The sequence below is a fragment of the Lytechinus variegatus genome, chromosome 8 (assembly GCF_018143015.1).
Source record: "Lytechinus variegatus isolate NC3 chromosome 8, Lvar_3.0, whole genome shotgun sequence".
Lineage (NCBI taxonomy): Eukaryota > Metazoa > Echinodermata > Echinoidea > Temnopleuroida > Toxopneustidae > Lytechinus > Lytechinus variegatus.
In genome coordinates this window covers 33,699,170-33,822,968 of record NC_054747.1, presented here as the reverse complement: position 1 = coordinate 33,822,968, position 123,799 = coordinate 33,699,170, and the positions used below count along the sequence as shown (strand labels likewise).

At 37.4% G+C, this 123,799-nt stretch overlaps 6 protein-coding genes across 6 annotated transcripts; 2 read left to right on the top strand and 4 right to left on the bottom strand.

The window, feature by feature from the left end:
* The first annotated feature begins 6,879 nt into the window (after nucleotides 1-6,879).
* On the top strand, nucleotides 6,880-25,694 carry LOC121420401 (serine/threonine-protein kinase Chk1-like). Its single transcript, XM_041615015.1, has 13 exons — nucleotides 6,880-7,036; nucleotides 9,048-9,151; nucleotides 10,616-10,715; nucleotides 11,515-11,638; nucleotides 12,601-12,735; nucleotides 15,326-15,514; nucleotides 18,338-18,442; nucleotides 19,459-19,545; nucleotides 20,997-21,093; nucleotides 21,871-22,045; nucleotides 22,950-23,084; nucleotides 23,902-24,003; nucleotides 24,888-25,694. The coding sequence occupies exons 2-13, from the start codon at nucleotides 9,087-9,089 to the stop codon at nucleotides 24,984-24,986; spliced, it is 1,413 nt and encodes a 470-aa protein (XP_041470949.1). The 5' UTR covers nucleotides 6,880-7,036; nucleotides 9,048-9,086; the 3' UTR covers nucleotides 24,987-25,694.
* Nucleotides 25,695-32,056: 6,362 nt separating this feature from the next.
* On the bottom strand, nucleotides 32,057-32,557 carry LOC121419667 (histone H2A-like). The gene has a single exon (XM_041614126.1). The coding sequence runs from the start codon at nucleotides 32,555-32,557 to the stop codon at nucleotides 32,057-32,059; it is 501 nt and encodes a 166-aa protein (XP_041470060.1).
* Nucleotides 32,558-32,607: 50 nt separating this feature from the next.
* Nucleotides 32,608-33,048, bottom strand: LOC121419666 (histone H2A-beta, sperm-like). Its single transcript, XM_041614125.1, has one exon. It carries the CDS (start codon nucleotides 33,046-33,048, stop codon nucleotides 32,608-32,610), a length of 441 nt encoding a protein of 146 aa, XP_041470059.1.
* Nucleotides 33,049-37,264: 4,216 nt separating this feature from the next.
* Nucleotides 37,265-38,975, bottom strand: LOC121420400 (late histone H2A.L3-like). Its single transcript, XM_041615014.1, has one exon. It carries the CDS (start codon nucleotides 38,820-38,822, stop codon nucleotides 38,412-38,414), a length of 411 nt encoding a protein of 136 aa, XP_041470948.1. The 5' UTR covers nucleotides 38,823-38,975; the 3' UTR covers nucleotides 37,265-38,411.
* Nucleotides 38,976-45,308: 6,333 nt separating this feature from the next.
* Nucleotides 45,309-75,047, bottom strand: LOC121420399 (kin of IRRE-like protein 3). The gene is made up of 11 exons (XM_041615013.1): nucleotides 74,505-75,047; nucleotides 56,230-56,553; nucleotides 55,080-55,397; nucleotides 53,813-53,947; nucleotides 52,466-52,585; nucleotides 51,424-51,678; nucleotides 50,636-50,770; nucleotides 49,216-49,380; nucleotides 48,053-48,160; nucleotides 46,931-47,187; nucleotides 45,309-45,762 (listed from the first exon to the last, which is right to left on the bottom strand). Exons 1-11 carry the CDS (start codon nucleotides 74,581-74,583, stop codon nucleotides 45,427-45,429), a joined length of 2,232 nt encoding a protein of 743 aa, XP_041470947.1. The 5' UTR covers nucleotides 74,584-75,047; the 3' UTR covers nucleotides 45,309-45,426.
* Nucleotides 75,048-75,361: 314 nt separating this feature from the next.
* On the top strand, nucleotides 75,362-118,174 carry LOC121420398 (nephrin-like). Its single transcript, XM_041615011.1, has 23 exons — nucleotides 75,362-75,479; nucleotides 80,352-80,471; nucleotides 87,862-88,038; nucleotides 91,925-92,062; nucleotides 92,522-92,716; nucleotides 93,048-93,182; nucleotides 94,020-94,129; nucleotides 94,713-94,893; nucleotides 96,104-96,184; nucleotides 97,164-97,385; nucleotides 98,002-98,292; nucleotides 99,114-99,251; nucleotides 100,014-100,190; nucleotides 100,601-100,885; nucleotides 103,979-104,254; nucleotides 104,773-105,081; nucleotides 105,663-105,737; nucleotides 113,236-113,448; nucleotides 114,046-114,081; nucleotides 114,614-114,748; nucleotides 115,225-115,279; nucleotides 116,031-116,302; nucleotides 117,414-118,174. Exons 2-23 carry the CDS (start codon nucleotides 80,390-80,392, stop codon nucleotides 117,647-117,649), a joined length of 3,819 nt encoding a protein of 1,272 aa, XP_041470945.1. The 5' UTR covers nucleotides 75,362-75,479; nucleotides 80,352-80,389; the 3' UTR covers nucleotides 117,650-118,174.
* The last annotated feature ends 5,625 nt before the right edge of the window (nucleotides 118,175-123,799 follow it).

Below are 123,799 nucleotides of genomic sequence, written 5' to 3'. Positions count from 1 at the left end.
TTCATGCAAATATTGAAAAGAAAACAAATTTGTCTTGGAATAAGGACTAAAATAGCGCTACCAGCCAGGGACTCAGGGAGTTTTATTCGCGTTTAGGCCCCCATTCCACAGAACGGAGACCATTGAAATACAGCGGTCTTCAAGATCACTGAAATTTGTCACCTCTGTGCATGGACTGGCTCAGAAAGACCCCTCAAGAATTCTGAAAGACTGATGGATAAACTGGTCTTAGACTAGTCCTATAGAGATTTTTCAATTGTCTTTCAGATTTCTTTTATGCAACAAGTGATCTTTCAGAATTCTTTCCATGGACTTTGCCTGGTCTTTCAATGATCATTCAATGATCTTTTAATAATCTCTCATGAGTCTTACAGTGATAATTATCCGCAAAAATGTTGAGAGACTGCCGAAAGATCGTTGAAAGACTATTAAGACCTTTGAAAAGTCATCGAAAGACCGCTGAAAGACCACTGAAAGACAATTTTCCTGTAAGACCGTTGTAAGACTGTGTTGAACTGCCGTTTCAAAAAGTTTTGGAGCCCATGAAGACCACTGAAAGATTGGTCAGGACTCGTGTAAGACCTCAAGATCATTTTGAGAGATCGACCTCTGAAAGATCAACCAAAATTCATAGTCTTTCAAAGGTCTTTCAGCGGTCTTGTCCTCTGTGGAATGGGGGTTTAAGGGGCGGTGCTAAGTGGGGCAGAAGGGGGGGTAGGAGACCGGGCAACGGGCCCCAGTTTATTTTTTCAAGTAGGCCTATAACGGAAAAGAGAGAGGGAATGGGAAGGGAGAAGAAATCACAAAAGGGGAAGTATATTATCTGACTATATACCCCTCTAATTAAATTAAGAAAAAATGGATCGTCTTGCTTTGGCAACCTTCAGCACTACCCCTGGCACTGCATTGTGCCACTGATGCAAGTAATTAAATTGTATATTCTAAACGGTAAAGGGGCATCGATCCATGTTCGGATTAGAGGGTAGGCTTTGAAAAAATGTCCAGTGTAATATCAATGTTTGATTTTTTTCAGTGTCAAGGATATTTTTATGCCACGTTTAATAATTTAAAATTTATGATTCATAGTGCCTTCCGATGATTCTAACACGTAATTTATTTGCCTTGCATATCATGAATTTTTAAAGTCGCCAAAATTATCCCCAATATCACCGTGGGTTGACCGCTCCACCCCTGGTCCCAGGATCGAAGTTTCTGACGGTGAGGGCGCCAGATATTTTTTGCGTCTCGAAGTATATCATGACATCATAACTTTATTGACAGTTAAATTCCAAGAATTATGAGTCAGTGATGTGCCATGGCGGGATGGCCCCGGGGGTGGCTAAATAGCCTTTGAAAGGTGAATGAACGAAAGTGGTATGTTAAAGGTCAAGTCCACCTCAGAAAAATGTTGATTTGAATCAATAGTGAAAAATCAGACAAGCACATTGCTGAAAATTTCATCAAATTCAGATGTAAAAATAAGAGAGTTATGATATTTCAAAGTTTCGCTTAACTTCAACAAAATAGTTATATGAACGAGCCAGTTACATGTAAATGAGAGTCGATGATGTCACTCACTCACTATTTCTTTTGTTTTTTTTTATTGTTTAAATTATAATTTTTATGAATTTGACGATTGGGCTCTCCTTGCCTGAACAGTTAAGATAATAGAATTCCACGTGTTCAGGGAGGAGTGAAACTTCATTTCACAGCATGACAATGACGAGAAAATCAAAATATTTCATATAAAATACAAAAGAAAATAGTGAGTGAGTGATGTCATCAGTTCCCTTATTTGCATACCGACCGAGATGTGCTGTTTTTTTAATCACGGAAGCAAAACTTTAAAATGTCATAACTTTCTTATTTTACATCCGATTTTGATGAAATTTTCCGTGTTATGCTTGTTGAATTTTTATCTTTTTATTCAAATCAAGTTTTTGTTGGGGTGGACTTGTCATTTAATAGTAGATGGGGAGAGGCAGGGCAATGTCCATCTATTCATGTGGCGTGGGATGGTTTTGCGAAAAGAAACTAAACCTAAATGCCAGTTAGAATTTATACATAAGATCACCCCATCCCCTTAGAAAAAGGGGTTTTTGGCTGCAGATTTGGTCCAATTGGTAACTTATATAGTCGCCACTTTTGAAAAAAAGTGCACTCTAATAAATTATTGGATTCACAAAAAAATCAAGATGATCATAAAGTCATAGCACACACCAAATTATCAACAGAAATGTGAATATCAGTGATTGCCATATCAGTTGCTCCCAGCTGACTAGTGGTCTAGTCAATTTGACTGATTTGTTTTAAGAGTGTATATATACAATATACTACAAAGCAACTTTGTATTATTTCTGAAAACAGAAACCAGTAGAAATATTTCACCGTTTTCTTCAATCCATAGATGGCATTATAGCACAGCAGTAGTACGGCCTCCCCCTTTGAGCAGATACTTTGCCAAAAATTGTTTGTTGAAAAGCGGAGAAGTAGCATTCAATGGGGACTCGGGAAGTGACGTATAGTGTTTACGCCTACCCACTCCGAACAGAAGAACCGAATTTTGTGTCAATGCAATAAAAAAAATGCTTTTCATGGTTTTTACACTCATGTATACCAGCAAGGATATACTATTCCCATAGCCGGGAAGGGGAAAACGGAGTAGAAAAAAAACTGTGTGGGAAACAAAGGGAAAAGGCAATTTTGATATATAATTTATATTTTTCCCGCGTGGAGCGCGAAAACAAACTTTGTGTGAAGAGCGAGATGTACTCGTTTAGGTTTTTATTATTTTGACAAAAAATAATAATAAAGCTTAATTTATATACCGTCCCCATTCCTTTTCTCCCTTCACTTTTTCTTGTTCTCCACCCCCTATTTTTTTTTTTGGGGGGGGTGAGACATTATTGTTCACCCCCACTCCTGAACAATAGATTTGTTGCCTGAATTTACGCCAGTGTCCAGTTATAGTGTAGTTATAGTAAACAGTTTCCCCGAAGTGACATTTAGCCTTGGAGAGAAGATCATTAATATGCAAGATACATTAATACAATGATAATGTCGGGTAACTGCGTTGCCACGGGAACGGCATAATAGCGCTAATACTAACATGACTAATAAATCTTTATGGCAGGCGGTCAGGCATAATTATGATCAACAGCTCCTTGTTATGATAAAATCTTGGTGAGAACACGCTACTCATTAATTTTGTGAGTGCCAGATACACATATTGTCATCATATTGGCATATATTTCCCCTTTTCCTCATTAGGCTCATTATTTTTTTGTATACTCCTACACATTTCTTTTCTTTTGTTTTTTTTCAATGAGAAAGTGCTTCAAGAAATAGTAGTGACTATTGTTCCTTTTTTATTGTCAGAAAAATGTTGCCCCTCTACGCGGCCATTCTTATTTCATTGGATATAATACAAGTCTGCATTGTGGCGCGGCGCCGCCCCATCTTTTGGAGACGATCTAAGTTTCCCTTTTCTTTCTTGTTTTACACTGCAAAAACTTTATTATAGTAACGTGAAAAGGGACTCAATTAGGACTATTTTTAGTGATTAATGAAGAGTGCGCTCGGATACAAGTACACCAAGTAAATAATGAGAGTGCGAAGCGCGAGCTCAAAATTTTTGATATTCCGACCTGAAAACTGGAAAGTCTAATTTTGCTTAAAATATGTGTGTCTCAAACAATTGTTTGAGACATCGACACACAGCTTGTTCTTCTAAGTGAGTTAAAACAAGAGAAAATGTACTATTTTCTAAATATACAATGACAAATACAAATATACAATGACCATGGTGACACTCGAGGATTAATAATTATAGGATAACAATTTTCTAATGTAAACTAGAAAATTTCACTGAGAATAACATGATATTCCAGTATGCATGGTGTGATCAATTGCATGGTTTCAAATGGGTTATGGGCGGTCTATGGGTTCCAACTGGCATAAATCTGTTCCATGCAGTTTGGTATATGGGTTTTAACTAGAATTAGCTGGTATCAGTGTTGTAGTGCCTTGATGCTCGGCCTTGGCCTTGAGAGGGCCTTGGCCTTAAAGATTTTGAGCCTTGAAATTTCAAGGCATTTTTAAGGTATTTTCAAGGCTTTTTCAAGGCATTTTGTATTTTGTACTTTCATTTGTTTTATATAAGTAATTATAAATGTTTTTTAAATAAATTATTTAGCGAGACATGTACGTATCATGATTACTAAAGATTGATTGTAATGTCCCTGTTTAGGTCTGAATATCAAAAAAATTTATCTTGCGCTTTGCGCTCGCATTATTTGACTAGTGATAAATATCTGTTTATTGGCACTGTCCTTAAGATATCTCTATTATGTCAGTCAGTATACCTGGCAACTGGGCGCGCTTCGTGCACTCACTAGGTGACTCCAAATTTTTGCTGGTGCCCCCCAATGCCGTGACCCAAGGTACGCCACTGATTATAGTGATTTTATGACAGGAATAATTCTGACAGATCTGACTGCAATTTTGACAACAATTTTCATTCTTTAAAAATAGCTTACTCTAAAGAATGATAACAAGGTTGATTTCTATTCCATTAGGGTTTTCCTTGTATTATTTTCTTTGACCAACAAGAATGTTTTAAGTCTTAATGATATTCTGAAAAGATTCGGTAAACTTGAACACAAACTTCAATTTTGTCATTTCCAAATGGGCTATAGCATCAATGGCATGATGAGCCAAAAATTTTGAGGGGCCAAGCATGGCATACAGAGCAAAATTTTAGGTTCCAAAATCAACAAATTTTGGATTGTGCTCGCATAAATTATTAGTAAGGTTCGCATTCCATTTTCAGGTCGGAATATCACAAATTTTTGAGCTAGCGCTTTGCGCTCGCATTATTTGATAGGTGAGTTATGTATCCTATTAATGAGTCACTAAATGCAGTCCAAAACAGCTTCCTTTTCTGGTCAGTAAAAATTTCAGCTCGTGTTTTGCGCTCGCGTTAATTTGTTTAGTAAGATGCACACCTTTTTCATGATTACAAAAACAGCTCGGAATATTTAAATTTCATTTCTTATTACATCTAATTACAACATCTCGCAAGGATGCCCTTTTAACAGTGATTAGCACCATAATTGACCAAAAATCGAATTTTACAACTTCAATTTTTTTTTCAAAACCGCTTGCTCGCTATGCTTTCTATAGCGGAAAATTAAAGCCTAAATCAAAATATCTGTCTTATCAATTAGAAATCACTTTAAAAAGCTTTGCTGAACTTAATTTCCACAAAACACACAACTTCTTCACACAGTTGATAATCTCATTTTGAAAATATCTGTTTGCACCAAATTCTCATTTAGACTTTATACTGTAAGTGCATTTTGGCTTTGACCCCCCCAAAAAAAAAAAAAAAATTCTGCCTCTCCTGTCCCAGGGAGAGGAGAAAGACATATGTTCAGAATGGGCATGCCAGGTTCACCTTGGTAATAATAATTATTGCAATGTGAATCGCCTAGAAAAATAATTAAATGTACAAAGGTAACTATATATTTATTTTAATTTTATGTCTAAATCTACATGATCTATCATGAAATTATTTTCGTTTTAAATGTACAAGGGTCAAAAATTTTGCTCGCTCAATTCGCTCGCTCACACCTTTTATACATTTGGTCCTGTGTGTCATGTCTGCCGCCTAAGCATTCATATATTGAACAATTGAAATGCCTCGGCCTTGGCCTTGAGGTTTTCAGGCCTATTGGCCTTGGGCTTGGGTTTCCATGCCTTGGCCTCAGCCTTGGGTATTGAAGCCTTGGCCTTGGGTATTAAAGCCTTGGCCTTGGAGGTCAATTTAAGCCTTGACTACAACACTGGCTGGTATATATCCCAGTAAGGCCTATTGGTTCTTGGTTTGATATTCCAGTATGGTTAATGGGTTTCAAGTGGGTTATGAGGTCTATGGGTTCCAGCAAAAACAATCTGAACTAAAGTATGAGTTGCAATTGGTATAAGGCATGTATGTTCATGGTATCAGTTGGTTTATGATATACCAGTTTTGGCATCAAATGTGTGTATGTGTGTATTTTTAGTTTTGTCAGACGTGTATCAATCAGATATGATTATTTACGTCTGGGACCGACCTTTAACGTCACCATCCGAAAGACGTGACCATGCAGGGCTCGAACCTCTACATCAATTTGTAACTTCCCCACCTTGATTACAGGCGCACGCCACAACGCCCAGTTTGGCATATGGGTTTTAAACTTGAATCTATGGTAGATAAACCAGCAACGGCCTATTGGTTTTAACTGGTATTGACTGGTGTACTTATTTATATCAGTATATAGTTATTGGTCTCAACTGGAATGAACTTGTATATGTTTTCAGCAGTCCAGTTGGGACTGGGTTTTAACTGGAATATACTGGTATGATGCATGGGAGTTTATCAGTTGTGCCAATTGGTTTCAATTGGTACCAGTTTAATCCAGTTGAAACCAATTAAATTTCAACTGGTTTTATCTGTTTTTTTTCTGGGATGTTGGTGCCAACTTTCTGAGCATGCATATATACATATGGTCAAAAAGTGAGGAAGAAAAAATTGTTCCCAATGTTTTTTTTTTGTTATGCATAGGGGCGATCGACGATCCACGAGTGCAAGATGTCCCCCACTTTTTGAAACACTAAAAAGTTCCATACACATGATAACAAGCCCTATCATTACAAATATGAAAATGGTATCTTGTGCATCTTTCCCGGCATCTTTGAATTTATTAAATGTAAGTTGAGAATTTCTCTGCGCACCGTACCCGGTTGTGCTAGCGCTGTTCTTAGAAAATTTGAATTATTTTCGCCAATAGATGGCGCTCGTCATTTCAGCTTCCTCGAGATCAAAACACATGACATGTGCAAATTTGGCGCGCCAGTTTCAATGAGATCGCCAGTGGTACGAGTACGACTGCTGCTGTGCGAGTTAGACGTCAGTGAGCGGGAACTGGAAAGCATTTGCGCCCTTGGCAGCCGCCCAGGTAGTTATCAAGCTCTGACTGAGTCTCCGCTGCGGGTACGTCAAACGAATTTTAAATATTCAATATTGTTACACTTGCAATGTACATACACATGATTTCCATGACCGCTTCTATGAAATCTGATTATTATGAATCATTAAAAGATGGCAATTTGTGATGTCATACTCAGAGTGGAGTTCCTAAAAGTAAAAAGAAAGTCTAACTAGGCCTAGGGCTAGGCCTAGGCCTAGTTAAGTTGAGTCAAGTTCAACCTAAATTTAAATTAGGGTCGAGATGTTATAGATCTAGGCCTATACTTTATAGCTTGCCAAAAAGTGGCACTGCTAGTAGACAGCTGGCAGCCGTCAGTTTCGAGGAGTTTTTTACCATTTTTTAAATTTCTCCTCGTACACAGACGGCTCACTATCGTGCAGCCACCATGATTAGGGGACTTGCAATGCAAAATCCCTGTCGGGGCTCTTCAATTTTTGTTTTTAATTAATAAAAATTTTGAAAATTAACGCAACCAAAAATGCAAATTAATATTCCCTTTTGGCATTAATTGCCAAAAAAATGAGGAAAATCAGGTTAAGGAACAAAAACAGTGACTTACCTCGGCTGTCGCGCAAATTCACTTCCCCGTTTTATCCGATAGTACATAAACATATGGCCATTGAGTCCCCTGTACAGATCGTGCTAGAACTTCGGTCTCTGTATTTGGTGAGTGAAGCCAACAGAGTTCAGCTGAACAACCAACGTAACAGAGACCGAAGCTTTTGGTCTACACTGCTAGCTACTACTGTAGCCTACTGCCACTGGTCTGCTGAGTGAGTTGACTGAACTTCAGAGTTCAGACCATTTTTTTTCAGGATTCATCATGTCAGTAATGTAGATGGGTTTTCACAATCACAATGAGTTGTGTGATTAAAAGTAAATTAGATTTATGACATTGCAAGAAAGTAAATTAGATCTAAACTATACTAGGGGAGACCGGGTTTAGTTGGAACATGGGGTAAGTTGAAACATTTTCTGTAACGCCTGTAAAATAAATTTATGCAATACTGCCCTCAATTTATTGTTGGGTTCCTGTATGTACCGTAGATATTCTTTTGTGTTGGGGGGGACGCCTTTTGTTGTGTCCCCCAAACACAAAAGGTAATCCTCTGCTCCGCTGCCGATGCTACTAATGTACAAACAAAATAATTTTCAATTTTTTTTTGAAAATGACATTTCATTGAGTTTTTAAACACACTGTAGGCTATATGTGGAAGCTGCATACTCACATATATGACATCACAAATAAAAAAAAATGAAAATACTAGTAACTTCTTTAACAAGTTAGTCATTGATTGATTTTCATCAAACCTTATTTTATATTAATTTTTCTGCTATGTTTACAATAAAATATTTATCAGGGGGAACCTCCCCTGTAAGTTTAATTCCTCAAAATGTGTGCACCAAATGTGCACCAATTTTATGTGTTTGTGTGATTGTAAGCACCATGACCTAAATCAAATCTTGTATGACTCACAGGTACGATTAGACCAATACCCTACCAAGAGGAATGAACTGAACTCCATGGAAGAAAAAGAATCCATGGCACCATAATTTCAAACAATCATGTCATTGTGTATTATGTGTAATGGATCTAGGTGATCTTGCCTCTTTCGACAAGGAGTACAAACTTATATCTGCGACTCTCGGGCTCGGCTAAACTTGTAACCGAGCTTTGCAATTATTTTCTTGCAGCATCCTGTTTAAATGCACACTTAAATAATGAAATAATTCATGACATTCATGTTATTTATTTGTTAAGGGTCTGAGGGTAAAAATTTGCTTTTTTCCTAGTTTCTTGGTCCTGTTTTATAAAGACTTCTTACATGTAGGTAATATCACACACACAATTTCTATAACAAGTAGCTAGTATAACAATCAGCTAATCAAATCAAATGATTTCTGTAATTAAAATATGTTCTTGGAAATTTGTTATGATTTAACAAGCTTCGTGAAATGGCCCCCTGGACTCTATAGATCTGAATTAATTTTCATTTTTTATTAACACTGCAGAATCTTTCTCAAAGTGAGTGGTGAAAATATGCAGTAACCATGGTGACTCCATTTGTAGATGGTTGGGACTTTGTACAGACGCTGGGTGAAGGAGCATACGGAGAGTGAGTATCTGTTTTAGATTTCTTTAAAGGGATAAGCCAGGGGTGTGAGAGTTCAGATTTTTAGCTGAATTCAGATTTTTGTTTAGTTTTGATTTTCAGCTTAATTTCAGCTTGGGGCTTTCCTCTGTACAAAAAGTATGGGAGCTCTCTCAATTTCAGACTTTTTCAACACCCTTCAGCGTTTTTCAGATCTTTTTATCTGTGACCACTCACACCCCTGGCCCTGATAAGCCTTCAATTGTTATATCTGGCCTATTATTATTATTTTTTTTTTTGGGGGGGGGCTGGGATAAAAAGACTAAAGATTAAAAGACTAAGAATACACTCATCGTATGAATATTTGTAGGCTATGTTTGCCGTTATTATTGATCTTCCTAGGTGATGTTTTCTGATCTAGAATTGGTATCTATTGTGCTCCTGACCAGCCCCAGGGTTAACCACTAATCTTCAAGTAATATCTTTTGTATCTACATATGAGGCTCAAGCTCAGTTTTCTCCCTCTCTCACTCACTCTTACTTCCTTTCATGTATCTTGTTTAGCAATCCCTAACTCCTCTTTACCCCAATTATAATAACAACCCATCACAATTCAGTAGTTTGGAACTGTTGGCTTGAAGAAAAAGGGGAGATATACGTCCTTACTTTGGGTCTTTGTCAGGGTTGTGAGTCTCTCACAGTGCTACCCCCCACCACACTGCTACACAAAATTTCCTTGCTTTAGCAATCGTTTATGTAGGAATGTTCAGAACATAGTTAAAAGCTAACAACCATAAATACTAAACAAATTCAAGAAGTACAATTGCTCCCTGCAGTGCACTATACTTTATATAGTTAAACATACTTCCATTTGCATTCATTGATTTGATAAACCATGAGAAAAATATGTTTACTTGTACCTTCTGAGAATACATCAGTTTGTGTCTAGATCCATATTCTTACTTGTTTTACTCTCAATAAATCGCCATCTGAACTATTGTCAGTTACAATAATATAGAGTGTTACAATATTGTAGTTATAAAAAAAAATTGCATTACACCTGTATGTATGCAAAGCACAAAGATGCGACTGTGATGATTCATGAATTTGATCTTCAATACTCATCTTTTGAGATAATATTTGTGACCTGCAAGTTTTCAGAACTATATGCTATGTTTTACACTCTTCTATTGGATTGAAAATGAATTTCATGTTCAAATCCAATAGCATTTCTGTTTAACGCAAAATTTGTAGGACTTTCTTCAAAAAATACTTTTGATGAGTAAGATACAGTTAATGCTGATTATGATTAAAATGTTATTATTTTGATTATTGGTGTAGATAAATCAGTGTTGATGCTGGCTAATATTGATTGAAATGGTGTTACTGTTACACATACATTGCATTGAAAAATATACAGAAAGGAAAACTCCAAAGAAATGAGAACTGTGCATGTTCACCTTTCATTTTATTTTTATTTTTGTGAAGGGTCAAGTTAGCTGTCAACCGATCGACAAATGAAGCAGTAGCTGTGAAGATACTAAATCTTGATAAACAACAAGGAGCGGCTGATTGTGTCAGAAAAGAGGTGAGTTACAGTCAGGACGTTATGGCCCATATTCTGAAGTCCGGTTTAACTTAGATCATGGTCTAAATTAAAATACTTAAGTTCTTATTCCCTCGGATGTCATATGAGTTAATAAATTAGATGTGTACTGTTAGGGATTTGTACCCCAATTAGCTCTCCATAGTTAAACCTCAACTTTGAACAAGGGTTTGATTTAAAACAGAGTTCAGAATACAGGCTCAAGAGTAGATTAGCAAGCAATTATTTAATTCAAAGCAATCAATGATAATCTAGTCAGTTTAACCAAAGCAAGTCATCATGCTGAGCATTAACAATACAGTTGACTATCTTCATCATCACCATCATCGTCATATTAATCATCATTGTTATTGCCAATTTAATATCATCAATTTCAGCATTGTCATCATCATTATAAATACTTTGTCAATGATCATCATCACATCTTTATCACTATCATCAACATTACAATTGTCATGTTGCCATCTGTTTTGTTGTCGTCACTATGATCATCATCATTACTATCATCCTCATCATCACAATCGTCATCACCGTCACTCATTATCATCATCATTATTATCATTCTTCATCACTATCATCGTTTCTCATCATCACTATCATCACCATCATCATCATCACTATCATCGTTGCTCATCATCACTATCATCACCATCATCATCATCACTATCATCGTTTCTCATCATCACTATCATCACCATCATCATCATCACTATCATCATCATTATCAATGATCTGCCATTTGGGTCACATTTTTATTTTAATCATTATTTTCTTTTCTCAGGTATGCATTCATCGGATGCTAGCCGATCCTCATATCATCCGTTTCTATGGTCATCGCAAAGAGGGCAGTATTCAATATTTGTTTGTGGAGTACGCCAGTGGGGGAGAGCTTTTCGATAGGATAGGTAAGAAGCTATTTCAAAATGGTGTTGGTTTGCAGAGGTTTTTGTTTATTTGAGAAGTAAACTTTAATATTTTAGTAGTCTTAGCAATAAAAAAAAATGATGAATTCTTATGTTTGCTTCTAATGCTATTTGAAATCATTTGAGTAAAATAAGATTAAAAAAAATTTAATTCTGTGTATATATTTGTATATTTGATTCCCAATTTTTCTGTTTTCTAAAGTGTTCATTCCGTATTAAAAGAAAACATTAAAAAGTTACCTTTCTTCAGAATTTTTCTTTTGATGGATCACGCTTTTGTTTAAATATTTACTGTTGGCCCAATTCTTTATTTTTTAATTCTTTTCACCCCCATCATGTTTCTCTTAAACCTTCTGTGATATCATTCCTCAACTTACATAAAAATTATTTTAATGTATACATAAAATTCCGTTCTACATTTTGTAGAAAAATGTGACATTTTATTGATGTCATCCCGTCAATTCCGTTGGATTTTGGTCTCTTCCTTCTATTCCCTTGGTCATCAGTTGTTCTTTATTGCATCCTTAAAAGCAAGCCATTGTTGCAAGATGTAATCTGTAGTCTTCCATCTTTCATACAATCCAGTGAAAAAAAAATACACAGTAAAGAATGACTTGCCCCCAAGTTGTGAAAACTTGTCCTCATAAGTTGCAAAGCAGCCACCATTAATTGTCAGTGGACACCAATAACTAAATGTCTCTGGAATCAACAGACTGAATAAATTTGAAAATAGCCCTTGTAGATTAAAACCTCGGTCACATTTGCTCTACGGCGGCCGTACGATGAGTCGATAACGGCCGTTTTAACATTTTTTGTACCAGTTACATGTAGGTGGTTTGAATAAGAATGAACAAAATGGCTGTTTTCGACTCACCGTACTGCCTCCGTAGAGCAAATGTGACCGAAATATAAATTTTGATTTGTTCCCTGCTATATTTTTTTAGAGCCTGATGTTGGAATGCAAGTTACCGAAGCCCACCGTTTCTTTTCACAACTCATATCTGGTGTGGAGTACCTGCATAAGAAAGGGGTCACACATCGCGACCTCAAACCAGAGAACTTACTCTTAGATGAACACGGTAAGACATCTCACTTTCTCCACAGAGTTTTGTTCTGAAAGTCTTCTGCAAGACCTTGCACTCTTAAGCTTGCCACACGCTATCCTCACTATGTAGGGGAAGGCGGGGTAAGTTGAGCATAGGGGCAAGTTGAGCCACCAGCCCCAGGCCAATAATGAATGAGTCAGACATTGTGGTGGTGTCATGTATTGATAACCCATAGCATAACCCCTAACCCCACCACATTGTTTTCAACTTTGAAACAAAAAGTAGTTTTTTAGAGGGAAAAATGTGAATTTCAGCCAAAAAAGTAAAAAAAAGTGTGAAATAGATAAGTGCTTTATAAACACACACGTCTTTGAATATAATAAAGACATGATAACAACATTATTAGTACAGGTATGGATCTTCATTCTTGTCATAGTCTTTTATATGATGGATGCATAATAAATGTGTGGATACAAAATTATCGCACTAAGTTCGGACTGGGGTAAGTTGAGCCAAACAGCATGGGGCAAGTTGAGCCATGGTAATTCCTATGGTAATGTATCTTAAAAAACAAACAAACCATAAAAATCGATTGAAATGCTGGCTGAAAGGAGCAAATTTACATGACTGCACTTTTCCTTTTAAAGGATGTTAGTATTTATAGAGAATTAGCAAGTGAAAAGACTTTAAACAAAAAATTGACATGCTGGTTCTCCCCTCATACATTTTGTACATAGTTTTTGTGGCTCAAACTTACCCCATATATGGGGCAAGTTGAGCCATTTGACATCGTTTTTTTCAAAGGTCACGATGACTTTCAGTGTGGGGATAGAAAGTTATATATAGGTGGAAAATATTTCAGAAGAATTAAATTTCAAGGCAAGGTACTTATTTCGACAAGATTATTAATCATATCAATTCTAACATGCAAAAACTTTCACAACTTACCCCGCCTTCCCCTACTGATTTTTTCTATCAAATAGCATTTTGCATTAAATTTGAAAGTTAAATGAAGTGATAAAAAAATAATACAAATTCTGCTTTAATGCAAGCTTTATGGTCAGAGTAAAACCCAAGTCACCTTCAAATTAAAGAGGATGACAAGAAAACCAGGACTGAATTCGCTTTTATTCTTACAGGGAGATTCACAAAAGACTGGTATTTTAATTTGATATTACTGTTAATACCTTTATCTAAACTTGAATTTCTAAGTGTTTAAAAGGTGGGATGTTTATATGAAATGTTACATATTTTTCTATATTTGGACCACAAACAGATCAGATTGCCTGGCTTTAAATCAAGCACAAACACATTATTTGTAATTCTTCATTTAGTAACTAATTCAGGTGGGCTTTACTTTGCACACACCTCTTATTATTTCAAATTACTTTATTATATCCGACTTTGGTCTTGTATTGTCTTTTTGAAAGGCCATATTACACTTTTAATTCAAGCTCAAAAACATTATGGCCCGTATTCTGAAAGCAGGTTTAACTTGGACCACGGTCTAAACTCTGTGCTAAAATTATGGGAAGCCAAGTGTTTCAAAATTATGTTTAATGCTTCAGTTAATGCTTCTCATGTTTACTGTGCTCTTTACTAATTCTTAATAGTGAAGGCAGTTGTCATACTTATTCTTCCCAGGCAGATGATAATTTTTTGAGAGCCAAATGAGCTGAAATACTATATCTCTGTTTGTGATTTATGTAACGATTGGATATCCATACTTAAACCACAACTTTAAACCCAAGTTTAAGTTAAACCTGACTTCAGAAACCTGACTTCAGAATAGGGGGCTATCACTCTTATTGTAACCGAGTAACAATGTAGAGTGTGTTTTTTTCCCCTTAAGATTGGGAAATGCTTTAAAAACTTGTACAATGCTTGGAACTGCTTAAGATGTTCAGAGAGGCACAGAGAGATGGTAGAATATGATTAAAAACACATGGGCAATAACTGAAATATCATAGAACTGTATCTCAAAGGCCCATATTCTGAAGTCAGGTTTAACTTAAGCTCAGGTTTAAAGTTGTGGTTTTAAGTATGGATAGCCAATTCTTACATAAATCACTATCAGTAGAGCCACATATTTCAGCTCATTTGGCTCTCAAATCATTCATAATTGTCTAGGAAGTACAAAAAGATGATTGTCTTTTCCATTGATGAATCAGGATAGAGCACAGTAAATATAAGAAGCATGCAACTTAATACAAAATTTGACACTTTTGGCTTCCCATAGTTGTAGCACAGAGTTAGACCATAGTCTAAGTTAAACCTGACTTCAGAATCCGGGCCATAGTATTTCCAACTACTTCCCATTTTCTTCAAAATATATAGAGGCAGTATTTACTGGCATTTACCACCAGTATTTCGTACTCTGGCCAGCCCTGCTAAGATGTGTTCTGTCCAAAGTGTTTAAGGCCGTATTTGAATGTGATAAGTGCTAAAAAAAAATTATTATATTTTATTATTTCAGATGTTCAACCTAAAGATATCTGACCTTGGGCTAACGACATGATGAAAAGGAGTGAGAAATGTTAATTCCTTTGGAAACGTTCCGTTCCTTGCGGTTCTGATGTGCCAAGTGCTTTATAAAAACAAAACATTATTTTTCTTATTTCAGATAACCTGAAGATATCCGACTTCGGGCTAGCCACAGTATTCAGGCACCAGGGTAAGGAGCGTCTCTTGGGCAAGTGTTGCGGGACACCACCTTACGTTGCCCCAGAGGTCCTCAAGAGAAAGGAGTATCATGCCGAGCCAGCTGATATATGGTCCTGTGGGATCATACTCGTAGCCATGCTTGCTGGGGGTAAGGACATGATAAAGATACTTGATCTCAATTTAAAGGACAAGTCCACCTCAACAAAAAGTTGATTTGAATAAAAAGAGAAAAATCCAACAAACATAACACTGAAAATTTCATCAAAATCGGATGTAAAATAAGAAAGTTATGACATTTTAAAGTTTCGCTTATTTTTCACAAAACAGTTTTATGCTCAACTCAGTGATATGCAACTGAAAGAGTCAATAATGTCATAACTTTCTTATTTCAGATCCGATTTTGATGAAATTTTCAATGTTATTCTTATTTGATTTTTCTCTTTTTTATTCAAATCATCTTTTTGTAGGGGTGGAGTTATCCTTTAATTAATCAGCGGTGTGTTGGTAGGGCATTCGTCTCACAACTAGAAAGTCGGGAGTTCAAACCCTGGCAGCGTCACACGAAAAGATATCAATAGATGCAAGTTGCTGCTACCCTGTTTGGCATTCAACAATTAAAAGGAGTGAATGTCGTCGATCTGGCGCTGCACAGCGGTTGCCAGGTCCTTGATCAATTTGCCAAAATTTTCGGAGTATTTTATTTCTGATATCTATTTCAAACAGTAAATTAAATTTGGATTTAATGGCAAAAGAAACTGCTGAAAACTGCTTATCTAAAAAAAGAGCCAATGGACTAAATTAGAGAGTCAAAAGGGGCCTAAGCTTTCGATCCTAGCAGAATCTTCTTCGGAGGCAAAATGACAATTTTGGTCGGAGGCAAAATGACCAAAATTGTCATTTTGCCTCCGAAGAAGATTCTGCTAGGATCGAAAGCTTAGGCCCCTTTTGACTCTCTAAATTTGGATTTAGGCATATTTGTATGCTCACAGTACTGGTTTAGTCAACCCTAGGGCCACTACCATTACAAGGTCAACACCAATCACCTTGCTTACTAGGTCTGAGTCAATATTTTGAAAAATGTTTAAACACTATTTACAGGGTTCCCACGGTCATGGAAAATCCTGGAAAAATTTGTGGTCCTGGAAAGTCAGGGAAAAGTCCTGGAATTGCATTTACCTCATGGCTCGTGGCAGCTTTCCGTTTTGTCTTGTCTCGCAAAGTTCTCTCATACTTATTTATCATACTCTGCTATTATAATTGGTGTTCATAATTTCCATTTTCCCAGTTTTGTGACATCCCAAATTCTACAAAACTCCTGGGACATAGTTTCCAGTGGAAAGCTGAAAGGGTGTGGCATCCCTTGCCTCCAGAGCTCTTCAATGTTATGTGGTGTACAGTCACGTAGTCTGCATACATTCTGCTTTGTTGGTAGTGGTTTTGGGTCTTGTGGCGAGCAGGCATGCTGGTGAACAGGCATGCTGGTGCGTAGGGGTGCTGGTACATGGGTGGTGGCTAGCATGATAATATGGTACATGCGCAGGGGTGTTAGCTATCATTATGTAGAGTTTCTCTCACTCACAGCATACTGATACACCACACTTCTCAATACTGTATGCCAGATGCCCAAAATGTCTCAATTTTGTTTAAATTGTGTCAGTTTGAGCATCATGGAGAGATTTATTTCAGGTATCATCATTATCCAGTCATGTCAAAGAAGTGTTACTTCCGGCACCTTTGGCTGGATGATCCAGAGTATGCATCATGGCTGCAAGAAGTTAATTGAAACAAGATGTTTCAATTGCTATTTTAGCGTCAAATAATGTGTCCTCTCTGGAAAAGTTACTTGAAAATGAAGTTTAATGAAATACCAAAATAGGCATCAATTGTCCAATTTTCAAGATACCCTCATTATTTTTGGAGCATATAGAGAAATACACTTGTTAATTTAGCTGGTGTCCTCAAGTTGTATCATAAATGGCTTCATTTTCTGTAATGTAGAGTGAAATGCAGCACTATGTTGAGAATTTTAGGATGATGATGTCTTTGTTAGCTTTTTTTTCATGTCACCTTATTGTAAAACTTAAATGTCACTCTTGTAATAATTGGCTCATGTGTGACATATGTAAAGTGTTTCATCTCCATATAATTCAGGGTTCCCCCAGAAATTTGAAAACAGAATTCCATGACTTTTATGTGGAAGTTTTGGAGTAAAGGTGAATTCATGATCCTAATTTCAATCTATATGCCTGGAAAATTTGACATTTACATCTATTGTATAGTTCACTTTTGTGACAAGATCTGTATGCTATTCTCTGAAAATTTGGAAATAGTTCATGGAAATCTGTCAGTTCAAAAAATTACATGAGTTTGTTTTCAAGACAATTTTGAGTCTTGATGTTGGTGAAATGAAGATGATATTGTACCCTGGTCAGAAAAGACCATACATGTACACCAATGATAATACATGTACTAGATGTACATGTCATGAGTAAGGTAGTGGGTGGAATGGATGGCTGTGAGGGGAGGTTATGGAGGTCATCATAATGTGTCTGATTTTGGAAATCGTGCCAGAAAGCAAGTCATGGAAAGCAGCAATTTAGTCATGGAAAAGTCACGGAATTCTGTTTTCAAATTTCTGTGGGAACCCTGTATTTAGGAATGGGCAGTTGGATTTAACGGGTGGGGTTGATAAAAAACTGCTGAAATATCATATTTCCCATCTTTACATCCATGAAATGCCCAAATATTTTCCATATTTTCTTGATATTGTTTTGATTTAGTTAGAAATGAAAAACTTTAGTCACTTAACACTTTCTTGGCTATAAATTTGGACACGCATTTAGACTTTCATGTATGTAGGCCAAGTGTGACATCAACTGAAAACAATCTTAAAAATGAATATATGGGGGTTAGACATTCCAACAAGTCATGTTTTCATTAAATTACTGTCTTATTTTATTGTTTTTATCAGAATTACCTTGGGACGAGCCTACATATAGCTGTAACGAGTTTTGTGATTGGCTGGATAAGAAGATGCATCTGTCCCCATGGAAGAAGATTGACACCACACCACTTGGTAAGATATGTTCTAAAAATGGGGTAGAAAGTGTTTTAAAAGGAATAGGTCATACTTTATGGTCTTTATTCTGAAGTTGGGTTTAATTCAAACTTTGGTCTAAAGTTGTGGTGTAATTGTGGAAAGCCAATTGTGACATTTATCTCAAACAGTAAAGGTTCAATTTACAAGCTTATTTGACTCTCAAATCATTCTTAACTGTCTGGGAAGATGAATAAGATCACAGTAAACAAACAAAAAAAAAGTAAAAATATTTTGAAATTTTTGGCTTCCCATAATTTTAGTGCAAGGTAAGACCATGGTCTAAGTTAATCCCGACTTCAGAATGCGGCCTATGTATATGTATCTTGAATATCTAATGTAATAAGCTATTGCAATATTATTTGCAACATCGTTTATATATAGAGCTGCCATTTGGTAGGATTTTATCCTCTTGAGTAGAATTTTTAAGGGAAAATGACACTGAATACAATTTTTTTCCTAGAATTTAGAAATAGGATTTTTGAAACTTTAAGAATTATGATTTTTGGCATGTTTTTCAAAATAAAATTTTATTCTTGAAAATAGGAAAAGTCAAGTGTGATAGCACTGTAGATCCGTATCTTTATTATTTTAGACATTTATATTGCGCAATCTATTGAGAAAGTTGTTTCATCATGACTTTATTCAAGGTCAAAGACAATGATATACATGTAATATATACATAAAGAAACCAGGTCCACCATTTCATTCCAAACGAATGGCAGGTCAATACATGGATTACCAAACAAATAACATGTACCAATGTAGAAAATTGTTTAGAGTAACACAAATGCAGGAATATAATCAGTTAAAGCTGTCATTGATATCACGTTGAAAAAAAAAAATATTCCAAGGCGGATTGTTGTATTATGATTATGATAAAACTCAACCTCTGAAGACCAACAGCAAAGCTGAAGTTGATCATGAATGAGTGTATTGCAATCTGAATTGCCAATTTAATCAACCAATTCTTTACTGATCATGTCCAATTGTAGCCCTTCTGAGGAGGATTCTGACAGAGACCCCGGCCAAGAGGATAACCATACAGAACATCAAGAAAGATCGCTGGTATAGATCAAAAGGTGAGTGTACTGTTAGTCATTTTTTGTTGTCTTTCAATAATTTTTATTTTGTTTCACAAAACAAAAATAATCATCATACATAATATACATATCTTAGATCAGCTCAGAAGGATCTTTTACATTGTGTTCAGACCAAGTTTTATAGAGAATGATCCTTTGCCCATGCTGCCCCTTCACTTTGGAATACCACCCCATCGTATATAAAGAATTCTTTTACACCCAAGTTTAAATCCACCTTGAAAACATACTTATTTTAAAAGAATTTTTAATGAGTTTAATGCCACAAATGATTTTTTTTCACACTTCATTTATATAATTTATAATTTATGAATGAATTTTATGAGTAAGTCAATTCAACTTTCCAGTTCCTCAGGCTCAGTTCAATTTTACAAGTAATCGAGGACTATACCTACAAATATACACATACCGGGGGGGCCGTTTCATAAAGCTGTTCGTAAGTTAAGAGCGACTTTAAGAACGACTGGTGAACCTTTCTTACGCGCTTAACCATCGCCAGTGTATATACCATTTACCACATGAAAGAATCACCAGTCGTTCTTAAAGTCGCTCTTAATGTACGAACAGCTTTATGAAACACCCACCCGGTACTGGTGTAGTTATGCTATGGCGGTACAGAGGTTTATCACAGGAGGCTATCCGTAGGCAGTAATCTACGTCGCAGGCTCAAAACAGGTGTTGGTTATTGCAAAGAGTGTTAAAAAAAACAGTGATTCAAAAAGCGTTTGTAAAACAGTGATTAAAAAAGCGTTAGTAAAACAGTGATTCCAAAAGCGTTAGTAAAACAGTGATTCAAAAAGCGTTAGTAAAACAGTGAATTAAAAAGTGTTAGTAAAACAGTGAATTAAAAAGTGTTAGTAAAACGGTGATTCAAAAAGCGTTGGTAAAACAGTGATTTAAAAAGCGTTGGTAAAACAGTGAGTGTGTGTGTATTTGAGTTTTGTCAGACGTGTATCAATCAGATATGATTATTTACGTCTGGGACCGACCTTTAACGTCACCATCCGAAAGACTCGACCAGGGCTCGAACCTCTGCATCAATTTGTAACTTCCCCACAGCTTGGATTACAGGCGCACGCAACAATGCCCAGTTGTGGCATGAAACAGTGATTCAAAAAGCGTTAGTAAAACAGTGATTCAAAAAGCGTTAGTAAAACAGTGATTCAAAACATGATAACTTGATGAAAATAGAATAGTCCAAACGGTGCATTAAGTCACAAAATTTTAAATCTTGTTGACGAAGGAATTTTCACTCGAATATCCTTGGCTGCGAAATCAGTTGCAGCACAGTACAGTGGCAAAAAAATTAAAATAAAAAACTCTTTTATTGGGAAAGATTTGAATTAAATTAAGATCCCTTTTCCTTGCTGTATTCATATATATCTAATTTTCAGTATACAAAAAAGTTTTGATATATTATTTTTCTTTTACAGGTACCATAGGAAGAGTACCCACAAGCTCACCGAATACAGGGAGCATGAAGAGAGTCTGTACTGGAAATGATCTATCACCACTTGCAGCTGGAAATAAGTGAGTAATTCTCTGGACAGAGAAAGGGGGGGGAACAGACCTGCCAACCAGTACGTTTTGGACGTATTTAGTACGTTTTTGCATTCAAAATACAGCAGTACGTTTTTTCTTTAAAAAACATGTTTTTGTAATAAAAAAAAATTGTACAAAATCGTAATTTATTGAGAAAAATCATCTCTGTCTATATTTCATAAAACTTACACAAATATGGTTATTAGATCAATGTATTTTTTTTTCAATCATTTTGTTAAAACCAGGGTGAGATATACACATGTTTTTTTCATCTGCGAGAGCAGTGCCCATTTTAGCTTGCATGCAGCTTGAGTGCTGTGTTGAGTGAGTGCGCCACGCATTTATTACAAAATACACTTTGTTGGGGAAAATACACTTTTTTTTCACACAGAATACAATTTTTCATTCCCAGAGGTTGGCAGGTCTGGGGGAATCGGAGAGGGAAATGGATGGGAGGGCGGCTGGGCCCATTAAATCATAGTGTTGTACACTTGCAAGACCACATTAAACCACCCTTAAGCATGCCAAATTTGTTGCCTATTTGTACATAAGTCCTCATGCTTTCTCTGCAGCGTATCTGCTAAATACACTCCTAATCACCAAATTAGGGTCACACAATAATTCAGACAAATATGGGGGAAATACACCCTAAATATAATTTGATTAATTTGAAATTTTATGCAGTACCCTTTATTTTCTTTCATTATTTTTGGAAGCGGGAATCATTCCCTGAGCATTGGCCTTTCTTTTTGCATCCCTTTACAGCAAAATCTCGTCTTCACAGCCGACGTACCAAACCAATGGCCCATCCACGCCAGGCGAGGGCAGTATTCCTAGCTCTGTGGAAGAACTAGTGAATGGGTATAGTTTCTCCCAGCCTGTTCACATGGACAACATGTTGCTTGGTAGTCAACTTCAGTGTACGCCAGGAGCTTCACAGGTACGACCACTCAGGATTTAGATTTGTTGTGGGATTAATTAATCTTCTACTTTTCTTTGAATTGGCAACAATGATTGCTACCTTAGTTTTAATTGAATGGGAAATACTTCTTGATTGCCAACTTGAGTGTATGCCAGGATCATCGAAGGTATGAACATTTTAAGATGAGATTTGTTATAGGGATCAATCATTCTTTAACTGATCTTTAAATTGGCAACAATATTTCATTGAATGCTACTGCTAAATGGTAGCCAACTTTAGTGTACGCAGGATCTTCTCGGTTGTATAAAATACTTTCAGGATTAGGTTTGATATGTCAGAGATTTACTGTTCTGCAAATTGGCAACAATGATTGCTACCTAAAATTTCATTGACTGTCAAACACTTTTTCATTACTAGCTTCAGTGTAAAATCATGGTAGGTAAGAACACTTGGCATTAGATTTGTTTTATGGATTGGTTATTCTTTAATGATTCTTCAAATTGGCTACAAAAATTGTTAATGTGCACTTTCATTGAATTATAAATAATAAGATAAGATAAAATACTACTGAAAATTAGCTGAACCATTTATGCCAGGTATGAACACTCCAATGATTAGATTCTTTACTGGGAGTAATGAATAATTTACTCTGGCCTAAATTGTCCATTAATTTGACTCCACGTCATATTCTTATTGAAAATAGCAAATCATTTTCAATAGGGTAAATAAATCTGATACTAGTCACATGATTGACAGTAAATTCTATAGCAACAGGGATCATGTTATATTTTCATATGAACTAGAAAATATTACTCATTTCAGGAATGTAACAGATATAGGAGGTTGGCCTTACACGATTTAGGGAATTTCCCTGATATTGCAAAAGAAGTTATTCCATATCATTGACCATCTCTCTTTTCAGACTCCGATGCAGAGGCTTGTAAGGCGTATGACGCGGTTCTTCACAAACTGTGGCTTTGAGAAAACATTGAAGGTCCTAACAGCTACCCTTGATAAACTCACCGTGTATACATGGAAGAAAAGCTGTCCAAATCAGGTATGTAGCCTCTCTCTGGCTATTCATATCAATCTCTGTATTACATCTCTCTTTGGATTCAGTTCCAACTAAATTTCAAATCAATCCTGCAATAAATTGCCGCCCCCCCAAAATGCAATAGATTACTAGTCTTTTACATTAAAGAATTATTTTTCTAGGTACAGTTTGATTTATTCATTCCTCACAATTTTGCTCTTGAAATTTGCAACTGATTGTAAGAGCAAGACCTTACTATTTCTCTCTCCTCGTCTGCTTTCTGAAGCCCCCTTCCCCCTCCCGCTCTGTCTCTTCCTCTTCTTCCCCCTCTCCCTGTCTGTAAACCTCTCCCATTTTCTGTTGCCCTTACTCAGTCTTTTGACTCCCGTCATTCTTAAAAACATTTTTACTCATGAACAGCTTTATAAAACAGCCCTTAGGACGGGCATATCTGTTTGGGAAAGTTAGCAAAACTTTCAAATTTCAAAACTTTATTATGCATCCGATTTTGACGAGATTTTAAAGCAACAGCTTGTTCAATTTTTCTTCCTGGAGGCGCGATAGCTCAGTCGGTAGGGCGGGGGATTCGTATTCCGGTGACCCGGGTTCGATACCCACTTGGTGCCCTAGTGCCCTTTGGTAAGGCATTAATCCTCAGTACCAGGTCCTTCGGAGGGGACCTTAAGCCGTTGGTCCTGTGGTTGCTTGCTTACAAGCATTTATGCTTTCTTGGCAATCAGGTACAATATCACCAATCACCAAATAGTGAAATTCTAGTTTGCAGCCAATGCATTAGTGTAGCCTTAGATGCATCATGTTAGCTTTATCTATTTATTTGCAGGTGACTATATCTACTCTTGACAAACGTAAGAATCAACTCACATTCAAGGCTAACCTACTAGAGATGGACAAAAAGGTCCTGGTTGACTTCCGATTATCAAAGGTTAGTGTCCCCAAAACTTGTTCATAATAATGATAGGCATTTATGTACTGCCATCCATCTAGAAATAATGTAATCCGAGATGCACCATTATTATTACCCCAGCTGTCTTCCAGTGCTCAGTGCATTCAAGGAATATTGCTTATTTTCTGAAAATGTGAATGGAAAATATCTTTTTGAGGTGTAAATTAACTAAAAGAGTACTAATATAATGCATTTGGATTATTGCAAGCCATTACTTTTGAGTAAAGGCGAAATTGGTGTCAAATTTTAGCCAATTAGGTTTATGGTAGGGTATAGTGTAGTATTAAATCGAGGGTTGCAGTTAGCCATTTGAATAGAATGTGGAATTTATAGTGGAGCAATTTTCACCAGAGAAAATGCCAGGGAACTGCTGTGACATCACGTGATATTCAATTCGCTTTAATTCTTATAATGATGGTAGCCTAGCCACAGATATGAATTTAAGTATTTTAAGTTAAGTTAATTTAAGTATAATTCAAACAGTAAGATGTTCCATGTCTCAAGGTTTTATTCCAAGATCCGGGCCCCGTCTTACAAAGAGTTGCAATTGATCCGATCAATCACAACTATGGACGACCAGCAACGTCAACATGTTTTATTCATGTTCAAAATATTTTCTAGCTATGATGTATATTCATGCATTGTTTTCTCGAAATTTCACTGTGCTTCTCTTTGTTTACGATGGACATTGTGCAAATTTCCTGTAGAAATATTTATGACATTGATGGATTTCCATAGAGTTACGATTGATTGTATCAATCGTAACTCTTTGTAAGATGGGTACTGGGTGTGCAGTGACCTTCAGGCTCAACACTTTCTGTGTTTTTTTCTCACATTTCTTTCTCTCTTTCCATCTCTTATAGGGTGATGGTCTGGAGTTCAAGAAGCACTTCTTGAAGATACAGGACAAGCTTCGTTCAACTTCAATCGTTGTGAAAGGTCCACCTCTCATGCCGCTATGATCGAACCTCGAAATTGACCTTTGCCATGGTGAATTTTGACCTTTGATGCCATTGTGAACTTTGAACCTTGGTGCATTGTGAACTGAACTCTGACCTTTGTCATCTTGAACTTTAACCTACCGTGCCATGATGAAGGTTGACCTTTGCCCATGTTCAGAACAAATTGCATCTACACTCTTAGCCAGAACTCCAGTTCCAATTATACTGGTAGTCTGGTACATTTACCTGCGCTGGAACTGAACAGGTGTTATTTCAGATTCCTGCTCGACATAGAGTACCGAAGTGTGACGTCAGTTGCAATGGTGTCATGGCGGGCTGGTTCTAAACATAGTCGCAGCTGATGATGGTCTGTACACATATGTATGACTTTTGCTCATGAAAAATAGGTTGCAAGTGATCAAATTCCGATAGCAGCCATTTTCTCCTTTTAAAAACACGCTTTTATTGGGCAGGTTCATTTGTTTAGAACCAGGCCGCCATGACACCATGGCAACTGACGTCATCCATTCGGTATTCTATTGCATCAGTACTAGAACCCAGTTTCTGATGTAAGAACTACTGGATCAATAAACCCACCGTCATTTTCATTAGGGAAAAGGTCCATCGATTCATCTCACCTCTCAGGAAAATCTGTACAGTATTATATCACTGAAAACAAACTGATGTAATTTCAGCTTCTTCAACGATTTGTAATGGACAGGCCACCATGGCAACTGACGTTATCGCTTCAGTATTCTATTATATCGGTACTAGAACACAGTTTCTGAGAACTAGAGATTCTGAGAACTACTGGATCAATAAACCCACCTTCAATTTCATTAGGGAAAAGGTCCATCGATTCATCTCGCCTCTCAGGAAAATCTGTACATTATTATATCTCATTGAAACAAACTGATGTAATTTCAGCTTCTTCAACGATTTGTAATGGACAGGCCGCCATGACACCATAGCAACTGACGTCATCGCTTCAGTATTCTATTGTATCGATACTAGAACCCAGTTTTTGATGTAAGAACTACTGGATCAATAAACCCACCGTCATTTTCATTAGGGAAAAGGTCCATTGATTCCTCTCACTTCATTGGAAAATCAGAAAATTTGTACATTATTATATCACTGAAAACAAACTGATGTAATTTCAGCTTCTTCAACGATTTGTAATGGACAAGGACACAGCTTTCCATGTTAGAGAATTACCAGACATTGCAGTTAATTCCTCTGAGGAAAGTTTCAGTGTTTTGTCTACCCTTCATGGAAAATAATTGATCCTGCATTTCATTGTTATGATGGACATAACCAATGAAATGTCAGTTTCTTCAACACCTTTTAGAGAGAAAAAAAATCAGTTTCTTAGAATCACCAGAATTATATTCATGCTGCTGTTAATTTCAAGAGGATAGGTCATTGATATATCCAACTTCTGAGGAAAAAACGTTATTGGTATATTTTTGTACTTCTATGTTAGTCTGCGTGACGATTGGTGCACGCGGGGGTTCCATTAATGCATTTATTTTTGCCAAATATTTGTTTGTTTTTCTTCTTTTCCAAAAGGATAATTGTTTGTAAATTGTGTCTTGGTGTTGGTAAAAACTCGTGACTTTTCAATGTTGAAAGGAAAGTAACAAATACATGAAAACAATGAGGAAGAAAACCTTTTGAAGGCTTCTGAAACTTTACATCAGCAAGGCCATGTGTTAGCTGTTAGTATGCTTTAAAGTTACTTTATGTCTATTGTCTCATTACCTGTGAGTATAGTTATTTTAGCTGTAAAATTCAAAGATAAGAGTTTTGTAAGTACCCTGATGTACACCTGGGCCCTGTCTTACAAAGAGTTACGATTGATCCAATCAATCATATCTCTATGGAAATCCATCAGTGTCATAATTTTTTCTACAGGAAATTTGCAAAATGTCCATCGTAAACAAAGGAGAACACACCAAATTGTAAAGGAATCAATGAATTTATGGATATACATTCATATGTAGAGATTTTTTTTAGCAAACATGCATGTTATATGATGACTTTGCTGGCTTTCCATAGTTATGATTGATTGGATCGATCGTAAATCTTTGTAAGACGGGGCCCTGAAGTACAGGGTCCTACTGTGCCAAATATACATAATGAATGTTCTTACTTGTTAATATGTATGATTACATTTGAGATAACGATGTAATGCTCTGTCTAATGTGGCAAATGGTTGCCTAATTTGTGTGTATAGCAATGGAAAAAATCAAGGAGATTGCTTTTACTGTTTGTTGGCTACTAGGATCAGCACCTTTGGTATTTACATCCCAAAATCATTAAGGGCTTTATCAAACAAAAACACAGACATTTATTAGTAATATAGTAATGTCTATATTTGTTTGGAATTGTAAAATTCTGTGATGTATTTGTCAACGAAGCACAAGATCAATTGGACCCTGAACTGCGATAAAATTTTTATTATTTATGTGATGATGCAGCAAATTGATTGTCAAGATGCTCTGAAGAATAAGGGCTCCCTTTGCACAAAGCATAGCGATGATCTTAGAACAATTTTCTATGATTGATTGCATTGGCCCGTATGCTGAACTATGGTTTTAAGTTGTGGTTTAACTATGGAAAGCCAATTTTTACATAAATCTCTAACAGTAGAGGTTCAATGTATCAGCTCATGTGACTCCCAAAACATGATAAACTGCCTGTGAAAGATAAGTATGTCTTCACCATTTAAGAATTAGTAATGAGCACAGTAAACATGGGCAACATGATAAACAATCACTGTAAACTAAATTTTGAAACGTTTGGCTGCCCATAATTTTAGCACAGAGTTGGACCATGGTCTAATTTAAACCCGACTTCAGAATACGGGCAATTGACTACAATGTACAATCAATCTTGAAAATCAAGTGTAGGATTAATCGGTTGCCTTTGTGTTACAGGACCCAGGTGTTCAGGAAGATAACCCAGTAGAAACAGGGTGTGGTCAATCGCCCAGGGTAGATTCAAGTTTAATGACCAATAGATGTAGTGTAGTGCCTCTCTGGAGAGTCAGATTTCATGGGGTATTGGACACTTCTAGGGATATACAGAGGCACATATTCTGAACTCGGGTTCAACTGACACTGTGGTTTATCTCTGCTAAAATTATGGGAAGCCAACTATGTCAAAATTTGTTCGCATGGCACGTTTCATAAGTTAACTGTGCTCTGTCCCATTTCTTTAATGGTGAAGACAATTATTGTATTTATCCTCCCCAGACAGTTAAGAATGATTTGAAAGTCAATGAGCTGGTACAATGAACCTCTACTGTTTGAGATTTATGTAACAATTGGCTATCCATAGTCAAACCACAACTTTAGACCAGAGTATAAATAAGCCCGACTTCAGAATACGGGCCAGATTAAACATTTTGGCACTGTGAAAAAAAAGGAATTTGCCAAGCAGAATTCTGTAAAATGCCTTATTCAGTATTATCTGGACTTTGTTATTATAGGCTATAGTTAAAAACAGTAGTTCATTCCTGTATTCGTTTAACATTAGTACTAATTCGTTAGTGTGGAGCATTGTGGCCCAGTGGATAAGTCTCTGGACTTTGAAACAGAGGGTCGTGGGTTTGAATCCCAGCCAGGGCGTAATTTCCTTCAGCAAGAAATTGATCCACAATGTGCTGCACTCAACCCAGGTGAGGTAAATGGGTACCTAGCAGGAATTTATTCCTTGAAACGCAGTGCACGTAACAGCTGCATTGCTAAAGCCAGGGTAATTATGCTGCATATACTGTAGAGCGATTAGAGACTTCTAACAAAGTATTAAGCGCTATATAAGCAAGTAGAATTATTGGTAGTAGTTTCCAGGTACTGGTACCTGAATGTTCTTTAATGTAGATAGGTTTACCATTATGATGTTTAAACTCTTTATGCTAGTAGAATAAACCTACTTCTACATTTTGATATTGAATTGAACTATAAACTTGGTCTTTTTAAGAAGAAAGAAGCTGAATAACAGCATTGTCAAAATTCTGCAAGTTTCAGAGATTGGGTGGTTTCACATTGTCATGTTGATGTCTGTATGAAATGTACATTTTCTGGTGTTGTACGGGAATAGAAGACATTTGTTGTCTTCAGAAAAGCAGAACCGGGAGTTGTTTCTTAAAGAGTTAAGTATGACTAAGAGTCGCACTTAAAGGACAAGTCCACCCCAACAAAAAGTTGATTTGAATAAAGGGAGAAAAATCTAACAAGCAAAACACTGAACATTTCATCAGAATCGGATGTAAAATAAGAAAGTTATGACCTTTTAAAGTTTCGCTTAATTTCAATAAACAGTTATATTCACATCCTGGTCTGTATGCAAATTGGCAGACTGATGACGTCACCCACTCACTATTTCTTTTGTATTTTCTTATATGAAATATTCTTATTTTCTCCTTGTCAAGTGAAACAAAGTTTAATTTCTCCCTGAACATGTGGAATTACCATTATTTTAACAGTTTATGGTTAATTTAAGTTGGTCATTATTGTCAAATTTGTAAAAATTGAAATATTGTATTATTCAAACAATAAAAAGCAAAAGAAATAGTGAGTGATGGACATCGACTCTCTCATTTGCATATCGCTGCGTTGTGCATTTAACTATTTTGTGAAAAATAAGCGAAACTTAAAAATGTCATAACTTTCTTATTTACATCCGATTTTGATATTTGCAGCGTTATGTTTGTTTGATTTTTCTCTATCGATTCAAATCAACAATTTTCTGGGGGGGGCTTGACCTTTAAGTATCAACGTGTATATATGATATGATCTTTAAAGGTTTTCATGGCGGAGAGAATAATGGAAGTTTTGCAGTAAACACCTTGTATGTAATCCTGTGTATGATATGCAATGAGCAATAAAAGTGCAGTAGTGCGTGTCCTGTTGACATGATCTGACCAATGCGGTCATGCCTTACTTACCACATGCAACTGGGCATTTAAGTGCAACTCTAAGTCATACTTAAATCTTTTAGAAACACCCCCCTGCTTTGTAAACATGTTGATAAGTGCACAAATCATGTAGTCTTAAAAGACTTGGCTGCAAATATAAATTTATTTTGTCACTTAATGCTTGGTCATCTCTCCAGTGGATCTTTTGTCCTTTGTAAGCGTCTTCTTTTAGTTATCCGTGAATACATATGCAGCAGAGGGTCCAGGATTTTATCAAAGAGGGGGCGCATATTAACATTTTCTTCAATTTTCTGTATTAATTTGTATGTTGAATGGATGATTGTAAAATATAGAGGGAGCATGCGCCCCTGGAGCCCCTGCCGGGATCTGCTGCTGCAAATGCACCCCATTCAGCTGTTCGGAGGTGTTGGTCGTTTAAATTCTCCTTGTTGTTTTCTCATACTGTCCCAGGAGGGTTTCAACAGAGAGAAACAAATTTTGAGATAAATGCCTTTTAAGTGTATGTCGAATAGACGATTCTAAAAATATATTTGTTGACCGTTCGTAATTGAATCTTTAAGCGTTATTTCTGATCAGAATATGCAAAACGTGCCCAAGTTGAGCAGATGTCTGTTGCCCTACGAGATTCAAATTACATAGAGTCACCTGTATATCTACTACCATTTGCTAAAGTTTTAGACCAGCTGAATATTTGTGTGTATAGCACATAATTATAATATACTCAGGGGTGTGAGAGTTCAGATTTTTTTTGTTTTGATTTTCAGCTTCAGTAATTTCAGCTTATTTTTGGCTTTCCTCTGTACAACAAGAATGGGAGCTCTTTCTATTTCAGATTTTTTGTTCAACACTCTTCAGCCTTTTTTGAGATCTTTTTATCTGTGACCACTCACACCCCTGTACACTGTAATATACTGTCATGGTTACATTGAAACTGGCCTTTTCATTATCTATTGGTGTTTATTCTGTGATTGATTTGAATGTTGAAAAGTAAATTAGTTTAAGGAAATTGTCAAATAGCTTGACTAATCCTTTTGTTTAAAAAATATGTTGAGGTAAAACTTTTTCTGAAAACAAAATGATTAGGCAAACTTCTTGACAATCTGAACTAATTTCAACTTACACCAACAAATTATATTAGACCCATTTTAATGACACTTACGATTTACTACAATTACATACTGTACACAACACTCGGGTGGTTTTCAACTTTTGCAAATGGTGGTGATACAGTACCTTTCTCAGTAGATTTAATTTTGTTTTTTAATCGCTTCATATCAAATTAACACAAGATTAGCATCAAAGTGGTAAGATCATGATTTAGAATAGAAATGAGAAGTTTCAGTTTAATATTGGTCACAGGACTGTACAAGATGTGGGTCAAATAATTGCATTATATATTTTTTCTGATTTCATGTATATAGAATTCATTCATTAAAACAAAATTTGTATACAAAAAACTGATCATGTGACCCATACAAATAATTGTTCCTTGGTGAAATATAAGTGAATACTATGCCCCTCATCAAGGTTAAATGAGCTGCATTAATCTTGCAATAGAAACATTAACAATAACAAAGGTGTTCTAGGTAGTCTATGACTATTATCTCCACTTGAATTGTCAATCTGAAATTTTACTCGATTTTACAAAAAGAAATACATACATCCAGGATTTTTTTTTTTTCAAAATGAAAGAATTGGTATTTGAATAGGTGCCTATGGCCTGTATTCTGAACTCTAGTTAATTGGTTAGTCTAAAGTTCCATAGCTGGTCCTTTTACGAAGTTCACATGAAGAGCAATACAATAGTCGGTAGATTCTTGTTCCTCGTGTTACATGGAATAATCAAAAGTCATCGACTTGTTCTTTATAAAGGACATGGTCATAGCTCTTGATTCTAGCAAACGGGTCCTAAGAAGCATCCCTGGGACACTCCATCTATGGAAAGCACTTGGTAATTAAGCTGTTTGAAGCGCCCTTCTCCAATAGCTCTCTTAGCTTTCAACGAGAGGTGATTAAGAAATCCAAACTCTATTAAAATACAGGCATATTTCAGGTGCACATATCTTGTAAACAATTGATGAAGATGAACGTATTGCCTCAATAGTCCTGAACTTGTACAGCATTACACAGATACACAGGCCTTTTTTTAAGGAGAGGATGGCGGATGCAAAAATGGATGATTATTACACTTAAACGGATTTTTATTTCCCTCGATTTTAGCGGCAGCACACTCCTTAGCCTTACGTTTAGGGAGGAGAATAGCCGGCAGTTTTTGTGGGTATACCCCTCCTTGGGCAATGGTCACCCCACGGAATGTCTCAGAAATCTCATCATCATTGCCAACGGCCTGCCTCAGATGATAAGGGTTGATCCGCTTCTTCGGTTTGGGCGCCATGCCCCAATCCAGGTAAAAATATGTACACCTCATGTCGCGCTCGTTGTCGGCCAACGTGAGTAATTCTTCCACCAGGTATTGCAGAACAGCGGCGAGGAAGACCGGCGCCGCGGCGCTGATACGGGAGGCGTAGCGTCCTTTTCGAAGGTGACGATGAACGCGTCCAACTGGAAACGTCAATCCTGCTCGGGTCGATCGACTCTCGGCCTTTCGTCGAACTTTGCCGCCTTTACTTGCATCATGCCCAGACATTTCACTTGAGATTAGCTTTTATACCATAGATAGACAATAGTCTCCTAATTCTAGCTGGTCTTTCCCGCTTTTTTTCCAGCAGCACTTCGCTTCCCCTTCTTGCGTTTTGGGAGTAGTAGTGCGGGAATCTTCTGGGGGTGATTAACCCCTCCCTGAGAAATGGTGACTCCCTGGAAGATCTTTGATATTTCGTCGTCGTCAAGGACAGCTAGCTGCAGGAGATGTGGTGTTATGCGCTTTCTTGGGTTACTACTTGATCGACCAGTACTAAGATATGTACTAAAACCGGATAGTTGGAGGAGTTCTGTGACCAAGTATTCGAGCACTCCGGCGAGAAATACCGGCGCTGCAGCGCTGATACGGGAGGCGTAGCGTCCTTTACGTAGGTGACGATGAACGCGTCCAACTGGAAACGTCAATCCTGCTCGGGCCGAACGACTCTCGGTCTTACGTCGAATTTTCCCGCCTTTTACCAGATCATGCTCAGACATTATTCCTCAAGAATTAGCTCTCGAACTAATGTTGCATCAAATCAAGGAGCTTCAAGCTCCTTGGTCAAATTGAGCCATTGCGAATATTGTACCTTTTATATGCGCTCGCAAGCGGTATTAAAATAAAAACGTAAATCAATTATGTGCAGATGATGCGAGCGAATCCATTAACATGATTAAGGTACAGCCAGCACGGTGCACGTTATCAAATCTCCATTACTTTCATATCAGGAAAGCTCAGTTTTATTTTGTGTGTGCATTACCATGCAAATATTGACTGCATACTATCCGCAATATACCATGGAGCTATTTTACGGATGATTGTACATGACTTTGTGTGCATTCATTGTAAAATAAAGTGCACTTTGACCCTAATATAGTAACAGGAAGCCTTGGATAATCGTGGAGGGAGACTGGTCGCTCGTAATCATAATTATGACATGTATTGTGCCAAAATGCAGGCTATCACAGTATATTAGCAGTCGTAAGAATGTTCGGGCCTCATGAAAACTCGGTTAATATTGAAATGGGGCTTTCAGACTGCGTATTTAACATTTTTTTTTAATGTCCAGATATAATAACAAAAATATATATAGGCTTGTACCTGTTCCTCGAAAATTCAATTTTGATTTATGCAAGTGCAATTCAAATTTCTCTCACGACTCCAAACGTGCCGAGAGCGATGATATTCAAAATCTTGAATGTGCACCAGAGATATTTTTGTTGGATGATGACCAAAATGGAAAAAGGAATTGGGTGTTTGTGGATCCTACATTCGGTGTTAAAACTGACACTAATTGGTGTTAACACACCCTGAGGTGTTAAAATTACACCCTAGAGATTAAACATAACACTAAAGAGTGTAAATGTAACAACAAAAGGTGTTGTACCCCCTCTATAGGTGTAAAATTAACACCACCAATTTAACACCGGTGTAAAATAACTGGTGTGGTCCTCTATGTACACCGGTTAACACCACAGTTTTTGCTGTGTACTTGATAATTAAGAATTCAGAGCTGCATCATGGAAACACCCCGAGGGTAGTCTTGTAGCTCAGTGGTCTAATGTTTGTTACATAGCTAGCCTATGGCTTTCAATGTAGTAAACAAACCTGCATGGAAAGGTACTCCTATATACCAAAGGGAAATTAATGATGCCGTTAATGATTTTCAACACTATTTTAACATTCTACCAACTCTCTTTTTAAGAGGAGCGGGTTGGAAGTCAAACAGACATCCCCATTTAGGCCTATATGTTAAAAAAAATGACACCCCCCCAAAAAAAAAAAAACACAAACAACGTACTGGAATTGATGGCGTCGCGCCGCATGTGGCCTCGAATTAAGTAGCAATAATCACGTGATGCAGCCCTTTGGCCAATGGCGTATACTGGATCTGCCATATTATTAGCGATACATCGGGGGAAATGCATGGGCGGTGACAGGCCGTTTGATCTGGTCAAAAACAAAGGAGAAAAAGACGGGAAAGCCAGTACGTGGAATATAAATAAAGAAGAAATAGTGCAGCCTGTTTAGCTATCAAACATTTCTAGCTCATAGTATAGGTCATTTAACTTTATGTATACCTCAAAGCCTTTTGGCAACTCTTTATTCAAAAGTGTTGTAAAAGAAATGGGGGAAGGACCCCCATTTCTTTCAAAATTATGGTGAAAGATCTGGGTATAGAGAGTAATTTATAGTGGCTAGAAAAATAATAAAACATAATACGTTCAGCATATCAATTCTATATCATTCTATACCATCTTCTGAAAGAAACAAGAATTCAGTCATGAACAATTAAGATTTGAAATTAATTTTAATCGGGCAGCTGCTCGTATCCGTCAGGAATTAAAAACTCGAAATTCTAATCACTATTATTTGTTTATCGTTGTTATTATTTATTCATTTGATTATTTTTATATATTTATTTATTCAATTATATATAAATATATATATAGATTTATATATATATATATATTTTTTTTTTTTTTGGGGGGGGGGTTTCACAATTTTTTTTTCGTCAGAGCGTATATCTACATACAAATCATTTCAAACCTGCTCCTAAAAGAATGAAAATTCTAGTCATAGACCATTGAAAAATTATAATTCATTTTGTTTGTGTTACATATTAATGGGGCAGCTGAGCCAGCTCGCATATATAGGACGTCAGAAATCAAAATTGTAATAACTTCCTTAATCTTTGATGGATTATCCCAGTTTTTTTCTAATATTTTTACAACTTATTTTTCGTCAGAGGAAAATTTTCCTATAATATGAACTTCTAAAAATTTGGATGCAAAATTCCGAAAAATTATTTTTGGCCAACACAATAATACTTGTATGTAACTACTGTAAAAGCTGTTATTTTCGCGTACAGAATTTTTCGCGAATCGCGGGGATCCCGACATTTTCGCGGGTTGTTAAATTCGCGATCGGAAGATGTACCATACATTTCCTCAGCATTTCAAAGAAGCAAAACTAGTGCAATTCATGCGCAAATCTAAACTCCTCAAAGACACCATGCTGATATGTCTTTTGTACATAAATATGTCCCTGTAAAAACAGTTACAAATTGTGGAAAAAGTGGCTTAAATTTCACTTTTTTAACCTTTAGATCTAAAAATTCATCATGCCTTAGGATCTATAGGGTTAAGCAATCTTTGGCATTTTGTGTTTGGTTCGATTCATTTTTCAAAAAGTTGGTAAAAAGTGCAAAATTGTGGAATTTTGTGAACAGAATGTTAACCTTCAAAATTTTGGTCATGTGACTTATGAATATTAATGAGTATGCAAATAGCTACCAATACGTGTGTATAGAGTCAATCAGATGACAATAAAATCAAATTGTTTCATGGAAAATACATTTTAATATTACAGTGAGTGTATAAATATTGATAAAATAATGTTAGAAAATAGTTTAGGCCCTGATTTTGTTTGAGAAATTAAAAAAAGTGAAATTCTAGCTAACTTTTTGAATCACTAACTGTACTTTCTAAGCCTATTTTTATGTACATATAGAGGTGCATATCTCCATTTTTTCGCTATGCAGGATGTTTTCTATAGCAAAGCTTTGCTGTTGGGGGCATTGGCGCTGACTAAGAAATGTGTCAATATTTTCGCGTGTTGTTAAATTCGCGGCCGATCGGCAATTCGCGAAATCCGCGAAAATAACAGCTCCTACAGTATTTCATTCTTCAATGAACAATAACAGTCGTGTTTGCGACATGGCGCTATTCCAGAATGGAATGGTTCATGCAGCGCAGTGCAATAAAAACAGAAAATTTAAATACTAACAATTACAAGGGGCTGTGTACACGAAAAGGGAACTTTTTAAATATGGTTTTGAGAGATGATTTGTGTTCCTTTTGTAAAAAAGAAGTTAATTCTTACCAACATTATTTTTTTTATTGTCCTGAAGTTAAGCGATTATGGGAAGAGATGAGTAAAATATTTCAACTTAATGAACTTGGCAGTGACAGTTGGAAAACAATTTTCATGGGGATATCTGGAAATACTACAAGAGTAACTTTAATAAACTGTATTATATTCTTAATTATGTATATTATATTTAGTTCAAGAAAACAAGGAATATTGCCAACCGTACAGAAAGTGACACATTTGGTTAAAGAGTATAGAGATACAGAATATCAAAGCGTTTAGCTGGGGGTGCACTTAAGGAATTGGGAACAAATCAATGCATACCTTAATTAATACTATGGATGTATTGGTTGCTTCATGTTGTTTCTGTTTTGTTTAGTTTATTTGTTCAAATACAGATAGTTGTACCAGAGCAGGATGCATCGAGTGTGGGTGTACGTGTGTAGATGGATGTGTGAGTTTTGTGACGGGGAAGAGGGGGGGGGGGGGGGGCTGTGGGTGGTGTTGAGTTGAAGTGAACTTGTGTGTCTGGGGAAAGAGATGAGGGGGAGGGGGGTAAGGTTAGTGTGTAGGGAAGTTTTAGGATTATAACCTTCCTCTAAGTAACCCTTGAAATAATCTTTAATCCTGTTTTTATTCTTGTACAATTAATGTGTTCAAAAGAGATTATTTCTATTATATTCAGGGGGGAAAGTCATCTTTTCAAAGTATGTGTTTTTTTTGTCGATTAATATGGGTTTTTCCCCTCTGCTTTGACATTGTTTTAGAAGAGAAGTTTGGCAGTTTAACTTCATTTGTAATCATTTTAAGAATATTTGTAATGCATTGATAGTGATATTTGTTTTTATATAAACGCATATCCATATTTCATTTCGTTTCTTGGCAGTTGATTTTTGTAACCATAGTTTATTGTCCGATTTTCCGGCCCATCTTCATTGTCAAATTAGCTGTCATCTACTAGCACCATTATGTAGCATTTCGGAATCAGCCCCCCTCCAAAATAATACAATAAATAAATACTGTTACAGCTTTATCATTCAGTCTGCTAAATTTGATAAACTTTATAATTGCAATGAATAATTTTTAGTGCTCTTTTCAAAAATTAGTTTCCAGCTCTCTAATGGGGGCTATATCACTCCCAGGCCCGTGCAATTGTGTTTACTGCTCGGAACGCTCATTATAGGGGCGCCTCATCCCCCCCCAAAAAAAAAAATCAAGGAGAAAAGCCGACCCTAAAAAGGTTGACTCCGGTCCAGGCCCAACACCCTCCGTGGTTGCTCAGAAGTTGATATAAAAATGGGGGCAGTGGCATAATAAATAAAGCAACAAAAAAAACTTGAGGGGCCAGACATCGTATAGCATTTCGTTGTGGCAATGTTTCTGAAAAGCTGCAAGCGAGCAAAAAAATATAAATCACATATTTTTTCCACACATCGGCTTTAAAGTAGTTTTTTAAGGGGGGGGGATCCATGCCCCTCCGATTCCATCATCCGAATGTCACTTTCTGAAAATTTATTTCTCCTTTTTAATCTTCTATCCCCTTATTTGTTCAGTATGAGGGGCAGTAAACTAAAACCCAGACTTGGTTAAAAAAATGCATTTTTTATGTGGCCGCTCATGCAGATAAATCTACAAAATTTGAGAGGGGACATCAGACTGGAGCCCTGCCCCTAGCTATCCCAGGCACCATTCCTTGCAATCATGAAGCCAAAATGGCCTAGGAATGCAAACTGTTAATCTTATTCTTTAATCTTGGGTTTACTTTTAGTTTATTGGCATAGTTCTACTTCTAGGCCTAATTTATCATGAAGCCCCTCCCTGACCCTACTCGGAAAACTCCCACTCAACCGTGTCTCCGGTATTTCCTCATTTAATAAAAAAAATACAATAAAACTTTTTTAAAGAGATATATTCGATTTGTTCTTTCTTGAAAATGTGATGGCCCTTAAAAGGGCCGATTTGATGATGGTGCTTGGGCACAGGAAAATTAATATTCCTGGCTCTGGCTGCTCTTTCCACCCTTCTTGGCAGCAGCAGACTTCTTGGGGAGAAGCACGGCCTGGATGTTGGGCAGAACACCTCCCTGTGCGATGGTGACTCCGCTAAGCAGCTTGTTCAACTCCTCGTCGTTACGGACAGCCAGCTGCAAGTGACGGGGGATGATACGGGACTTCTTGTTGTCGCGTGCGGCGTTGCCAGCCAACTCGAGGATCTCAGCTGCGAGATATTCAAGAACTGCAGCCATGTAAACTGGGGCTCCGGCGCCAACACGGGAAGCATAATTTCCCTTGCGAAGGAAGCGATGGACACGGCCTACTGGGAACTGAAGTCCTGCTCGAGCTGAACGGCTCTTTGCCTTGTTGCGTGCTTTTCCTCCTTTTCCTCCACGTCCAGACATCTTGGATTGTTGAGTGGTTGGTGTAACGTGAGTAAAACGAATGAATGATAATTACACGCCGTGTCAAGCTATTTATACCATTCGTAGAGGATCGCGCAACAACCAATCAGATGGCTCGAAATTTAATGTATTCATGTGCTCAACCCGCCGGCCGGCCGATCTCACATTAATTTCGAAAAGGCGGGCATGATTCCTCCGACGTCCGCATTTAATTCTGTGTTAGAGTTGACTTCATCGCGACAAGAGATGGCGTTCTATTTTTTTGCAAATGTTCAACAAGTCGGTTGTGTCGTCTGCTAGCGTAAATTTATAGGATGGATATCGTTTTCTGCAAAAAATACCAATATGAATAGGCCCAAAAAAATAAAAAGGAAAATGAAAAGGTAAACTTCATTAGTACTGCCCCAAAACCAGGAGCCCTTTTGAACGGGAAGTTCACCCTGACAAAACGTTTAAAAACTTGCAAAGAAACAAAAATGATAAGTGGTGAACTTGGCTTGAAGAAAATCCATCAATGAATAAAATTTTTTAGAATTTCAATCATTTAATTTTTCATATGCAAGGGGCCGCGGAACGGTTTTCAAAAAAGGTTTTCAGAAAATTGAAAATGGAGGCTTATCAGTATATCAACATACACATGCTCCTAAGAGAAAATAAAGCTATTAGTCATCACGAACCATTAAAAAAAGTGAAATGAATGCATTTTATATTAAAGCCTGCATAACATCTGAGGCAGCTGCTGGTTTATGACGTCGCAAATCAAGAATTTGAAATTCCAAAGAACTTTCTTAGTCTTGGATTTTCCTCAAACCTTATGATGCCTCATTATTTTTTCTGCTATTTTTACAACAAAGTTTTGCCCCTCTAAAGGGAACTCTTGTTGGAATGCTCCCCAGGGAGTGGACAAGGTGCATACATTGTATGCGGGCATGCAAGGATCCGATGACCGGGGTAATAATATGTCTGTAAAGCGCTTAGAGACGTCGTTCCGATGTAATAAGCGCTACATAAATGCGGAATATTATTATTATTATTATTAAAGGTCAAGTCGATCCACCTCAGAAAAATTTGATTTGAATCAATAGAGCCTCAGACAAGCACAATGCTGAAAATTTCATCAACTTATCGGATGTAAAATAAGACTGACTGACATTTCAAAGTTTCGCTTATTTTTAACAAAATAGTAATATGAACGAGTCAGTTACATCCAAATGAGAGAGTCGATGATGTCACTCACTCACTCACTATTTCTTTTGTTTTTTATTGTATGAATTTACAATATTTCAATTTTTACGAATTTGATGATTAGGATCTCCTTGCCTGAAGCAACTCGTGTTAAAATAATATAGAATTCAACGTGTTCAGGGAGGAATGAAAGTTCATTTTACATTACATGGCAATGACGAGAAAATAAAAATATTTAATATTTCATATAATAAAATACAAAAATATAGTGAGTGAGTGATGTCATCAGTTCCCTCATTTGCATATACCGACCGAGATGTGCATTGTTTTGTGAAATGAAGCGAAACTTTAAAATGTCATAACTTTCTTATTTTACACCAGATTTTGATGAAATTTACAGTGTTATTCTTGTTGATTTTTTCTCTTTTTATTCAAATCAAGTTTTTGTTGGGGTGGACTTGTCCTTTAAAGAAGCCATCGGCACTTACGGACTTAAGGAGTTCTAGCTTTCTAAATCCACCTCTATGACTACAGATGACGTCGAAAGCTCGGCCCCGTAGGCCAACTGTATGATGCGCAGACCTGTTCCGCTGTAAATTAACCAAAATTAATGTCGGCTCCAATTTTATCTGAGGGGCGCTCATTTTTATGGGGGTAAACTCCCTTTTTTCTTGTAATTATTTTTGCAAGAATTTATTATTTTTGTTTGCGGTAAGGAAACTATGTGTTGGACGTAGGCGGGACCGGGATGGAGTGGCATAAGGCTATGTTTCCCCAGTTTGAACCGTTGCCCCCAAATATTTTGAAAAAAGGAGAAAAGGGGGTAAAAGGTTCTTTGAGGAGCCCACTAGAAGCTCATGCTGTCGCAATCCATTTCACATGCAGCATATTCAAGCTGAATAAATGCTCTAAATCACTCTTCAAAACAAAAACAAGAAAATGTACTACACCTATATACTTTCCTTTTAACCCTTGTCTCTCACAACGTTTTATTTTGTCCTTTCATTTGCCCCCTTCTCGGCCTTTTTGAAAATTCGGACTCTTTCTCGAAGGATGCTTTGTGAAATACATATTTATACATGTGTTTGGAATTGAAGTGCAACATTCAAACAAGTAGTCGAGCGCCATCTCATGTTCAAAGAGATAGTAGAAAATAAGAGAGAAGGGATAAATGAACAAGGAGAGGAATAATAAGGAAAGGAGGAGGAAGAGAAAGAGAGAAGAAGGAGAAGGAGGAGGAAGAGGGGGAGAAGGAGGAGAAGAAGAGGAAGAAGGAAGAAAAAAGAGGAGAAAGAGGAGAAGAAGGAAGAAGAAAAAGGGAAAGCAAAAAAAAAATAAAAAGAAAGGAAGACAGAGAAAAGAAAAAGAGGCATGAAAATCAAAGGAATATGATTATCGCAAAGAAAATTCTAAATTTGTTTATTTCATCCATTTCACTTTCATCATTTCAATAACTGATGCTCAAAACAAAATAAACAATGACAAATGCAGACATAATTTATTTGAATGGTTTACTTCAATACAATTTATTTATGTAAATCTATAACATATCATACATTCATAATGAATATTATTATGCCATAAAAGAGTAAAAAAGGTACAAAAATCAAGGCTGTGTTCTTTGGCAAGTTTGTTCAACTTTGAATGAATAAGTGACAAATATGAATACCATTATCACTTTAGGAAAGTATACAAAGAACTATGATGTAATAAAATCATGTGCTTTTGTCATATAAGGACAGTTGACAGGGGTTACAGAATATGGGGAAGGTTTTTTTCTCAATAAGTGAATACAAAACCTGATGATTATTTTATTGAGATTTAGTGCACGTTCAGCCCCCTATTTTCAAAATCATTGAAAGACACCCCCCACTTTTTTCAATTATTGGAATGTGTACAAACTCCCGACAATAACCATCTTATTGTGATTTTATACTTGGCCAACCCCTCCCCACTGACCAAAACATTCTGCACCCCTTCGTTGAAATTAACTGAAAATTATAAAGCCTCTCGTAAGTTGTTACAACAAACAGTCCTACAAACTACGCAAAAGGAAAAAAAAATACAGTTTAACACTTGAGCATGAAAGAGGAAGAGCAAGAAAATAATAAAGATTTTTGTTCATATTTTGTTGTTGGCAAAAATGTGGCATATAAATGTAATAGGATGCTAAATGGATACTTAAAAAGCTGTTGCATTTCTCTTATTTTTTACTCAGAGAGATACATGAGAAAGTACAAAAACAATATTTGGCACATAACATAAAATTGAAGTACAAGTCTAATTATAACAAATCTATGAACACTAGCTACTGAAGTGTAAATACATGATAAATTGTATTATATATGCACAGTTTGGTCCAATATTATTTACACGTTTTAAAAGATACATGAACACACTAGCAGAGCTGCCAACCTGAACAAGAACATTTCAGTATTTTCAAGGCTGAAAATCAGTATTTTGGTGAGGAAATTAGTATTTTCACACGAATACCATAGGACAACACATAAACTGAAACTTAAGAAATCAGTATTTTGCATGAAACCCTCAGTATTCTCTATTTTCAGTACTAAATACAGAAAATCAGTACTACTTGGCAGCTCTGCACTAGCCTTGGCATCTCTGGAATCATGGATACCGGTATAAAAAAAGAGTACTTTCCAAATTCATTGAACATATAACATGTAAATATCGTAACTGTTTTCACAAAGTTGAATACATAATCTCACAGAAATACATAGCACTGAAAGGTCACATTTCATTCCTTTGATGTTGTAGAATATCACTTCATTCAAGAACATACTTATAATCCTCAAGATTAGCCCTTGAATGCTGTTATTTCAAAATTTGTTTCTGTTCAATAAAATCTTGGCACTTGACTCTTAATATTCACTGTACATGCTGAAAAGGCAAAATGCGGTACCAAAAGTGGCTGAGCTCTGAAGATTGTCTTGACCCAGGCTCGCTTGCAGACCCAAATTTGTTTTCTTTGATGAGAGAAAACCGTACAAATATGGTAATTCACATTTATACAAAAGCAATAATGTTTTAAACACATTATGTAAGCATCAATATATTCAAACACTTGAATACAATTTTTTTTCTGAAAACCATTTTGAATCTACTAATATTCATATTTTCACAAGTGATGCTACAGTGAAAATTTGTTGTTAAGCTACATATGGCCAATTTTTACCGATCCATTAATACAATATATATAAAAAAGTGAAGATCTTGACAAACGAGGGTACACTTTAACAATATTAGAAAGGTATATTAAAGGCATTTACTAACTGTACAGGATTCAACAGAACTATCTCTGATACAGCAGGCTTTTCAATCCCCTATACTGTACTGATAGAGGAAAACTGAATAAGATATCTGGGCCAGGTGACAATGGTCCACCTCAGAAAAATGTTGATATGAATCAATAGAGAAAAATCAGACAAGCATAACACTGAAAATTTCATCAAAATCAAATGTAAAATAAGAAAGTTATGACATTTCAAAGTTTCGCTTATTTTCAACAAAATAGTTATATGAACGAGCCAGTTACATCCAAATGAGAGAGTCGATGATGTCACTCACTCACTATTTCATTTGTTTTTATTTTTTATATTATACAATATTTCAATTTTAACGAATTTGATGATTAGGACCTCCTTGCCTGAAGCACAAAATGTTAAAATAATGGAATTCCACATGTTCAGGGAGGAATGAAACTTCATTTCACATGACAATGTTGAGAAAATAAAAATATTTCATATAATAAAATACAAAAGAAATAGTGAGTGATGTCATCAACTCTCTCATTTGGATGTAACTGGCTCGTACATATAACTATTTTGTTGAAAATAAGCGAAACTTTAAAATGCCATAGCTTTCTTATTTTAAATCCGATTTTGATGAAATTTTCAGTGTTATGCTTGTTGACTTTTTCTCTTTTTATTCAAATCAAGTTTTTTTGGGTGAACTTGTCCTTTAACAATTAATGGCCAATATGAACAAACAATTCTGATTGGTTCCTAGCCAGTCTATCAAGCAACATACCCATGCAACGATAATCTTGATAGGCCATTTCATATGTAAATTAAGAGGGACAATTGAAAACGAGTTTCATCAAAATCGGTTATGTGAAATATGTAGAAAAATAAAGGGGAAATCTGAAAAATTGTGTCCAAACCAATGGAGAGTTGTCCACAAAATCGGACATATTGAAGCATGTTTGCCAATTTGAGGATCCCATAGAAAGTACAACAAGACTTTCAAACGTCCATAACTTGCTTATTTCAAAACCAAGGTTAATGAAACTTATTTTAAATTATTCGTCTCATTTTACTCTTTCCTATAACATGGGTTTTGGTTTACTTTCATAGAGGTACCAACATACACTTAATAATACTTGTATAATACCCTCTGGCATTACATACCTCATTATTTTCCATTTGATTTTGATGAAATTTTTCCTGTTAATTTTTTTTTCACATTAATTTTCACGAGTTGCTCTACTTTCTTATGATTTTTTTTCTCTTTAACCCTATCTAGGCTGGGGGGGGGGGGCCTCGGAGGCCCCCCCTCACGAATCGCGCGATATTTTCGCCGTGCGAAATTTTTTGACCGCGCCGCTCGCTGACTTTTTACTTTCAAGTCTTGCGCAACTTTTGAGACCAATTTTGCGTCACCCGGGTACGTGGTTCCAAAATTACGCAACATTATGTAAGTGCATGTCAGACCGAAAATTGCTCAAAAACGTGATTTCGTGTACAAAGTCAATGCAAATTGTGTTTTCAACCAAAATTCATAAATGTATGATTATTTTTAGTTTTTCTAGTCTAAATATATTCATTTTATGCTTTTTATGATCACAGAAGAGTCCCCAACAAATTTCATTGAAAAAACAATGAAAAACAAAAGGTCAAAAAAACAAAAAATACATAAGAAATTGCAAAAACAATATAATACATAAGAAAATGATTTGATATCACAATTTTTTTCATGTACACTTGCTAAGGACACCACAAAGAGTTTCTATACCAAAAATTAGTACATTTAGAGCTTTATTTAGGGAGTTAGAGGGAAAAGTATGATTTCGCATACTAATTACGCATAAATTAGCATAATCACTTAATAGCGATTCGCATGAAATAAATTACTATACAATCTTGTAGATTATGCCCCAAGCAACCCGCGTGCCAATTTTTGGCGCGATCGCGCGGTGGACAGCCGAGATCTTAGGGGGGGGGGGCCTGGGAGGCCCCCCCCCGCCATAGGAACTCCCAAAATACCCTGGCCTAGATAGGGTTAATTCATAAAGGAATAGAAATCAGATCATATGCTGCAAATATAAGGATAGGGCTTTATTCATTATATCATGGCTGTTGGTTCTTATAAATATTTGGACCCCGGAATAACTGGCATCTCATACATTGGTTGCAAGTCTATCTTTAGAATTGTACGAGATTTCTGAATCCTTATCGGACTCGCGATCGTAATCGTAAGGATCGTCACGATCACGGTACCCGTTTCCCTCCGGTTTATAGCGCGTGTATGGCGGGTCGCAGAAGTCCTGCGGATCCACGTAATCCTCATGGTCGCTATGACGACTGCGCTGGCTTCGGATACTACGATCATGGTAGATGGGCTCAGGTTCGGCATCATTAAATTTTGAATAGTGACTGTCGTGCCGGGCGTACGGGTCGTCATCGTCGTAAGGGTCACGGCGGTTGTCATCGTCTTCCCATGGTGGCGGAGGGCGCTGTTCGAAATGATCAGAAAAAACAGAAATTTTACCGAAGGTGATTTATTAATGTCCCACTTTATGCAGTTACCATGGTAAATACATTTTCGAACAGATTTGGAAAATAGGTCTTGCATTGGTTGAACTTCCAGTGAACTGTAACAGCTGTATAAAAGTAAAATATCCATTCCAAAATACAAGTGGATTGAATTATATGTCACAAGTCAGTCATTTAACCATATAACCCTTTAACACTACCCAAGCATAATGAAAACACCATCTGAAGTCACAAACAAAGACTACCTCAGAGTAATTCTCTCGTAATAATTAGGTTGTCTAGTTCATTGTTTACTACTCTTTGTTACTAGAATGATCCAGACATGTCCTTTGTTATATTTCATTTAGTTGTCTGTTTGTGTAAACTCCCTATTCCAAACATAGTCCAAAAAATGAACATATCACCTTATGGCATAAGTGAGACTGGTATAAGTGAGACAGATATAATATTCTCTAGCTTCATTCCCAGTCTGTTGACTACAAATTCTTTAAATGTCACAACCCATGCAAGGGACCTATCCCTGCCCCCCCCCCCCCCCCCGACGAGAAGTTGAAGACCTTTTTTTTTTGCTTGTCAATTTTTTTTCTGCTGTGAAATGTCTTTTATTTGTGGTTGAAGACCTTTTTTTGGGGGGCAAATTTTTTGGCGGACGATTTTGCCCCCCTGTGGAAAAACCTAGGTACGCTACTGCTGCTGCCCATGTTATAACCCTAAAACCAAGTTTATTTTGAGCTGTCATGATATTTTAATTTTGAGATACAAGGTTATAACAGCCCAGAGATGATAAGCTTGTGCTCCCGCCCATTCATTGATATTATTTACCTGTATGAACATAAACCACTGCGTTGGGTTGAGTGGAGCATTGTGGCCCAGTGGATCAGTCTTCTGACTTTGAAACAGAGGGCCATGGGTTTGAATCCTAGCCATGGCGTAATTTCCTTCAGCAAGAAATTTATCCATGATGTGCTGCACTCAACCCAGGGTTTGAGTGCAGCACAGTGTGGATACATTTCTAGCTGAAGGAAAACACGCCATGGCTGTGATTTGACCAATGTCCCACAGATTGTAACCACGAGACCACAACGCCCACACAATGTACCAGATATTACAATTGTAAAGTATCATTACCCTATCAAAGTGATGGGGTTCCATGTATTCATTGGACTGCCTCCGTCTGTACTGGGGATCATCCCACGAATCACGCCTACGATTGACGAACTCATGCGGCATGGCATAGCGAGGGCGTGACCCTGAGCTATGAGGGGACCCGTCGGGTTCATCGCCCGTCTTCTTCCCCTTGTTGAGGGCGTCCTTCAGAGACATGACCTGCGGGATGATCTCGACGGGGATGGCTTCTTTGCTGGGGCTTTCTGATTGGACTTTCTCTGTTGAAATTCAAAAGCGGGGCAAAAGGAGATTAGTGTTGTAATAAGGAATATTATAATTACAAATTTCTCTCCTTTTTTATTTGGACACAGATTTCAAGCTTAAAGAGCTTATTATCATTTCATGTACTTTCAGGAGCAATAACCTGTAATCTTGTAATGATGTATAGATATATTAATGAAATCAAAGTAAAAATCAAATAATCAAAACAAATAAACCTCCCTTGGGGGTGTTTCACAACTTGTGAGTCACGATTAAATGCCAACGTGCACATGTTATTTAATGCATAATGAGACTAATTTCTTCAGATATCAAAGCGTGCCTTGCGCATGATCTAACCAATATGGTGATGCGTTAAATACTTCACGCAACTAAAATTTAGGTGCGACTCTAATGGGGTGTTTGCAAGAAACTTGCGATCAACTGCAAGTCTATTTTTGGTCCCTAAATCAATCATATGTCTTGTAGTTAATTCCAAATTAGTGATTGATTGCTAATCTGCTCCTTGAAACAAGAAGTTAAATCTGATTTGCTACAGCTAACGTTGATCTATCAATTGTAAAATTGCAACATAATATTTACAATTGATTGCAAATATTTTCTTTCATTTTAAATCTTTGTGAAACACCCCCTGATTTGTAGAGATTTATGTAGCTAAGGCTAATGGATGACAGGATGATAATGTACACATAAAACATTAACAGTGATTAATGTACTTTCATCATTTATTAATCATTTATCAATGTCAACAGAAGTAAACAGCACATGAATAGAATGTTAAAGACTGATGAGACAATTGTGAATGCTGCCATCTACTGTTGGATATTGTACATGCTGTTAGAATTAATTGAATGAAATACTCACTCTTCCTATATCTTCTTCTGCAGTAAGCCATGAAGATTATTGTCATTATGAAGATAAATCCAGATGCAGAAACCACTCCAATGATGATGTAGATGATAAGATCCATTCCTAATATTTTATTGAAAGATACAGGTAGAAAGGAATTGATCCATCAAATAATATTGAGAATTGTTTAAGTTTCAATTTCACTATAATGACATGAATACGCCAGTCTAGTGTGATGATCTTCAATGAGTTGCACTTCAACACTTCAATTTTGTTATTAAAATCAATCATCATCAAGACCATGCTACAGTCCGATCCTTCGTCCTTCTCACAATTATCATCTTCATTGTCATCATCACTATCACTTTTTCATCATCACCACCATCATCATCACCACTGTCATCATCATTATCACCATCATTATTACCATCATAACCACAATAACTATCATCATCACCATCATTATCATGATCATCATGATCATGATCATCACCATGATCATCACCACCTCCACCACCGCCACCACCGCCACCACCATCACCACCACCACCACCACCAACACCACCACCACCATCATCATCATCACCATCATCATCACCTTCATCATCATTGTCACCATCATCATCATTGTCACCATCACCATCATCATCATCATCATCGTCATCATCATCTTAACCATCATCATAATCATCATTATCACCATCATCACCACCACCATCACCGTCACCACCATCATCATCATCACCAATATCATCATCATCACCAATATCATCATCATCATCATCATCATCATCATCATCACCACCAATATCATCGTCATCATCATCATCATCACCACCACAACCATCATCATCTTCATTATCATCATCATCACCACTACCAGCACCACCATCACCATCATCATCATAATCATATATACCATCATCATCATCATCATATGTAACATCATCATCATCATATATATACCATCATCTTCATCATCATCATCGTCGTCGTCATCATCATCATCATCATAAGTATTATCCCCATTCTCACCATCACTAAATTTTCAATATGATCATCATCACAATAATCTTCATCATAATCATCACCAGCATCACCGCCTAAGATCAGCGGTATCATCGTCGAGATGTTCGCTCAAATCTCATATTGATTTAAGCATGACATCTGAAACCTACCTTGCTGTTCAAGAGTAATAATCTTGGACTGGATCCCAATTTCATTCCAAACAGTGCAGTTATAATCACCATAATCTTCCTTCTGTACTTTCTTGATATGGAGTAGACTAGCGATCCCTCCACTCGCTGCCTCTACCTGCTCTGCCTCAAAGCGACCAACGCTCCCTGTAAAGTAAATATTGAAATAATTTTTTGATAGTACCAACTATAACGAAACCCACTGTTTTCATAACCATTTCAAAGGAAAATATTGAAACCATTCTAATGCATTGTTGCAAATTTTGCAACTGATCAATATAATGCCAAAAATAAATTGAAAGTAGTGCATTTCAATGCAAATTTGCAACTGATAATAAAGAGTGCTTCTTGAATCAACAAGTAAAAATTTATTTGCATTTATAGTTAAAACTAATCTATCACTTGTAAATTTTCATCTACAATTCGCAACTAATTTTGAATATTTTCTTGCAAATAATCCCCTCCAGAACAGGTACTTTTTTCTTGCATGCTAGAACATGGGAGCATTTGAAAAAAGACTTGTCGGACATTTTATCCGACCAGTCCTGTTTTATCAGACAGTTACCATTATAGTAACAGTGCCTCTCAGCCAATCAACATCAATGAAAGTTTTCAGATCTTACAACTTGTCACACAAAAATGTTGATGAAATACTCCCCAGGGAGTCCTAATATTTCCTTGAAGTGTTGCAACAGATACTAATGGACTCTTACAAGTAACTTGCATTTGATCGCAAGTGTTTCAATTCCAAGGTTCCCAAATCAATTGGAAGTCATGCGATTGATGGTCTGCTTCTTGCATCAACACATAGAAATAAAATAATACCTGGATTTATAAAGCGCTTTTTGCCAGAGGATACAAAGCGCTGCCATAATTACCCTGGCTTTTTGGTGATTTTTTACCTGATTGCTAAGAAAGCATGAATGCTTGTAAGCAAGCAACCAGAGGATTGACGGCTTAAGGTCCTCTCCAAAGGACCTGGTACTGAGGATTAATGCCTTACCAAAGGGCACTAGCGCACCAAGTGGGAATCGAACCCGGGTCACCATATACGAATCCCCCGCTCTACCGACTGAGCTATCGCGCCTCCATCACCTACCATCACCGACGCTCAGTGCATTCAAGGAATCAATCCTGCCGGGTACCCGTTTACCTCACCTGGGTCGAGTGCAGTACAGTGCGGATAAATTCTTGCTGTAGGAAAACACACCGTGGCTAGGATTCGAACCCACAACCCTCTGTTTGAAAGGCGAGAGTCACAAAGACTAGACCATGATGCATCCACAATCAATTCGCTTTAGTTAAGATTGATCTTTCATATGTAAATTTGTAATTGATTGCAAATATTTTCTTGCATCATCCCCTAAAACAGGTACTTTTATTCTTGCCTTCAACATCTCACCTGTTTCTAACTCGATGTCATTCCAACTCCACATAATAAGATATGGGTCAGGTTTGGTATCTGTGCTGCATTCTAATGTTGCTGTACTACCAATCTTGGCTTTCTGGATGGATAGGCTGTCAATGAGGGGTACAGCTGGCATAAAAAAAAAGAAATGAAGAAAAGTTTTAAATATAAATTAACAAAGAAAGTATTATCAAGATATTTAAGTAATAATCAATATTCATAAATAGGCTATTGATAAAAGGTACAGCTGGTGAAAAAAAAAAAAATTACTAACCTTAAAATCTACTTCAAGTAAGAAAAAATATTACCTTATTCAATATCTTGGAATTAACATTCATAAATATGACAATTCATGTTTTGTATCTTACGATATTTTAGAGCTTTGTTAAGTCAATAGTACATTTACCAAAGTCTTCTATCAGTTTGTGTTCAACTTGTGATCAGGTAATACCAAAGATTTGACCTTTTCTTTAGGTATTTGCTATATTTTTTTGGAATGGAGAATTTGAAATGATAACATACTTTGCTTTTAATGGTCTGTTGGAAGGTACTAAAAAAGTATTCCTTCAGGGGAAAGAATAGTTGCTGTCATTATTTGTTTTAGTACAATTGTTAGATACCACCATAAATTTCTTTTTGACTCGATAAAAAGTGTCCCTTGACATGAACACAGGTGAGAAACAATAGCTCCATTCAGAACATATATTTTTATTCCAAACTGCATATTTATCAATCACTTCGAGCCATCAGTTTCATCATTATTCCACAGCTTCATTCCTCACCATTTATATCCAGTCTGCCTATAGTTGTGATGGGGTCGAAGCCTGGTACGGTTACGGAGCAAACATACACTCCCACGTCAGACTCCCGAACCGTGTCAAACTGCAGGCTTTGCATGGTGCTGAGCGTTGCTCGGGACCCAAGGCGAGTCCATTTTGTTGTAGGGGTGGGGTTGCCATCGCCGATGCACAACATCTGAGCAGGGCTGCCTTCATCTACTGACACGCTGGCTGGTACCTCAACGAGTCTTGGACCATCTGATAGATAGGAATATTTTAATTATCAAAACTACCATTGTAATTTCTAATCATCATTATCACAATAACCGTCATTACCACCAATATCATCATCATGGTTCTTATAATCACCACCATCACCACCACAATCATCACCATCACCACCATCACCACCACAATCATCACCATCACCACCACCATCATCATCATCATCATCACCATCATCATCATCATCATCATCATCATCACCATCACCATCATCATCATCATCATCATCATCATCATCATCATCATCATCATCATCATCATCATCATCATCATCACCATCATCATCATCATCACCATCATCATCATCATCATCATCATCACCATCACCATCATCATCATCATCATCATCATCATCACCATCACCATCACCATCATCATCATCATCAATATCATCATCATTATCATCATCGTTATTTATAATTTTTATCTCATCACTACCACAATTGGCACCACAGTGATGATTATTATCTTCTTTATTATTATCATCAAAACTACCGTAGTAAATTATCATCTTTACTATTACCTTGGCGATAAGAGTCAAATATGACTAATCGCCACTCAAACCAACATAAGATTATTATCACCATCCTCATCCTCATCATCATCATCATTATCATCATCATTATCATCATCAGCATCATGATCATGATCATCATCATGAGCATCATTACCATCAACATCATCATCATCTTCTTCATCAACATTACCAACACGATCATCATCATCACCACCACCACCATCATCACCAGTGGTTACTTACACAGCACATTGAGTTCCATAGTCCCTTCTGTGGTACCTATTGTGTTTGTTGCTGTGCATTTGATTGTAGCTTTGTGATCTTCTTTTGTGACTAGTAGTTCCATCTGGTTACCGTCAACCCCTTCAAACAGAAAATATCAAAGACAAAATATCACAGCAATGGTGAACATTTAAACTAAGCTGCAATAAGTCCCTTGTTCCTTAACAATATCTTGACCATCTAGTGAGCCGTGTCTTTGAGCATGAATCGCGCGATAAAGGCACTGTGCACCTTTTCATATCAGCTTTCCTGCACTCCCCAACTTTGGCAAAAGGAAGCAAGTGACACATCCGTCAAATTTGAGTTATTGTTCTTTCTGAAACACCCTTTGTATGTTGCACATTCAGGCAAAATTTGGGGAAGAAATGATTGTTCTATGGAAAGATATTGAAGCTGTCAAATTGCATTTATGCTTATGTAAATGACGAACACACATTGCTCATTTACAACAAATGATACTTTTGTTACTTGCTTCCTTTTGCCAAAGTAAGGCAATGCAGTCCCCATTGTTTTGCCTATTATGAAGTGTAGTGAGAATTGGTAATGAGAGGCCGCTTGCCGGATTCCTGCACGAAAGACACAGTTCTGGAGAGGTACCTTATTTTAGATTCCCAGTAGAATAATGATTGATTTTTTGCAACTATATCAATACAGTAATTTTCCCAAGGAAAGAAAGGATTGCAATAGGCTAACACGCATTTCTACTTCTCAATAATAATAAAATTGACCAGCTAGAGTACTAAAATTCTCAAATTCACAATGGGTTATTCATTCTTACATTGAAAAATTATGCATCAAAACTTAGCCCAAAAGTATGAGTTGCACCAGAGACTGGAAGCATCAGTCAATATATCCAAACGGCGAACCTGTTTGTCGGGTAGGGGGGGGATGAACTATTGTTTCATCCCCACGCACTTGCATATTATGACGTCACAGATTTACCTTCATGGACAATCATCAGAGGACCACTCATTTAAACTCAGCCCTAGTCATGATAAATCTTGAATTCCTAAAGTGAAAAAGTATGCAGCAAAACTTAGTCATATGCAATGTTCCTGAAACAGGAAGGCCTGTATTCTCAAAAGAGGTTTCAATCCTACCATGTTACAAAACACTGGACTATGCAGACTTATTTCATTACCGTAATGCGCTTTTTTTTTGTATGTGTATGCGATGAAATAAGTGTAATTACATTAAAAATTTGCATAGTCCATGGATTTGTACCAAGGTACACTTGAAACCTCTTTTGAGAATATGGACCATTATGTTCCTGACCCATATACATATATATCCCCTTTTGTTACAAACCTGTCATTGTTTCCCCATTCTTTGTCCATACATAAGAAACACTCCTTGGATTGGCATTGACCACGCAGCGACATATCGTGGTGGTTTCTTCTCGCACATTGGCTGGTTCTGTTTCCACGGCAACAACCGGAGCATCTAGCATAAATTGAAACGATGTTAACAATATTGTTATTTATCAGATAAAGGGGCAAAATGATCAGGGCACTTTAGCGGAAATTAAAGAAAAAAAAATGTGACGCATGATACAGGCGTAATGTGTTTATTGTGCCCAAAAGGCTCAAATTGGAAAAGGGGTATGTTTCAAAAGTAAATAGGCAATGCCACCCTAGAGTGTGCACACGTATTGCATAGATGCAAAACCACAACGGGGAGCAATCTGGACACAAATAAGTTTAAAATGTGAATGAAAGGCTTGATGAAGATCTCATCTGGTGTTATTGGACAGCAGCCTGCAAAGTTTGTTGACCTCTGATCCTTGACTCCACCTAATGAGCATTACAGTGCAGTCTTGTTAAGTGAGTCATGAAAATGACCTTTACAGCCGCATCAAGCTGGTTACAAGGTATATAGAAGCAAGCGAGCCATCAACAGGTTTTTATGTATAGACTGATTCAAATGTGAAACTTTAAAACATACATGTATTTCAATAGAACTTCTGTAAGAAATACAAGAATGGTAAGAGTGAGCGAGGGGGCAATTAACTCTATTAACTTTTATACCTACGACCTCAGTAGCTTAACCTATTCCACATGTTTTCTGTCTGAATCGAACTTGTCTTTAAAAATAGAATTCAAGATATCAGAAAGCCAAAGATTAATATGAGGTTCAAGGTCCTACAAAGAGGAGATATTGAACCCTGACCTTTCCTAAGTATGCAATATATTCATCTTGCCTTAACTAGCAAAAACTTCTGTTTCTTTTGCATTGCCCATGTATGTCATTGAGTGCTCCCTCCCCTGGAAAGTTTGTAGACGAGTAGATATCCCATAGAAATATGCGTTTAGCTTATATTTTTTTTTCAATATCAGGATTGAAAGGAGTATAAGAGATTAAACAAAATTGCAGGCATTTAACCCCATTTATGTCTAAAAATTTTAATTTTTAATCTTAAGTTCAAAATCAGCAGAGATTGATGGGTAACATATTTGAGCTGTTTCCTATTGTAACATAAGATAATGATTATTTGAGTGAATACTAGAAAGAATCTAGGGAGATAAAATGGTCCTAAATACGGTTGATTTTACAACCGAATTTAGCACTAACTTACGTTGCACATCAAATGTCAAGCTAGCCGTCATTGGCTCAGTAAGAGCTGCATTTGACGCACGGCACTCATATAACGGCCCGTGATCAATCAGTTCAGGCGTCACGGTGAGCTCACTGACAGCATCCCAAAGCTTGCCAGAGACATCATTGGCAGCTCGTCCTGAACTGTATACGGCGCCCTCTAGGGGTTCATTATCACGGAACCATTCTATGGTGGCAGCGGGGTTGGCAGCGTTGGCATTGCAGGTGAGGTTGACTTGATCCGAGACCTCGACAGACATCGTTGGACTGCCATCAAGAGACACGGAACCCGGTGGTCCTACAATCAGAGAACATCATCAAGACTTTTTTTTATACTTTTTAAAAATTTTGACATATATACTGAACATTTTCCAAGCCCAGGTAAGTGTTCTATACAGCTGTTCATAAGTTACGTGCAATGTTACAAATGACTGGTGATAATTTTTTTAGGTGCTGCATCAACATGAATTAAAATTATATATACATGTATATCATTTACCACAAGAAAGGATCACCAGTCGTTATAAAGTAGCTTATAACTTACGAACAGCTTTATGAAGCACCTACATGTACAAGTAGAGCATCTCATGAAGAGCTAAGTCTGATTTCACTGACAATTGTTATATTAGTTATAAGTTACTGAAATCATTGCATCTGATTGGCTGAGGGCAACTTTTTCAGTGAATCCCCAACAAGATCCTTCATGACTTGTTCCCTATGTGGTACAGGAACATCCTAGGCAGACACAGAGTTGGAGGGTCGAACCACTGTCAACATGCAATGGCCTGCCCTGTGATTTTTTGTGGAATCATTGTAACAAGGCTTTGCAGCCACTCACAACTAAGATTCATATGGTAGTCACTATAATGATAATGGTACCACAGTTGTAGGTTTTAACGGAATGGCTCCTGAGGGGTGTTTCACAAACGATAAGTGTGAGTCGTGCTTAAATTCCCAGTTGTGGTGAAGTTCAGGTCATCAAGAGGATGCATGCTACTACATATTAATCAATAAGATTGCCTGTTACATATCATGTGACAGTCAGCATTTAAGCAGGACTCTATTAAGTCAAACTTATGTCTTTGTGAAACACCCCCTTGAACTTTCATACACAACTGTGGCGGACTTACTCTGGACGGTTAGTTTGGCCGTATTCGATTTGAGTCCCCCATCCGTAGCACTTGGTGTCACCTGGCACTGGTAAAGACCATCGTCTGCCAGGGTAACATCTACGATCTTCAGGTTGTACTCTCCGGCTGAGGCATCTCCTACGATGGAATACCGAGAGCGGCCGGGAATGGTGACGTCTTGGTCCGACCCGATGTGCTCGCCGTCTTTGATCCAGAAGAGTTGGCCGGTTTTGCTGGCTACTGTGCAGTGGAGGATGACGGAGCTGACACCAGAGTTCACAGCTGTTTCCGCAGGTTGTTGGGTTAAACTCTGGGTGGCAGAAGCTGATAATGAAAAACAGAGCTAAGGAATTATGTCCATTTGCAATAAGAATGGTCTAATCTGAACCACAACCAATAAAGAAAATAGACAAGAGGATTTCCTCCTAGAATAATGTAGACAGCTCTAAAACATTGTTTTCAGTTGATGTCAAACTAGAGATCTACTAAACTTGAATGTCTCCAAGCATAACATGACTTTAATATGAAATTTTATACCAATGGATTAGCCAAGAATATAAAGTTCTAAATTCATTGATATTGAACTTTTTAAAGCTTTGGGGCTCCTTTTCTCAATTTGAAAAAAAAGAGATTGTTTTTGTATCAACTTTATTAAAGATAGACATTAAACAAGAATAACATTTCCCGCTGTGCCATCCAGAAATTGCAACAAATTCACTACTTTAATTTTCAGGAAGAAATAGCCCCTGAATGAGAAGACTATCAGCAAAGAGGCTTGTAAAGTTTGTGAGAAGCTGTTACACTTCATCACTGAGTTGTTTATACTTCAAACCTGTTTTGTTTGTGGCAAAGTATGGCTATAGGCAATTGAAGGAAGGTCAAATTCCATAGTTTGTCTTCCACTTAAATCTGCTGAAGAACTTGAGCATTTCTTCCAAATTTCATTTTGTCTTCAAAATCCACTTTAAATCTGCTGAAGAGCTTGATCATTTCTTCCAAATTTTATTTTGTCTTCAATATCCACTTTAAATCTGCTGAAGAACTTGAGCATTTCTTCCAAATTTCATTTTGTCTTCAATATCCACTTTAAATCTGCTGAAGAACTTGAGCATTTCTTCCAAATTTCATTTTGTCTTCAATATCCACTTTAAATCTGCTGAAGAACTTGAGCATTTCTTCCAAATTTCATTTTGTCTTCAATATCCACTAAAATCTGCTGAAGAACTTCAGTAATTCTTTCAGTTTTCATTTTAAAGTTGTTTTTCAAGGTGAGATGCTTTACAATCCAAGGACATGGATATCCTAATTTTACTCTGGAACAAGCCAAATGTTAAAAAGACTTGGGGAAAATTACTGATTGTTCATATACATGTACAATTGATTGTTATGATTGTCTGTAAAGAGTGATCAAGGCAAATCAATCTTTTCAAAGGTCAAGTCCACCCTCAAATAGAGAAAAATAGTAGAGAAAAGTCAAACTAGCATAACACTGAAAATTCATCAAAATTGAATGTAAAGAAGAAAGTTAAGACATTTTAAAAGTTTCACTTATTTTTCACTAAATTCCACATGTTCAGGGAGGAATTAAACGTCAATTCACTTGGTAAAGAGGAAAAAATGTGTATATTTCATATTTTGCATATTTAAATAAAATACAAAAGAAATATTGAGTGGATGACATCATGTCTCCTCATTTGCATGCCGACCAGGATGTGTTTTGTGAAATTAAGCAAAACTTTAAAATGTTATAACTTTCGTATTTTACATCATATTTTGTTGAACTTTTCAGTGAGCACTAACAAATGTTGGATTTTTCTCTTTTTATTCAAAACAACTTTTCGTTGGGGTGAACTTGTCCTTTAAATATCAATCAATGAATAATTGCTGATTGGTGTAAATGGGGGGGGGGGTTCAAGATTGGAACTCATCCCCTTGATATTACTGTAAATATGAGCCTTCATTGGTGTTCCTCCCAATATTGATTTGATAAATGACACCAGTCTCAAACAATTGAAACCAAACAGTCTCTGAAGATTTCATGTCACATTCAAGGGAAAGTCCAGTCAGTCACACCCAGCTGGTTTGTAGAATTGATAGAGGAAGAGCGAACTAATATCTGAGAAAATATTAAGTTTTGTTATCATTGAATGCAGATGAAGGGGTCTTCCCACAAGGGTTCACGAAGGCAATTTTCCTCAAATTGTATTTTCATTTATCATGATGTAAAGTCACAGCTAAAATTACATGTAGGCAATAGTGTTTTGATAAGTTACGACTTTTAAGACTTTAAGTTAGAATTTCATTAGTTTTAGTGTTTTAGATGACAAATCCAGATCCAAACATTCGGATTGTATTTAGATCTTTTAGATTTCTTTTTAATATCAAATAATTTACATTCAAATCTTGAAATTATAATCGAAATACAGATTTGGCAGTTCAAATGTCATTTTATTTTAAACTTACTTTTGTCTATTTCTTGCTGTTAATATTGGAATAAGATCCAATTTCCAAGAACCAAGATACATGTACATTATCAAAACACTCACAGGTTTCATTAAACTGAATGTCAATCTTTTTTCCTCGAAATTATTTAGGTATGGACCTCTCCTTTAAAACAGTTTTTGACACAATCAATGCCAATGTTTATCACTCATGAATCAAGTCCCAGCAGGACAATTAGATTCCAGCAGAGAGACTAGTTTGATAGTCTAGTCTTGATACATGTAGATCATCCACCCAGCAACTCACAGCCAAGATCTGTATTCATGTTTTAAAAGTGTCTGTGACACTGTGAAACCACTCTCACAGTATGATTTCAGTAGGTTTTTGAACACAGCATGAACAGCTTCATCATTTCTAGTCCTGATTACAAGAGTAAACATGTAGTGGTACACCTGTAGGGGCTTTCTGACCAACTGGAAAACCGAGATGACCGGGCATTCTCTCTATCCTGATCCAATCTCCGTGACAAAAATTTGAGGAACAATAATCCTGAACATTTCAATGAATCAGATGTAAAATAAGTTATATAACATTCAAAAACTTTCTCAAAACAATGTATTAGGCCTACAGCTAGGCAATGGATAAAGGACGGGAGGGGTGGTATTAAATGTATACATGTTTACACATACATGTAGGCAGCATGCAGGCCTAATTACAAAGGATTATATGATTTCCCATTTTTGATAGCTGTTGATATGGGTTAATATCCTGTCAAGGTGGGTATTCTTCTCGATACTTCTCTCTTTCAATTTATAATTATAACTTATGATATTCTTGATGAAATAAAATCAATCAATCAAAACTGTCAATATATAGGCCTACATGTACAATGTTGGCCCATAAAAAACCCATCATGTTCTGATCATTATCTCACTATTCTGTAATCCATTCTCTCTTTATATTTTATGTTTTCATGAACAATAAAGTCAAATCAAATACTTATGAATTACTACACGGTATGCATTTCTCTTTCATGGAATTTGAAATAGGGCTCTGGTCTTTGGGTTTGGCACCGAATTTTATCTCCATTCCATCTACCATGTTTCCCTGAAAATGAAAGCTCTTTCAGGGGGAGCAAACTTTCATCTTATTGTTACTATGCCAACCAGGGCAATAGGTTGGTAGATAAGAGACAGGTATCCAATGTCAAAGGTCAAAGAGCGTTCACTGAAGGAGCTTGTCAACAGCTCCATGCTCCTTCAGTAGTCTTGATAATCAGACCTTTTTATAAGCCAATCACTTGCAAGACTTCAAGAAGAGAAATACTAAATTTAAAGAACACCAGCAAAAGATAGGCTCAGCAAAATGTTCATAATATCACCATTTTTTATAAATTCATAAAATGTGAAATATCTATTTTTGTCTGATTACACAGTGAAACAAGGTTTGATTCCTCTCTGATGATTTAGAGACTTGTCATTCTTACAACCTGTTGTGATTCATAAAGATGTTCCTTTTATATTGTCAAATCTGCAAAAATTGAAATATTCTGTATTTCATACTTGCATAAGAAATAGTGGCTGACATCAATGCTTTCATTTGTATCACTGTGTGGTGCATATATTGGCCTTGCTATAAACTTTTTTTTGGTGAAAAACATGCAAAACTTTTAATAGAATGCTGTTCATAAAACCTTTCTTCTTTTACGTCTAATTTTTAAGATATTTTCAGTGCAAAACTTCAAAATACTGTTCATAAAAACTTTCTTCTTTTACATATACTTTTAAAGATATTTTCAGTGCTGTATGATTTTCCTCTTTTCATTCAATTCCACTCTTGTTGGAGTGGACTTGATGTGAGCAAGAACACAATGTACAAATCCTGCATGCACTAAGCCTCTATAGGGACTCTGTCTTAGCTTTGAGCAAACGGAGTCTGGGTAAAGTTAAGACTATGGATGCGCTGAGGTATGTTTCTTCCAAAGATTTATGGGAGAGTTGTATGAGGATCAAGGTAGGATGAATTACTCCATGTTGTACATGAAGTTTGATGGATGGTGTTCAAATGAAGAGGCATGTTTGTAAACTTATAGCCTGCATGTATTGCATCATTTGTATTATTTTCTGTATTTTCTGAAGTGCACAGAGACATATGTGTACAGTGTATAAATATGTGCTATATAAAAGAACTGACTATTATTACTATCATAATTATTATTAATAAGGTGATTTGTTTCATCATCACCATGAGAAAAAAAGAACAAACCAATTCATTATCAGTTGTTTGAAGTTAATATATTTTTTATCCCCCTCTTTTCTATATTATATTAATGTACTGAATTTAAAAATTGAAATCTTTATAAGATTTAAGGCTAACTATAGATAGTCTTGTTTTCTGTTTTTCTGTTTACTAGATTGTAAAAAAGCAACGCAAAACAAAAAATAGACTAACTTTTCTTATATTTCATTGTTTATTCCAGACCTACAAGCACATACATACAAGCATAATAATAGACCTATTGACATTGGTGGCTTCTATGGTAGGGCCTACGTTTATCTCTGCATCGCCAATAGGCTGCACATTTTAATGTAGGCCAAACAAATGTCCCTTATGATTAAAAAATTCCCCATCTTCCTCCGCCCTTCTCAACTATTAGTAATAATCATAAAAATCTACAAGGAATTTACAAGTTTCAACTTCCAAATAAATATATAGAGCAATATTGGAAAGTAGTGTATAATTTTTTATAGTTTGTAAGAAATATTAATCCATGTTGAAGTTGAACGAGTTTTTTTTGCGATTTTTTTGGGGGACTTGGGACATTCTACTTCTCTGAGAATCTGAGATGATCCCTAAATCGCCTTAGGGTCCATGTCAAACTCTTGCTGTTAAGAGTTTACATTTGTGGTTAACCCCATGCTGTTAAAATCGATAGTGATTTGGAAATCCACAGGTTTTTTGTTGCAAAGACAAAATATTCCTAAAGGACAGATTATGAGATGTATGAAAACACTATTTCAATCATAAAGATGACAGGTTGAATACAGGGATAGTCTCAAACTCATCTCTGTCATAACCACAATATTCCAATGTGACACCTTAGCTATCCTCCTTTCCGCGGGGGGGGGGGCACTCAGTATATAATGCATAGTGGGTATGCGCCATGGAGGGGACCCACATTTTTACACTCAAATTTCTGTTCCAAGGCATAGCATTTTTGCCTTGTTGAGTCAAAAGAAAGCCGCTCCAAGGCATAGCATTTTCTTCTTATCGAGAAGAAGAGAGAAATCCACTCCAAAGCTTCGCATATTTTTCGTTACGCTGCTCCGATCGCATTGAATGAGCTGCAATTTTGGTGAAAAGCGGCTGCAGAGCTCCCGGCGGAGGCCACGCTATAGCTGCATAATGCACGCATGGCCGTTCCATAGGGATGCATCATGCATATGCACTCACGCTGGTGATCCGTTCCAAGGAGACCGGTTTTCACAAACATTTGTCGTTCCGAATCCTGTTCCGAGGACCCTCCTTTTTACAATAAGCCCGCTCCAAGGCCCCCGTTTTTTGTCTCGCCCGCGGCACACTCCCACCAGTAGAGTGCCCCCCCGGGCCTCCTTTATACCTCAGTCATATTTGCTCTACGAAGGCCATAGACAACTCGAAAATGGCTGTTTTTGAACATTTTTTTGTAATTTAGCTACATATACAATGTAGGTGGTTTGAATAAATATGAATAAAACGGCTGTTTTCGACTATCCGAAGAGCAAATGTGACTGAGGTATTAGTAACAAAGATGATCCCCTCAAACCAGCTCTGCCTCAAATCATTGTTGATAAAAAAATCAATTTTTTTTTGTATTCTAATAAGAATGAAACCCTTGAATCAGGTGAATTTGTATCAAAGAGAAAAAAATGAATGATGTAAATGAGAAAAATATGAGCAATTGAATATTATTGAGTCTCGTGCAAATTACATGTAGATCCTCAAATTGGCAATGCAACCAAGATCTTGAGCCTGTTTAAGAAACGGAGTTAACTAGTAACTTTACCATTCAATGGAAACTTTCTGAAAATCATCGATTATGATTGGCTGTTGAGTTTTGCAGTTCCAATAGAATGGCAAAGTTATAATACCAGAATAATGCTAGTTTTATGCAACAGGCCCTGGGACATACGTACAGTTTATACAACTCCTAAATTTACTTGTTTTTATAGTACTTAGGCCTACATGCATATTTCTCATTTATTATAGCCTAAACAAGATGAAATATTATGTAGGATGTGGGGTCGGGTGTCCAGACACTTTATATTTTTGAATCATTCTTTTTTTTTCTTTGGATTACACTAAAAATATGAAATCAAAAGTTGCAATCATCATCTATTTGTTCTTTATAATATTTTCTAACATTTTGTACTAAAAATTGATGAAACTTTGCTTGTATTTTTTTCCAAATGACTTTCTAAAATTGATCGTTCGGACACACAACCTGTCCGGACCCACAACAACTGGGTATACATACTATCTAAAAAGGCTTCATTCACAACATACATGTACCTATGTACATACCAACACACTTTTTTTCTCTTAATTTTAGGAGCAGGTGTGAAATGATTTGTGTATTAATGGAACGATAAAAACACTTTCACTTTCCGGAGAAAATGACATTTAATTGGCTTTTTACCAGAAGTTATGAAAATACTTACCTGATTTTCTTATTTACGAGATAACTCATACATCTACTTGATTTGCTAGTTCAGCCCTCTGGACTGCCATACCCGAATAGAACTCCCAAGGATTTAAAAAGCGCGAGCGCGCCCTCTCCCGTTCAGGCCTACTACCCATGATCACCGCGCAATTAGCGTCCATCTTCCTCACCTTCGCAAGCCCATACGTTGAAACATGTTGCTACGCGGCGGAGGGGGAGGTGGGAGGTAAAGTAATGTATGAATATCTCGTAAATAAGAAAATCACAGGTAAAATTTTTCATAATTTACTTCAATAACTCCATACATCTACTTGATTTGCTAGACCAGCACGGACTCAAACCGTAGGGAGGCATGTTTTCAATTGTAAGCCTAAGAAAATTTAAAAGAAAAAACAAAAACAACGAAATTTAGGGAGAGGGGGAAAAAGCCGCAGCTGCTTTAAGCGCCGAAGCAGCAAATCTCGCCTCGCTGGACGGAATGTCCTTCAAGTAGAAAGAAGTGAAGGAGTTAGTTGAGCGCCAAAAGGCGGCCCTCAAAATGTCCTCGAGAGGAATGCCCTGTATACTCAGGAATACTAAGTATCATGGGCCCTCGGCCTAGTGTCAGGAGAACAACATCACCTGCTGACTAGAGCGTAAGAATCGAAATTTGTTGAAAATTTCAACAAGAATCGTGATCGGAAAACTGAAGCTTTTAAGGTTCAGTAAGTGATCAATCGACCAATCTGAGAAGGCGAGATATCTCAGAACCCCTACCGAAATTTAAGCGTGCCGCTTGCTAGTAACTAGCATGCGACTAGCAGGGCACTCGCTTAATAAGCGAGTGCATGCTAGCGAACAGTCCCTGCTCGCTAAAAGATCGCTTAACTATTACTCTGCACGCATATCACACGCTTATTAAGCTAACCGCATGCTAGTTACTAGCATGCCGCAAGCTTGCGCAAGCTAGTCGCACGCTTCCCGCAAGCTTGGAAATTTCTGTAGGGGAAGCCTCTGCGTGGGAGAAAGCGCCCAGAATTCGATATCTGTCTCAAATGCGTGAGGGCAGAAATCTGCAGAATTCTGATAGAGAGCTGTGGTAAAAAGTTACTAGCGGTCCGAAGGGGACCAGGAACGACGGAGAGTAGGAGAGTAGGGATTTAGGAAGAAAACCACTCGTAAGGCAGACAAGGGTCGAGAAAGCGACTGAGTGCCATCCTGTTAATAAGGAATGCCGCGGACATGTTGCCTATGTAGAATAGAGCAGTCTGGTCAAAACAGCTCAACCGGGCGTGTCAGGGATACAGCGCGGTACACATCACGACAAGTGTTAGACCGAGTGATCGAGAGAGAACTCAGGATCCCCTTTCTCCCATACTGATTGAAGCACCCATCTGAGGGTGCAGTGCCCGCGGTGGAAGAGGTGGCTTGGCTCAAGCCACCATCGCCGAGAGAGCCCGTGAGGCTAGGCTGCGATGGCTGTCCGCTGGGCGGGAATCCCTAGCAGCAGCAAGTGTACGCCAGAGGGAGCTGGCGAAAAAAAATCTGTCACGATATTACGTGTAAACGACCATCAAGAGATGCTCTAAACGAACAGACATCGCCAGATATGATACCTCAACCGTTACATTCCCAACGGAATCGAATGAGGTAGCAACGGCCCTGTCCTATCAAGTTAGGGACGGAAACTGGCTAAGAGTGTCGAAGTCCTCGCTTGAAGAAACAAGCGAAGGAGACTTGAGGAAGTAATCACAAAATTTCCATCAGTCTGCGGTGAGAACCAGTTGTTTATGAAAACAGTCACAAGGCCTGTTTCTCAGGTGATCATAAGAGCGAGCACCGCCGGCGCCGGTTGCGGCAGCGTGGAACAGTCCGATATCGGTAAGATAAGGAGCTCCAAAAAGCTGCGGGGGGGCGGCAAAAATGACGCCCTAAGCAGCGGGGGATGAGAATCTAAATTTCTAAAAGAAGAACTCCAGTGAAGTAAATCACTTACATGGAGAGGCTCATCCACAGTCGGCCCGAGAGAAGGCGGGTCGTAGTGATCGTGGTTAGGAAGGCATAAGCATACATCCATCCACTGTTACATCATCCTCGGTCGTGCGGTGACCCTGGCCACATGCCTTGCATGGAAGGAGGATGAAAGCAGCATGCGGGGCGACTCGAGTGTGCCGTGAAAAAATTTCTAAGAAAGAAGCCGATTCGACTAACGGGCACGGTAAAGACATCCACCGTAGACCACTCCGCACAAGGAGGGAGCGGCGGAGACGCCCGCAAGATTGACCCACATAGAGGGCAGTCTATAAGATAGACAGTTAGAGCTCGACCGATGGTCTGGCGGTGTACAGTTTGGTGTGAACTCGCCGACCCGGTACGGTGGGTGTGCCCAGAAAGTAGGCATAGAATGCCGACAGAGAATCCTGGGGCTTTAAACAAGTTTGAACGCACGTACATAGCCAACAATCTCATGAGATGTACGGCGGTTACTTTCCTCCGAGATGATGTTTACCCAACCGGGAAAGACTCGGGGAACAGCTGTGAATGTCAACAGGAGGGATATCTAGCATATGAAAAGCTGATTCCTTCCACGTATTCGGTGCGGGTGCTGCCGGCGGTGTCCGGGGGGACGACCGGTGATGGCAGCTCGGGCAGGGTTCGTACGAGCCGCCCGAATACGAGACAAATAGGTTAACATAACCATAATGCACCGGGTGGTGAAGGCATAGCGATTATTAAGCACAGGAGAACTTTTAATCGCCGTGACATTCAGATCCGATATACATACTCATAAGCTCGGAGAGCTATGAGATAGTGAGACATACCGCTGAGCGGTGATGGTGCTCATATCAGAGTCGCCCTCTCTTCAGCGGCGATCGCTGGAGAACGGGTGTCTGTACTAGCCCTGACTCTGGCGTTGCAAGGGTAGGAGCTAAGTAAGACAGGGCACCCTTACTTTCGAATAGAAAGTGAGGTTCAGGCCAGAAAAGCGACGGTCCCGTCGCCTGGGCGGACGGTCCGCGGACGTGATAGGTTGTCCTCTCAAAGCAGCCAAACATTCTCACGAGAGAAGTGCGGCATGCGGTATGTAAGAGATTCATACCTCCAATCTATGGGCCCGCTTAGGGGGAAGAATGGAGAGAGTTACCGCTGAAGGAGTCGTCGCCGTATGTGAGCTTGACGTAGAGGGCGAATTCGGGAGTACCTGCATAATAATCGCCCCCCCCCTGCCTCTGCCTTCTCGCTAGCCTCGAGAGGCTTGAAAATTTCGAGACGGCGGCGCCGGAGCCTGGCGCTTCCGGGCAGCAGCAGAGCGGGGGTGGGTTTACACCCACGGAGCTGGCGGCTTCCTCGTCGTAGGAGCCGCCTCGTCTAGAGCGACCCCGTCACTCTCCGAGACCCCCAATTCGGCCGATTGAGCTCGGAGCGCCTGAAGAGGCGGGGCGAGAAAATATGGACTCCCTTGCTTCATCAATACCCCGCTCGGAGGGTAGATGTGAGGTAGATACTTGTCAAGCAGCGCCTGAGCGCTTACTGAAAAGTCGACCGCGGGATAGGGGTTGTCCTCGTAAAGGGAGTCTCGCTCTATGGACTGAACCGGGGGGTTGTCCAGTAAGCGCCGGGGTGGCCCCGCGTGTCGGCTGGGACACGTGCTCTGAGATCGACGAAAATGCTGGAAAGCACACGCGATCTTGGGGCACCCGGTTAGTCGGTGCACTGGCTGGCGATTTAACAGAATCGCTCGAGGATTTCCCGGGTGTCTGGTGGTTATTGCCCACTTGTCTCGCTTGATGCTCAGGGGCATCAGCGGGGTGAGTAGACGTCGAGGGTGGGGTGAACCCGCACTACTCGAAAGCAGAATGTAGCAGCATGAATAGCTGTGACATCTGACCACCGACACAAGGGTCTGAAGGAGGGACGCCCATGGCAACAGGGCTGGCCGACCTCACCTTCGACCTCTTCTTCTTCGCGGCCTCCGCCAGAGTGGCCGGGGCAGAAGAAGGCACAAGAGGCACGGGCGATTTCTTACGATTTGCCGCCCCTGGCAGGGCGGCCGTCAACAACGAAACTTCACCCGAATCTGACGGGGTCAGATTGTGGTCACAGTCTGATGTGTGACGCCTCTCGCGGTAGCAGAATGTAGCAGCATGAATAGCTGTAACATCTGACCACCGACACAAGGGTCTGAAGGAGGAACGCCCATGGCAGCAGGGCTGGCCAACCTCTCCTTCGACCTCTTCTTCTTCTTCTCTTTCTGCGGGCTCCGCCGGCGTGGCGGGGCAGAAGAAGGCATGAGAGGCACGGGTGATTTCTTACGATTTGCCGCCCCTGGCAGGGCGGCCGCCGACAATGAAACTTCACCCGAATCTGACGGGGTCAGATTGTGGTCACAGCCCGATGTGTGACGCCTCTCGCAGTAGCAGAATATAGCAGCATAACATGTATGACTGTAACATCTGGCCACCGATAAGAGGGTCTGAAGGAGGAATGCCCATGGCAACAGGGCTGGCCGACCTCTCCTTCGACCTCTTCTTCTTCTTCTTATTTTGCGGGCTCCGCCGGCGTGGCCGGAGCAGAAGAAGGCACAAGAGGCACGGGTGATCTCTTACGATTTGCCGCCCCTGGCAGGGCGGCCGCCAACAACGAAACTTCACCCGAATCTGACGGAGTCAGATTGTGGTCACGATCAGATTGTGGTTACAGTCTGTGTGACGCCTCTCGCGGTCAGGGGCTGGGCGATCTCTCCCGATGCTGTCAACGGAGGACGACTTATACGGCAGAGATCCTGACCTGTGCCGGGGGGAGAGAACCGCACTCTCCCTCCGGACTTCTGCTGACCCGGTAGCCGGTGGGTCGCATAGCCCTATGGGTGCTGCGGCGGCAGGACCTAGTTTAGGCTTGGAAGCCTTGGCTACCACTTTTTCCTTTGTCCGAGACCGTGGCACCACAGTCTCGGCCTTCCTTCTCTTAGCATCCGACCGCAAATTCGGAATGCTGATCGACGCACCCTCATACTCACCGCCGCTGGGCGCTCACCGCGGCGTCCCTCCTGCTCGCCTGGAGGCGGCCGACTTCTGTAACTTGCAATCGGGACGGTCCCCGTGGAGGGCACCAGGTCCTCTGGGGCTGTGTTTCCCATTCAAAGATACCTCTCTCTACCCTGAAAAGGAAAAACAAGAATTTTTCTTTTTCTTTTTTTTTTTTTTTACAAAGATCTCGCTTAGATTAAAAGTGGAGACCGGAGTGGTCTTTCCCTCCTCCTAAAAGGAGTTTGTTTGAGCAAACAGAACAAAACAAGAGGGGAGGGGTAGGGAGGAAGAAGAACCTAAGAATAGTTTAGGTATCTGCCTGTAAGAAAATAAAAAGGAGGTCGGAGACTTTGAAAAAAGAAACTCCTACAAGGTTCCCCTACTATATTCTCTTTTTTTTTGTGCCCGAAGGAAAAATTCGAAACAAAAATTAAAAAATGAATGCAAGTTCAGAAGAGAACGAAGTTTCCACCTGCGAAGAAACACAAAAACAAGCATTTCAGAGCAGGAAGAAAAGGGATTGAGAGACAAATAATTCCAGATAAGAGAAATTTTACGATAATTTCCAAGAGGAAAAAAAAAAAAGTAACCTCCTGTGGAAAGGTAAAGAAATTCAGAACAGGAGGAAGGAGGAACGTCTCTAGTAACGATTCCAAGGGGAAGAACGACACAGTAAATCCTCAAAGGGAATCGTAGAGCCCGCCTGTCGAAATAAAAAAAAAAAATAATATAAGACTAGGAGGGAAGAGGGAATTGAACGAAGAAAACAATTCCGGGACAGGTCAAAAAAATTTCTAACAGGAAGGAGACCCCACCTGTAGAGAACAAAAAAATTTTTTTTTTTTTTTTTTAGGGGGGATTGAATAACCAAACAATCATCAGGTATAATTGCGTAAGCCGAATTAAACAATCCCCGAAGCGTCTGTGAATAAAAATATTAATCAAGAAATTTTATTCAGAACAGAAAGGAAAAGGAATTGAGCTTTAGGATCCGCCTGTGAATAAAATATCAATCAAGAAATTTATTCAGAACAGAAGGAAAAGGAATTGAGCTTTAAGATCCGCCTGTGAATAAAATATCAATCAAGAAATTTATTCAGAACAGAAGGAAAAAGGAATTGAGCTTTAAGATCCGCCTGTGAATAAAATATCAATTAGGAAATTTATTCAGAACAGAAAGGAAAGAGAATTGAAGAATTAATCAATCAATAATCAATCGAAAATCTTAATAAATCAATTCCAGAAAGCAAGGAAGGAACAGAGTTGAAGATCCCAACCTGCAAAAAGAAATAACAATAACACCCTCGACAACAAAGTGTAGAGGCTGTCTAGAATTTAATTCAAAAACGGCACCAAAAGCCACCACGCTTTGAACGTGAAGAACAATAACCATGACAGGTGGTGAAGGCTTGCTGCCACGTAGGCAGGCCAAGCCCGGTGCCTCGCGAACGCGCTAGCGATGCGGCGCGACGAGAACTCAAACGTTAGAAAAACAATTTAAGTGTCACCAAAAACACGTCTAAAAAGTCACGCCAAGTGTAAATTCTGAACACAATCTTACACACAAATTGAAAGATTGAAATTAAAAGGGAGAATGCACCACAGATAAGCGAAAATAATATACCAAAGCTCAAAAAGATTTGAGCTCTTAGGAGACTTATCTGAGCACGTCTTGACAGGTGGCTTGCCGAAAGCAAAAGAGGAAGATGGACGCTAATTGCGCGGTGATCATGGGTAGTAGGCCTGAACGGGAGAGGGCGCGCTCGCGCTTTTTAAATCCTTGGGAGTTCTATTCGGGTATGGCAGTCCAGAGGGCTGAACTAGCAAATCAAGTAGATGTATGGAGTTATTGAAGTAAATTACAGTGATACACGCATAAGAAACTGCTCACATATGTCACAAATCAAATACCGGTAATTAAAATTCAAATAACTTCTTTTTATTCTTTGATTGATTTTCCTCAAACATTCACCAATAATTTTTTCTGCTATTCTTTTATTTTCTTGTGTCACAGTGAATTTCCTCTTTAAAAAGTAATCACTGTATGACAAGTTCAATGGCTCCAAATTTGTCTAAGCCTCAAATTAGGATTTTTTTCCCCCCCACCCCATTTTTTTTTTTTTGGGGGGGGGGGTGGGCAGGGTGACGATAGGGGTTCAAGTCTTCTTTGAATTAGGGCACCTGTAAAATTGGGAAAATAGCCTTGAATTATTTAAGGGGCACTTCTAGGCCAATGAAAAGGGCAACAACAACTCCTCCGAGATAGGCGAAGATCTCTACTCTCTAGCAGTTTCATAAGCCTGCAATTTGCATTATACATGTAGGTCTAGGTCTAGAATTTTATCAAAGTCTTACCATCCCAGTCTAGACTAGTAGAAGTACCAAGTATACAAGTCTGCGCACCTAACGATTTGAGTTCTGGATCTGGATGTAATACAGTGCAGGACCGTGAGGTATAATGCACCTTACAAGATTTAACAAGAATTTCTTTTTATTTCTCAAAATCTTTCAGTTGATAACGTTCCTTATTATATCAAGAGTACAATTTGAAAACAATTTAAAACATATATAATTTTCTTATGAAAAAACGTTCGGCAGTCATTTTCAGATTGAATAAAAAACGGTGCCCATGTCTGCGCAGATCAACTTGGGGAACTTGCCATAGATCTACATGCAGAAACTATCCAGTTGTTGTGTGTCCCGACTTTAAACAGCCGTTTTGGCATTATTTTACAAAAGTTAACAAGCAGTCTCATCAATTTTTAGAACAAAATGTTATTGCAATAAGAGAACAAAATTGAAGATTACAATATTGAATTCATATTTTATGGGCAATCTAATTTCAAACACCAAAGTCCCCCCAAAAAAAGAAGGCTTCAAGATGTGTAATAGTGTATAACGTCATGTGTGTCCGGACGATCAATTTTAAAGTCATTTGGAAACATTTACAAGCCAAGTTCAGGGTCGGCGATTTTTTTGATTAAAAAAAAATAAAAAAAATCAGATTTTTTTTATTTAAATAAGATTTTTTAAATTTTTTTTTATTTTTTAAAAGTTCCTTCCAAAACAAGGGTAATTATCCCCCCTTACTCTTACAATGACATCAATATTGATGTTATACATTTCACCCCTAATATTGTTCTTAACCACATATTTTGTAATTAAAATCCAGTAAAAATGGACAATTAAAAATAAATTTGAGGAATCATGTATCTGAACTTAATTCTATCATACATACTGTAGGCCTATGAAGGAATATTATTCCATAGGGAATTCCCAGTGAGTAGAGAAAATTCCCCTCTTGGATTTTTCATTTAAATATTTAAAAAAATCCAAGAGAAAAAAATCCCTTATCAAAACTGCCAACAAACCCTTTGCCAATTACTAGTATTGTATTCATGTATATTGTAAGAGAAATAATTCAAATCAATGATTTTTTTCAATTAGTCACAGCTTTACAATAGTCAAAGAGAGACTACAACTGTATATGTTTAGGATCTTTTTAGTTTGATAAAAAGCTCTTCTCTTGCTACAGATATAGATGCAAAACTCTCAGTTTTGGAGAACAATATAAGAGATAGCTTAGTCAAAGGGTGACTATACTACATTATGTTACTGTGATTTTTTACATTAATCTACAATTTTTATTCCCATATTCTCTACAAAAAAATCTGTTTGATCCATGAAGTATGAAAAAAATCTACTTACTTTTAACTTAAAGGATAACAAGTGGAATGCCTCTGGCCGTCTCACCTGCATCACGCGGTTCAATATAGCAGCAGTGCTGACTTTGCATACTACTCTAACTCGCACAAGATGTTCAGTGATACATGGTTACTCTTATGTCCTCTTTTTATGAACTAGACCAATAAACTTACAGAGATATGATGGTTATTCAACAAAAACCCCAACATGGCCAAAGTTCATTGACCTTACATGACCTTTGACCTTGATCATGTGACCTGAAACTGGAACAGGATGTTCAGTGATACTTGATTACTCTTATGTACAAGTTTCATGAATCAGATCCATAAACTTTCAAAGTTATGATGGTAATTCAACAGATACACCCAATTCGGCTAAAGTTCATTGACCTTTGACCTTGGACATGTGACCTGAAACACGCACAGGATGTTCAGTGATACTTGATTACTCTAATGTCCAAGTTTAACGAACTAGACCAATAAACTTTCAAAGTTATGATGGTAATTCAACAGATACCCCCGATTCGGCCAAAGTTCATTGACCCTAAATGACCTTTGACCTTAATCATGAGACCTGAAACTTGCACAAAATGTTCAGTGATGCTTAATTACTATTATGTCCAAGTTTCATGAATCAGATCCATAAACTTTCAAAGTTATGATGGGAATTCAACAGATATCCCCAAATCGGCCAAAGTTCATTGACCCTAAATGACCTTTGACCTTGATCATGTGACCTGAAACTTGCACAAAATGTTCAGTGATACTTGATTACTATTATGTCCAAGTTTCATGAATCAGATCCATAAACTTTCAAAGTTATGATGGGAATTCAACAGATATCCCCAATTCGTCCAAAGTTCATTGACCCTAAATGACCTTTGACCTTGGTCATGTGATGTGAAACTCATGCAGGATGTTCATTGATACTTGATTAACCTTATGTCCAAGTTTCATGAACTAGGTCCATATATTTTCTAAGTTATGATGACATTTCAAAAACTTAACCTCAGGTTAAGATTTCGATGTTGATTCCTCCAACATGGTCTAAGTTCATTGACCCTAAATGACCTTTGACCTTGGTCATGTGACATGAAACTCTACTAGGATGTTCAGTAATACTTGATTAACCTTATGGCCAAGTTTTATTAACTAGGTCCATATACTTTCTAAGTTATGATGTCATCTCAAAAAGATTTCATGTAGACGCCGCCGTCGCCGCCGCCGCCGCCGCCGTCGGAAAAGCGGCGCCTATAGTCTCACTTTGCTTCGCAGGTGAGACAAAAACTGCAAAACTTCTTAAATTACAACATACATATTACAAAAAAAGGTATTTTATTTGAAATGAGACACAGCTTACAACTGCCAATGATTGTAACTGCATCTTAACATTTAAATGCAGTGTTAAATGTTTATTCTGAGTTTTGCAAATTGTTGTTATAGAGCTCTTTCCATTATTACATGCAGATACATTTATTTGTAGCACTGAACATAAAATGGGCTGCAGTGACTTAAAAGGTTTATAAGAGAAAGCTTTTCTCAACAGTCAAATTATGACTGTACTACATTATGTTAATGTGATTTTTATAATTGTTTTTAAAACATCAAATGTATGATAAATGTAATACGAAATAAGAGGCATGTTAACATGCAGCCTGCAGGTATCATTTTTTATTTTACATGACAGAAGTAGTTATGTGTAGGCGAAGGATCGAAAATGGAAAACTGCCAACAAACCTTTTCTCATTGACTTTTATATATTATATATTTTTTTAAACTGCTCTCTGAAAAGTCTTTGGATTATGTGAAAACTTTATGTTAAGAAAGAAATTGAATAATAATAACTGACAAAGAATGTAAAATTTCAGAAGAAAAACTCGACATAATTTACAAAAAATGAGTACCTATTGACAACATACATCTGTAGTTTTTAAGGAATTACCTGATTTTATTAATTTGATTTTAATTTGTTTTAAGTAGATATAAAGACTTTGTTGATCTTTTGTTGATATAAAGTTAATTCAAAGTTTTTCAGTTGACTTGAAGAATTAAAACTGCATTGAACAAATACTTTGTCCATGATTTGTACATTTTTCAATGGAAGTGATTTAAATCAATGATTAAAAAAAAAATCATGGTGATTTAAATCGCGATTTAAATCACGATTTAAATCAACGTGATTTAAATCCGCCAACCCTGGCCAAGATTCATAAATTTTAAGTACAAAATGTTAGGAAATATTACAGAGAACAAAATAGTAGATGATTGCAACTATTGAATTCATGTTTTTAGTATAATCCGAAAACAAAATAGAAGGCTTCCGGACACCCGACCCCCGGCTACTGTCCCACACCTCAATCCCGGTCTCCATCCTCATCCTCATCCCACAAAAATCACAGTAAAACGATTCAATGAATTTACCATATTCCAGATGCAAACCAGATGACAAAAGAATACAGATTAGTAGACAGCAATTCGATGGACTTTCGATAGAAAACATTCTTGAAAGACTTTTTATCAATCTTCTCAGGACAGGACTCCAAAAATTCCCGTAGTAGCGCGTATGCGTAGGCTGTATCCGATGGATGAAGCCACTGACGATGACCAACTCCTCTTCCTTTTGACTTCCAATTTTATGAAAAATTGGGAAAGCAAAAAAAATTGGTTACAGGAAATAAAGAACGAGAATCATGAGTTCATGCTGTAATGGCTATTCAGAAGTATCCTATGTATATTGTTTTGATGTTCATATCGACGGAGAAATATCGAATATCTTGGTTAAAAACACCATCTTTTCCAGATCCAGTCCACAAATCACAGCAGTACAGCCACGCGAACGTGTTGCAAACGATCTTGTATCTGCGCCGCGTCTCCCCCGCACTTTCACTGGTCGCGATCGACGAGCTTGAGCGACTTTGCGATGCAGAATGAGGGTGTACGAGGCGGACCCTAAACTTCGAGCGAAGAAAACTTTTGATTGACAGCTACCTTCTTACCCAAATTTCAGTGCATGTACTGTCTCTATTCAATATAGATGGGTTGAAAACATAGATATTTTCGTAATTTCATAAGAAAAATGTTCATAATCATGTTATCCTCACTAAATATTACTTAAATTTTTAATTCAATGGTAAAAAATAATTTGGCTAAGCAATTTATTATATTTTGGGACTTTATGTAGATGCATTATGGTTCTATATCTATATCTTGTCGATTCAGGTAAGCTAGCAAGGGACCGCATCCGACAGTTTGCCTGTGTAGAGCAAGCTAGCTAGCTAGCTGTACTTCGCATCGTGAATTCGAGATGATCTGTGACAAAATCGAGATGATCTAGTCCTGAGTGAAGTTGTGAGAGACAATACACAATAAAGATTGATTCTGATACTGAAAATCTTGGTAAGTATTGGTAGTTGGTATCCATTAGTTTTAAGTCGTATAAGACTGAATAAATGTGGGTGAAAGCATGATAAGAGTTCGGTGAGAAACTTTGGATATTAATGTCTGACTCTGATCTTGGACTTGGAGTGTTGGACAATTCGTAATTTCTGGATTGTGGAGTTGTGGTGGTGGCGGCCGTTTATGATAGACAGTGTGTACCGTAAGTAATGCTGAGCTGAGCAGAGTACCAGAGAAACATCTCATGATTGGTATTCATGAGCATGCTTTATCTTCTGTATGATGTGTGGATTTATGTAATTGAGAATCTAAATCTACTTTGGTTGAATTTTGGATAGAAATTCAATTTTCAGGTTCCCTTTGTAATTTGAGAACTTTCAGTCACTTCACTTCAGAATCAGAGTTCAGAGTTCAGTTCAATTGTGAGTAGGCTGACTTTCAAGTTTCAGTTAATATCAGATAGACCAGATGCACTGTCTTTGTTGAAACAAGAACGTGTCCCTGGTTGAAATGATAAAGGCCTTTTAACAGATTCAATTTTCTGTTATAATATGCTTGAGCAGAAGTGGGTATTAAAAAGCTGGCAGACCTGATCAAATCATTTGTCAAATGAACTCATTTCATTGTGGCAGATGTGTCTACCCATGGACCTACATCGACAGTCCATGGTCCACCTAAGTTAGTCATGGTAGAAGCGCATACATGTAGCTATCCAATTATCCTAAGTAAAGTGTAATTGATACTTTCCTAATCCTATTTTATTGTGTGATTAGCATCAATGAGCCTTGTATGTAAAGTTACTCTGATCAATAGCTAGTCTTGTTACATTGTTGAATAGCATCAGAACAAGGAACAATTAAATCTGTCTCAATGCTGACCACATTTTAGATGATCAACAACCAATAAAGGGTGATTATGTTCCACTTAAATCTTCTTTGTATTCTGTAAGTGAAATGCAATAAAATAATCAAAGAGAGAAGGTAGGCCTAAATTGTTTATGTGCAAAGTGTATCTTAACTTGAAAGATCAATTACATGCTCAGTTTCAATTATACTAGGAAGTTTCTCTTGATTTTAAGAATAATACAGGTCTCAGTCACATTTACTCTGTACACTGTTAGAAAATTTATCCTTAAAATAAAAGAAGTTCCTGCAGCAGAGTCTCGAGAACACCTGTAATCTTACCAGATTGCATAATCTTACAGAAAATAGGTATTTGGTGTATAGAATCTTACAAATTTCCTTAAAGGAGAATGAACCATTGGAACAAGATAGCTTGTGTGAAAACAGAAAAATCAAAGAAACAGATCAACAAAAGTTTGAGAAAAATCGGACAAATAATGAGAAAGTTATGAGCATTTGAATATTGCGATCACTAATGCTATGGAGATAGCAAATTGGCAATGCGACAAAAGATGTGTGAAGTCAATGATGAACAACTCTCCCCATTACTTTAGTATATATTTCACTTGAATTGCCTCTTTTATCACATCTATCCATAGATCATGTGTTCTTTCTACATGAGGGCATGTAATACATATTTTTTAAGAATACATCATGGATAAAGAGTTTGCATCATCATAAGAAAAAGCAAAAAGAGACATTTTAAGGGTATTTTATAGTCCACCAAAGGGAAAGTTGTTCATCAGTGACATCACACATCCTTGTCGCATTGCCAATAGGAGGATCTCCATAGCATTAGTGATTGCAATATTCAAATGCTCACAACTTTCTCATTATTTGTCCGATTTTTCTCAAACTTTTTTTATTCTTATTCTTTGATTTTTCTGTTTCTACACAAGCCTATTTGTTCCGAAGGTTTCATTACCCTTTAAATAAAACACCCCTTTCCCCTTTTTAAACAGAACTGTTCTGTTCATTGTAGAAATATTCCTGTTTTATGAATTTACAGAATGATTATGTTATTGCTTTCTGCAAAATCTTCTATTTTTTTTCTGATAAATCAGTTTTTTTTAACAATGTAGACAGCGGCTGTGTGGTGAGTTAAAAACAGCTGTTTTAACATTCTTTTTGTAATAGCTACAATAGGTGGTTTGAGTAAAAAGTAATTGTGACTGAGGTATAATGGAGGTTATGTACATTGTAGTCAAATGACTACTTTAAAGGGGTACCCTGGGCTGAAATTAATCACAACTGAATAATAAATTGAAATTACATCCATAGCAAAAGGCTCAATATGTCAATGAAAATTTGATAATGAATAAAGTTATTAAATTTTTAATTTTAGCAATGTTGTGTGAAAACAGTTTGATGGGGGCCTATTCACGGCGTCATAATTTGTTGATGATGTGATGTCCCCACTTTCTTTTTTTTAACGACACAATTATTTTATATCTGTCTCCCTTGTACATGAAATAAAATAAGTTACAGCAGTGATTAGTGTACACTTTAATGAATCAGCGGTCAATCCATTTTTTTCTCATTTGTAAAAACTTTATATAAATCATACTGAGGTACAATACATGTAGGAATAGATGGGGTGTGACCTTATCAGCTTGCTCATTGCATATTCATTAAGACATGCATAAAACTAAAACCCAAATAATACAACACTTCAAAATGTCCTACAAAACTGTCTGATTTTGATGACATTTTCAGTGCTATGTTGTATGGTTTTATTTTCTATGTCTGTTCTAGTAATTTTTTAGCCTGGATTTTATATAGGGCCTACTCCTTTTCATTAATACAGGTATGCTTGTGAATTGATAAAAGTAAATTATTTTGATTCTTGAAATACTGAAAACTTATACATGTATGTAGCCTACACTATACATGTACGGACTTAAAAGTAAGTTTTTGTTGGTTGACAGTAATATTGCATTTTAGTGTCTGTCTCATCTTGAGATGGAGGTTTTTTGAAATGGCAAAAAATGTTCTCACCATGTGCTGTAAATGAAATAGGCCTATTTTGTGAAAAAAGATCAGCCATTGGATGAAAATACCAGAAATTTATTGCAAATTCAGTATTTTCCACAATGAAATTGAAAAGACGTAAAGATTTTCACTCTTTTTAAGGAGAGTGTATGCAGTAAGACTACTACTCATGTCATGCTGGGTCTTTAAGTGGTTTGAGGTCAAAGGTTAAATTACCACAGTGGTCATACTGTGAAGTTACCAAAACAGGCAGTACAGGTGGATGAACTGGATTTGAAGGCTCTCCACTGGACTTGCTGGAACATCCCTTCCAATCCTCTTTTTAAAAGCCATTCACACTCAAAGAAATTTGTAATTTTAAAGACTTTGATTTTATAAAGTTTCTTTTTCTAAGTGTAGAACTTGTCTGAAATGTATTTTTATGAACAAATTTGCCCAGGTTTTGTACATTATGGTATTTATTGAGGAACAGTATCAGATAATATAAGGTACACCTGTATGAGAACTTATTTAGAATTTTTAGATTTCAAGGAATGTCAAGAAATTTGCATCACATTTGGGTAGGGTTTAGGCCTAATACTTTAAAAAATATTGGTAAATTTATGTAAAATCATATTTAGTTTAGATGGGCTCCAAAATGTGCCATATTCTTAAAAAGTAGTCATCAACATGAAATAAATTGCCTCCCATATTGATGAACAATCATCCCAAGTTGATAAAATCCATGAAACTTCATTGTAAAATCTTTAAATGCAGTGGAAATTTCAAGGAAATGAGCAGAGAACATAAAACTAGAGAAGGGGCCAGATTTTTTTTCTGGCCTTTCTGACTTCCTACATCCGCTACATTTTCTTATCATTTCTTTATAATAAAGTTCAACCATTTTCTTTATTGCTTATTCTGTGATTTAATTTTTTTTTACTCCTTTGTTGTTGTATCATATTATACTTGTATGTATGTTTTTAAAGGATGTCAAATAAATGAATTGAATTTCCACTACCCCATTGAATCCTTCATGGATGCATCTCATTACATGTACAGTTCATACAGTTGTGACAACAGCCATCTTGATTGATAGTTCTAATCTAAACATGTGGTGGAACCCTACCCATCAGAGTTTATACCAATCACATCACACTTGCTTGCTCTCTCCCATAAACACAGCACCCCCCATTCATAAACAACAGCTTAAAGGGGGAAATCAGATACAAAGGTGTAGTACAGGTGTGTCTTGATAAAAGATGGCATTGTGCAAGCTGGCTGAACTACAAACAAGTGGCCTGAGACTGATTTTTCTCCATAGAGTAATTTAGTAAAGTAAAACAGATTATATTAATGTGTCCCTGAACAGCAAAGAGGAGAATGGGAATGAAACACCTTTGCTTATCTAATAAATTAAAAATTGAACAGTGATCATTTTCTGAATACTTTCACCATTACGCTATTTTTTTCCCTGTCCAACGGTCATGATCTTTAGCCTACTATACCACTAATTTACTAAATAATTATTACATTAAAAAAGTAATACTATGATCATATTCATAATGGTACTTTAATTAACGACTTAGCAAGATAAACTAGGGGAAAATTTGTTTGAATGAATTTGATTGCAAAATTGTTCATGAACTCCTTTTCAAAATTTGAGTGATTGCCTAAGAATTTTCTTCTTCATGGTCAACATAGTATGCGGCTCAAAAAAAGAGGAAAAATTAAGGACATCAACAGGACTCATGTAGACATAGGCAGTGATCCCTCAGTTTTCATGATATCTTTGCTCATGAATATTCTCACTAGCACATCCTATTTGTGGTAGGGTCCATCATAGCACGGACCTATAGGTCTATGATCAGAGTATCAAGCCTGTGCGGAGAATCGTTATCAATGGTTTTAGGAAGGATGAACTGTCATACCATTCTTATCTCCATGGTCAGAAGTCATCATCTCTTTCTATTTTCTTTTCTCCATCTCCCTTTCACAGGTTCAAAGTAAAAGAGATAACACAGACATTCTCCCACCATGATTCACATCTCTTCCTGCCCAAGACGCCATCTTGCTTTGCTCATTGCATTCACTAGTCTGTGTCTTCAAGTCTTTCCAGGTAGGTTTCTAGAAGTCCATGGTTCATGTTCTAAAATCGAAATATCTGTAAAGGACAAGTCCACCCCAACAAAAATTGATTTGAATAAAAAGAGAAAAATCCAACAAGCATAACATGGAAAATTTCATCAAAATCGGATGTAAAATAAGACAGTTATGACATTTTAAAGTTTTGCTTAATTTCACAAAACTGAGTTGTGCATATCACTGTTTTGTGAAAAATAAGCGAAACTGTAAAATGCCATAACTTTCTGATCTTCCGATTTTGATGAAATTTTCAGTGTTATGCTAGTTTGATTTTTCTATATTTATTCAAATCAACATTTTGCTGGGGTGGACTTGACCTTTAATATGCATGGGTATCTTTGGAAAGAGAAAGCTTGTTAAGTATCAAAACAGTTGTCATGTAACAAATTGACAGCACCCCTACCCTTTTTGTCTCACCTGCGAAGCAGAGTGAGACTATAGGCGCCGCTTTTCCGACGGCGGCGGCGGCGGCGTCAACATCAAATCTTAACCTGAGGTTAAGTTTTTGAAATGACGTCATAACTTAGAAAGTATATGGACCTAGTTAATAAAACTTGGCCATAAGGTTATTCAAGTATTACTGAACATCCTATTAGAGTTTCATGTCACATGACCAAGGTCAAAGGTCATTTAGGGTCAATGAACTTTGGCCGAATTGCGGATATCTGTTGAATTCCCATCATAACTTTGAAAGTTTATAGATCTGATTCATGAAACTTGGACATAATAGTAATCAAGCATCACTGAACATTTTGTGCAAGTTTCAGGTCTCATGATTAAGGTCAAAGGTCATTTAGGGTCGATGAACTTTGGCCGAATTGGGGTATCTGTTGAATTACCATCATAACTTTGAAAGTTTATTGGTCTAGTTCATTAAACTTGGATATTATAGTAATCAAGTATCTCTGAACATCCTGTGCGCATTTCAGGTCACATGACCAAGGTCAAAGGTCAATGAACTTTGGCCGAACTGGGTGTATCTGTTGAATTACCATCATAACTTTGAAAGTTTATGGATCTGATTCATGAAACTTGTACATAAGAGTAATCAAGTATCACTGAACATCCTGTGCGAGTTTCAGGTCACAGGTCATGTAAGGTCAATGAACTTTGGCCATGTTGGGGTTTTTGTCTCACCTGCGAAGCAAAGTGAGACTATAGGCGCCGCTTTTCCGACGGCGACGGCGGCGGCGGCGTCAACATCAAATCTTAACCTGAGGTTAAGTTTTTGAAATGACATCATAACTTAGAAAGTATATGGACCTAGTTAATAAAACTTGGCCATAAGGTTAATCAAGTATTACTGAACATCCTATTAGAGTTTCATGTCACATGACCAAGGTCAAAGGTCATTTAGGGTCAATGAACTTAGACCATGTTGGAGGAATCAACATCGAAATCTTAACCTGAGGTTAAGTTTTTGAAATGTCATCATAACTTAGAAAATATATGGACCTAGTTCATGAAACTTGGACATAAGGTTAATCAAGTATCACTGAACATCCTGCATGAGTTTCACGTCACATGACCAAGGTCAAAGGTCATTTAGGGTCAATGAACTTTGGCCAAATTGGGGATATATGTTGAATTCCCATCATAACTTTGAAAGTTTATGGATCTGATTCATGAAACTTGGACATAATAGTAATCAAGCATCACTGAACATTTTGTGCAAGTTTCAGGTCACATGATCAAGGTCAAAGGTCATTTAGGGTCAATGAACTTTGGCCGAATGGGGATATCTGTTGAATTCCCATCATAACTTTGAAAGTTTATGGATCTGATTCATGAAACTTGGACATAATAGTAATCAAGCATCACTGAACATTTTGTGCAAGTTTCAGGTCTCATGATTAAGGTCAAAGGTCATTTAGGGTCAATGAACTTTGGCCGAATCGGGGGTATCTGTTGAATTACCATCATAACTTTGAAAGTTTATTGGTCTAGTACATTAAACTTGGACATTAGAGTAATCAAGTATCACTGAACATCCTGTGCGTGTTTCAGGTCACATGTCCAAGGTCAAAGGTCAATGAACTTTAGCCGAATTGGGTGTATCTGTTGAATTACCATCATAACTTTGAAAGTTTATGGATCTGATTCATGAAACTTGTACATAGAGTAATAAAGTATCACTGAACATCCTGTTCGAGTTTCAGGTCACATGATCAAGGTCAAAGGTCATGTAAGGTCAATGAACTTTGGCCATGTTGGGGTTTTTTGTTGAATAACCATCATATCTCTGTAAGTTTATTGGTCTAGTTCATAAAAAGAGGACATAAGAGTAACCATGTATCACTGAACATCTTGTGCGAGTTAGAGTAGTTTTCAAAGTCAGCACTGCTGCTATATTGAACCGCGTGATGCAGGTGAGACGGCCAGAGGCATTCCACTTGTTTCTTAAATTACTTTCATTTGAGTGTCTGTTACCAATGAATAAATCATGCAGTTTTTATTTTCCATTTAAATGTATTTTCTATTTTGATGATGTAGACAGTTTATCTATTTTCAACTTTTTTGCTTTTGTAAAAAGGTATTATTTGTTTCACTATAAAGCATAACCTAGTTATAATAATGTTTCATGTATGTCTATGATTGTGAAATTTTTTTTTATAACTGTAATATTTTTTTCATTGGGGTATCGATGAAAAACAGGAAAAATGCTTAATCTTTGTACTCTTTATATTCCAGTAGATAAATTAACGAATAACCAAGTATTTATTAATGACTGAATGAATAAGTGGATGTATGGATGAATAAATGAATTTAGATGAAGAAGTGATTGAATGAATTCATGAATGAATAGAAATGAATGTACAAATCAATGAATTCATATATATTTTTTGACAATTATTGATCAAAAGCAATACACAAAACAGGGTTTCCTTGTCTCAATGGAGGTATATGTATCAGCCTACATTTGTATTGCAACAACCTCTATGCTCTCTATCTTTATCTTGTACTCTTTATTTCTCCATTTCAATGCTTTTCAATAATTCTTAAGCTCAATTTGTTAGTGATAGTTTTCCATGTCTCTTTCATCTCACTCCCGTGTTGCATTTTGATAATCTAGGAAATAAAGGACCAAATTTACAAAGGTGGTTTTGAAAAACCCATGGTTGAATCCATGGTTTGTGCATATTTCCTGTATATATGTACATAACGCTTAATGCTGCTGTGTGCTTTTGTCACAGTGCACCAAATTGACACCTGTCACCAATGGTTAGATACGCTACATGTATTTTGTTAATGAGTCCACTGTTTGAAGAGTGGACTCATTAATTCAAAACAGTGGACTCATGAATAAAATAGCGTGGATAACCACGGCAGCAGGCGTCAATTTGGCGCACTGTGACAACAGCGTGCATCAGCATTGGACATTTTGTACGTGGTAAAATAAGTGTAATTTATACAGGACATTTGCATAAACCATGGACTCAACCGTGGGTTTTCAAAATTTATCCTTTGTGAATTTGGGCCAAAGTGTCTCCTTTTCCATATACAAGGGTTATTTTTGTTTGCAGTTTAGAGTCGAATTTTCATTTGATTCTATGGATTATTTCATCTCTACAATGTACTGAAACTTCTGTTCCTTCCATTATTTAGAGTATTATTTGCAATTTCCCCCTTTTCCAATAGGCAATTCTGAAGTCCCATTTTTTCAGCATTTCCATGAAAACCAATATGGCTGCCTGTTATTTACCCTCTAGCCTTGGCCTCAAGGGTATTTTATATTACATTGCTCCTCAGTAGGAATTTGACAGCTACAGTCTACCTTGGTAGAAGTGAACTAAATCAAGTATAAGGGACCTTCTTGGAATTATATGTAGGCCGACTCCTTACCATGCGCTGAAAAGTTTATAGCTATTCAAGGAAATTTGAGAGGGGGGTCAAGATTTCAATATTTATTTATCAAAATTATGCGATATTGAAGAAATCTTGAATATTCAATAATAGTATAATAATCTTTTGTGGTAACATGATATGACCTTTTTGTCAATTTTGTGAAATCACCATTTATTGACCACAAATACTGCTCTGTATTTAAACCAACACATAACTTTGTAAAAGTTGGTAAACTCTAAAAGTGAAGAGCTATATTGGACCAAATGGTTGTTAGAGGAAATGTTGAAGGACGAGACTATAAGCCAGTTCGTAGTTCCTTTCTGCGCATGATCAAAAGATTCTACGCATGATCAGAAGAAGGTCATTTGTACTAAAATGACATGGTGCTTTAAAATCTAATGAGATAAGCACCAACTTTGATGTCTTGATTATTCATATATTCTTTTGAATTGTCGTTTTCATTTATATCCACAAAAAAGAACAATGCTTCCACGAACGACTGGTACATTGTGCAACATGCTAAGATTTGCATTCAAAGTAGGAATGCAACAAATGCCTTCATTAAGTGTTCATTTGTGTGCTATTCTAGTCACCTGGTCTATTCAATTTCTTCATCCTGCTATGTAAGGCAAGCTTACGTAATATCTTGCTTTGAAATCTGCCTATCATGATGAAAGAAATGAAAGGTCATTTGACCAAAATTGTCCATGAAGTAACTATGAAGGTAGACCATATGGTAAGTGGACGAGTTGGCTGTGGAAGAATTGGCAAAATTAGGCCTACCTTCATAATTTCCCCCTTCCCTACTCTCACAGAATTGATGTACATGTAGGTACTCATAGCAAACGTAAAATATTTTAGACTGCAATATATTGTGTTATCAGTGATATTTTGCTGTGATAATTGACTATTAAACATTGAAAAGAAATATCGTACCTCACTACATATAGGAAAGCGGTCTGAATAAAGTAACCTGTAAAGTCCATGATTTGACATAGATCTGCAGAAATTGTAACAAGTTGTAATTTGTGCTAGTCTTATGCCAAGAAGATGCAGTAGTTTCAATCAGGGTCTGTGCCTGCAGACTATTGGTGTATTGTTGAAAAGTGCATGATTATTGGGTAGAAAAAAAATGAACACCCAAAACATGGATTACCTTCATAAACTGAAAGAAAAAAAAAGAATGTGTACACAACTATACATCATCAGACACATTTATTCACAAAAACCTTTGAAAAATATTTTTTTTATGGATTTTGTACTTCACTTTAGGATAGCTGCCTGCCAGTGATGTCATAATTTCACAAGCAGAATGAAATATTTTTAAATCTTTATTTGGCGATATTTCTCTAAAAGTTAATATATTTCTGCGTTTATTGAAACCTAGTTACATCATTTCAACCATTACTCCGCCCGTAATGCATTGATGCTCCTTAAATCATACAATAGGGAATACATAAACTATTATGACAAAACCACAATCACTATATCTACTTGTACAAGCCATTATCCTTGACTTTGACTTTCATAATGCCATTCAATCAAATACCTGAAAGGTGCACTTTAAGACCCCCAATTCTCTCACACAATGGAGGTGTTTAACTTTACAAAGATTTTCCATTCAGCGGTGAACCAAAATGTCTGCGGGTGTTTGCGCTTGGGATAATTTTTCAGCGTAATTCTGTTGTCACACTTTTGTTACAATTTCAGTAAATTGGTGCAAAGGTGCGACCTGTGTCGACCCCCGAGGCATTTGGATTTGGTGTTTGATTTCATGGGTGGAATTTGCAAAAGCTTTCCAAATTATCCATGAGGTCAGACTCAGAATTGGATTATTGGAGAGTGTTCACATGTTTCTTTAACACCCATTTCATAAACCCCATTAAAATGAATTAGGCGGCTAATAGCAGCATAATTTGGTCGTAAAATTGGAGGAGGACAAGAGTTATCCGCATTACTCTGATGCTGCTATTATCCGCATAATAGCAGCATCGGGACAAGATTTTGAGTTTATGAACGCATTTCCAAATTATGCGGATAATTGCCATGGTGCGGTCACAAGGTCACCCTTTTCCAACACAACCGCATCGGAGGGGGCGTGTCCAGTTGTCATGGCGATTATCCGCCTTTTTCAGGACGGGCGGTCGTAAAAATAATGCGGCTTATTTTCGGAGTTTATGAACGCAATTTTTGTTGAATTATCCGCATTACTCTTAGGCGGCTAATTGGAGGATAGGTTTATGAAAAGGGTATAAGCCTAATATTGTCATATTTTTATTGGCAAGTTCCTTTACTTATTTATTGGCAAGAAAGATAGACAGATAGTTGTTATCTTTTTTTTGGTGGGGTTATTTTCATGCATGTACTGACAACTGACCATTTTTGGAGAGAGCATGCATCTACAGTACTTGTAGGCCACATGTAAATTTGCATGACTGTTATTTTGTTAGTGTAATAATAATAATGATAATATAGGATTTGTATAGCGCACATATCCACCTTGCTAGGGGCTCAAGGTGCTCCTTTATACAGTGTGCTCTACATGTATGTGTATAAACCAATATTTTTATCATAAGAATATTTTCAGTTCATTACTATAATACTATTAAAATGCCATTATCTCATACCCACTTCTGTAAGAAATGGGCCTAGGCTTTATCTTTTTAACCAACCCTAACCCAATAACGAACCATTGAAAAATAGCAGCTCACAAGATGTCCCACATTCAAAACTTTACAAATTCTACAACTATTACCCTGCATTGTACAGTAGAGACTAGAGGCTATACCTTAACCAAGATGTTTTTTCTGGTGCCTATAAAACAAACTTTTTTGTCAGGGTTTACTTCCCCTTCAACAATTTTTAAATAAATGTTCAAGAAAATTGCCATCCCAACAGCGATACGATGTACTTTGGTGATATAAAAGCTACAGGTCTGGACTGGGCCCACGTCTGAAACCAAAGGGGGTGGGGCAACCTAAAGGCACCTATTATCTTGAGGTCATACCCTTTCCACAGTCTCTTGAGAAATTAATGTGGCAGAGAAATATGAGGTTGAACAGAGTCAAGAGAAAGAGGGTCCATTTGTCAGGTGGAATAAACAGGTTTAAAGGTCCTGCCAGCAGGTGGTTTCTTAAGATTTTGGAAATTCAGCTTGCAGTGTTACTCTATTTTTATAAATATATATTTGCTTTCTGAGAAATTTAAGTTTATATTTTTAATATTTAGTGAATCAGGCAAAAAATTATTTTTTTTTCGGGGTGTTAATCTGCGACATTGGATTTATAAGACATTGTAGTGATTTTTAAGGAATGAGGATTTTCCAGAGGTCTTTTGAGCATTTTGGGAACGATATCTCCCAGAGCCCCATGTACTTTTTCCTTCTGCAGTACATGTCTTTCTGTTTGATTCATTTATTTTTTGAACAAGAAAGTTATAGGCCTAGATGTTACTTTTCATTTGTTTTTAACAATACTTATTTTTCTGATCGTTTATGTATTTCACTAATCACTATGCAGTCCACGGCCAGCAGAGCTTTGCGACCACGCCGGTGGACACTGAAGTTGTGGAGGGGCAAGACGTGACCCTTCAATGTGCCGTGGACAATCTTCAAGGTCGTATTATCTGGTCCAAAGATGATACTTTGCTTGGATCGGACAGATCACTACCAGGATATGACAGATATACAGTGAAAGGTAAATTAATTATTAGGCTTTTTTTGGAGACAAGTACCACATTTACTGGGGAATATTTATTCTTATTATTTATTATTTATTTATTATTATTATACTATATTTATTCTTTATCAGGCCTCTAAATTGTTTTGATGTTATAGCTTGCCCTCTGGCAAGCAAATTATAAAAAAATGTTTGTAGAGTTCAAGTATATAAAGGAGGAACTGCTTGCCCGAATTGTCTTATTACATTTTTTCCCCTCATTTTCCTGTAAGAACTACGCCTCATCCTCTTCATCTCATTATTTTTCCTTAAGACTTTAAGAAAAATTGAAATCTAGAGATGTATTAGAACTCTCTCTGGACTTGGCCTCTTGTCACCTTACCTCCCTCCCCTACCCACCCACTCCACTCCACCCCACCACACCCCCTCATTTATGGGTCAATTTTAGAATCCTGTACTGCGTGCATATATCCTTCACCACATGAAAGCCGATCTAGATGAGATTTCTTCTTCAAATATGGCTTACTCCTGGCTCACCCCAAACCCAGCAGAGAAACAAATTTAAATCTCTCTTCACTCCTCTGCCCCTGCTTTAAAATTACTTTAGAGGTCATCAAAACAGGCATAGATTTGGGTCTTTAAAGACCTCTTGGAAATATGACCATTTCTCCAAAATTTGACTCCTTCATGTAGGCTCTACAATAAGTGTACTGGAATTAATTTCAATTTATAGACTACAAGATGATAATGCTCACTATACTGCATGTCTTAAATCTTCAAACATATTTCTCACACAATGACACAAGTTGTTTTACTCACCTTTATTGTTATTCAATGGTTTCATCACAAAATTGCTTTTTCTGTTTAGGCTGTCATATACATGTAGGCCCTTCTCTATGTTCGTTTACGACTCACGGTAAAAAAAAATAGACATAAACAAACATAGTGCACCACTCTAAGTGTTTCTAGAGAGATATTAAAAACGTATTTGTCTGTATTCAAAATATTAAATTCGAAGAAAATGTAAATATGTCTCAAAATTTTAAGATATATTTTAAAATAAAAGCAGAATCATAGGACTATTAAAATGTTTGATTCAAATTATATTAATCCCATTATGTTCAAATTTGTTTTGAGGAATGAGAAAAGTCACAATTGAGTTTATTCCAGTATTTCAGCTGATAAAAGCATTATAAGCAAAACTGTTCTGCAACACTCCGGGCTCAATACAAGTACATGTGTATGGAATTAGATGAAAATCTATAGAGAATATTTGTTCATTTTCCTGCTATAGATTGTTTTGGCCCAGTGTACATGTACAGTAATATAGCTTAGACCTGATATCAAGGTTAGATGAGTTTTAATTGATTTAATGGGAATTGAACTTCTCCCGACCTCCATGAACTCTGACCTTGTAGCCTTGCTTTTTAATCCTAATGGAACGCCAAGGAAACTCTGAATAGTCTCGATTCTAAACCCTTTGTTCGTTTCATTTTTAATGCACAGTATGGCCTATTATTACACTTGGATGAAGATTTGGTCATTTAGATATTGACTTTTATCGTAGTGAGCATCAAATTTACAAATTAAAATTGCAGTCTTTAATATAAACTACTCTAGGAAGACAATTGATCAGGAAAACTAAATGAAGGATAGGAAGAGTGACAAAAGAGAGAAAGACACAATTTTTTATCCAGTCTACATTTTCATTGCCTAGATCATGACAATCACCCCTCCCCTATTCTATCAGTTTTGTTTTGATGAATTGGCTTTGTTTCAGATCTAAGGAAAAACAAGTGAATGATAAAAATTTAAGGATAGGAAAAGTGTGAAATAAAGAAAAGAGAAATTTATTTAGTCCATTTCTTCATAAAAACCTTACATGTAGCCTACTTATCATTTCTGTTTTGATAAATTTATTTTGTTTGATTGAACAATAAAAATTTAAGGAAATAAGAATGGGAAAAGTGTGAAATAAAGAAAAGAGAAATTTATTGTCCATTTCTTCATGACATCCGTACATGTAGCCTAGTATCATTTCTGTTTTGATAAATTTGTTTTGTTTGATTTCTACAACAAAACAATGGCATGTTTTGTAATTTGAATAAATATTTGGACAAGGAGATCTAGATTTATTTTGAGAGGTAGGCCCTACATGACTTTTGTTCTTTTTATCTTAAAAAAAGTACAATGCCATCTTTAACCCTAGGTGTTTTCAGACCGCCTCGAAGTTCGCCAGTTCCAGGTATTCTCTGATCGGGAAATTTACCCCGATCAGAAAATACCAGGTATTTTGGTAATGTGAAAGCAAACTACGCGTAATCTCCCCGAAAGAAAATACCCGCTAAATAGTAGGTACTTGGCGAAATTACGAGAACTTTCGTGGGGATTTTTCCAAGGTCGCAGGTATTTTGGCAATGTGAAAGCAAATTACGGAAACTTTTATCCCAGCGTGTCGTTGGGCGCGGCGGCGTGGGTGGCTGCTGGGCTCGTGATTTTGAATCTCCCACCTTGCCTGCTTATCAGACCACACTGCGCATGCTCGTAACTTCGGGAACTTATCCCGAAGGATGTGTTTCAGGGCGGTCTGAATGCAGGAATAATTAACGGGTATTTTTTAGCCTTAAAAAGTTCTCGTAATTTAACGGGGATTCTTGTGATCGAGGCGGTTTCAAACCGCCTCCTGATCAGACCAGCTTAGGCATTCAGACTGATAATTTCATTTGGTTTTCGTTTTATTGTTTAAACTTTTTTAAACATTGGAAGTTAATAAATAAGAAACAATGATGATTTGTGAATCATCTCAAGATCCAGTTTATAGCAATATCGTATGTTCATTAGGACTTTATTAATTTCTCCTTGCCTGAATGTACTTGGTATATGGAATATGCCAAACACAGCAACAATATTTAACAACTGTAAAAGACCCCCCCGCCCTAGACGAACAAAATCTACTACAATGCTATAAACTATATAGCAGTCTATTACAAATACACATACAGTACATGTATAGCAACGCCACCAGTGCCAAGACCATAGCAATATCCGAAATGAGATTGATTGATTTCGTGAATTTATCTCTGTATTTACTTTGATAACATGGTACAAGTCACAAACATGATACAAAATAATAGATTAATACTTTTTTTATTCAGCCTTCACTTCCTTCAAGTATAAGAAAAATATTTCTTGGAAAAGGTTTGCGATTTACCATGTGTAATATGAAGAAGGGAAGGAAATACAGGCAAAAAAATTGAAATGGAGAGACAAGACAGGATGAAAACAGGAAAAACTTGAAATGGAAAGACGAGAAAGGATGACAACAGGAAAAACTTGAAATGGAAAGACGAGAAAGGATGACAACAGGAAAAACTTGAAATGGAAAGACGAGAAAGGAGGAAAACAAGAAATTAGAGGTATTCTTTTCTTGAAAGTGAGTGAGGTCTTGAGCAGAATATAGCTTGTAACATCTCTTCACTTCATCCTGCTACTACTCAAACCATCCCTACTCAAGCCATATTCTGCTCATCTCATCTGGTTTACAGTCCTTATCTAATTTCCTCTTTTCATCCTACATGTATCTCATCTTTCCATTTCAATTTTTCTGCCTGTATTTCCTTTCCCACACTACACGTAAACCTTCTCCACCTTATAAACTCCACCAACTCATCAATCTCTTCTGGTTTACAGTCCTTTTCTGGACTACACTCAAGACTCTCAAACTTCCACTTTCTCGCCTATCCATTTATTTTTTCTCCTATCCAATGTTTTATAACACTCCACATGGTGTACCATAAGCCACATCAGCGAAACTCTACCATGCAAACCTACAAAGAAGGTATTTATGGGAAAACAGCATTTATTGTGTTAAAAAAATTTTTTTTATTTATTTTCTTTGATTTAGGGGATGCTACAAGAGAGGGTAACTTAGAAATTCAGAGAGCTGATATTAGTGATGATGCTGAATATCGATGTCATGTGACTGCAACTGATGCTACACATCAGAATCTAAGATCAGAACCTGCTGCTGTTATTGTCCTATGTAAGAATGCTTTTATCATTTAATAAATTCAGCATTAAAAAAAATGATATTATTGCAGTATAAATTTGATTTGAGGTATTATGGCAACTGGGATGATTACAGTTGATAATGATTATGATGATGATGATTTTAAGTATGGTAGTGATGATAATGGTGATGATGCGGGTGATGGTGGTGATGATGATGATCATCATGAAAGTAGCAATGGCGGTGTTGGTGATGATAGTAATGATGATGACTGTGGCTGTGATGATGATGGTGGTGGTGGTGAAGGTGATTTTGATGATGGAAGTGGTGGTGCTGATTATGATTTTGACGATGGTAGTGGTCGTGATGATGATGATGAAGATGATGAAGATGTTGATACTGATAGTAGTGATGGTGGTGTTGATGACAGTGATGATGGTGGTGGTGGTGAAAATGATGAGAATGATCTTTTTTCATTTGTTTCCTGTTCAGTACCACCCGACCCTCCAGTCATTGATAATCAGGCCAACGGGTCAAGCATCACTATTCAACCCCCTGCAACGGTCACTCTACCATGCAGAGCCAACAATGGCAAGCCAGCACCGGTCATCACCTGGCTCAAGGGAGGGGACGATCTGGCGTATGGGAACCCAGAGGTGGTGTCGACACCAGCCGGGGATCCTACTGGTCAGTATGCTCGGGAAGTGGTGTTAAAGGTGAAACTGAAGTAACACCAAGGTTACACTCTGAAGGAACTATGATTTTACACACTTTCTCATGTAATCAGTGTTTACTGCAACTATATTTATTTACATTTAATCAGGTGTAATGCCAGAATAATTGTGCAGTAACACCTTGTTAACACCTAAATGACAGCAGGATGAAATGTACATTTTAGCTACCATGTTCTGATATAGATATCACCCATTCAATACATAATGCTCACAATCCGACACCTACTTGACACCCATTTAACACCTCTACACAATGCTTACACTTGATTATGATTTCTCATTAGGTAAGAGAGTGAATGCAGTCAGCACCCTAACACTAAACCCAGAGAAAGAGGATAACGGTGTAACCTATGCCTGTAAGGTGTCTCACGGAGCTCTTGCATCTCCTCTCTTGACCTACGTCACCCTCGATGTACGATGTAAGTAATAAAAAAAGTCTAACCACTGGACAACACGAGGTGTGTGGTCTAGTGGTTAGAGCATTGGACTCATAATCGCAAGGTTGTGAGTTCAGATCCCCACTCTGCCATTGTCTCCACTTTGAAGGCCCAAGAGTAATATCTGTCATCTGTAAAGGTCAGTCAATACGACTGATTAACCTAGATGTAAAATGTTTCCTAGGTAATTGGTTATATACCAGCTTGGCGTTTACTAGCAAAACGCTGTCCTGCCGAGTTCCTGCTGGAGTTACCATAAAACAGAAAACAGAACAGAACAGAAAACAGAAACTTTATTTTTAATTTTGCAGTTCCATAATATTATGTACAACCACCTGTATGCAGGAGAAATGATTTATTTTGATTTATCTCTTTATGTGCTGAAATGATCTTGGATTGAGAATTTCATTTGGGAAGGAAAAATGTAGAAAAGTGACGGGTAAACATGTACAAAATGATTTCTATTATAGACTTGTCCATTTATCACTCTCCTCTGTCACTGGCCATTGGTATTTTTTTATTGGTTGTTGTAATGTATTTTCTTTTGTTTACACATGTACAACATGTAGGGTACATAAATGCAGTAATGTACGTATTGAATACCATTGAGTTATGCACAAGACATCTGTAATTTTCTTATAATTATCGATCATTTTGTCGAAGTCAAAATTCTATTTATTCATCCATTTCATACCTTGTTTATATGTTGCAATTTCCTCTGTTTATCTTGATTGCTATTGCGGCAGATGTATGCTCTCTATATTTTGAATTAACATTTATTACCACATCCCATGTTTCCTTTCCCAATCATGTTCATAGTTCCACCATCAGCGCCTGTCATCTCAGGGTACTCGGCAGGTACCATTGTTAAAACGGGGGACGTGCTGCTCCTTCGTTGTACTTCTCTTGGAGGGAACCCACTAGCAGAGGTAAATTTATCGCTAGAGAATTGATTATAACTTAAGATATTCCCTTATCGGCTTACTACTATAATCAGAAACACCATGAATCAGTAATAGTTGCTGTTTTTGTCGCCAAAAGCAATATTTACTGTCGAGGAACATCGTGGCCTAGTGGTACTAACTCTCGCCTTTCAGTCACAGGGTCGCAATTTGGAATCCTAGCCTTGGCCTGGTTTCCTATTGCAAGAACTTTTTCCCCACTGTGCTGGACTCGACCCAGGTGAGGTGAATGGGTACCTGGCAGATTTACTTCATGGAATGCAATGAGCGTCGGGGGAAGAAGTGGAAGTTTGAGCTAAAGCTGGGGGTAATAATAGCAGCACTTTGTACCTTAGGGCGAAATTGCTATATAAATCTAGCTATTATTATAACAATAACAATTAATTGTTACTCCCCATTCCCCAAGCTGTGTTAATAGCAAACTTCATAAATGATTTTCAGATCATTTCTTTCAAAAGTCCTATGTTTTTTAAGACTAAGCTACATCATGCAAGTCTATTGAATGCTCTCCATTACAAGTACTTTGCTTCCTTTGTTCTGCCTCTCAAAGGTATACTGGTATAAGAATGATGAAAGGATGGATTACTCCTTCATGACGGATGGAGTCAGTGCCTTCAATTCTCTGCCTCTTGATGTTGACTACAGTGATAATAACGCCATCTACAAATGTGTGGCTACCAGTGTGGTTCTGGCCGAGCCTATGAGTACTCAGATACAACTTAGTGTCAACTGTAAGCATGCTATCTATTGTGTATGATAATGGTATTGATAATGGTTTTTGATAATGGTATTGATAATGGTGTTGACAATGGTATTGATAATGGTTTTGACAATGGTATTGATAATGGTTTTGACAATGGTATTGATTATGGTATAGATAATGGATATGGTGTGGAATATGGTGTTGATAATGGTATTGTTAACGGTTTTGATATTGGTATTGATAGTGGTGTTGATAATGGTATTGATAATGGTGTTGACAATGGTATTGATTATGGTATTGATAGTGGTATTGGCAATGGTATTCAGTGGCGGACCGTGACCCGGGTCACGGTCTGCCGCTGATGGTATTGATTATGGAAATGGTATGGAATATGGTGTAGATAGTGGAATTGGTATTGGTGTTGATGGTAGACCTGATCGCATTTACAGTAATGCCATCATGTATAAATGTGTTGCTTGTGTTGTAGGTGATGATGGTGGCGATGGTGATGTGGATGATGCAAAAGGAAGCAGCAGTTACAGTAGTGCTACATGTACATACAATGAAATTCAAGTATAGGTCCAAATTAGCCTCTTGAACCCATTACCAAATTGATTGCGCAACAGCTTGATATCAGTAGTAGATGTGAAGTTAGAGTGAAATATTTATTGCTTTATAAGAAACTTATATTGACACCTAGATATATCCTTGTTGGTTTATTGTTTGTTTGGATATCGATTATATAGCCCATTTACAATGACGTCATCATTGTGCAGTATTGGATCCATTCATCGTGCAATTTGGGATCCATATGATTTCGTCCATTGCTTGCTTGCCTGACCACCGGCGCTACACATAAACACTCTCTGTTAGCAGCGTGACAATCACCAGACAGCACACCCACTGCATGCACTTTTGCATCCAAATTCATTAATGTCAAATGAAAAGTATAGATTTTTTTCATTTGTGTACTGGACAGAATACTTCATTTAGTGAAAGATGAAATAATGATCCATTCAACTCAGCTATGCCTCGTTGCATGGATCATTTCATCTCTCACCCCATGAAGTATTCTGTCCTTTGCACTCACAAACATTCATTATTTGTATATTATTGACCAAGGTGAGGTAAGACTTTTTTTAGCTCTTTTAACTCCTCACCCCCTCCCATGTTCCTTTATATTATATAATATAGTATGCATAATGTATTATATCTCTTGATGTATTGTATTTTTGCAGTTGCCCCAGCATATGTGAATATCACAGGTCATGAGAAAATGGTTCAGTCGGATGCCACGCTCACACTCAAATGCACATCAGGTATGTGTAAAAAGGTCACCGCAAACATGATCGATCTGCGACTTGATTTTAGAATGAAACATAATAAAATTTGATCTAATATTGAGCAAAATGCAATGTTCTAAAATTGTAAGGTCGTAAGGTTTTTGATGACCTTTATATAAAGACAGAATGTCTGTACAAATAGAAACAAGCTAATCATACCACAAAATATTATATATTCAAGTTCAATTCAATTTTCAATCATAAAATCATAAAATATACAAAGTAACCTGAAACACACAAAGTAACATGAAACAGTCGAGATTTAATATAATGAATGAAAATGGAGACTAATATGGAAGTTAAAAAAATTGAAAGGCATGGCATAGTCCCCCAAATAAGGAAAAGAAAAACATGGTTGAACATGTTACACTATAATACATACTGCCTTTAAAAATGATGTACATTGCTGGTTTTACACATAATCTAAGGTCACACTTAACGTACTGCTAACAGATATGAAGCTTGGATGGGACTTCATATAGATGGTTGGCCTGAATGTTTCAGCCATAATTTTTCATAATATGTCAGTGAACCATTTATTAAATTGTATTTATAGGCCCGTATTCTGAATTTCGGTTTAACTGAGACCACAGTCTAACCCTGCTAAAATTATGGGGAGCCAAAAATTCTGTTTATATTGCATATTTCTTATGTGTACTATTTTGTTTCCTTTTGCTTTCATTATGAAGAAACGTATTTCAAAATACTTCCAATATCATTTCCAGACATTTTTAGTGTCAAATGAGATAATAAATCGGATGTGTACTGTTAGGGATTTGTGCCCCATTGGCTATCCATAGTTAAACCACCATTTTAAACTAGGGTTTAATTTAAACCCGAGTTCAGAATATGGGCCAGTATATGTGGAAAATTTACTACCTCAATAATTGTTTCCTTCTTTACAACACATTTTTATTTGGTAATCATTCCCAAACTTCCATCCCTTGTTGCCCAGCCAACAGCAACCCGGCGTCTTCCATCTCCTGGTTCACCGGCGGACGTCAGGTCCACACCCACGATGACGTGGTGGTCGAAGCTCCCAACGGAGGCTTCGTCACCTCGCAGGAACTGACGATCACGATGACGGCCGATACGGACAGTGTAGATTACATGTGTCAGGCGACTAATCAAGAGCTCTATGAAACTACTTCTGATACAGTGACTGTCAACGTGATGTGTAGGTATTTTCCATTGTTTAGGACTGTTATATTAGTAATATTCCGTATTTATATAGCGCTTAACACATCTTAGCGCTTTACAGATATATTATTACCCCGGTCATCGGATCCTTGCATGCCCGCATACAATGTATGCACCTTCTCCACTCCCTGGGGAGCATTCCAACAAGAGTTCCAAGACTCAATTGCTAGGCATACTACATAGGCTTTCGCATCCTACAGGGTACCCATTTAGCACCTGGGTGGAGAGTGGCAAAGTGTGGATTAACGCCTTGCCAAAGGACGCTAGGCCATGGTGTTGAAGCATTACAAATACCTTGCATTAAATTTCAAACCAATCCCAAGCCCCAATAGCAATCATAATTGGGTGTTGCAAGAAAGTTGATTTGAAGATGAAAGCATGGAAAATTTGCATATGACGTAATGATTTTAAGAAATTATGTCTCAACTTGAAAGAATCCGCTAGGAAGGGTGAAATCTTGTGATGTGTGTAACTATAGCCTCATGAATCGGGTCCTTCCTGTTGAATAGTGTATGCAAGTCCTCTGATGAAGCTAACATGTACAGCATAATACTCTAGATAAATAAGATATCCTATTTTTTTTTCCTCCGAAGATCCCCCAGAAAATCCTGGAATTACCGGCTATGAGGTTGGCACGGAAGTCAAAGCCGAGAACCTCCTCCGGCTGGTGTGCTTCGCGATGGGCGGCAACCCTCTTGCCACTCTTGTCTGGTATAAGAACGGGGAGGTCCAGGAGGCGGAGACCGGAACTCAAAGCATTCTTTCCACCAGTACGCTGAGGATAATCTTGGATGAGACGGACAACGGGGCGGTGTATTCCTGTAATGCTTCCAACGAGGCCACGCCTGTTCCCCTACAGGCCAGTGTTACCCTCAATGTCCTCTGTAAGTTTGAAATCAAGCACACTTTTGCACTTTAGCTTTACCTAATTCAGGGACATATATTTCTTCAGGACTACATAAATTATTTTAACTCTTTCACTCCTGAATTTGACATACTTTTCTTTCTAAACCTCCCACATAGTTTGAACCTCTCCAAAACGCATTGGTTGTAGTAATAAAAATGAATGATAACTCAAAACTTAAGTTTGATGATGCCAACTAGAATATTTGAATAGGGATGCACATGTTTCATGTATTAATTAATCACATTGCCAATAAGGCAATAGGGATGTTTAATGGCCTAGACTAAAATAATTGCTGATTCTTGGATAGGCGAATAGAAGTTCAATGTTCATAGCCATCAAGTATAAAAGTTATACAAGAATAATTGCCAATTATCAAATAGAGGCCTTTACCAGTTATCGCTTTTCTTAAATATTTTTGTTTGATCTTTTGGGCCTGATGTAACCATCATAATATGATAGTAAATAACCCATATTTACCAAGTGAGTAAGAAGTAGAATGGAATGGGCAGTCAACCTAGACCTAATATAACCAGGGGCTATAGCCATGAGCTCCTGGGACTGAAAAAGGGTTACCCCCTTCACAGTTCGTACAGATGCAAGCTAGGTTTGTCATCCACAAAATAGAGTCTGGCCGGCTATTAGCCAAGCTACTAATCTTAACCTCTGACCTCCCCATTTTGTCCCACCAAGTTCTGTTACTGTGAGGGATATTCCAGTTATCACCTTGATTTTACTTTAGTCCCACCCAGTTCTGTTACTGTGAGGTATATACCAGTTATCACCTTGTTTTTACTTTAGTCCCACCCAGTTCCGTTACTGTGAGTGTAGACCCACCTGAAGCCAAGGAGGGTGATAGTGTCACGGTGACCTGTGAGACGGCAAGCAGCAACCCAGAGTCTGAGATCTCATGGTGGAGAGATGGTGTTCCAATAGAAAGTAAGTCATCAGGGTCCTGCTTACTTAAATAATAATACGTCTTACATATTACACAGTGAACATCACATTACTAGATGTGTTCAAGTCGAAGATCGAAAAGAGCTCGCTACGATACGACTGGAAATCACCGTGCCCTCTCTCACCCACTGCATTCATACCAATTGGTCCAGCAGTGTACACATCCAGATCCAGAGATCTACATCGGTCATGTAGAGAGGAGTTTGTGATAGGTCAACACGCCATCACATGATCATAGCTGCTAGGATCACTGTTGTAATTTTCCAGGTTTTAATGTAGCCTCAGTGAATATAACTGTGTTGTGAATTTTGGTGCAACTCATTTTGCTACAAGTGAGACATATACATACATGTAAGGAAATGTGATTTAATTTTGATTTCACAAAAAAACCCAGAAAGTGGGGACATGCAGATTATTGCCATTAGTTGACAACAAAAAATGATTTATGACATTGAAATATTTTTTTTGATATCAAGAATTGAATTTCTTGTTAAAATCTATGAAAATACTTTTTATATATTAACCCTAATTTAATAGGGCTAATACAGACCAGGATATATGGGGAAGGAGGGTCATTTCCTCGGCAAGCTGGGTGTACTTGCTTTTCTTCCTTCATTTTCGCTTTGGAAAGATGCCTACATCCAGCTTGCCTCGAAGTCGAATCAATAACAGTGATTATTTTCTTACCATTATACACATCATAATCATCAGTAATTTTTATTTCAATTTCTCTTTACATTGTAGATACTAACAACATAAGTACTGAGGTATTAGATGCAGAAAATGGAGGCAAAAGGACCCGCAGTCGTCTTCATCTTGAATCTGTCACCTCGGCCAACAATGGGGGCGTTTACCTTTGCCGTGCAATGAGCGATCTTGTTGTTGAGAGCGTCAACGATGGTGTCACACTTGATATCAAATGTAAGTAGTCTTGCAGAAATTTGCTTCAATAGAAAATGGAATGACTTTCCATGACACTTGTGATCCATATTACATAATGATGATGGGGATGTTGAGGATGATGATAGTGATGATGTTGGGGATGGTGATGATGATAATGGTGATGATGATGGTGCATATGATGATGATGGTGATGATGGTGGTGTATATGATGATAGTGATGATGGTGGTGATGATGATGGTGTTGATGATTATGATTAATATGGTGATGATGACTACGATGATGATGACAATGATGGTGATGATGGCAATAATAATGATAATGATAAAACTTTCATTATTTGTAGACCCGTTTGTTTATTTCTACAGGTGGTTATTAAACTAAAGCAGGTTTAACTCTATTTTGGTCTCTATCTCATTTCATTTTCTAGTCAAACCCAAGATAACCACCCCTAGTGGAATATCTATGAGCAGCCATGAAGTGCCCGGTGACTTGGCTCTCAACTGTTCTGCCGAGGCCAACCCTCCCGATGTCACTTTCACGTGGAACAAGGACGACGCCGAGATTAACGTCGCTGAGACGGAACGGTATACGCTTAATGAGGAAGGATCGTTGCTTATTCACAATGTGTCGCGAGAGGAGGCAGGGACGTACATGTGCGTAGCGAGTAATTCGGAGGGAGCAACCAATATAACAGCCACCCTAGATGTGCTTTGTAAGTTGAAATAAATTAATACTCTAAATGTAGCTTATTCGTATAGTAGTATTAATATGTTGCATGCTGTTTTACGTATGGTGGTGCAGAACATATCAAAACAAGTACAGAGATAAACATATACATGATGAGATGCATCATGTAGCATAAATTGATTTTTGGGGGCATCGTGGTCAAGTGGTTAAGACTTGTCTTTAGATCTGAAGGACGTGGGTTCGATTCCAAGCCATGGGGTGTTTCCTTCAGCAAGAAATTTACCCACGTTGAGCTGCACTCAGCCCAGGTGAGGTAAATGGTTACTGGCAGGAAGTGATTCCTCAAAAAGCTGTGTGCACCGGAATCTGTAGACCAGCTTAGCCAGGGTAGTATAGGAGCGCCTTGAGCACCTAGCAAGGTGCACTATACAAACACATTATTATTTTTGATTATGGTCTTTGTCCACAGCTCTTATGCTCACACACACACACACCCTAACACACATAACAATAAGGTCAAATGTCACATATTTTTATTTGAATGTTTTAAGAGTTAATGAAGGTCTGTCTGGTGAGGGCTATTTTTTACCACTTGCATTGTTAAGAGAATTTCTCTTGTTGATCTCATTAGGCCTATATCATAATGTATAATTTGAGCAATCTATTATGACGTCATTATATAATGTAATTATCATATCATTATGTCAACTTGTAAATCATTTTATTCTATCATCATTTATTATTGTATGTCATTATATTACATAGGCTATGTAGATTCGAATCAGTGATAGGTCAATACGCCATCACGTGACCATAGCAGCGAGGATCGCATTTGTTATATTCTAGGTTTTGACGTCATCTCAGGGCCTGAGTCGAATCGATTTTAAAATCGGTGTTCGATCGATGTCATCGAACACCGGTGCAGATTTTGCAAAATCGGTGCATCGAAAAAAAAAAAAAAAATACGTCGACCGGCCGATTCGTTTGGTTTACACAATCAATCATCAAAATATCAGTAATGTCTAACTTTACTACTACTTACTTGATTTCTATTTCCCCCAAAATGAAACCGAATGAGTAATTATGATGCTATTCACCATTAATTTGAAGTTTATTTCGATCATAGTTCGAGTCTTACTCGTCTGCTCGTGCCGAGATAATTTATGCACGATGAATTCATGAATGGAAGTCATGGCCATCGATCGTGCATGCGCAGTACTGTTCTTTAATCAAACCAGAAAATGGCCGGAAATTGACGCGATCAACGTAAAATAAATCTTGCTTTCATGAACAATATTAAAATCATGACCATAGAACATTATTTAATCGTAATATTTAACAATAATTTGCATATGATAATCATTAATATGAATTTAGAGCTTGATGTGAAACGTTTGTATTTCGTTTCAATTTTCAATGGCGGACATCTCATGACGATCGACTTGACTTCTTGAGTCGAGCTAGTGCACTTGTCTAAAAAAAATAATAATCACGTCAGGGTTGATTCTCGAACATTGTCTACATGCAAAAACTCTGTTCAAGTTCGTAATATCACCATATAATATCATTTTACATGACAAAACAGAGAAAATTGCGTTTGATATTTTTTCCCATCAATTTGAAGCTAGTTTGTGCCCAACTTTGGGCTCTGATTTCATGAATGGGAAAATATGTCATACGTCATCAAACACGCATGCGCATTGTGCTTATTTTCTCGGAGCTTGGAGGAGACGTCCAGAGATGGAACAATAGAAATAATCCCAGTATTATTTCTTCCATATGAACATAACATACTTTGCTGACATCGTCAATATTCTTAGTATGACCATAAAATCTTGTTAAATCGTAATAATTTAGATGAATTTAGGGCTCGATTCGAAACATTCGTATTTATTTTGATCGCATGTTCAATTGCGTCTAAAAAACTGGATTGTCATTATCAGGATTAATTCTCGAACATCGTCATAACTCATATTCCACAATCTTTCCTCACAATCGTTATATCAGCATTGAATAGCAATTCAAATGACCATCCAGAGAAAATTACGTATTTATTCCCATAAATTTATTTGGAGCTCATTTTGGATCCAACTACACAATCTCAGGCAAGTTACAGCGCTCTCCGTTGATTGCAATTGTTTGCTGGCGCTGACGTCAAGCACGCCTGTCGTTTCGGGAGAGTGAGTGTACGGAGCTGCGGACGGGGCTGGTGAATGGACTGCGAATGCTAGTTGACCGAAAATCATTCGGATCGACTCTGCGTGATTCATGTCTTTATTATTGTTTCATTTTAAACTTATATGTTGTCATCTGCAAATATCATTGTTGAAGATATTTTGGGAAGAATTCTGCTTTGGTCCCCGGCCATTTTTGTGTGTTTTGTGATCATGGAAAATACAAACGAACTTTGCTCTGTCATCTGCTTGTGCAACGCTCACCCGGCCAACGCCAGCGCATACCGTCAGTGCATAGTGCATATGCAAAGCGCATCGCATCGACGCAAAAACAAAAGACTAAATTTTCCCCGCCTTCAATATTCGATGCATCGATGTTCGATCGAATTAGAGCTGTCGAACACCGGTTTTCAAAATAATCGATATGACTCAGGCTTAGAATATACCGCGTAGTATTTTCAATTGCGGCGTTATATCCACTAAGGTGACGTCACTCGCTGCATACAAGTTGCGCAACAAGGTAGTTGATGTACGCGCTAGTGTTAACGCGTTGATTGCATGAAGAACGCGCTAAATGTATTTAAAAAAAACTATTATGACGTAGATGGATCAGAGCTGTAGCAAGAATTTCGGGTTTGAGCCAGATGATGAATGCAATTTCTGATGGCGAATCCACATATACTATATAATATAACAGATATTGCCTGGTCTATCGTTTTAATAAATAACATTTCAACTCCCCTCCGAAGCTATATTTTTCCCTCGGGATAATATTTTCCCTCAGCGCTGCGCGCTTCGGGCAAAATATATTCCCTTGGGAAAAATATAACTCCGTCGGGGAGAGGAAATGTTATATTCAAACTCTAGGTAGGCAATATCTGTATTATATCACACTCTTTAGTTTATTATATGTTTTATTTTCATATTATCTTTGTCCACACCAGATTCTGCTAAGGTAACCACTGGAGAGGCTATCACCATCACTCTCAACACCCCTGGAGAGCTGGCCTGTGAAGCGGACGCCAACCCCAAACCAGCCGGGTACATCACCTGGACCAGACCAGGGTTTGACCTGACGGGTTACGCCCATGATTACGTGGATGGGCGTGGCATCATGAGGGTGGATAACGTCACCAAGGCAGTCAGCGGGATGTACCTCTGCCACGCTGATAATGGCATCCCACCGGCTGATACTAAGAATATACAAGTTATCATTCAGTGTGAGTTATAAAACTTGATGGATGGCGTTTTTATAGGTTTACTTATATAACCATGAATTCCCAATTTTTTGCACTGATCATGAAATGAATTTCCAACAGAAATTTATCACCCAAGTGTTAGTATGAATAAAAAGTGTGCCTAACAATTTCTGAAGAAGTGAGTATTTGCTGAAAAAATGAGCAAGGCTCAGGTGATGTCAAACAAATAATGATTAAAAAGAATTGTGGCATTCTGCATTGTGCAAAACGTCTCCTATTTTGTTTCTACGATGAAATGAGAATAAAAATTTATTGTGAATATTTCAATGAGTTATCTTTTTCATGAATTGATATTTGATTTCATGAGTTGATATTGATTTATCAACTTTCCTAGAATGTAAGTGATAATAATGGTTTAATTAATGATTGCAATAAAAGAGTCTGATGTAGTCATCATGTATATTTAGGGTGGTAATTAACTTTATGAGCCATTCATGTATACTGATTTTATTCATCTCTTCTTTTTATTGTTTCCTCAGACCCTCCTGAAGTAGACCACTCCATGCCAAACAAGGTAGCCAAGAGTACCGGCCAGACTGCCCTCCTCCGCTGCAGGGCTGAAGGCTCTCCTCTCGTCCAGTTCAACTGGTTCAAGGGGTCGGCAGAGGTCAACTTGACCAGTGACCACTACACGCTGGACATCAGACAAGATTTGACGTATGCTAATCGCTACGAGAGTCGGTTGATCATCAGTCAGATCGATGAGATTGATGATTATGGGACGTATGTCTGCAAGGCTTATAATGACCTGGGAGAGGCTCGCTTTGAAATACAACTGGAGAAGACAAGTAGGTCCCTGTGACATAAATATGAGCTATCAATTGTGTTGATTGCCTTAGAAATTGCCCTCATGATCAGTTGCTGAGCTTCATGTTACAAGGTGCTTTGGCTCTTGTTGAGGGGCCTGTTGCAGAAAGAGTTGCGTTTAAACGCATGTCAAAATATCAAGCGCAAATCCTGAATACAGGTGCTTCATTGGCTGAAAATCAAGTTGCACAAGGTTTTTTGAGTTGCGTTTGATGGCAACTCTTTGTGCAACGGGCCCCTGTTATGGCATGAAAATAAACCTTACCAATATTAAAGAACAGTTAAGTGCCACTTGATCTGTATCCACTGTGTTATTTGGTCACATCCCACATGATGTAATCCCAATTTGTATTAAACCAGTTCATCTAATTAACAACTTGGTCTATTCCAGTTATTTTTTTACTACTTTGTGTAATATCCACTTAGTCTATATAAATACGAACCTAGTTTTAATCAGTTGACTAGGTAAACTGATTAATTTGTAAAAATAGTTTTGTAGTTAACTATATAACTTGTAAATCTGTTCATCTGATACTATTATTTGATTCTTTTCTCTGGATAGGTCCGCCTGAAGCTCCATCTAATCTTCAAGTTGTTGAAATAAGCTTTGATTCAGTCACTCTCAATTGGACCAAAGGTAAATAGTTACAGACTAGATGGATTGATGTAAATGATATAAGTAGTGCCATGGGAGCATTACATGATAGAAATAGTGAAATTCACTGACTTGTGTTAGAAGCTACTGAAATCCTTGCATCTTATTGGCTGAGAACAAAATAGTTCAGTGAAAATCACTGACAAAGTGCTTCATGATGCGCTCCCATGATATAAGGATTTTATCACTATCTTGCCCATCCTTCTTCGCATTTGCTCATTGCCACTTGTTCTTGCTCATACATGTGTTATATATAAGAATAATTGTAAAAGAATTCTAAAAGCAATTACATTCATCTATTAGTTATTTCCCTTTAAGGATGGCCAAGAATTGTAAAGAACATTCAGGAATGTCTTTTTATTATGCAGGCCTTGCCTATTTAAAGGCCAAGGAGTTGTATTGTTATTTCTGAATAGAGATTAGGAACAATAGGCTTAGCTATGTTATTGACACTGTTGATTTCAATGAGGTCATTCAAGAGTCTTCTGGATTTTTGACTGCTCCATTATAGGAGAATGTTCTTTTGGAAGAAGGTGTTAGAACCTTCTATGGTGGTGACATTTTTTAGAAGCTTCTAGATTAGTTGAAACTTAGTATATATAGCTGCAGTTTCTTTAAGGACATCATCACATCATCACATCATATTAGATCACTTGATCACACCATCACATCATATGAGAGCAGGAGATCACATCACATCATATGAGATCACTTCACCAGATCAGATCAGAGCAGTTTATGCATCAATGAACTGTTTGCAGTTATTTTGAGAAATTATCAGTTCTCATCGAGATCATCAACATCATCAACCTGTTCAATGAACACGCTTCAACCCATGGATTACTGAAATTGACTGTTAATCATCATCAACATCGTCTTCACGGACATTTCAACTCGTTGCAGTGACTCTTATTATTCATCGGACTTCAACATCAGTTTCATTATCGCCATCATTGTGAATTTTCGCCAGTCAACTGGGATTTTATCATTTGGACTATTACTTGGATATAGCATCATCACTTCGGGATTTTACATCGGACACTTCAAGAGATTTATGTAAGATCATTATTTGTTTTATTTTATGTATAATTATTTCCTGTAATAAAAAAAGGAAAATTCAAACTTTATATTTAAAAATCTTCTGTTATTTGTTGCAGTATCGTAACAAATAATTTTGGGGGCTTGTCCGGGAAACGGAAACCAAATTTGTACAAGCCAAGGCAATTTTGAAACGAAAACCAAATTTGTACAAGCCAATTTGAAATTAAAAACAGTTTTTCCTGGAAACGAAAACCAATTTGAGACGAAAGTCAATTTGAAACAAATGCCAATTTGAATTGGAAACATTTTGGAAAGTTCTAGAATATACTGTACTGTGTTATTACGTGCTTGTATTTGTGTATATTCACTATGGCTACATTTGATGTTGAAGAATTTCTTGCAATGACAGAATTGTCATATGATCATTTGAAGTCACTGAAGAAAGATGATTTGATAACAGTTTGTGATCATTTGGGTGTATCTCTAGCCCCAGGTTTAAAGAAGGCAGAGATAATTGACTTGTTAGCTAGTCACATGAAGCTTACAGAGGAGTCTGAAACTTCTGTTACTGTTTCAGATGATGCTCAGATTCAACTGGCAAAGTTTGAGATGGAAATGAAAATGAGAGAAAACATTGAAATGGAGAAAATGAGATTGGAGTACCAGTTAAAATTGAAAGAAATGGAGTTAGCTCATGCAAATACTAACTCTGCGAAAGATAAATCTCCCCAAGTCTTTGATGTGGCGAAAAACATTCGCCTTGTGCCAAAATTTGATGAAGAGGGAGTTGATACATATTTTGTGTCATTTGAAAAAGTGGCCAAGAGACTGAATTGGCCCGAGGAATACTGGACTCTTCTCCTTCAAAGTGTTTTTGTTGGAAAGGCTGCAAAAGTCTATTCTTCGCTCTCTGAAATGCAATCATGTGACTATGCTACAGTAAAAGAAACAATTCTCAATGCATATGAGTTGGTACCAGAAGCGTACAGACATAAATTTAGGAACATGCAAAGACAAACAGGCCAGACGTATGTTGAATTTGCTAGGGAACAAGAAATGATGTTCGATAAGTGGTACAGATCACTGAAAGTTGACAAAGACTTTGTTCACCTTAGGGAAGTTGTCCTCCTAGAAGAATTCAAAAAGAGTCTTCCTTTTGGCATTAAATCTCACTTAGATGACCATAGAGTTACTGAAGTCAGTAAAGCAGCCATAGTAGCTGATGAATTTGAGGTCACACATAAAGGTAGTGGAGATAGGCCTCCTTTCAAGAATTATTGGAAAAAGAAAGGTAAAGGGTCATTTGAATCCCACAATAAACCTAGTGAGGGAAAATATGCAAGCAAGGATAAAGACGCTAACAAGAATCAGGCTAGTGGGGGCACAGAATCAACCAAAAGGTCTGAGAGTCGTAGTTCCAAAATTTGTACTCATTGTCATAAATCGGGACATTTGAAAGAATCATGTTGGAAATTGGTTGGAATGCCAACCAAAACTAAGAAAGACATGGGTTTTGTCAAGCAAACAAGTGTTCCCTCGATGGAGTTTGTTCCATCAGAGCCCAATCAAGATGTTGAGAGTGTTTCTCTGGTATTTGCTGATAAAGTCAAACAGGTTGATGAAACTTTTAGAAGTTTTTTGCATGATGGTGAAGTATCCCCTTGTTCGACTGGTGCTGCTGGTAGGTCAGTGGTGATCCTTAGGGATACAGGGGCTGCACAGTCCCTGATGGTGCCAGGGGATTCGGCTCTTCCTCCGGAGAGTTCAGAGAATGCCAACGTCTTAGTTCAAGGTATTGGCCCAAATTTCATGTCGGTTCCTTTGCATAAGGTTGACTTAAAGTGTGACCTAGTTAGTGGTCCTGTGACTGTTGGTGTCGTTCCAGAATTACCCATGAAAGGTGTTGATTTCTTGTTAGGTAACGACTTGGCTGGAGATAAAGTTGTTGCATCTCCAGTGGTTTCGGAAAAGCCCGTTGAGGTAGCTGAAACTGAATTGCTGCAGGAAGATTTTCCAGGGATTTTCCCGGATTGTGTTGTTACTAGGTCTCAGACTCGTAGAGCTGAAAAGGATGATGCGGAATCTGCTGATGTAGAGGAGAGTACTGATGTCTGGTTAGCTGAAACCTTTTTCAAGGATTTGAATGGGGATAGTGTTGAAGGCTCTGTTGCTAACAATGATAGTTTGTTTAGTAAATCCTCCCTTGTACAGGCACAACAGGCAGACCCAGAATTAAAAAGCTTGTCACAGAAAGCATGTTCTGAGGCTGAGGCTGATAAGGTTCCTGAGTGCTTTTATGTCAAAGATGACATTTTGATGAGGAAGTGGAGACCTCCCCGGAGACCAGCTGATGAAGATTGGTGTATAATTCACCAGGTTGTAGTTCCTCCTTGTTACCGCACAGATATTCTGAAAATGGCTCATGAGTTACCTATGGCAGGTCATGTCGGTATTCGGAAGACAGAAGATAGAATTATGAGGCATTTCTATTGGCCTAAGATGCACAAAGATGTTGTGCATTTCTGTAAGACATGTCACACATGTCAGATTATTGGTAAGGCACAGCCTTCTATCAAGCCTGCTCCATTGATACCCATTCCTGCATTTGATGAACCTTTTACTAGGGTTCTTGTTGATTGTGTCGGACCCTTACCCAGAACGAGGTCGGGTCACAGATTTCTCCTGACGATTATGGACTTGTCTACACGGTTTCCAGAGGCGATACCTTTGAGGAGTATCACTGCGAAGACAGTGGTGCAGGCGTTAGTGCAGTTTTTCACTAGGTACGGTCTGCCGAAGGAAATTCAATCTGATCAAGGGTCAAATTTCATGTCAGGAATATTTCAGCAAGTTATGAAGGAGTTGGGAATAAAGCAGATCAAGTCCTCTGCTTATCACCCACAGTCCCAAGGAGCGTTAGAACGCTATCATCAGACTTTGAAGACCATGATTAGGGCTTATTGTGAAGACTATCCCCATGACTGGGATAAAGGAATCTCATTCCTACTGTTTGCAACCAGGGATTCCCCGAATGAGTCCACAGGTTTCAGTCCATTTGAATTGGTCTATGGTCATGAGGTTAGGGGTCCTCTAAAGCTTATCAAAGAGAGGTTTATGGTTCAGGATGATGATGTAAACCTTCTAGACTATGTGTCAAAGTTTAGAGAAAGGCTCTCAAAAGCTTGTGATGTGGCTAAGGAACACTTGAAAGAGTCGCAGGGGAAAATGAAAGCTCAAGCTGACAAAAATGCAAAAGAGCGAAGTTTCAAGCCTGGAGACAAAGTATTAGTGTTGTTGCCTTTGCAAGGTGAGCCCTTGAAAGCTAGGTTTAGTGGTCCCTACATAGTCAAAAAGAAATTGAATGATGTCAACTATGTGATCAGTACCCCTGATCGAAGAAAGTCTCAAAGAGTTTGTCATGTAAACATGTTAAAAGAATACTTTGAGCGAGAGGCTAGTCAGCCAATAGGTACAACACAGGTCGAAGAAGAAAAACATGTAAATGTAAATGAAGAAGAATGTTATGGAAAGACAGATAATGAATTGTCTTATACAGATGTATCTAAGAACGAACCATGTGGTATAAAGTTGTCTAACTCAGAGATGTTAAGAAACATGGATGAGGCATTAAAACACCTGCCTGAAGATCAAAGAAATGATATATCTGGCCTGTTAAGAGAATATGAGAATGTATGTATAGACAAACCAGGTCGTACACCTTTAACTGTACATGATGTAGACGTAGGTGATGTAAGACCTATCAAACAGAATCCTTATAGGCTCAATCCAAGCAAGTTGGAAATGGTGAATAAGGAAATACAGTTTATGTTAGATAATGACATAATCGAACCGAGTCAGAGTAGTTGGAGTTCTCCCATTGTAATGGTTCCAAAGCCAGACGGCTCTCAGAGATTTTGCATTGATTACCGAAAGGTAAATGCAGTAACTAAGACTGACTCGTATCCAATTCCTAGGTTAGAAGATTGTATTGATAGGGTTGGAAATTCTGCCTATATCACAAAGATAGACTTGCTTAAAGGATATTGGCAAGTGCCACTGACTGACCGAGCCAAAGAGATATCAGCCTTTGTCACACCTGAAGGCTTATTTCAATGCAAAGTCATGCCTTTTGGAATGAAAAATGCACCAGCAACCTTCCAAAGGTTGACAAATCAAGTGATTGCCGGACTTGACAATTGTGTCGTATACATAGACGACATCCTAGTATACAGTGATACTTGGAATGATCATCTGAATCATTTGAGAGCACTGTTTGACAGGCTGGACAAAGCCAATCTAGTAGTGAATCTGATGAAAAGTGAATTTGCCAAGGCAAAGGTCACATATCTTGGTCATGTGGTTGGTCAAGGGCAAGTGCTACCAAGAGAAGCCAAGATACAAGCTATCTTAGACTTCCCAATTCCCACAACTAAGAAAGAATTGCTCAGATTCTTAGGTATGAGTGGCTTCTACAGGAAATTTGTTCCAAATTTCAGTACAGTGGTTAGTCCTCTGACAAACCTGCTGAAGGCAAAAGTGAAGTATGTTTGGTCTGACGAATGTCAAAGATCATTTGAGAAATTAAAGGCCATTTTGGTGAATGAGCCTATTTTGGCAGCTCCAAACTTCACAAAGCCATTCAAAGTAGCTATTGATGCTTGTGATGTTGGAGTAGGAGCAGTATTGCTCCAAGAAGATGAAGAAGGCATCGAAAAACCAGTGTGCTACTTCTCTAAGAAACTCAATCGGTTTCAGAAGAAATACTCAACTATTGAAAAAGAGGCCCTGAGTCTCGTACTAGCCCTTCAGCAGTTTGAGGTGTATCTAACCACTGGAGAGATTACAGTCTATACAGATCACAATCCTCTTGTGTTTTTGGAGAAATTCAAAACAAAGAATCAAAGACTGTATAGATGGAGCCTAATGCTCCAACCATTCCCTTTGAAAATTGTACACATAAAGGGAAAGAATAATGTAATTGCTGATGCTCTATCAAGAGTATAAAAAGTGAAATTATTCATGATTTTGACCAAGTGTGTCATTTGAAGAAAACATTTTTGATGTTCATTTATTTTAACATGTTCGTTAAGTACTATATTTTTGTACACGATAAATGTAAATGATTTATCAAGATGACTTTGAACAGTTAAAAGAAAAAAAAATAATCATAAAGAAACCTTTACTACGGTAAAGCTTTCTTTTCTCCGGTGGGGGAGGTGTTATATATAAGAATAATTGTAAAAGAATTCTAAAAGCAATTACATTCATCTATTAGTTATTTCCCTTTAAGGATGGCCAAGAATTGTAAAGAACATTCAGGAATGTCTTTTTATTATGCAGGCCTTGCCTATTTAAAGGCCAAGGAGTTGTATTGTTATTTCTGAATAGAGATTAGGAACAATAGGCTTAGCTATGTTATTGACACTGTTGATTTCAATGAGGTCATTCAAGAGTCTTCTGGATTTTTGACTGCTCCATTATAGGAGAATGTTCTTTTGGAAGAAGGTGTTAGAACCTTCTATGGTGGTGACATTTTTTAGAAGCTTCTAGATTAGTTGAAACTTAGTATATATAGCTGCAGTTTCTTTAAGGACATCATCACATCATCACATCATATTAGATCACTTGATCACACCATCACATCATATGAGAGCAGGAGATCACATCACATCATATGAGATCACTTCACCAGATCAGATCAGAGCAGTTTATGCATCAATGAACTGTTTGCAGTTATTTTGAGAAATTATCAGTTCTCATCGAGATCATCAACATCATCAACCTGTTCAATGAACACGCTTCAACCCATGGATTACTGAAATTGACTGTTAATCATCATCAACATCGTCTTCACGGACATTTCAACTCGTTGCAGTGACTCTTATTATTCATCGGACTTCAACATCAGTTTCATTATCGCCATCATTGTGAATTTTCGCCAGTCAACTGGGATTTTATCATTTGGACTATTACTTGGATATAGCATCATCACTTCGGGATTTTACATCGGACACTTCAAGAGATTTATGTAAGATCATTATTTGTTTTATTTTATGTATAATTATTTCCTGTAATAAAAAAAAGGAAAATTCAAACTTTATATTTAAAAATCTTCTGTTATTTGTTGCAGTATCGTAACACATGTATTGATTTTGGTTGCTTTCAGTTGTGAATATTTTTGGAAAGGGTTCAAATTATCAAGCTAGAATGCAAGACCTCTGCTTTAGTTGCCTATTGACCTTGTATTAGCTGATTTTATTCCATTGTGTTGCGTTAGACTGTGTTTGTCTGCGTTTGGGCAATACGCAGCTGAACGCAAGCCCCTAGGCTTCTAAATAAAAACTGTATCAGTTAGGTAACAAAGGTAAATAAGTTCTGCACAATGACAATCTATAGAATTTTTCCTTTTTGCTTTGCTCATTCTTTACCACCCTTCTAGGTTTTGATGGTGGATTGGATCAAACCTTCCAGGTCCGCTTCAACCAGAAAGGCGGGAAGCAGTATCAATACGTTGACGTCTCACCATCTACTTCAACAACATTCACGGTATCCAACCTCAACCCCCACTCTGACTATGAGTTCACCGTGAGAGGGCGCAATGCACAGGGAGACGGACCGTATTATCTTGGAATTGTGTCTGCCAAGACAACTAGTAAGTAGGCGTCATGGTTTAGTACTTCTGAATCCTGCCGATTAAGTAGAGGATCATGGGTTCAAATTATACTCCTTGCGTTAATTTCCTTTTAGAGACCTACATTTCACAAACTGTTACGTAAATCTGAATCATTGGATAAGCTTTAACATTGCAGTAAATGATGATTTTCCAGAATTTTTTGTTTACTTTCCATTGCTCTTTTGAGCAATTAGGAGTGAAAATCTTCCTGAACTCCCATGAATTTTCCATCTGAGTTGGTGGTATTTCCAAGATCCTTTGTTTTCCTATTTTATCTGTCTCTGTTGTACTAAATTAAGTCAATTAATAGGTAGATGCATATATGTGAATGCATAAAATAGAAAAAGGAATGCATGATAGATTGATGAGTATACAAATTAAAAATTGGTACATAAATAAAATCATCAATTAAATAAGATTCAAACTTTGGTTGCAGTGATGGGAAATTGAATGTACTCGCTTCATGGTTTTTCAGTGATGGGGTTCCTTATATTCCATGGAAAGAATGTCTTTTGTTATAGTTCCTTGTATTTTGAAATGTAAATTGAACACATTTTCTTTTCTTTCTCATTTCAGTCAAGCCCACAGAGCCCCCGGTTGAAATTCCAACACGTGAGTAACGAAATCTATAAGTTTAGCACAGAATTCACAGAAGGGCATTTTCACGGTAACTGATGTTACACGGCACAATTTTACACACTGTGTGTGGGTATGATTATCTCTAAAACAACAAATGATGGGAGTTTGCTTAAATTTGTTGTTGAAGCGATAATCATACACACAATGAAAAGTGTGTAAAAATTGTGCCGTGTAATGTCAGTTACCGTGAAAATGCCCAGAAGATGGCTTTGAATACATGGTTTGAAACCATTGTTTGTGCAGATTCTAATTATTGAGAAAGGTTCCCATTATAAGTGGCGGTTTGTCACATTAATTCAAATCTGTTGGCTCATTAGAGCTTAATCCATAGCCAAAATGTGGCATCCAGCACCCTCTAAAAGAGAAGTGCTTTGATAAGTTGATTGTTTCCCATTTTATGTGTACTCCATAATTGATTAATTGATGCATAAAATCTGCATTAACTGCATGAATCTGCATAAATTCTCTCATTCTTTCAATCACTCACTTTTTGTTTCAATCTCAGGTTTATTGGTTGGTAACATCCCTCTCTACATGGTACTTCTCTTCTCATTCCTGTGCATCCTAAGCTGTGTTTTCATCAATATATTCCTTTGTTGCTGTCTTGTCAAAAGAAGGGAATCAAGAAAGAAGGTGGCAGGTGAGCTTGAATATAGATCAGGGGGGTTTTTCACAAAGATTTACAATTATTCATCCATTGAAACCTTGATTTTGATTGGCTGCTCAGCCCTGTTACCAATGTTTCTGTAATGCGAATTATAAGATAAATCATTTATGAAACAGGGCCCCAATATGCTCGTGGCCATTGCATAGCTTTGACAAGTTTCCAATATGATTTTTGAACAAATTTCTGAAAACAGACACTCAAAGTAGTATTCTAATTCACTCAGAGTGGAATAATTACATACATATCCATGTTTTGTTCTTAATGCCGAGCTACTTGTTATTGCAATATTAAATTTGAATTATTCGTTTGTACATTTGCTATGATGTGGGGTTGGATGTACAAAAAAAGGTTCAACTTGACTATTCTTAGGGAATGGCTTTGTTATGGGATTGCACCTTAATGAATTTGAAACTTTGACTTTGATGATGTTAATGTTCTTTTCCTTCCAGCAAAATCTTCATCGATCCAGAAGAAGACCGATGAAGTTGAACTTGTAAAACCAGTGTAAGTAATACCTGTGCTTTTGTGTAAGAGTAGATATATTTTGCTTGTGAAACTAGTGGTAAGAATCCAGGATTTAAATCTGGTTTATTCCCTGATAATGGAATGGCTGGATTTACCTTGTCAGAGTAAAGTCAGAATTCAGACCTATTCAGCATATTTTTGGCCATATAAAACATTTTTTTTCATGTAGGAAAAGGGTTATTCCAGATGACTTTCAGACTTACTAATGAATTATAAGTGGCATCCCTGAAAATCACCCTTACCCCTTCCCTCCACTTAGCTCTACTCAGTATATCCTATCTGACCACCTTATTCTCCTCAACCATTTGTTCTACTTCTTCTTTAGTTGCCCTTTAGTGCTCAGACCTTCAAAGCAATTTGTAGAAATGACGTAATGTATGTACATGTATAATATCATGGATATAAATACCATTCTGTTATTCCTAAAACAACTTTCCCTGTCTGTTTCATGTATTGGTAAGATAACTATTGATTCTTGTATTAAAAACACAAATTCATTTGAAAAAAAATTGGCTGTGTTAGAACATACATGTATCACACATGTACTTAACAATATACAAATCAACTTTCTTTCTTACCATTCAAAACAATTCAGAATATTTAAAAGATAATATACCAGCTTAAACATCTAGCAGGATTCGTAAGTGAAATTTGAGTCCAGCTCATGTAGAACTTTATTGGAAACTGTTTGAACATGAAGCCATTTATGATACTTCTTTATCATTTTTAGTGAGCGCCCTGATAGTCCGGCTTACAGCGACTCCAACACAGACAACATGTCTCACCGATCTGAGCATGACGATCGCTACTCGTACGACAATGTCAGCTACGACAGACGACGCTACGACGACTACAGCGATGGACGATCTGAAAACTATGACCATTACGATGACCGACAGCCTCCTATCTCACCCCGTGTGGTCACTAGCCGAGGTGGACCAGGCTACTATGAGCATTCTACTCTTAGACCACCTTCCTATGCTCAAAGCTGGGATTCTTATGGTAAGAAAAAAATGAATGTTTGCTGTAACAGAGGAGATAAACGTTTCAGTAGATTGGATCTTCCTACGGCGATGGCAGGCGGCTGTGTCAACATCAAATCTAAACCTAAGGTTTAGTTTTTGAAATGACATCATTACTTAGGAATTGTATGAACTTATTTCATGAAACTTACACATAGGGGTAATGAAGTATTACTTAACTTCCTGCCCAAGTTTCAGGTCAAAGGTCATTTAGGGACAATGAACTTTGGGCATGTTAGTGGTATTTTTTGAATTTCCATCATAACTTTAAAAGTTTATGGATCTAGTTCATTAAACTTGGACATAAGTGTAATCAATTATCACTGAACATCCTGTGCGAGTTTCAGGTCACGTGACCAAGGTCAAAGGTCATTTAGGGTCAATGAACTTTGGTCATGTTGGGGGTATATGTTGAATTGGCATCATAACTTAGAAAGTTTATGGATCTTGTTCATGAAACTCAGACAAAAGGGTAATCAAGTATAAATGATTTTTTTGCACACATCTTAGATCATGTGATCATGGTCAAAGGTCTTTTTCGGTCAGTGGACATAGTATTTTATTTATATATTAATGTTTTTTTTTGTGAATGATTATTCAATAGCTGTTTTCAAAGTCAGCACTGCTGCTATATTGAATCGCGTAATGCAGGCAAGATTGCCAGAGGCGTTCCACTTGTTTATTATTCACCATATGATATGAAAGCTTTAAGATCTATGTTCAAATGGAGATGGATGGTTATTCAGGCACAAGTATCCTGTGCTCACCATATTGACAATATTCTACTTTCTCATCTTTATTAAAAAAGAATAGAGAACGCTTAATAAACATTGGAGTTTATCGGCACATTCATGAGCTATTTCACTCTTTTGACAAATGTAAATGAAAAATGAAAGTCAGGGCTTTTAATAGTGTCGGTAGGGTTACAGGCAAACAATATTTTTTGTCATTTTCGTAGAATAAATAACATGACCTAAATATAATCTGAAGGAATTTCTGGCAATTCCCAGATCTGTTAAATACAGAATCCTGCTGGTTAAAAATTTTAAATTCCACAACTATAATTCCACCTTATCTTCCTAACATGACAGAAAACCCACCAAGCACCGGTCTCTCCGAATCCCAGATCGATGACAACGAGGAACGCGAGTATGCCGACATGCTACGACGTCAGCAGAAGGCCCAGTATATGGCCCACGGCGGTGCTATCCAGCCCCCTACAGCCCCGAGCCCAGTCCCAAGCAGCCTGGGCAATTTTGTACCCCTACCTAAAGGGGGCTCTGCTGCCCCAAGCCAAGTAGGTAGTGAAGAAGGTTACCTGGTGTAGTCCCACAAGGATGTTGTTTTGCCTCTGTCTTGTTTTTTTCATATTGATATTGCCAAAAGGAGCCGATCTGCATGTAAGCTGTTTTCAATCAGTACGAAGGATTCAGTTATCCATTGTGATGTGCTCTTTCATTCATAAAGGTTGTTTTCTCCTTTTGTTATATGGATAAAGTTCTGATCAGGACAAATAAATACATTGATGGTTCGACATAAATCTTGCCAAAAGGTTTGATTTTTATCATACGCTTTAAGTTCTACTCTGTAGAGAGAAAAAAGGTTGATCATTGGATCACCCCCTTGGTCTTAAAACCATTTTATAGTAATGTAATTAGAACAGAAGAGTGAAAGGTGGAGTATGCCAAGGATTTGTTTTTGTCCCATTGTTTTTTTTTGCATAGCATGAGACATCAGTATCTCAAGAAAATCCTTATACTTTCTAGTTTATTTCACTCCAGTCTTGCCAAACGGCCTTGATCTTACCAATGCAGAAAGTTTAATAAACCTTGCCAATCGAGGTACCAACTGATTACATAGCAGTACAGATTTAGTTGGTAACGAGGCTCATTGAAAGTTTGTCAATATGGGCTCAGATCAATTCTGGCTGCACAGAAACCCTGTTAGCACCAACGGTAGGCCCATTCACATCTTTTAGATTGTCATGTCAAACGTTGATTCAAGATGTAAATAACATTTTGTGAATAAAGGCATTGCTGTGACATCACAGGGGCCCGTTTTATAGAGGACTTGCAACTGTTGTAACTTTACCATAATGGCAACTACCATGGCAATAGGGCTCAGCAGCCAATCATAATCAAGGTTACATGGTAGATGCCATAATGACAAAGTTACAACAGTTGTAACTCTTTATGAAACGGGCCCTTGGTTGTTACAGGGTCTCTCTCTCAGCATATTGTTAGTCTTACAACATTTCTGTGCACACAGTATAGATTGTTACATGTACCTGCTGACAGGAGTGCCCACTTGAGTGTGAAAGGAAGTTGGCCTTCGAGTCTTCCTAAATTGCCTTGAAATGTACGATAGAATTTATTAATGTGTTCAAGTATAAGCAACCTTATGTATTGTATTATATGTCAACATTCCTATACATGTAATTAACTTTTTTATGCTGAAAGCTTCTTGTACTTTATACAGAACCAAAGACATGTATGTACTAGACCAAAATAAGGCACAGTCTTTGTCATTCCTATTCCAACATTTTTATCATAGGATGATTTATTAAAGGTTAACCTATGGAGTACTAAATTTTAGGATTTCTATTGCATTGTACTGGGACCATCCGTTTCCAGTAGGTAATGGGTTAAAGTCACAAGAAAACAGACCAAAATCCCTGTAGCTGAGGGTCAAAGTCACAAGAAAGAGAAGGAAGAAACGCTTGGCCTGTTTGGTTTTAGATAACTTAGTTCAAAGGACTGAATGATGAAAACAATGTCCATTATTTTGTTGTAATAAGTGTTTAGCCATGGCATTTGAAGTCTGTACCAAATGTGTAACTTAAAAATGGATTTTTATGTAGGATAGGTGTTCAATGTTATTGTTACCTGGCTTCGTGTACAGCACTTAGGTCTGTGTACGCATGTACACACCTGCATTGTGGGAATATTACATAATTATTACCGGTATGTAATTTTTATACCATTGTTTATTTTTCCTTTGTCTTTCTACCCACCCCCCTTTCCCCCTTCCAGAAATTTAAGCATGCTATAAGCTAGTAACCAGCTCAATAGCAACCAGCTGGTGGCTAGTTCATCTCTTTGGGGCACGATGCATTTTCTAAAGACCCTAGCCATTGCTTTGTCAGGAAAAAGTGCATAATGGGTTCACGAGTGTTTGCAAGCTTATGAACGGTGAATGTCCACAAATAGATCACTTAAAACTTCATAAACTTGCCGTAAGGGCACTGTTGCAGAAAAGTTACTTTTAAAATCCTTCATTCTGATTGGTTCAGTATCGTCACCATGGTAACGATAATGAACCAATCAGAATAAAGGATTTTATTTTCAGGGAAGATACCATTGGATTGCAAATTTACCATGTGAGAAAATTATGTGTAATGGGTGCCTACTGGTCGTTGGCTTGTAGTATGCTTTAAATTTCTGTTCAGTCCTCCCCCCTTATACATGCTTTCATTCTTTCTTTATCATTTTTCATAATTTCATTAGATGATATTCTATGTGGAGTGTTGCTGCTTTAGCATTCTTTCAAATCTGTATTTGCATAAGAATGTATAGCTATCTAGTGTTCTTCATCTATGTATTGTATGAGTAAAATATAGTAGCATACAGATATATATATGAGTTGACTATGCGGTGTATTCTGAAGTTTCCATGATTTTTTTTTTGAGATGTGGAAAATTTGGCAAAGTTTGGCTGCCAAAATTAGCAAAAACTATACGGCTGCAAAGATATTAGCTTGCTAGTATTTGTTATTACAGTAGAACCGTAAGATATTGCTATAACAGTATTTTTAGCTTTGAAGTCTGTGACATGGCGATATTGCTCCCTGCAATTACTAGTTGTCAAATGATCAGGTAATGTTCACAGATCACGTTTTGAGCTACGACTGACTGATGCAAAGATAGGTGAATGTTGTCATGCAGAACGTACAGGCTATTTACTTTATGAATTAATGACATGAATACTGCTGTTCTTCGGTATTATTGTACCTTCAAAATAGATTACTTGCTTACTTACTTTTGCCTCCATTGGCATGTAGGGCGGCAACAAATGTCCTCCACTTCTGTCGCCCCTTGGCTACAATCTGTATAATACCCATGTATGCTTTAGGTTTGTCAGTCCTTTCTCGACTGTTCTGCGCCATGTGGCCTCTTTCTTCTCCCTTCAGGTGTCCAGTGGAGAGCTATGCAAGTGATATTCTGGGTATCCATTCTAAGAATATGTCCAATCCATTTCCATTTTCTTCAAAGGATAATGGTTCCCATGTTCTCTTGCTTACATTGCGTTAGTCATTCTTTATTTGATAAAAATAAGATTACGTATTTGGTGCACATGTATACAAGGAGGCAGGTTTCTTGTTCTGACTAATGTGCCGTCTTGAAGATTATATGTTTTCCTCTAACATGGTAGTATATACCATCATCTGCATTGACATGATTAGAATATATTTTTCATTAAATAGGATGTTTGGAAATTGTGTTTGACACTTAGGCAAGATATAATGGCCCGTATTCTGAAGTCAGGTTTAACATAGGCCACGATCTAACCCTGTGCTAAAATTATGCGAAGCGAAAAATTTCAAAATACTTCGACAAAATGTTTACTGTGATCTTTCATAACACTTTAATGGTGAAGATGACTGTCTTATTTATCGCACACAGACAAATTAGAATGATTTGAGAGTCAAATGAGCTAGTACTGTTTGAGATTTATGCCATGATTGGCTATCCATAGTTAAAAACAACTTTAGGCCAGAGTTTAACTTAAACCTGACTTCAGAATACGGGCCAATGTATCTTGCCAGATAAGTGAAACACATCATGAATTATACAAGTATATGTATAAAATGAACTGTACATTTGATCTATTGTTAGCGTCATCCATTGTCCCCTAATTATGTCCCGAGAATTGCAAATGAACTATATAATGAATGAATTTTACTTATTATATACCAGTATATTCAGCATTTTAAAAGGAAATGGAAGAAGAAAAAGTGAAAGAAAAAAAAGGAATAGAGAAAATCCTTTTAGTCGTTATTAATGAGATGTACATGTATTTATTCATCATCTATAAAAGATGAGATTTTTGTAAGGGGGGGGTGTTATCTTTTATTGTGTATAGTTGTTAGTATCCTTTCAGTAAGATAAGTTTATTTTCATGCTCTCTACATTTTTTGTTTATCTTGCCAGCATTTATCCATATTTTGTATCCTCTTTTTGTAGATGCATTAGTTAAAGGATATTTACTCTAAAAAATGTACTTTTCATGTATTTTCATCACTTGAGTTTTTCCATCCAATTCATCCTGTATGTGCCAATTATTAAAATTTTTGCTACAATGAACTTGTTTTGTACTTTGAATAAAAAATGAAGATCTTTTACAGAATTCTTATTCAGTGCCATTTAGCTTTTGTGCTGTATTTATATCAAAAGATTGTTTTGTTTTGTTTCAAAATAATGTTTCATATGGAAGCTTAAAAGTTCCACCCAGCTGTTCACATTAGGTGGTTTCAGACCGCCTCGAAGTTCGTCAGTTCCAGGTCTTCTCTGATCGAGAAATTAACCCTGATCAGAAAATACCAGGGATTTTGGCGATGTGAAAGCAATTTACAGGAACTTTTAGCCGAGCGTGTTGTTGGGCGCGGGCGTCGTGGGTGGTTGCTGGGCTAGTGATTGTGAATCTCGCGCCTTGCCTGCTTATCAGACCATACTGCGCATGCTCGTAACTTCAGGAACTTATCCCGAAGGGTATGTTTCGGGGTGGAATGCAGGAATAATTAATTGGTATTTTTTAGCCTAAAAAAGTTCTCATAATTTAACGGGGATTCTTGTGATCGAGGCGGTTTGAAACCACCTTATCATCTAGTTATATCTACATCCCTTACAAAAATGACCAGATGACCACCTGCGTGGCACGTTTAAGCTTCTATAGCTTCTATTGACAATTTTGATCCTGTTAAAATTTAGCAAAAGGCTTGCTTAAATTCTATCTTAAAAAAGGATGGATACGTAAGGGAAGGAAGGATAAGTGTAAGACAAGAATGGAGGGATGAGAAATGTGAAGAGCTGGAAGAGTAGGGGAAGGAGGAGAAAGAAGGTTGAGGGGGGGTAATAAGGAGAGGAAGAAGAGAAGGAAGAAAAGGAGGGGAAATATGAAGAGAAAGGAAACAAAAATATTAAGGAAAGGAAGAGAATGGTTGAAGAGGTCTTAACCCTAAATAGACTGGGCTATTTCAACGCCTGAAAATACGGGGGGGGGGGGGGGGCTGATTCAGCCCCCCCTTATGATCTCGGCTGTTGATCGCGCGATCGCGACGAAAATTGGCACACGCGTTACCCATGGCATTATCTACAAAACTATAACATCAAATTCGGCAAAAAATCTCATGTCTCATTAATTATGCTAATTTATGCGTAAAATAATAAGTTTGTTCTAATTAATAAAATAATGCCCCTGAAATGCTAATTTTTGTTTCACATACTCTAGATAGGCATCTGATCAAATTGATTAAAAAAAAATTTCAAAATCAAATTTATTTTCTTATGTATTCTATTGTTTTCTAAATTTCTTATGTATTTCTTTGTTTTTCGACTTTTTGTTTTTTATTGTTTTTTCAATGGAAATTGTCGGGGACTTTATTTTGACCATAAACAAGATAAAATTATTTGATTATAAGCAGTAAAAGGAAAAATAATGATACATTTATGAATTTTGGCTAAGAACACTATTTGCATTGGATTTGTGCACAAATTCACGTTTTTGAGTAATTTTGGGTCTGCATGCACTTACGAAATGTTGCGTAATTTTGGAACCGCGTACCCGGGGGTCACAATTTTGGTCTCAAAAGTTGCGCAAAACTTGAAAGTAAAAAGTCAGCGAGCGACACGGTAAAAAAGTTTTGCGCAGCAGATTTATCGCGAAAAATGACGAGGGGGGGAATCAGCCCCCCCAGTCTTTTTAGGGTCTTAAAGAGATGGAAGTAAAGGAGGACACATGGAGAATAGGGAGAGAGAAAGAGGACACAAGAAAAAATGATAAATACTGAGTCAATAGAATAGACTTCAAGGGGAAGTTCACCCTGACAAAAAGTTTACTGTAAAAATTCAAGAAAAACAAAAAAGAATATTGAAGGTTTGCCGAGAATCTGTTATTACGAAAGTTTTTTTAATTCTAATTTTTCTTTATTTGTGAATCATATAAGTGCAGCTGCCCCTTTTGTTAAGATAAAAAATGCATAAATTTCACTTTTTAATGGTGCATGATGAAAAAAAACAAATCTTCCAGGAAGTGAGTGTGAAATTATTTGTTGATATACCGAAGGTACAATATAATCCATTTTCATTTTTCTGAGAAAATGACATTTCATAGATTTTTAAAATTTGCGATGCATGGGAAGCTGTTTCAATGTGATGTCACTAATCAAAAAGTTTAAATTGTAATAACTCTTTGAATCTTTA

What these genes read in the sequence shown, in the direction of transcription:
- LOC121420400 (XM_041615014.1), bottom strand. Translation starts at nt 38,822, where the DNA reads ATGTCTGGACGTGGAGGAAAAGGAGGAAAAGCACGCAACAAGGCAAAG.
- LOC121419666 (XM_041614125.1), bottom strand. Translation starts at nt 33,048, where the DNA reads ATGTCTGAGCATGATCTGGTAAAAGGCGGGAAAATTCGACGTAAGACC.
- LOC121419667 (XM_041614126.1), bottom strand. Translation starts at nt 32,557, where the DNA reads ATGTCTGGGCATGATGCAAGTAAAGGCGGCAAAGTTCGACGAAAGGCC.
- LOC121420401 (XM_041615015.1), top strand. Translation starts at nt 9,087, where the DNA reads ATGGTGACTCCATTTGTAGATGGTTGGGACTTTGTACAGACGCTGGGT. An exon ending in GGTGAAGGAGCATACGGAGA is followed by an intron (nt 9,152 to 10,615) that starts GTGAGTATCTGT and finishes ATTTTTGTGAAG; the next exon opens with GGTCAAGTTAGCTGTCAACC. An exon ending in AGAGCTTTTCGATAGGATAG is followed by an intron (nt 11,639 to 12,600) that starts GTAAGAAGCTAT and finishes ATATTTTTTTAG; the next exon opens with AGCCTGATGTTGGAATGCAA.
- LOC121420398 (XM_041615011.1), top strand. Translation starts at nt 80,390, where the DNA reads ATGATTCACATCTCTTCCTGCCCAAGACGCCATCTTGCTTTGCTCATT. An exon ending in AATACAACTGGAGAAGACAA is followed by an intron (nt 105,082 to 105,662) that starts GTAGGTCCCTGT and finishes TTCTCTGGATAG; the next exon opens with GTCCGCCTGAAGCTCCATCT. An exon ending in TGTGTCTGCCAAGACAACTA is followed by an intron (nt 113,449 to 114,045) that starts GTAAGTAGGCGT and finishes TTCTCATTTCAG; the next exon opens with TCAAGCCCACAGAGCCCCCG.
- LOC121420399 (XM_041615013.1), bottom strand. Translation starts at nt 74,583, where the DNA reads ATGTTTTCTATCGAAAGTCCATCGAATTGCTGTCTACTAATCTGTATT. An exon ending in GGCCAAACTAACCGTCCAGA is followed by an intron (nt 55,398 to 56,229) that starts GTAAGTCCGCCA and finishes CTCTGATTGTAG; the next exon opens with GACCACCGGGTTCCGTGTCT. An exon ending in TATGGAACTCAATGTGCTGT is followed by an intron (nt 51,679 to 52,465) that starts GTAAGTAACCAC and finishes CCTATCTATCAG; the next exon opens with ATGGTCCAAGACTCGTTGAG.